Here is a 144179-nt window from a genome sequence, read left to right as displayed (position 1 = left end):
TAGCAGCAGCCAGCTTAAAAATGGATCCTCTTAACATCTCTCCCTGCGTCTCTGTGTGTTCCTTGAGCTTGCACTCACTCTCCAACAAAACAATAGCACACAAACCTTCTGCCTCAGGCTCAGCTACTGGAAACCCAGGTGAAGACAAACCAAGACACATCATCATTGTGAAATTTCAGAACACCGGGGGAAATACACTACAAGTTTCCAGAGAGAAAGAAAAAAACTGAAACAGGTTTTATACAAAGTAATCAAGAATAAGAAAGGCTTTGGCCTCATTGCTGCGACATGGAAGGCTAGAGCACAATTGAGCAAATCCTTCAAAATCTGACAGAAAATGATTTCTGGCTTAGAATTTTATATTCTGCCTTAGAATTTTATACTCAGCCAAACTACCAATCCCACTGTGAGGGTAAAATAAGAGCAGTTTCAGACATACAAGGTTTCCAAATGGTTTACTCCTCAGCACCAGATCACTTGGACCAATGCAGCTGTCAACACAAACACAAAGGCAAGCATAAAAATTGCAGTGCGATGGGGTTCCAACTGACGGGAGAGTTAGATTCTAACAGAGCAAATTAGGCAAAAATGAAGTCTAAATCAAAACTACCCTTGAAAATCCCTTAAGAAAGAAAGAAATTTATACACATCTATTTTTCCTCCAACCTTAGAACAGAGGCTGAGTCTTTTGTCTCAAACAAATAAAACCACAGAGTTGGGAAATTCCAGTAGCACACTCAGCCTCTGAGACCATGTGTCTTGAGAAACACTTGGACCATCTACCAAGAGATTCTGGGGGAGGAAGGTCTGAATGCAGACCCATTTAGCTCCATTCACATTTGGAAGAAGACTAGCAATAATTAACACCAGATTTCTAATCAGCAGAGTTTCCGTGTTGTGCAGTTTCTGGTAATAAGAAGAATCCAAAAAGGAGAGGGGGGTGTGTGTGACCTTGAAAAAGGTCAGGGAGCTGCCTCAAGGGCAGCTGGGGGCCTTGAGGAAACACAACCTCAGGTGGGAAAAAGGGTGCCTGAGGAGAGGGGCAGCAGCTTGCAGGATAAGAGGAAGAAGTGAGCCTAGGATCCAGTTGGCAGGAAGCCTCTCTAGCCCACAGAAATTCTTTCTCCACAGCAAGCTTGACTGCCCTCTCACTGGTCATGTAAATTTTAAAAAGTAATGTTGCCCCAGACACCCCCCAATGCCAGCCCTCTGATGACAACCCGAGGGGCCCACCTTCACCTTTACATACGTTGTTTCCCTGATTTCTCACTGAAGCTCCTGGCAAAATCAGGTGTTCCTGGAAGTCAGGAGCTGTCACCCCCGCCCCACCTTGAATCTCAGCTCTCCTCTTTGAAAGGGATAAAGTCAATCAATGTTTCCCCCATCTGCAGCTTTGTATTCATGAATAAATAAGCAAACATGCCAGAGCCCCGGTCAGACAGAGTTCTGCCAAGGTGAAGATCTGGTGCTGGGTGTTCCCAACACTGGAGCATCTGGGATGTGTGTCCGGTGGACACACCGGGGGAGGGGCAGAGGTGGAAAAAGGGAAGAGGAACCAAGGAGAGAGCTCTCCTAGGCAGGAAAACGTGGCTGAACTCCATCTCCCTCCTGGGACAGGCATCCGCTGGGTACCTCACCAGTGTATGACGAAAGAATGAGATTTTTCCCCATCTGCAAGAAAATGTAAAATTTGGTTGGGGAGGTGTGTCCAGGGCAAGACTTTAAAAGGCAAAACTAGCAAGGAGGAGGAATTAGTCTTCAGTGTCCTCTATGCCCCCATTCTATCCCCAAATACATCTAAAACGAAATTGTCCATGACCTCAGCCACTTGTTAGATGATTATACAGTTCATCTCTTGGGAGTAGCACTCGAAAACAAGTGTAAGAAGGATCGTGCTTACAAAGTATTAATTCCTGTTTGCATTCCTGAGACCCTGAGCTGCATCTTATCCATCTATCTGGAATGATCTAGAAGAATGTTACAAAAAGGTACAAGGAGTTAGGCCTTCTAACTTCTGACATGCAAAATAGAATTATGTGGAAATACACAGACTTGTAGATGAGGCGGTTGTCTTGAAAGCCAATTTCCCAGATTCCTTCATCTCTCCTTAGCATCAAGGACCAAGCCTGGAGAATCTGGTTAATTTGGCCCAGGGGCCACCAGTTTGAGACCCCTGGTTTATAAGCTCTCTAAGTTCCTTCTACTTCTGAGATTCTGCAGCTCCGTGTTTCCACAGACTCAAAAAAGAACTCGATTGAAGAGCTGTAAACCTAACTCTGGAAGTTATTTGTTAAATACCTAATTACTACTGATTTGGGAATTTGAAGTCACATTGGTCCCACAGGACCCGTAGGAGAGCACGGCCCGAGCCTGACCTCACAGGGCCAGCTAATGAGGGGGGAGTAACTCATGATCCTCTAAGCAGAAGGTCGATGACTCCTATGGTAAACTGAATAAGGGCTCCCAAAGACATCCAGGACCTAATGCCTGGGACCTGTGAAAGTTACTTTATGTGCAAAGAGGGACTTTGCTTATGTGATTAAATTAAGGATCTTGAGCTGGGGAAATTATCCTGGATTACTTGGGTGAGTCCTAAATGTAATGACAAGTGTCTTTATAAGAGGGAGGCGAAAGAAGACTTGACTACAGAAGAGGTGAAGGCAGTATGATGATGGAAGCAGAGACTGGAGTGGTGCCATTTGAAGATAGAAGATGGGGCCACAAGCCAAGGAATACAGGTGGCTATTAGAAGCTGGAAAAGACAAGGAAAAGGATTCTACCTTAGAGCCTCTAGAAGGAAGCAGCCCTGCTAACACCTTAACCTCAGCCCAGTGAAACAGATTTCGGACTTCTGACCAGAACTGTAAGAGAACAAATTTGTGTTGTTTTAGCCCATGAAGTCTATGGTAATTTATGACAGCAGCAAGGGGAAACTAATACAGTCCCTACCCTGGCTGCTGCAGGGATGGGCCACACAGTCTTTAAGATGTCTTCCCACCACAGGGGCACAGCTGCCAGGTCTCCGCTCCAGGACAGAGTGACCTACTTCTCATCAGAAAGACAAACAGCCTCTTGGGGTTTGTGCACACTCTCCAGGGAGCCCCCTGCCCTCAGGCTTAGTTTGGATGGCCCACAGCCCATGGGTATAGGCTGAGCAAGGGACTGAACACCCACATCCAAATGACCCCGGGGGCCCCACTCAGTCCCTGGCCTCAGGACCAACCCCCAGGGCAAATCTGCTCACCACGACCTCCCCCCAGTCCCCAAGCTGTTTGGCAAGCTTCATCTCTGGGCCCAGAGGGATGCAGCAGCTCCCCAGGCTCACCTACCACCACCAGCCCCTTAATGACATATAGGTTCAGAGGCAGGCTGCCTGAATGTTGATCCCAGCTCCACTGCATCCTGGCTGTGTGAACTTGGGCCTCCATTTCCTCACCTGTACCATGGCGACAAGAATGGCACCCCCCTCATAGGGTGGACCGTTCACTAGCTCATTGAGCAGATATTCCTGAGCCAAGCACTGCTCCAGGAAGAAGTGAAACATCATGAACAAAACAGACAAAAGTCACTCCCCTTATGATGGTGACATTCTGGTGGGGAAAAAAATGTGACTTGTCACTCATGAAAATAAGATCACTCCACCAAGTACTGTGAAAGTTATATGAGCTGTTGTAGGTAAAACATTCAAAACAGGACCTGAAATATAGTTATGTTTACTCATAACTGATCATAATTTTCTGGCAGGACCCATGGGGTTACCTCCATGGCAGGGTTCCTGGAACCTGCGCTCACAACCCATGCCCATCAAGTGGGCGTGCGAGCCCCCAACTCCTGAGATGGGAGGGGGCTAAACGACATGTCCTTTCTCTCCCCCTCCCTGCCAGCTGCTTGCTCTGCCCCAGTCTCTACGCTGATTATATGTTGGGGCTTTTCCAGCTCCACTGGCTGCCCCAAGAGCCCTCGCCATACCCATAACTGAATTACCATTTTGTTCCAGCTCACAAGAGCACTAGTGTGGGAACACCGCAGGCCTGATGGAATATTCGAGACCCTGTCATTTGTTGGAAATTTTCTCTGGCTGCCTTGGAATTAACAGCCATACATTTTGGTCTCAGGCCTGGGAGTGGGGATTGAGGCTGAAAAACTAAAGTTTCTCTCTGGGCCATTCTGTGCCAGCCTTCCAGAGATTTCTACTCTCTGGCTGCTCAGAGGCCAGGACACGGCCCCAGAGAAGAGTTGGCGGAGGGGGGAGCAGGTCTGTGTCCTACATACACACTTCCCCCCAATTCCAACCAAACCCGTGACAACAGGGGGCTGAGCCAATTAGGGACACTAAGGGGAAAATCCACCTCATTCTTTGCCTTAAATCCATCCCAGTCATAGCAGGTCATATGGACTTCTCCAGAATAAGGCCTAGAGGAGAGTTTGTAAACTGGGATCCTTGGGCCAAATCTGGCCTGCAGATGTGTTTTGTCTGGCTTGAAATGTTTTGAATAAATACGAGCTAATGTTTAAAAACCAGGATATTTCCCACAAAAATCCAGATTTCTGGCTTCCTCTGAAAAGGGGGAAGTTCTAGCCACAACTTGGGCCCACATTCTCATATGGCCAGAGTCGAGTATGGCTCCCTCTCTCAATGATATGCTCTCTGCCATTCACCACAGGCTCCACCACTCCCTATTGTCTGTCTCTCAAGAGAAGGAAGGACAGTTGCCTTTGGAATCTCACTTGCTTTATTGTTTTTCATAGGAGATAAACACTTCTCTGACCACAGCTCAAGACAACTTGAGAAAACAAAACATAGATTGGTTTTTTCTTCATTATACCCAGCCCACTTCTTTTGCTTATGCCAGCAGCCCAGGCTCCATAAGCACTTCAGTTTATACTTCTTGGTCCAGAGCTGCACTGTCCAATATGAGAGCCATGAGCCATGAGCCATGAGCCACATATTTACATTAAATTAATTAAAATTAAAATTTTCCATTCCTGGTTGTTCTAACCACATTTCAAGTACTCAACAGTCACCTGGGAGTAGTGGCCACCGTCGTGGACAGCGCAGAGGAGAATATTTCCATCATCTCAGAAAGCCATACTAGGCTGGACTCTGGAGAGATTTAAATATAAGATGTGGAGGCTACCATCCAGTGAAGATACCTGTTGAGTTCTACGTCTGTGCCACATTGGGAGCTCTGGGGAGAGCTGCCGCCTTCTAGTGGTTCACTATCTAACCAGGGAGAAAGCCAGAGCCAGCGACCAGAGATGACAGGAAGTACCCCTTGGTGTCACAGGGACCCTCTCAGAGCCAGAGAAGGGGAGCAGGTCTCTGTTTTCATGATACAAAGAAAATGCTCTGCTTGCCCATTGCATGCCCTCTCGGCCCAGTCCACGCAGTCTCCTCAGAGGCTTCCAGAGACCGGGACTCTCTCAGCCCCGTCATGGCGATGCTGCTTCGATGTCTGGCATAAGTGTTAGAGGCTCCCCAAGCAAAACACACAAGGAGAGTCAAACGCCAACACACCCCACTGCCTGTGTCTCCTGCCCTCACGCCCCTCAAGGCTGTCCTCTGTCCTCTCCACGAATCCAGGTCTCGCCCACTCCCAGGGCTCCTACTCCAGCCCCTGCCCTTCCCTCCCCTACGTCTAAACAAGACACTCCTGGGACCCAGACCCTCAGGGTAATGCTCTACACAAGAAACTAATTTCCAAGAATATTTACTTTCAACAGGAAATTTCCATAGATGCTACCAAAAGAAAACAGCTGCATCTAAGTGTGAGAATTTTCAGGTTGATCAAGTGGAAAGAGACTCAGATTTCTGGTTGTAGGGTCCACCTTAAAGTCCTTCATACTTATGAACTGCATGACTCAGCAATTACAGCATCATTGATCTCTAAGTTACTTTATTTATTGCTCTCTAAGATGGATCTAATGATACCAGCCTTAACACTTGAAGGATTAAAGACTCAATGAGATAATGGATAAGAAAGCTACAAAGCCCAACACAAATATTTGTTGTTATTAGTTCTAAGGGGGAATGATCTTCCCTCAGCCAGCACAGAGGCCAGCACTCACTAGAAGTTTGTTGAAGATTATTTTTTAATGATCCTGGAGTAGAAGGTGAGGAAAGACATTTTTAGACAAAGGGGACTCTTGGCATATTCCAAGATAAGATCACACAGACAAACATCTACACAGAAGCAGGGCTTCTGAATCTTTTTAGTACCAAAGACTACTTCAGCCACCTGGTAAAGACATGGCTCTTTCTCAGGATGCTTTTTTTTTTTTTTTTTTAACGTATAAATAAAAGGCATAGGGTTACAAAGGCAACCGATTATACTGAAACACAGTCATCAAAATATTCCAAAAAACAAATTTGTGATATAATAATGCATGTGCTTCTTTATTAACCCATTAAATAATGAGATCTGTCAGCACATCTAATAACCAATGCACTTTCAAAGTAGTGAGGAGTAAAGACTATATTTCAAAGGATCTGGTTCTACTCTCATGTTGTAAACTCTCTGATTCCTCTTGGTGACAAAGTCACAGGTCTTGCTAACGCTACTGTGGTCAGTGCCTACATTCATTATTGAAGAAATGCTGAATTTCCGTTAGAGACTAGCGAAAATAAAGATGGAACTTTTCTTCATCCAAGTTTAGGGCTCCTCTGAATTCTAGGCATGGATTCCAGTCAAGAATCCTTGAACTGGTACCCTTGACCTGGCATCATTTGATTCTGCCTCTCTCTAGTTCACCATTATAGGGATAGATCCATATGGCTTATAAAGGCAGGCCCTTTATAGCACATATTCCCCTAATTCCCCCACTCCAGAACCTCTTCTGCATGGGAGCTAGGGTCCAAGGATACCCCCCCCAACTCCTGCTCCCCTGATGCACTGAAGGATCCTACTAACAGTCCTAGTGGCCCAGTCCTTGCTGCATCTCCTTGCTGCATCTTCTATCTGTTGTCTAGGGACAAGGTAACCACAGCTCCCATTAACTGAGCACTTACTATGTGCTGATGACTATTGTATGAGGTGCTTTATGCTCATTACAGGTCGAACACACAACCCCACAAGGAGGCAGTGTTATCTTAGGGGAAACAGAGGCCGGGAGGTTAAAGGTTCACTGACTTGCCCCAGGTGATAAGCAGGGTTTGAATTCAGTTCTGATTACAACTCACCTCTGAATCCTTCATGCTTTAAAACCATACCAAGTAAGATATTGTGACAATTACAGTTTAAGCCCAGTCGCCCTGGGCCGCTGCCCAGGAGATGGGTGAATGTGAACAAGGACCAGGAGCCTTTCCTGACACCCAGAGAAGTGGCTGAACAGGGTGGCATTGCCCAGCCCTCCCTACACCCTTCCCAAAGGGAAATGAGGGGATTTAAACTAGAGTTTCAAGAGATAATGTTCTGAAAGGAAGGAATACAATAGCATCTTTGTAGTTGCAACAGGATCTCTAGGGCATCAGGAGAAGTGGGGAGAGCAGGGGGGAGGAGGGTGAGACAGAACTGTAGGAGCTGACGCGGACTGGGGCCTGCAGACAGTGGCTGTGTGTGAGGGGAGGCCGGGAGGGAGTACTGTCCAGGAGGCCACCGCTGCCGGTGGCCAGTTCCCCAGCCGGGAACCAGGTCCCCCAACAGGTCCACACTGAGCTTCTGTGTGAACAGACAACAGAGCCACTTTGTCCTGGAGAAAGAGGCCTGTGTGCCCTGCCCCCACTCTCCTCCCAGCTAACAGGGATGGGCATCCAAATGGCCCATTCACTGGCCATCCCAGCCTCAAGCCCTCAAACTGGCTGCAGCCTCCACCTCCACTGGGCCCAGGCATCACGACCCAAAGCCCTCATCCCAGCCTGGGCACAGCGTGAGTCTGTTACTCCCCCACCCCCGCCTCTTCCATCCACCTGGCTGGAAACCAGTTATCACATTATCCCTGGGGCTGGAGTTCCTTCATTTCCTTTGGAGAAAAGGATGAAGGGGGTTATGGATCCTGTACTTTTTGAAATTATGACCTCCTAAGGTTACAGGTTTAACTGTATGTGGGTCTTCCCTTCCCACCTCAAATAAGACCCCAAGCATTCAAAAGTACTAAAGCAAAGTTTTAAATCGTGGCCAGAATGAAGAAGAAAGGCACGGCCTCTGCCTTTAGTTTACAGTCCAGATGAGAACATGACCATACACAACACTGCTGCACTAAGTACTTAGGTTGTAGAAATTACTGAGGGAGGTATAAGTTGCCTGTGTGTGTATATGAAGGAAACTTGGAATGGAGGATTGGACTTTCACGGATAAACTCCTTTCAGGAAACGTGGAGACTGAGATATGAGACAGAATGTCTTGAGAATTCTCCGGTACCTAGTGCACTGGAAGGCAACTCATAGCATTGGTGCGAAACCAGTCTGGACAGAGGCAAGGCCAGCCGCTGGACAACCAAGTCTGTTCTGCTGATAAAGCTCCCTGGCAGGAGCACAGGGCAGACACGGGGACACAGGAAGCGCAGAGAGGCAGTGGCAGTCGGCCCTAGGCAGCCAGGCCAGCAGAAGGCATCATTGCTCTGCCAGAGGGCAGCACGCTGCTGAAAGCCAGTCCGGAGCACTGTGCCCAGCGCAGCCCCGATCCTGTGTCCCCTGACTGGCATGCTCAGACTTCGAGAGGCACCTGTGGGCTCCACACGTGTGCCGACGGGTGAAAGGGCCTCCCCTGGGCCGTCCTTTTTGTCTCTGAGCCTCAGTCTACTTGTCTCACATCCATACACCTCCAGCTGTTACTCTTCTCTTTTTTCTCTCCCTTTCTCTCTTCTAGCCCTAACCCCTCCGCTGTCTTTGACCAGTTCTTTGGCTGAGGGCATTTTTGTAAAAACCCCTACCCGACTTGGCTTCTAAACGTGGAACCATGACCATGCTGCCCAAGCCAAGATGGAAGGATCTGAAGTCTCCAGATGGTTCTGGAAGAAGCTGTTTGCTCACTGCAAGCAAATACCCTTGAAAGCCAAACAAAAACTGGCCGCAAGTAAATAGCATGTGACATAGCCCTTTCCTGTGGCCACTTAGCAGAAACCCAAGCCCAAGCCCATGGCAGGCAGGGAAGCTGGCCAGGAGTGATGGAGCAGCCACAGCCCTGCCCACCCTCCAGCAGGGCCTGGGGGCCAGGAGGAAGGGGACCTCTGTGGCTGTGCTGCCTGGCAGAGGGTCTCAGGGGCTGCAGGCAAGGTGGCTGGAGCGGCATAAATAACACCGTACTCACTTACCATTGCAACTATATCTAGCCTATTTTTATGATTATAATGGCAAAACCAATCCAGAGGATGAAGGGAGAAATGTCAAACACCTCACTGTGGCTCTTAAGAATATACCATAGTGATCCATTCTATACAGCTGAAATGGTTAGTATCATTTTTAAATAAGTACCTTCTATATCATGCTTACTTCTAAATGTGACTAGTTAAAGGACCCCATAAGATAAATAAAATAAAGATGAGGAGAGAGGAGAAAGGCACAGAAACCTCTGAACCCAGATGCCTGAGCAAGAAACAGAAGTCGCTCTTGACTTGCCCTCAGGTTGCCAAGGGTTGGAGGTTCTCCTGCCCAAATATCTCCCACCCCTGCTCCCTCTGGCCAGCCACAGGGCCATTCCTCCCTCTGGTCCACTGGGATCATAATCGCTCCCCAGACGCTCCCCCTCCACCCCACACCCCAGACTCTCCCCTCCCTTGGAAACTGCTCTCTAAAATGCAAACACAGTCCCACCTCTCCAAGCTCCAAAGTCCTTCCATTGCCCGCTCTGTCCTCAGACTAATAACACAAATCCCCTCCTGGCTACACCACTTGTGCCCCATTTCCAGGCTCTGCCTCCCCCATTGCCAGAAGGTTTCCCCCAACTCCCTCCCAGGCAACTCTGATAGCTCACCTTTGCCTTTAGGGCTTTGCTCACGTCGTTCCTTCTGCTAGACTGCTTTTAGCTCTTCTTATTATTTTTTAACTATTTCTTCTATTATTTTTTCAGTAAAACTAAAATTTTTGTATATAGCTCTATAAGTCTGAACATGTGCATAGAACCACTGCCACAATCAGGACACAACAGTTCCATCACTCCAAAAACCTCCCTCAATAATCCCAAAGCTGGGCTTCCCTGGTGGCGCAGTGGTTAAGAATCCGCCTGCCAATTCAGGGGACATGGGTTCGAGCCCTGGTCTGGGAAGATCCCACATGCCATGAGCAACTAAGCCCGTGCGCCACACTACTGAAACCCGTGTGCCTAGGGCCCGTGCTCCGCAAGAAGAGAAGCCACCGCAATGAGAAGCCCGCTCATCACAACAAAGAGTAGCCCCCACTCGCCGCAACTAGAGAAAGCCTGTGTGCAGCAACAAAGACACAATGCAGCCAAAAATAAATAAATTAAATAAATTAATTTAAAAAAAAAGAATTCCAAAGCCACGGGGAATACGACTCAGGCCCTAGCCAAAGGAGACCCATGCTGATTCAGAACTAGTCAAGGCCTGGAGACCAGCAGAGGCCCTCTCCCCACCTTTCACTCTTACCCGCCTTCACCTCTGAGTTCACCGGCTGCTACCTTAAAGCACCTTCTGGCTCCCTCTCAGTAAGTAGTTCTGGAGCCCCAAGGCCACTTCCAAGAATATGTGCACATGGTGCAGGGTGGGGGACACACAGAGAAGGGGCAGCCTGGGGGTCACCCACAAACCCCTGCTCCATCCTCACTCTCAGGCCAGGTGGCCCATCAGACGCAGACCTATGTAGACACATTCAGACAATACAGGGATTGCACCCCGAACACCCCAGATGGAAACACTTTAGCAGTCACATCAGAAAAACAATCCAAGCAAAGAAAGCCCAGGTGGCTCAGGCACCCAGGCCTCAAGGAAACCGGAAGCACCCTGCTTCTACGTCAGCACCCTGGTAGGGAGGGAGGGCTAGCCTCCCAGACCTCTTCTGAGGGGACTGTCAGCATCTTTGAGGCCCATCTGAAGCACAATTCTCTCCCTGGCCCTGAAACTGCTAAGGCCTTTGCTCACTTCTTTGTGAGGCCTATCAGTTCCCCCACCCCCGTCCTACCCCTTCCAATCCCCTGTTTTTGGACCAACTCCTGCTTGGTCTGGTTGGGATCAGTGGATTATTTAAACCCCTCTGCTCCCCCCCCCCCAGCCAGCCCTACAGAGCCTGGCTCGTGTATGTATTAGGAGCTGCTCCATGAGGGGGGTGTCCACAAGAGAGGGTATCAAATTCCCTGCAGGCTCCAAGGGCTGGAAGTCCTGATTCCCAGTTCTGATTCCAAAACTGGGTTAACCTCTTCTCTTCTCTGGCTGAGCCCGAGAACCGGAGAGCTTCACCCAGACCTTCGGCAGGGTGATTTCCCGGGGCACCCCATCATTAGACCTCAGGGGCTGCGGCTGAGTGGGGCTGCCTTCTCACCCAGCCAGCATTCAGCAAGGAGGCCCAGGGCACACAGACGGCAAACATCTCCTACGGGTTGAGTATTTCCTGCCTGCTGAGAAGAGAGATCTAAAGCAGCAAGAAAACTACCTTAGGTTAGAATCTGTCTACACTTGGTCCACGCTCAAGAGTCCCAGAAGCACCCCCTAGTCAGGTACTGAATGAAATACATCGATGACTTCCTTACTGTGTGTTTTAGGTCCTGACAAAAAAGAAAACTTATTTTTGTGGGTTCTTTGTCAAACCCCCATTCTTATACCACCTTTGGGGTACCAAGTGGTTTCACCTCCAAGATTCCTTTTGCTCCTCAGAGCAACCCCTTAGTATAAGCTCATTTTACACATGAGGGGCCTGGGCTTCAGAGCACGAGAGTGCTTACTCAAAGCTGCATGGTAGCTAGTCTGGCACAAACCTCGTTCTGATTTCAAACCCTGTGCCTTTTCTCCACCACTCCAAGTTGCACCAAAGGCCTCAAGTATATGAAGAAGCCACAGTGCCTGATGGGACCTGCAGGGTTGGGGTGGGGGAGTGAAGAACTAGGAGACCTGGGCTCTAGCCCGGCTCTGAGTGACCTTGAGAAGATCACACCACTCCTCTGGCCTTAGCCCCTTCACCTAGAGATTCCCCTCTGAGTCTTAACCTCCAGGGACTTGAGGTCTTGGTTCTTCCGAGAAGAACTGACCCATGTGTGGGCTCTCCTGGAACCCCCTTCTCTCCACGGCCTGCCTGATGACATGCTCACAGTAGAGTGAAGACAGACAAGAGGAAACTCCTCCTACACCCACACTCTGGGCCCTCAAGCATGGCTGCAGTAAAATTTTTGACGAAGAAGCTGAAGGAATTTGTGCTTGTGAGCTTGCCTGATTCCCACTTCACCAGGCACTCAGATCCCCATTTCCATGGATGACCAGAAGCTGGCCCCATGTCACTGAAAACAGCCCCAAAGTGGAAATGACCTGAAGTCCACAAGCAGGGAGATGATTATCAAAATCATGGTATTGAGCACTGAAAGTACAGTGATGAAGATCTTTTTAGAGATGTACACGTGGAAATTTGCTTTGACAAAAAGTGAAGTAAAACACATCAGACTGCAAAACTGCATGTTTGGTATACAATTCTTTAAAATAATACTCAAAGAGAGTAGAAGATACACCAAAATGATAACCAAGGTTACCTGTAGAAGTTGGCAGTATGGCTGTTATATAAAATATATTTCATATATTTTTTTATCATATATATTTTTTATCCCCCAAGGACCAGAAAGGAAACTTCTTTTTAAGTTGGCAGTAATAGTCCTAACTTCTTCTATCAATATTTTTCATCCAAGTTCAAAGTCTTCAGCATACATCAAGTCTCCCACCATTATTGTAAGGAAAGGGACAAGTGTCCCACTCTTAGCTTTAGAAATACACACACCAAGCCCTGGCAGAGACTCACAGCCCCTTCATGATGATCAAAAATGCCCTTACAGGTCCCGCAGCTCAATGTTCACTTTTGCAAAAAAGACATTTAAGGATTCCAGACTTTTTATATTTCTAACTCAGGCTTTCCCACTTTATGTACCTTGGATCAGTAATAAGATGGTGTTAAGGAATTACTGAATATTCAAACAAGCTGGGGAAGTTCACATTTCAGTTTTAATGAATTAAAAGAAGCTTCTCTGTGGAAAGATCCTCCAAGAGGGGCATATAACATATATCATTTCCCAGCTGAAGTTCACCAAAGCCTTCTATTTTAGGACTATCTCAAAGAGTAGCAGTTCCACAGATGCAGGGACATCTGGGTAAGCGCAGTTCCTGTTCCCTCAGCCCTCTAGCCCTATGGTTCTCAGTCCTGGCTGCATACTGCGAGCATCTAGAGAGACTTCGTTTTTAAAAACTTCTTGGTCTGGGTCCCACCTTGGATTTGGTCTAAGGAGCATTGAGAGTCAGTGCTGAGAATCACTTTGCCCTCACACCCTCTTAGCTACCCGTGAGAAGAAGAGGTCAACACCAGGGCTGGGGTCCAACCTCAGAATTATTCAGGCATCGTCCATTTTTGGAGCTAAATGGCACCTCAAAGGACATCTAGTTTAATCTCTCATTTTACAGAGGAAGAAACTGAAGACTCCTGGTCCCCTGTCTCCTCCTATACTGGTTCCTGCCAATGTCGGGCCCCCAGGCCTCTGGACACAACACCCTTCATTCAGAGGGAGAAGCAAAGGAAACCTTCAGATCTCCAAGGCCATTTTGCTGCCAGAGGTTGCCCATCAGGCCCCTCTCTCTGCCAAGTGGACCCAGACACAGTGAAATCCTGACTCAAGTCCTCTTTCTAACACACCCCAGAACTGAGGATGAGAAGCCAGGAGGCTGCTGGCTCACGGAAACAGGAAGCCCACCCCGGCAGTGGAGCAATCACATCATTGGGGCGCCCAGAGGCTGCTGGAGCAGAAGGCAGGTATCTTCTCCCTCCTGCACTGGCCTCCACCGCAGGAGGCCTGAGAGGCTCTGCCATGGACAGAATACTCCTGTAGACAGCAGTAACAGCCCTGAGTGGGTGGCCTTAGCCCGTACTCTCTTCTGGAAACACTCTGACCACCAAACAGGGAATTTTGTGGTAAAAAATCTCCACACTTTTCACATCCTGTACCTCTGATCACTCCCCTTTTCCAACCTTAAGATTCCATTATTAATTCCTCTTTAGCAGCCTTGAGGGGAAAAAAAACAAAAAAAAAACAAAAAAATTCTGAGGATTGGGGAGAAGGTGTTATGCAGGGGTAAAGTGAAATACACACACACACCCAGCCTCATAGGCCCCCACACCCAGCCTCATAGGCCCCCGCTCCTGGTGACCAGGCTTCTGCCTTTGGTTCTGACACTGCCAGGACACCCTGGCACACAGGGAACTCTTCTCCCAGAGACCGTCCATCCTACAGGGGAATCTCTGGGCACCTTCTCAACTCCAGCCCCACAGCTAAGCTCCTTGAGGAGAATCTCCCCTGAGCTCCAATCTGCCCTCTATGAGCTTGGGGTGGGGCGGGGGAGGGCTGTCCATAGAAGCAGACAGGAGAGCCCCTCTGGGTTCCTTCAGAGTTCAAACTCATCCTAGTAGCTGACACCAGCCCCTGCCCCCGGGGAAGGACGGTGAACTGCAGGAGGGGTGGGGGGGCTGGCAGCTCCATGTAGCTTCTACCTGGAAGCAGAGCTGAGCAGCAGCCAGTGCTGAGGGAAGCCCCTTTCCTGAGGCTGCACCTGTGCTTTAAGCCGCCCGGATCACATTCTCAAAGGGTCTATTTTTCCTGCTTGTTGGTGTTTGTGAGTTTTATTGATGGAAGGGCCACTGTTCACAAGGTCCCTGGCTTCATGAATGATGCCCCAGGCCGTCCAGTGCTCCCATACCTGCCCTGTGGTCCCAGGATCTGGTGGGAAATGGGGCACTGGGAGACAGGCATTTGAACTTTACCAGGGCCAAATTAATTCTATGGTAGTAAGTGTAAGGCATTACTTCTTTTTTTTTGGTATATGTTGGGTCTTTGTTGCTGCGCACGGGCTTTTCTCTAGTTGTGGCAAGCACGGGCTTTTCTCTAGTTGTGGCGAGCAGGGGCTACTCTTGGTTGTGGTGCGCGGGCTTCTCATTGTGGTGGCTTTTCTTGTTGCAGAGCACAGGCTCTAGGCGTGCTGGCTTCAGTAGTTGTGGCTCGTGAGCTCTAGAGCACAGGCTCAGTAGTTGTGCAGGGGCTTAGTCGCTTTGCGGCATGTGGATCTTCCCAGACCAGGGATCAAACCCCCATCCCCTGCATTGGCAGGCAGATTCCTAACCACTGTGCCTTCAGGGAAGTCCCAAGGCATTACTTCTTAATATTAAAACATGGCTAAGATATAAGCTAATACAGAATTCACATGCATTTTTCTGAGGAATAAAGTGACTCCAAAGGCATCTCACCCATCAGAGGCTGCCTTGGGTGTCCCATGGAATCCTCTCCTCTCCCTGCGCTGTGGATTGGATGCAGTTTGTGCAGCAGTGCCAGAGGGTTACAGTGCAACCAGGGTGTGCAGGTCCAAAAGGAAAGCCGCCTTATTACGGTCCTCCCCACCAAGGCAAGCAGAAAAGCTGATTGCCAGCGTCCTAAGTCCCCGCCCTCCTGCAACTTTCGGGGAACAATTCTGGCCCCAGGAGGCTGCGCAGGCTCCGCGCGCCCGGAGCGGGGGCGCTGCCCACGGTCACCTGTCTGGGTGCCCACCCCACACGCGCGTCCCCTCCCGTGGTTCCTACCATGTCCCCCTCGGTGGCTGGACCGGCTCCTCGGCGCGCTCAGCCTGCTCGCCAGCTCATCCCGCCGCCCCGGCCCGGCCCCGGCACCGTGGCTCTCCGGGCTTCCCGGGACGCGGGATCCGGACCGAGGGGCCACAGCTTTCTAGCGGCCAACTTCGGGGCGGGCGATGCGCGGCGGGATGCTCTGAGGTTGGGCTCCGTAGAGGAGGTCTAGGAGAATGCACACGCGGGATCCGTCGTTCTGCGGTAGCCTTCCCACAGCCTCGAGCCTCCTCAATCAGCTAGGGACCTTTGCAGAGTTTGCAAAGTCCTGGCCTCGAGTCCCGGCCCAGCCTCCCCACTTCCCCGAAAGCGCGGGAGGGGGAAGCTCCTTTCACAATAAAAGCCCTGCCCCGGGCTCGAGCAGCCGCAGCCGCCTGAAGCAGGGGCCCAGGTGCTAGGAAGGAATGGGCCCCGCCCGCCGGTCCGCTGGGTGATGAGCTGAGGCTGGGGGGCGAGGGGCGCTGCGCAAGGCCTGGGGACATCGCCTCAATCTCTCCTCCAAGGGGTGCGGTGCACTGTGAGCCCCTGGCAACCGGGGGGGTCCTGCGGAGGGTCTCCCAAACTATCGCTTTCCCCTGCAAAGCCTCAGAAAGACAACTTTACTGGCATCTCATAGCCTTGCTTGGGCCCAGTCCCCAAGGGCGATTTAGAAGGAAACACGGAAGGAGAATCCGTTGACCACTTAAGATCATTAACGATGAACAGGTTTTCTCCTTGAGAACTAATCAGTGTTTAAGTTGCTGCAGTAACCCACTGATACCAACCTCTCCGCTAAGGATGCGAACACAGGGCCCTGTGTCTCCTGGGTCTTCGTGCTCCTTGTTGGAGAGGAGACTGGGCTTGGAGCCCATAGCCCTGGAATTGGGGGCTGGACCCTCTGTAAACAGCTCAGTGACCTTCTACCAGTGCCCGGACCTCTTTGAGACCAGTGTCCCTAAGCAGCCCAACGTTGTATCTCAGGATTCTTAACAGCCTTCAGGCAAGAAGGTGGAGGTGGGGATAGAGTCAGCAGTAGGACTCAGAGAATCTGGGAACCAGGCTAAAATATTACCCTCCAAGATTGAAACTAGTACGAACCATTATTAGATGGACAAAAACTGGTATGTTCCCAGAAGTTCCCTGCTACAGAATGCTTTGAGGTTGTCACTGATGACAGTGCTTCTTAAGAGGGTCTCCTTAAATTGTGTGTGTGTGTGTGTGTGTGTGTGTGTGTGTGTGTGCTGGGGCTACGACAGATGGAAAGGAAAGTATTTTTTTCAGTCCTTATCTTGTTCCAGATGCTTTCCAGAGGTTATTTCATTTCATCATCACAAGCAATCCTAAGAGAGAAATTTTATTACCACCATTTTTCAAATAAGGAAACTGAGGATTAGGCAGTTGAAGTGACTTTCCTGAGGCCAGATAGTCAGTTAGTAGTTTAGCAAACCAAAGTCTATTTGCTAGAGCACGTGAGAAAGAGGAAGAAATCGATAAGCCAGGAACAGGAGGCAGGATGCGGTGCTGAAAACCAGAGCTTATTTGTGCATAGGGAGGACGGCGAGAACTGAGAATCTGAGTGCTGGCTGAGGAATGTGGAGGAAGGGGGAGACGGACAGAGAGTATAAACTTTTTTGTGTTTTGTCCAGATGTTTGGGGAGACGATATGGTCTTTTGAGTCTCCTTTTCTGACTGCAACCCACATAAGATGTACATTCTTTGTCATGACCTTTTACACAAACATACACGTACAAACGTAACTGAAACAAAGTTTTATAAACCATTGTTACACGTAGTGCACTCCAATGTGTTCTATTCTAATCCATCTTAATTATTATTATTATTATTTTTTTTTTTTTTTGCGGTATGCGGGTCTCTCACTGTTGTGCCTCTCCCGTGGCAGAGCACAGGCTCCGGACACGCAGGCTCAGCGGCCATGGCTCACGGGGCCAGCCGCTCCGCGGCATGTGGGATCTTCCCGGACCGGGGCATGAACCCGCGTCCCCTGCATCGGCAGGCGGACTCTCAAGCACTGCACCACCAGGGAAGCCCCATCTTAATTATTTTTAACGGTGGTCTCTAATCACTCTATTTCCCTAACATCCACTACTGAGTATAGTTTGAAAAACACTGTACTTGAGAGTAGAACAGAGACATTTCTTTAATGTTTTCAAAGAGCTTTGTGGTCTTCTACAGAATGTATCTGCTATATAGAAAAGGAATTTTAAAGGCAGGGATTTTGTTGGTCAAGTTTGAGAACACTGAGCACAGCTTTTTTGTTTTTTGTTTTTGTTTTTGGCAATAGGACTTGCCAGAGCCTTTGATGCTAATATATGTTGAGGTTTTCTGAGACAGGAGGATAGTGCCCAGTTTTTCCCAGGTTTACTGGATGTAGAACTCTTTTCCAGAGGAGTCATCTCTCAGGACTCATGGGACACCCTTGGGAAAAGCTGTTCCAGGACCTGGTCCAGACAAGTGAAGTGTCGCATACGAACAGGGAGTGAAAACCCTACATTCTGAAGCCCGACTCCCAAGCTCAGCACCATTTTGTTCACCTGATACTCTGCTCAGAGAAGGATCAACTACCCAGATGGTGAATGTAGGAACTCCATTCGTAAATGAACAACTGCCACTTTTATAACCCAGAATGAATGTGAGCAGTGTCCAGGAATGACCACAGCTGAGGAAGCAGATAAACTGTCCAGCTGAGGACGCACGTGGGATCTGCAAGCATCCACCTGCCTTTCACAAGATCCTGCCTAGACTCCTGCCTTCCCTTTCTTTACTAACTCCTAATTGACACTGATTCCTTCCAGCTCTGAAATCCTATGAAGTTATATTAAATTTAGATAACCAATAAACCCCTCCTTTCTAGGAAATAGCACTCCAGGCAGTATTTACTTTCAGAACTTGGGCTGCTTGAGAGTTGGCTGCTCCCAGGATACCCGGTAGGGCCTCTGGTTACACAGTGGAGCTTGCAAGTGAAAAACATTCAACTGAGACAGGTTGGTGCTAGTGAGGAATATTTTGCTATTTCCACCAGAGAGAGCTTCCTACTTCATTGCGGAGTGAATCTATCTTCACCTTAAACATTCCCAAGGAGTCAGACTTACAATTTGCGCTAATGACTTTTAGAGCTCCTTACAAATTGGTACCCCAGGCAGCTGCCCAACTGGCTACTTTTTTTTTTTTTTTTTTTTTTGCTGCGCCCTGCGCTTGCGGGATCTCAGTTCCCCGACCAGGTATGGAACCCGTGCCCCCTGAAGTGGAAGCGAGGAGTCCTAACCACTGGACTACCAGGGAATTCCCACAACTGGCCCACCCCGTGGTATGGTTCCATGTCTCATTCCAACTCAGACTTACTAAATCAAAATTTCCAAGGCTTGAGAATCTATCCATTTTTTAAGCACCATAATTAATGCTAAAGCACAGCCAGGCTGAAAACTGCTGAGCTAAGCAACTCCTCTTTCTTGGCTCCCATGTCTAAATGGCCATTCTAAATGATTCTGGAATCTCTCTCCTATCCATTCTGACTGCCAGTTCCTTGACCCAAACTCTTGTCTCACTCACAGAACTCTTGGAGGGACTCCCAGGCCCTGCTTTTGCTCCTCCCAATCCATCCTGCACATCACTACAAAAATGTAAATGTGGACCAGCCACTGGCCTGCTCCCCATAACTCCTGGGATTAAATGCAAATTCCTCAGCATAGCTTTCAAGGTCCTTCAGCGTTTGACTTCTGATGACCTCTCAGGCCTCTTACACATTTCTAAACCTTCTTAAGTGCAGTTCCCTCCATCTCAAAGCCTTTTCTCTTTTTTTAAAAATTAATTTATTTTTTGCTGCGTTGGGTCTTCGATGCTGAGCGTGGGCTTTCTCTAGTTGTGGCGAGCAGGGGCTGCTCTTCGTTGCGGTGCACGGGCTTCTCATTGCGGTGGCTTCTCTTGTTGCAGAGCACAGGCTCTAGGCGCGCAGGCTTCAGTAGTTGTGGCACGTGGGCTCAGCAGTTGTGGCTCACGGGCTCTAGAGTGCAGGCTCAGTAGTTGTGGCACACAGACTTAGTTGCTCCGCAACATGTGGGATCTTCCCGGACCAGGGCTCTAACCCGTGTCCCCTGCATAGGCAGGCGGATTCTTAACGACTGCGCCACCAGGGAAGTCCCTCAAAGCCTTTTCCTGATACACTCATTTCTAACCAGACACACCTCCACCGCCATTCACCCCCACCCCCAAATCCTCTCTATTCTGAAGACCCAGCACAGCATGTTCCCTGAAGTTATTACCTTGTTAGTCTCTCTCATGGACCTTGGACTCCCTAGAGGAAGGGACCATTCTGGGCCTTCTGTGTCCACTTGCCTAGCACCAAGTAACAGCTCAGTAAATGCTTTTGAATAAAGGAATAAGAGAGAAGACTGGGGTTCAATAATGAATCCGCCGCTCACCACGCATGGGTACTCAGTAAAGCAACTCTGCTCCAATGGCTTCACGTTCCTCGCCTGACAAATAAGAACCATCATCCCTGCCCAGCCCACCTCCCTGGATTCCTACAACCATATAATGGGTTCATATAAATTACATCATCCAGAACAAAGCCTGTGTCATGACAAACTTTCAAAAACATTTGTTGAATCCATGAATGAAGGAATGAATGAATAAGAAAGAAGCTTCCTTTGTGGCTAACATCCAGTTTACATTTTCTCTTTTTATCTTCACTCACCGAACCACTGTATTTTAGAGGGCAGCAGTGTACTCAGCCAAAAGAATTACGTATTTCACAACCCCACTTGCAAAAAGGGACAGTCAATGGGAAGTAAATGGAAGTCATTGAGTGGGGACCACAGGAAGCTCTTCCCAGGGGCCTGGCATTGCTTTGATATCGCTCAGCAAATATTCACTCCCCTTTGCCCTGCTGTGAACAGAGCATGTGTCTGTGCCACTGTCGTTTGGCTTGGCCATGGACTCACCATAACCGTTAGAATGTGAGCAAGTAGAGGCATTATATTTGCTTGTGCAGCATCACTTGGCTTTCATTCTGGGGGTTCACCATGTAAAGAACAAGCCCTGGGTAGCCACTACCCTCTAGTCTGAGCCCTAGAATGAGATACGTGGGACAGACCTGAGCCCAACTCACTGCGTGGAGTCAAACACAGCTGCCCCAGAGGCATGAGGATAAACGCTGTGGTTGGAAATCACTGAGTCTTAGAGAAGTTTGTTCCATGACATTATTACAGTAAAAGTTGAGGCACACAGGTAGGAGGGCCAAGCGCTTAGAGAGTCAATCTAGGACAAAAGGGTTCCCAGGTCAAAAAAAGAGCCCTATCATACCAAAAAGTCCCATAATAACATAATATAAAACAAATTATTATACATATATGTGCTATTACTTCAACATAAAAATATAGAAACAGATATCATATTAAATTATCTGTTATTCTATATTATTTATTTTTGTTTCATAAATTCTATTATTTAAACAAAACAAAAATAGGACTACTTAGCAATAGTAATTAGTAGCAATGAAAAATATATGTGAGAAAAATATAACAAAATTTTGGTTTCTTTCTCTCCTCTCATATAGCAATTTATTTAAACTCTTTATTGGATATTTATATAAACTATATCATTGTATATTCTTAAGCTATATAAATGTAAGCTTGCTTAAAAAGATAACAGAAATGTAATAGGACTACTTAAACAGATATTACCTAGATTTAATTTAAAAATAACAGTATGGGCATCCCTGGTGGCACAGCGGTTGAGAGTCGGCCTGCCGATGCAGTGGACTCGGGTTCATGCCCCGGTCTGGGAAGATCCCACATGCCGCAGAGCGGCTGGGCCCATGAGCCATGGCCGCTGAGCCTGCGTGTCCGGAGCCTGTGCTCTGCAACGGGAGAGGCCACAACAGTGAGAGGCCTGCGTACCGCAAAAAAATTAAAAAAATAAAAAATAACAATATGCTTCCTTCTATCCCATAATATAGTAGGATATTTTTACTCTCCTGTCAAAGATAAACTTCACTTTGACCTGTAGCTGTGCTCTTATCAAGTGTATGTTTCATTGATTCCTAGCATCAGTCCAGTGTGATAACATCAAGCTAAATATCCTCTCAACAAAGGCATTTGACCATGGGAAACTTAGGATTCTACTTACTAGGTTTATCTTATGAACCTGCAACAGCAGGCTTATAAACTTATAGGAATTAGTTTCCAGCTCTCCAAAAATGTCCATCTACTTTGTATCTACAGGTTTGTTTTGGTAGAGCAGCTGTTTGTCAGTCAGTTACTTTGCATCTGTAAATTCATCAGATGGGCTATCTATGTCTGAAATGTCCATCATTTTTAAACACTCTGAAGCATGTTGGATGTCATCATAAGTTAAACCTCTCTTTCTCAGGGAAAATAGTTTAAAGCACAGAGATAATCTGAAGTTGTAAAATTAAATTCTAAATCAGTTACAGTTTTAATAAATAAATTGGGATTAATGGATACACACTACTATATATAAAATAGATAACCATCTAGAAGGACCTACTGTATAGCACAGGGAGCTATGTTCAATATCTTGTAATAACCTATAATGGAAGAGAATCTGAAAAAGAATACAAGTATATATCTATCTATCTATCTATCTATCTATTTGTATATGAACCACTTTGATGTACACCTGAAACATTGTAAATCAACTATACTTCAATTAAAAAAAATTTTTTTTTTAAATTAATTGAGAAAGTCCTGTTTAAACTGGCTGCCCTTTTCTGGTGACACTTTTTTGGAGTTCTAAAGCAGTCTTACTTCCAAATATCAAGTCATTTTTTGCTTGTATGAGTTTTTGTTGCAACCTATCCATAACATCTAATGACTCAGGTGTACTCAGTTCATCCTTTTTCAGACTTTGTGGCCTCTTCAAAGATCATCAAACAGCTTTGGAGAAAGAGCATATAAATTGTTTTGCTATAATACTTTTCTCCACTCTCATTAATATATTTCCAAATTAAAGAAGGACATTGTTACAAACTGAATGTGCCCCCAACCCCAAAATTCATATGTTGAAGCCCTAACCCCCCAGTGTGGCTGTATTTGGAGATGGAGCCTCTAAGGAAGTAATTAAGATTAAATGAGGTCATAGGTGGGGCCCTGGTCCATTAGGATTAGTGTCTTTATAAGAAAAGACTCCAGAGAGCTTGGTTTCTCTTTCTCTCCACATGCTCACAAAGAAGAGGTCATTTGAGCAGCCGTCTGCAACCCATGGAGAGAGGCCTCACCAGTCACCAACCCTGCTGGCACCTTGATCTTGGACTTCCAGTGTCCAGAACTTTTCTCCACAGTGTGCAGTATGCTCTGTTTGGTTATTCACTGCCCTAATCCAGATGTACACGTCCTTCAATCTGTCATTAAAATAAGTCATTTAGCAATGGAATAGAATAGAGAGCCCAGAAATAAACCCACACACCTACGGTCAATTAATCTTCGATACAGGAGGCAAGAATATAAAAGGGGAAAAAGTCTCTTCAGCAAGTGGTGCTGGGAAAGTTGGACAGCTGCATGTAAATCAATGACATTAGAACACACCCTCACACCATGCACAAAAATAAACTCAAATTGGCTTAAAGACTTAAACATAAGACACAACACCATGAAACTCCTAGAAGAGAGTATAGGCAAAACATTCTCTGACATAAATCGTACCAATGTTTTCTTAGGTCAGTCTCCCAAGGCAATAGAAATAAAAACAAACATAAAAAAAATGGGACCTGGGCTTCCCTGCTGGTGCAGTGGTTGAGGGTCCGCCTGACGATGCAGGGGACACGGGTTCGTGTCCGGTCCGGGAAGATCCACATGCCGCACAGCGGCTGGGCCCGTGAGCCATGGCTGCTGAGCCTGCGCGTCCGGAGCCTGTGCTCCACAACGGGAGAGAGCACAACAGTGAGAAGCCCGCATACCACAAAAAAAAAAAAAAAAAAGGACCTAATCAAACTTACAAGCTTTTGCACAACAAAGGAAACCAATGAAATGACAACATATGGAATAGGAGAAAATATTTGCAAATGATGCAACTGACAAGAGCTTAACCTCTAAAATATACAAACAGCTCATACAACTCAAAAAAAAAAAACCAAAAAAAACCCAACCCAACCGAAAAATGGGCAGAAGGGGCAGAAGACATTAATCGACACTTCTCCAGAGAAGACATACAGATGGCCAGTGCACACAGGAAAAGAGGCTCCACGTCACTCATTATTACAAAGTCTACAAATAACAAATGCTGGAAAGGGCGTGGAGAAAAGGGAACCCTCCTACACTGTTGGTCGGAATGTGAGTTGGTGCAGCCACTATGAAAAACAGTATGGAGGTTCCTCGGAAAACTCAAAATGGAATTACCATATGATCCAGCAATCCCACTCCTGGGCAGATACCTGGACAAAACTCTAATTCAAAGAGATACATGCATCCCTATGTTCATAGCAGCACTATTCACAATAGCCAAGACATGGAAACAACCCAAATGTCCATCAACAGATGAATGGATAAAGAAGATGTGGTACATATATACAATGGAATACTACTCAGCCATAAAAAAGAAAGAAAGAATGCCATTTGCAGCAACATGGATACAACTAGTTATTATCATACTAAGAAAGAGAAAGACAAATACCATATGATATCACTTATATGTGGAATCTAAAATATGCCACAAATGAACCTATCTACAAAATAGAAATAGACTCACAGACATAGAGAACAGACTTGTGGTTGCCAAGGGGGAAGAGGAGAGGGAGAGGGATGGACTGGGAGTTAGTAGATGCAAACTATTACATCTAGAATGGACAAACAACAAGGTCCTCTTGTATAGCATAGGGAACTATATCCAATCTACTGGGATAAACCATAATGGGAAAGAATATAAAAAAGAGAATGTATGTATGTGTATAACTGAGTCACTTTGCTGAACAGCAGAGACTGGCACAACATCGTAAATCAACTATATTTCAATAAAAAAATAAGTCATTTAGCCTTCTTTTCAGTGATGTCTGTGTCATACTGGCACTGGTAGGATAATCATTCTTCTTTTCATTATCTGAACTCTTAGAAAACATGGTCATGATATTCAGTGTCAAAAATTAAACTAGCACTATCTCAATACAAAGTCCAATAGTTAATCCACAAGCAAAATGAAAAATAGACTGTTAGTGCTCATGATTACAACACACTTAAGGTGGACATTTAAGTCACATCATTTGGAGTGACGTTACAATGAATGCTCCAGTTTTGTGAACCATAAATCATGGTTGCCTGCATCAATGGTAAGGGAAAAAAATAAGCAACAGCAACTACAGAAGGCAGATAATCTATGCCATATCCATCTGACACTAAAAATCGTATTGCTTTCAGCCCCTATTTTTCAGGTAGCCTTGTGGGGTTCTATATTCTCCCCCAGACTTCTGCATCCATCACCAAAAACTGGGACTTTCTGTTTCCTGAGGAGGGGTTTCCTGGGATGCTAAACTTTCAGTGCTAAAACTGGGACAGTAGTGAGCAACCCAGGGGGTTAGTCACCCTTGCCTAAAGGAAGCTCGGAGTCTATATCAGTTATATCAACTTCCAGAATGGATGGATTCAATGAGTAATTAGCTACACCTACTGAGCATCCACAATGATCAGGTATATAGTGCAATGTTTCTTCATGTGCATTTAATTTTTTAAAAAATATTTATAATAGCCCCACAAGTACATGTTATAGTCTCCATTTTATCGATGGAAAAAGTAAGCCTCAAAATCTAGGCTCCACCACTCAAGGAATTGGGGAAAAGTGTAAAATGGATTTTTGTCCTTGCCTTGGCTAGAGAGGAACCATATCTGTGTAAACTAAGGGTCAGACACACTGTCAAAGAGGAGAAAATTCAATAACTCTAAGGGAAAGACAACAAATTATAGAGGGGTGAGTTAGGGCCTGCCAGTCTCACTGCCCTTTGCGCCCTCCAGGTGGCTCCTTTTGTTTCTGGAACATTAGGACCTTGTTTTATTAAGAGGTGCATCCCTTATGCAGTAATTCTTAAACTTTGTCTCTAATGGCAGGTCAGAGAAAATTTAGACTCAAGGCACATGACCAGGGATGAGGCTGTAAACCACCTTATGGTCAGCATGTACTTTAACGTTAAAATAATTAAATCATTATTAAAATGTTTAAATACACTTTGACTTTGTATTTCAAAATCCTTGTCTGAAATTACTGCTCCAGAAAGCAGTAACTATGGGAAAGCTAATTAACATTTATATTCCTTATAAAAGCAAATATGAAATGATGCCTTCCCTCTCTATTCCACAGTCTCTGAGAATTGAGAAGAAATAATTTACATAAGACATATTCTTTAAGCTTATTACTATTTGGGGAGTCAAGGCTCCATGCTTCTGTCACGACTGTATTTTTTTTTTTTCTGAAATTCTACCACCTAGTTCTCACCTGTAAAACAGTCACAGCTCAGCCAAGCAGGACATACCACATTTAAAGGCTAGTTCCCTGGTCCAGACCAAAGAGTTAAGATAATCAGTATCTCATTTTCAAACTTATTTATCTTGTGTTCCAAGTGTAGGCAACAAGGTAAGTATTGGCTATTTCAGATTTATTATCTTATCACCACAGATCTGAGCAACACTGTAATAAAGAGTATAACTTCATGACTGATATTTGATCACTAACAGCTTTCAAGCCTCTTTTCCCCCTCTTCTCCTATTGCCCCACACCTGGACAGGCTTGTAAGAAACCCTGCGGGCACCCTCTCCTCGTGCCAGTGGAAGTTCAAACCATGCCAGCCCCTGCAGGCACAGTTAGAACCCTCACCCCAACGCTACTACCTACACAAAAAGAATATCCAAATGGCCAATAAGGATATGAAAAAGGTACTCAACATCATTAGTCATTAGGGAAATATAACTAAAACCACAATATGTTACATCTATACTAACACCAGAATGGCTAATATTAAAAAGACTACCCAGGGGCTTCCCCGGTGGTCCAGTGATTAAGACTCCGTGCTTCCAATGCAGAAGGCATGGGTTCAATCTGTGTTCCGGTAACTAGAAAAGACTATGAAGGAGGAGGCTGCAGAGTATCTAAGACTCTCATACACTGCTGGAAGCAGGATACTTCATTACAACTATTTTGTAAAACTTTTGGCAGTATCTGTCAAAGCCAAGCGTATGCCTAACCTGTGTGATGCAACAATTCCACTCATAAAATAATTAATTAATATAAAATTATATCAATGTATCTATCTACCTATAGATATTCAAGAGATATACATGAATAGGTCAGTCAAAAGGCATGTAAAAGAACATTCATAGTATTTACAAAAGCCCCAAATCTGAAGCCACCCAAATATCCATCAACCAGTGGTATACTCAGTCAAAGGAATAGTACTCAGCAATTTTAAAAAGCCTCTGCTACACGTAACAACATGGATAAACCTCACAGACAAAATGTGGTAAAAGCATCTAAACATAAAAGAGCAGATACTAAATTATTTTGTTTGTCATCTACACTAACCTATAGTAAGAGAAATCATTACAGTGGTTGACCCTTGGGAGGAGGCTGACTGGCAGAAGACGTGAGGAAGCCATCTGGGCTATCTTGATCTGGGTAGCGGGCACGATACACCTCACTGTTTGCCTCTACTGGAGCCTACCTTGCTATTCTCAAGCTTGCTTTTTCTTACTTAGCAATATATTGTGACCATTCCCATGTCAATAAAAGTAGCTCTCTTTCATCAACTTTAAGTTGCTGTCACCTTTTTTTATTAAACATACTTTCAGGAATCTTGTCTCCTTAAGCAAGTTACAAATGCTACAAGGGCAGGGGCTCTATCTTGCAAATCACATGAAGAAAGAGAATTTGGAGCTGTGGAGAGAGACAGGCCTGGTTTTAAAACTGAATTTCACCACTTTGGGCTGTATAAGCTTGGACAAATAATGCACCCATTCAGCCTCAGTTTCCTCATCTATAAAATGGGGATATAATGCCTACCTCATGAAGTTTATTAGAAAGTTTTACATAGACAATGAATGGAAGGAACGTGATACCTAATGGGTGCTCATCAAACGACAGCTGTCTTCTCTTCCAGGCTCATCAAGCCTCATCTCTTCCTTGCTCACAGAGCCCTCAGAAAAGCTATGATGATTCTCTTACCTCGTTCCTGGAACCAAGCAGCAGTCTAGAGACTAAGTGCAGGGCAGCATCAGCTCAGCGTGCTTCCTAATGCCAATCGCTCCTTCTCAAGGTCAGGAGACACTGTCTAGCTGATCACACCATTTAAGACCTGAGGATGAATTCCGAGAACGCATAGTAATGTGTATCGTGAATTGCTCTCCCCAGTCACAGACAGCAATCCCCTCAGAAGGCATAAAAATGAGGAAGTGCGCTGAACTTCAAGGCTGGCAGGTGGGGTTTGACAGAGACCACCTAGGCTAGTCCCAGAATCAGGAGTATAAGAGAAATGTTTTAAATAATGAGGATTTGAAGAAGTAAATAGCACCCCTGCATGGCCAACATTCCGTATGGAATCAATAACAGGCATTAATTCAACAACCTCTTGCCATAGCCATTGTACAGACCTTAACCTGAGCAAGCCCCACCTCACTCCTTTTTTTTTTGCGGTACGCGGGCCTCTCACTGTTGTGGCCTCTCCCGTTGCGGAGCACAGGCTCCGGACGCGCAGGCTCAGTGGCCATGGCTCATGGGCCTAGCCGCTCCGCGGCATGTGGGATCTTCTCAGACCGGGGCACGAACCCGTGACCCCTGCATTGGCAGGCATACTCTCAACCACTGCACCACCAGGGAAGCCCCTTTTAAAAAAAATAATAAATTTATTTATGGCTGCGCTGGGTCTTTGTTGCTGCGCGTGGGCTTTCTCTAGTTGCAGCGAGCGGGGGCTACTCTTCATTGTGGTGCGTGGGCTTCTCACTGCAGTGGCCTCTCTTGTTGTGGAGCACAGGCTCTAGGCATGCAGGCTTCAGTAGTCGTGGCACGCAGGCTCAGTAGTCGTGGCTCGTGGGCTCAGTAGTTGTGGCTTGAGGGCTCTAGAGCGCAGGCTCAGTAGTTGTGGCACACGGACTGAGTTGTTCTGCAGCATGTGGGATCTTCCTGGACCAGGGCTCGAACCTGTGTCCCCTGCAACGGCAGGCGGATTCTTAACCACTGCACCACCAGGGAAGTCCCCCACCCCACTCCTATATTCTGCTCTCTGATCTTTCAATGTGGGTGGGATTCATGAAACTGTATTTCTTGCCAGACTCCTGCCTTCCACTGTATATGGCTGTCTATCTTCTTGCAGGTTTCCTAAGCAATACGAGGACAGATGCCAGGACTTATTCACAAATGTAATCTTGGCACCTATCACGATGCTTGGCACAAAGAATGAGCTTAATAAATGTCTGCCGAATAAACGAATGTTGACGTGCTTGAACTGTCCAATATATGCTGTAACTACTGATTGCAGAAATCATTTCACTCACTCACTTGATCCAAGATTTATTAAGTATCTCCTACGTGCCATGAACTACATAAGGTGCCAGGGTGACAAAGATGACTAGAACGGTATCCTCTGCCCACAAGGATCTCCAGGTGGGAGAGAGAAGGTGTGGAAGTGAATAATATGACCAGAGCTACCACAAAGGAATGAGCAGGCTGCTCTTGACACCTGCCTGAATAGGTGGGCTAAGGCTTCTGAGCCAGCTGACTGTTTGGGATGAGTAGCAGCTCTCTAAGTGGGCAACTCGGGAAGGGGAGGCGTTCTACTCAAAGGGAACGGGATGCTGTGCATGAGGCTGGGTCAGGGTCACTTTGCATTGGCCAAAACAAGTCTCATGGCCAAGCCTGACTTCAACAGAGTGTGAAGAATAACCCTCCCGGGAGGCGCACTGCGCAGACGCAGCTGGTCGGCTCCTTTCCCCCTGGCGCTTCTGCCCAGCTCTGGCGGACAAGTCTCGACCTCGTGCGCGCCCCTCCCCCCCGGGACCGCTCCCTCCCCCTTCTCGACGTAGTCGAAGATAAACAATAGTTGGCCGGTGAGCGCCGAGTGTGCATCCCGCTGCCGCATTCGGGCGGGCTGCGTGGGACCGGCGGGATCTCGGCCAGCCTGCCATGGCGGGGCTGTACTCCCTGGGAGTGAGCGTCTTCTCAGACCAGGGCGGGAGGAAGTACATGGAGGACATTACTCAGATCGTGGTGGAGCCCGAGCCCACGGCTGAAGAAGAACCCTCGCCGCGGCGGTCTCTCTCTCAGCCGTTGCCTCCGCAGCGGTCACCGCTGGCTTTTCCTGGCGGCGAAATCTCGGGGAAAGGCCCGGCGGTGGCAGCCCGAGAGGCTTGCGACGCGCCGCCGGACGCCGGGGCCTCGCCGGCTCCCGGCTGCTGCTGTCGCCGTCGTTCCTCAGTGGCCTTTTTCGCCGTGTGCGACGGGCACGGCGGGCGGGAGGCGGCACAGTTTGCCCGGGAGCACTTGTGGGGTTTCATCAAGAAGCAGAAGGGCTTCACCTCTTCCGAGCCGGCGAAGGTGTGCGCTGCCATCCGCAAAGGCTTCCTCGCCTGTCATCTCGCCATGTGGAAGAAACTGGCAGAATGGCCAAAGACTATGAAAGGTCTTCCCAGCACGTCAGGGACAACTGCCAGTGTGGTCATCATACGGGGCCTGAAGATGTATGTAGCTCATGTGGGTGACTCGGGGGTGGTTCTTGGAATTCAGGATGACCCAAACGATGATTTTGTCAGAGCTGTGGAGGTGACACAGGACCATAAGCCAGAACTTCCCAAGGAAAGAGAACGAATTGAAGGACTTGGTGGGAGCGTGATGAACAAGTCTGGGGTGAATCGTGTAGTTTGGAAACGACCTCGGCTCACTCACAGTGGACCTGTGAGAAGGAGCACAGTCATTGACCAGATTCCATTTCTGGCAGTAGCAAGAGCACTTGGTGATTTCTGGAGCTATGATTTCTTCAGTGGTGAGTTTGTGGTGTCACCTGAACCAGACACAAGTGTCCACACTCTTGATCCCCAGAAGCACAAGTATATTATCTTGGGGAGTGATGGTCTTTGGAATATGATTCGACCTCAAGATGCCATCTCAATGTGCCAGGACCAAGAGGAGATAAAATACCTGATGGGTGAGCATGGACAGTCTTGTGCCAAAATGCTTGTGAATCGAGCTCTAGGCCGCTGGAGGCAGCGTAGCCTTCGAGCGGATAACACTAGTGCCATAGTAATCTGCATCTCTCCAGGAGTGGGCACTCAGGGAGATTTCACCAATGAAGACGAGCTCTATCTGAACCTGACTGACAGCCCTTCCTATAATAGTCAAGAAACCTGCGTGATGACTCCTTCTCCATGTTCTACACCACCAGTCAAGTCACTGGAGGAGGACCCATGGCCAAGGCTGAACTCTAAGGACCACATACCTGCTCTTGTTCGTAGTAATGCCTTCTCAGAGAATTATTTAGAAGTCCCAGCTGAGATAGCTCGAGGGAATGTCCAGGCTGCAGTCATATCCTCAAAAGATCCAGAGCCACTTGAAGAAAATTGCACTAAAGCCCTGACTTTAAGGATACATGATTCTTTGAATAATAGCCTGTCAGTTGGCCTTGTGCCTACCAATTCAACAAACACCATCATGGACCAAAAAAACTTAAAGATGTCGATCCCACGTCAAATGAAAGCTCAAGAAGTTGAAAGAACCCCTCCAACAAACTTCAAAAGGACATTAGAAGAATCCAACTCTGGCCCTCTTGTGAAGAAGCATAGACGAAATGGTTTAAGTTGAAGCAGCGGTGCTCAGCCTGCAAGCCTCCCCACAAACTCACAGCGAAAGAACTCTCTTAAACTTACCATGCGACGCAGACTTAGGGGCCAGAAGAAAATTGGAAATCCTTTACTTCACCAGCACAGAAAAACTGTTTGTGTTTGCTGAAATATATCTGGAATTTTTTTTTCCAAACTTCTAAGAGGGCTTTATGAATTTGGTGCCGAAGCTGAACTGTTTTTAAGGGGACAAAATAAAAATAGTATACAGTTTGACTTTTTGGAATTCAACAGTTTTATCCTGGCCCTGTACTTGCTTGTATTATAAATGTGAATTTTGTAGATGTTAGGGTATAAGTTGCTATAAAATGTGTGTAAATTTGTATCCTTCACACAAACTCAGTCTCTTACACTGATACACATTAAATGTAACAACAGGGCTAAAGGTTTAAAAAAAAATCAAAAGAATCTATTCGATTTTAGAAATACATTTAAACTTTTAAAAATGCTTATTAAGAAATTTGTATAAGTCACGTGTGATGAAAGCTACACAACTTTTTAAAGTAAATTATGAAGCAAACTGGAAAAGTGATGTATTTTCATAGTGACCTGTGTTCCACTTAATGTTTCTTAGAGACAACTAGTGTCTTTTAAAAATTATTCTTTATTTCTGATTTCATAATTCAGAACTAAATTTTTCATAGAAGCAGAAGTGTTGAGCCATGCAAAAGTAGCTGGGTTTTAGTCTCCTTGTCCTAATTAAAATACTATGCAGTATCTCTTATTTCTTTCAGTAGCATTTTTTCTAAACATTAATCATCAGATTTGCTCACCAAATCTTTGAAGTAGAAGGAGGTAGGTTTGCCTAAAAAGATGCCCTTCTCAATCATCCTGGACTTTCAGTGGCATTAGTGGGTCTTAGAAGTAGTTATATCCTCTCTAGTGTTTGCATAAAATATGTGAAGTTTTTCTTGCTATGTCAATAACAGATGGTGCTGCTAATTCCCAACATTTCTTAAATTGTTTTATATATCCTATGGTTTTCATTGATTATATGGACATGTTTATTCATCTAATAAAATCAGTGAACTGTTAAAAAAAAAAAAAGAATAACCCTCCCACAGAGAGAATAAGTGACTCTTTGGTGAATGATAATATGAGCTCATTGCCCATGTGAGCAGTCCTCCCCACAGACAGTAAGCTCCAGGACTGTTTGATACCAGTCAACTTTTCCAGTCGAAGATCGACCAGAGGGCTTCCCTGGTGGCGCGGTGGTTGAGAGTCCACCTGCCGATGCAGGGGACACGGGTTCGTGCCCTGGTCCGGGAAGATCCCACATGCCGCAGAGCGGCTGGGCCCGTGAACCATGGCCGCTGAGCCTGTGCGTCCAGAGCCTGTGCTCCGCAACGGGAGAGGCCACAACAGTGAGAGGCCCGTGTACCGCAAAAAAAATAAAGATCGACCAGAATTCAGGAATTGAGGGGAACCTACAGAGTGTCTCTCACATTTGATGAGGCCAACCCACCAGGTACTGGCTTTATCAGTTTTCTCTTTGACCGAGAAGCCCAGTGATCTGGCCATGTTGTGTGTACTTTCCTTCTTTGTCCCATTCTTCAGAATAGGATAGTCAGAGAGAAGACCTGTCCATCTTTGGCTTTGTTTAACAGACCTTCTATTACTACTGACCTATTGCAACAAATACTCACATTCTCATCTGGTCCCTCAACAGTCACTCAGTATGCCCTCCTAGCTCCTCCAAACTCAGGGACATTAATAAAACCTTGCTCAAATCTCCTCTACTTGCTGCCTAAGAAACAGAAACTTTCTCAGAAAAGGCTTTGAGTCATCCCTCAGGATCAATTCAGATCCATCTACACAAGTCCTTAAGAATGAAGAAAAGTCCTTAAGAATTGAGGCAAAAGGTAGTATTGTTATGTGTTCTCTTCTCTTTTGTATTCTTTTCAGGACAAGATCAGTCTCAAGGATGGGGAATTAGAGAGTTGGACGTCTGTGCTCAAATCATCATATTAAGTTAAACATTTCTGAGTGGTATTTTATTTTATTTTATTTTTTTATTATTATTATTATTTTGCGGTATGTGGGCCTCTCACTGTTGTGGCCTCTCCCGTTGCAGAGCACAGGCTCCGGACGCGCAGGCCCAGCGGCCATGGCTCAGGGGCCCAGCTGCTCCGTGGCATATGGGATCTTCCCGGATCGGGGCACGAACCCGTGTCCCCTGCATCGGCAGGCGGACTCTCAACCACTGCGCCACCAGGGAAGCCCCTGAGTGGCATTTTAAAATATAAAATTTCAATTGGTTGTACCATATCCCTATTGCCTACAAGTTGGTAGATGCAGTGAAATTTAGAAGGACGTAACCCACTTTCTAGCAATGTTAACAAATTTTGCTGTGTCAGTTCCCATTGTACTACAACACTCAATAAAGAAAAAATAAACTTCTAATTTTGTTATAATTACACAGGCTTTTCTGAGGTATCAATATGCCTGGAGCAAAAACTTTATTAAAGTCAAATCCTGCAACATGGTGCTCTCAGGACATTGTTTCAGGTATTATCTCAATAACCCTCCACCGTATAGTGTCCATTTGAGGGCTTCTCGTCCATTCCAGTTGCTGGACTGGTGGTTGGTTCTCCTGGCATGGATGGCATGCAACGCAGATTCTATCACAGGGTGGCACAAGACTCAGGTGCCTAATTAGGTACCAGCATATTCTTGGCATTGGAAATATACTGAGGCATAGCCACTTCTCCTCACTAAACACTGTATTGCTTAAAATTAATTCAATTTTTAGCAAGTCCAAGCAGCTATCAGCTTCTTGTCATACATGCCTATCTCAACAGTTGGCTCTGCTACATAAACGATCAGATCTTCACATACACACTCGTTTAGGTAACATTGATTGCCAGCCAACATGGTTCTCTAGCCTTCTTCCCCATCGCCAGGCTCTGATAAATTCTAAAGTTGCTTTCCCCAACTTTTCTGTCTTTTGTTCCTATTATTTTCTGTAAGTGTCTGACTCCTCACCAGTAAGGCCTCTGAGTAAGATCTTCAGCTCTGAGTATGGAAGGGAAGAGAGACGCTGCGACTGGCCCTTCCAGGCTCCGTGTATGGAGCCTGGTCACGGGAGGTCTTTCAGCGGCAGGGCCAGGAGTAGTGAAGAGAGAGAAGCCTGGGATACCTACCTCAAGAACCTAGAGTGGGGCACAAAACAGCAATAGGGGTAGATGAAAAACGAAAGTGGTGCAACCATGGTCACACGTGGAGACATACTCACTGAATTTGAATTCAAACCTCTCAGTAAACCCCCACGTATTCATTTGTAAAATTCTGACAATAGGACTTCCCTGGTGGCGCAGTGGTTAAGAATCCGCCTGCCAATGCAGGGGACACGGCAAGATCTCACATGCTCCAGAGCCACTAAGCCTGTGCGACAAGACTACTGAGTCTGAGCTCTAGAGCCCGTGAGCCAAAACTACTGAGCCCTCAAGCCACAACTACTGAAGCCTGCGCACCTAGAGCCTGTGCTCCGCAGCAAGAGAAGCCACCGCAATGAGAAGCCGGTGCACCGCAACGAGGAGTAGTCCCCACTCGCTGCAGCTAGAGAAAGCCCACGTGGAGGAACGAAGACCCAACACAGGCTAAATAAATAAATAAATAAATAAATAAACATATTTATTTATTTATTTATGGGGAAAAAATTGTGACAATTATAACCCCTTACTACAGAGAGCTATTATACCATTGAGATAAAGAATATAAACTCCACACAATAATACTTGGCTCATGTTAGGTGCTCAAGAAGATGTGGTGTACATATATATGAAATATGATGCAGCCATTAAAAAAATGAAGTAATGCCATCTGCAACAAAATGGATGGATGTAGAGGTGATCAAACTAAGTGAACACAGTCAGACAAAGACAAATATCATAGGATAACACTTATAGGTGGAATGTAAAAATTGATACAAATGACAACTTGACAAAACAGAAACAGGCTGGCAGACTTCAAAAAGACATTTATGTTTACCAAAGGGGAAAGGTGGGCAGGGGGGATAAATTAGGAGGTTGGCATTAACATACACACACGCACACACACACACACACATATATATAAAATAGATCATCAACAGGGACCTACTATACAGAACAGGGAACTCTACTCAGCACTCCGTAATAACCTAAATGGGGAAAGAATTCGAAAAACAACAGACATATGGATATCTATAACTGCATCAAGTTGCTGTGCACCTAAAACAAAAACAACGTTGTACATCAACTCTACTCCAATTTAAAGTAAAAGTTAAATGAAAAACAACACAAAAAAAAAATAAGGAAAGAAATGCCTACTCTGTTACCCTCAGGCCTAGTGACCTGGGCTGGTGTCACATCCCTGGAGCCTGAGCAGCCTTGGGTCCCATGGCTGGAGTACGCTGGTGCTGAGGGAGCCAGCGGGGAGGACGTGCCAACAAATGAGCCCTGCCCGGACTCAGAGTGCCCCGTCCCCTCTAGGTGGGACTACGATCACCAGATCCAGGCAGGCCCTCCTACACCTAAGCCAAGCCTACTGCACCCAAAAGATGGTGGACCCTCTGGGCTCAAAGAGCGTTAACAAGGGACCTGGTCACCAGGTCCCCTAGTGGTAAGGTCCCCACCTCCAGCCTCCTTCCTTAGAGTAGCCCCATGTACGGACGACAGCACCCTCAGCAGAGTGGTTATGCAGGGATTGGCATCTGCCAGGGTAAGGGGGAAAAAGGAATGAGGCACAAGCCCTTGAGTCTTTGTGCTGGCACTCTTTTACAAGCCAGGAACACAACTTTCCCTAAGGCTCTGGTTGCCTGAGTCACCACACTGGAGCATGAAGAAATCCTGCCGCCTTGTGGCCGCTTCCTGTAACAACAGCTATAAACCCGCTGCTGCTGGGCACTTAATGTTCACAAGGCCTGAGGGGCGTTAAGTGATACCTGCCCTCAAGTAACGTGCTGGGTAGGTCATCGAAGAAGAATTCAAAAATGGGAAGACTTTCCAGAAGCCCATTTCAAGAGATAACTTTTACTCACACTGTTTAAGGAAAAATAATAATAAAAGCACATGAAAAGATGCTCAACGTGGCTAATTATCAGAGAAATGCAAATGAAAATGACAACGAGCTATCACATCGCACCAGTCAGAATGGCCATCATCAAAATGTCTACAAACAATAAATGTTGGAGAGGGTGTGGAAAAAAGGGAACCCTCCTCGCTGTTGGTGAGAATGGAAACTGGTTAAGAGCCACTGTGAAGAACAGTATGGAGGTTCCTTAAAAAACTAAAACTAGAGCTACCAAATGATCCGGCAACCCCACTCCTGGGAGTATATCCACAGAAAATCCTATTTCAAAAAGACACATGGGGCTTCCCTGGTGGCGCAGTGGTTGAGAGTCCGCCTGCCGATGCAGGGGACACGGGTTTGTGCCCCGGTCTGGGAAGATCCCACATGCCGCAGAGTGGCTGGGCCCGTGAGCCATGGCCGCTGAGCCTGCGTGTCCGGAGCCTGTGCTCCGCAACGGGAGAGGCCACAACAGTGAGAGGCCCGCGTACCGCAAAAAAATTAAAAAAATAAAAAATAACAATATGCTTCCTTCTATCCCATAATATAGTAGGACATTTTTACTCTCCTGTCAAAGATAAACTTTACTTTGACCTGTAGCTGTGCTCTTATCAAGTGTATGTTTCATTGATTCCTAGCATCAGTCCAGTGTGATAACATCAAGCTAAATATCCTCTCAACAAAGGCATTTGACCATGGGAAACTTAGGATTCTACTTACTAGGTTTATCTTATGAACCTGCAACAGCAGGCTTATAAACTTATAGGAATTAGTTTCCAGCTCTCCAAAAATGTCCATCTACTTTGTATCTACAGGTTTGTTTTGGTAGAGCAGCTGTTTGTCAGTCAGTTACTTTGCATCTGTAAATTCATCAGATGGGCTATCTATGTCTGAAATGTCCATCATTTTTAAACACTCTGAAGCATGTTGGATGTCATCATAAGTTAAACCTCTCTTTCTCAGGGAAAATAGTTTAAAGCACAGAGATAATCTGAAGTTGTAAAATTAAATTCTAAATCAGTTACAGTTTTAATAAATAAATTGGGATTAATGGATACACACTACTATATATAAAATAGATAACCATCTAGAAGGACCTACTGTATAGCACAGGGAGCTATGTTCAATATCTTGTAATAACCTATAATGGAAGAGAATCTGAAAAAGAATACAAGTATATATATATCTATATATCTATCTATATATATGTATACGAACCACTTTGATGTACACCTGAAACATTGTAAATCAACTATACTTCAATTAAAAAAAATTTTTTTTTAAATTAATGGAGAAAGTCCTGTTTAAACTGGCTGCCCTTTTCTGGTGACACTTTTTTGGAGTTCTAAAGCAGTCTTACTTCCAAATATCAAGTCATTTTTTGCTTGTATGAGTTTTTGTTGCAACCTATCCATAACATCTAATGACTCAGGTGTACTCAGTTCATCCTTTTTCAGACTTTGTGGCCTCTTCAAAGATCATCAAACAGCTTTGGAGAAAGAGCATATAAATTGTTTTGCTATAATACTTTTCTCCACTCTCATTAATATATTTCCAAATTAAAGAAGGACATTGTTACAAACTGAATGTGCCCCCAACCCCAAAATTCATATGTTGAAGCCCTAACCCCCCAGTGTGGCTGTATTTGGAGATGGAGCCTCTAAGGAAGTAATTAAGATTAAATGAGGTCATAGGTGGGGCCCTGGTCCATTAGGATTAGTGTCTTTATAAGAAAAGACTCCAGAGAGCTTGGTTTCTCTTTCTCTCCACATGCTCACAAAGAAGAGGTCATTTGAGCAGCCGTCTGCAACCCATGGAGAGAGGCCTCACCAGTCACCAACCCTGCTGGCACCTTGATCTTGGACTTCCAGTGTCCAGAACTTTTCTCCACAGTGTGCAGTATGCTCTGTTTGGTTATTCACTGCCCTAATCCAGATGTACACGTCCTTCAATCTGTCATTAAAATAAGTCATTTAGCAATGGAATAGAATAGAGAGCCCAGAAATAAACCCACACACCTACGGTCAACTAATCTTCGATACAGGAGGCAAGAATATGAAAGGGGAAAAAGTCTCTTCAGCAAGTGGTGCTGGGAAAGTTGGACAGCTGCATGTAAATCAATGACATTAGAACACACCCTCACACCATGCACAAAAATAAACTCAAATTGGCTTAAAGACTTAAACATAAGACACAACACCATGAAACTCCTAGAAGAGAGTATAGGCAAAACATTCTCTGACATAAATCGTACCAATGTTTCCTTAGGTCAGTCTTCCAAGGCAATAGAAATAAAAACAAACATAACAAAAATGGGACCTGGGCTTCCCTGCTGGTGCAGTGGTTGAGGGTCCGCCTGCCGATGCAGGGGACACGGGTTCGTGTCCGGTCCGGGAAGATCCCACATGCCGCGGAGCGGCTGGGCCCGTGAGCCATGGCTGCTGAGCCTGCGCGTCCGGAGCCTGTGCTCCACAACGGGAGAGGGCAGAACAGTGAGAAGCCCGCGTACCACACACACACAAAAAAAGGACCTAATCAAACTTACAAGCTTTTGCACAACAAAGGAAACCAATGAAATGACAACATATGGAATAGGAGAAAATATTTGCAAATGATGCAACTGACAAGAGCTTAACCTCTAAAATATACAAACAGCTCATACAACTCAAAAAAAAAAAAAACCCAAAAAAACCCAACCCAACCGAAAAATGGGCAGAAGGGGCAGAAGACATTAATCGACATTTCTCCAGAGAAGACATACAGATGGCCAGTGCACACAGGAAAAGAGGCTCCACGTCACTCATTATTACAAAGTCTACAAATAACAAATGCTGGAAAGGGCGTGGAGAAAAGGGAACCCTCCTACACTGTTGGTCGGAATGTGAGTTGGTGCAGCCACTATGAAAAACAGTATGGAGGTTCCTCGGAAAACTCAAAATGGAATTACCATATGATCCAGCAATCCCACTCCTGGGCATGTACCTGGATAAAACTCTAATTCAAAAAGATACATGCATCCCTATGTTCATAGCAGCACTATTCACAATAGCCAAGACATGGAAACAACCTAAATGTCCATCAACAGATGAATGGATAAAGAAGATGTGGTACATATATACAGTGGAATACTACTCAGCCATAAAAAAGAAAGAATGCCATTTGCAGCAACATGGATACAACTAGTTATTATCATACTAAGAAAGAGAAAGACAAATACCATACGATATCACTTATATGTGGAATCTAAAATATGCCACAAATGAACCTATCTACAAAATGGAAATAGACTCACAGACATAGAGAACAGACTTGTGGTTGCCAAGGGGGAAGAGGAGAGGGAGAGGGATGGACTGGGAGTTAGTAGATGCAAACTATTACATCTAGAATGGACAAACAACAAGGTCCTCTTGTATAGCATAGGGAACTATATCCAATCTACTGGGATAAACCATAATGGGAAAGAATATAAAAAAGAGAATGTATGTATGTGTATAACTGAGTCACTTTGCTGAACAGCAGAGACTGGCACAACATCGTAAATCAACTATATTTCAATAAAAAAATAAGTCATTTAGCCTTCTTTTCAGTGATGTCTGTGTCATACTGGCACTGGTAGGATAATCATTCTTCTTTTCATTATCTGAACTCTTAGAAAACATGGTCATGATATTCAGTGTCAAAAATTAAACTAGTTGGGCTTCCCTGGTGGTGCAGTGGTTGAGAGTCCGCCTGCCGATGCAGGGGACACTGGTTCATGCCCCGGTCTGGGAAGATCCCACATGCCGCGGAGCGGCTGGGCCCGTGAGCCTTGGCCACTGAGCCTGCACGTCCGGAGCCTGTGCTCCGCAACGGGAGAGGCCACAACAGTGAGAGTCCCACGTACCGCAAAAAAAAAAAAAAAAAAAAAATTAAACTAGCACTATCTCAATACAAAGTCCAATAGTTAATCCACAAGCAAAATGAAAAATAGACTGTTAGTGCTCATGATTACAACACACTTAAGGTGGACATTTAAGTCACATCATTTGGAGTGACGTTACAATGAATGCTCCAGTTTTGTGAACCATAAATCATGGTTGCCTGCATCAATGGTAAGGGAAAAAAATAAGCAACAGCAACTACAGAAGGCAGATAATCTATGCCATATCCATCTGACACTAAAAACCGTATTGCTTTCAGCCCCTATTTTTCAGGTAGCCTTGTGGGGTTCTATATTCTCCCCCAGACTTCTGCATCCATCACCAAAAACTGGGACTTTTTGTGTCCTGAGGAGGGGTTTCCTGGGATGCTAAGCTTTCAGTGCTAAAACTGGGACAGTAGTGAGCAACCCAGGGGGTTAGTCACCCTTGCCTAAAGGAAGCTCGGAGTCTATATCAGTTATATCAACTTCCAGAATGGATGGATTCAATGAGTAATTAGCTACACCTACTGAGCATCCACAATGATCAGGTATATAGTGCAAGGTTTCTTCAGGCGTATTTAATTTTTTAAAAAATATATATAATAGCCCCACAAGTAGATGTTATAGTCTCCATTTTATAGACGGAAAAAGTAAGCCTCAAAATCTAGGCTCCACCACTCAAGGAACTGGGGAAAAGTGTAAAATGGATTTTTGTCCTTGCCTTGGCTAGAGAGGAACCATATCTGAGTAAACTAAGGGTCAGACACACTGTCAAAGAGGAGAAAATTCAGTAACTCTAAGGGAAAGACAACAAATTATAGAGGGGTGAGTTAGGGCCTGCCAGTCTCACTGCCCTTTGCGCCCTCCAGGTGGCTCCTTTTGTTTCTGGAACATTAGGACCTTGTTTTATTAAGAGGTGCATCCCTTATGCAGTAATTCTTAAACTTTGTCTCTAATGGCAGGTCAGAGAAAATTTAGACTCAAGGCACATGACCAGGGATGAGGCTGTAAACCACCTTATGGTCAGCATGTACTTTAACGTTAAAATAATTAAATCATTATTAAAATGTTTAAATACACTTTGACTTTGTATTTCAAAATCCTTGTCTGAAATTACTGCTCCAGAAAGCAGTAACTATGGGAAAGCTAATTAACATTTATATTCCTTATAAAAGCAAATATGAAATGATGCCTTCCCTCTCTATTCCACAGTCTCTGAGAATTGAGAAGAAATAATTTACATAAGACATATTCTTTAAGCTTATTACTATTTGGGGAGTCAAGGCTCCATGCTTCTGTCACGACTGTATTTTTTTTTTTTCTGAAATTCTACCACTAGTTCTCACCTGTAAAACAGTCACAGCTCAGCCAAGCAGGACATGCCACATTTAAAGGCTAGTTCCCTGGTCCAGACCAAAGAGTTAAGATAATCAGTATCTCATTTTCAAACTTATTTATCTTGTGTTCCAAGTGTAGGCAACAAGGTAAGTATTGGCTATTTCACATTTATTATCTTAACACCACAGATCTGAGCAACACTGTAATAAAGAGTATAACTTCATGACTGATATTTGATCACTAACAGCTTTCAAGCCTCTTTTCCCCCTCTTCTCCTATTGCCCCACACCTGGACAGGCTTGTAAGAAACCCTGTGGGCTCCCTCTCCTGGTGCCAGTGGAAGTTCAAACCATGCCAGCCCCTGCAGGCACAGTTAGAACCCTCACCCCAACGCTACTACCTACACAAAAAGAATATCCAAATGGCCCATAAGGATATGAAAAAGATACTCAACATCATTAGTCATTAGGGAAAATAATTAAAACCATAACATGTTACATCTATACTAACACCAGAATGGCATATTAAAAAGACTACCCAGGGGCTTCCCTGGTGGTCCAGTGGTTGAGAGTCCGCCTGCCGATGCAGAGGGCATGGGTTCAATCCATGTTCGGGGAACTAGAAAAGACTATGAAGGAGGAGGTTGCAGAGTATCTAAGACTCTCATACACTGCTGAAAGCAGGATACTTCATTACAACTATTTTGTAAAACTTTTGGCAGTATCTGTCTAAGCCAAGAATATGCCTAACCTGTATGATGTAGCAATTCCACTCATATAATAATTAATTAATATAAAATTATATAAATGTATCTATCTACCTATAGATATTCAAGAGATATACATGAATAGGTCAGTCAAAAGGCATGTAAAAGAACGTTCATAGTATTTACAAAAGCCCCAAATCTGAAGCCACCCAAATATCCATCAACCAGTGGTATATTCAGTCAATGGAACAGTACTCAGCAATTTTAAAAAGCCTTTGCTATACATAACAACATGGATAAACCTCACAGACAAAATGTGGTAAAAGCATCTAAACATAAAAGAGCAGATACTAAATTATTTTGTTTGTCATCTACACTAACCTATAGTAAGAGAAATCATTACAGTGGTTGACCCTTGGGAGGAGGCTGACTGGCAGAAGACGTGAGGAAGCCGTCTGGGCTATCTTGATCTGGGTAGGGGGCACGATACACCTCGCTGTTTGCCTCCACTGGAGCTTACCTTGCTATTCTCAAGCTTGCTTTTTCTTACTTAGCAATATATTGTGACCATTCCCATGTCAATAAAAGTAGCTCTCTTTCATCAACTTTAAGTTGCTGTCACCTTTTTTTATTAAACATACTTTCAGGAATCTTGCCTCCTTAAGCAAGTTACAAATGCTACAAGGGCAGGGGCTCTATCTTGCAAATCACATGAAGAAAGAGAATTTGGAGCTGTGGAGAGAGACAGGCCTGGTTTTAAAACTGAATTTCACCACTTTGGGCTGTATAACCTTGGACAAATAATGTACCCATCCAGCCTCAGTTTCCTCATCTATAAAATGGGGATATAATGCCTACCTCATGAAGTTTATTAGAAAGTTTTACATAGACAATGAACGGAAGGAATGTGATACCTAATGGGTGCTCATCAAACGACAGCTGTCTTCTCTTCCAGGCTCATCAAGCCTCATCTCTTCCTTGCTCACAGAGCCCTCAGAAAAGCTATGATGATTCTCTTACCTCGTTCCTGGAACCAAGCAGCAGTCTAGAGACTAAGTGCAGGGCAGCATCAGCTCAGCGTGCTTCCTAATGCCAATCGCTCCTTCTCAAGGTCAGGAGACACTGTCTAGCTGATCACACCATTTAAGACCTGAGGATGAATTCCGAGAACGCATAGTAATGTGTATCCTGAATTGCTCTCCCCAGTCACAGACAGCAATCCCCTCAGAAGGCATAAAAGTGAGGAAGCGTGCTGAACTTCAAGGCTGGCAGGTGTGGTTTGACAGAGACCACCTAGGCTAGTCCCAGAATCAGGAGTATAAGAGAAATGTTTTAAATAATGAGGATTTGAAGAAGTAAATAGCACCCCTGCGTGGCCAACATTCCATATGGAAGCTGTTCTGTGCTTTGATTCAGCCTGGGATTTTTCCTAACTGCTGTATCATGTCCTGGCTTCACAAGGGTGGAGAGAGAACTAAGACACATTCAAGAAAATGAGTACAGTTGTTCCCATAATCTGTTCCTCACCAAGATCTGTGGCTCTGAGCTCACTGTGCCTCTAGGGCCTCCTAGCTTCATAACAGGCATTAATTCAACAACCTCTTGCCATAGGCATTGTACAGATCTTAACCTGAGCAAGCCCCACCTCACTCCTTTTTTTTTTTTTTTTTTTTTTGCGGTACGCGGGCCTCTCACTGTTGTGGCCTCTCCCGTTGCGGAGCACAGGCTCCGGACGCGCAGGCTCAGTGGCCATGGCTCACGGGCCTAGCCGCTCCGCGGCATGTGGGATCTTCCCAGACCGGGGCACGAACCCGTGTCCCCTGCATCGGCAGGCGGACTCTCAACCACTGCGCCACCAGGGAAGACCCTTTTTTTAAAAAAAAAAAAAAAAAAATTTATTTATGGCTGCGCTGGGTCTTTGTTGCTGCGCGTGGGCTTTCTCTAGTTGCAGCGAGCGGGGGCTACTCTTCATTGCAGTGCGCGGGCTTCTCACTGCAGTGGCCTCTCTTGTTGTGGAGCACAGGCTCTAGGCATGCAGGCTTCAGTAGTCGTGGCACGCAGGCTCAGTAGTTGTGGCTCGTGGGCTCAGTAGTTGTGGCTTGAGGGCTCTAGAGCGCAGGCTCAGTAGTTGTGGCACACGGACTGAGTTGCTCCGCAGCATGTTGGATCTTTCTGGACCAGGGCTCGAACCTGTGTCCCCTGCAACGGCAGGCGGATTCTTAACCACTGCACCACCAGGGAAGTCCCCCACCCCACTCCTATATTCTGCTCTCTGATCTTTCAATGTGGGTGGGATTCATGAAACTGTATTTCTTGCCAGACTCCTGCCTTCCACTGTATATGGCTGTCGATCTTTTCGTAGGTTTCCTAAGCAATATGAGGACAGATGCCAGGACTAACTTATTCACAAATGTAATCTTGGCACCTATCACGATGCTTGGCACAAAGAATGAGCTTAATAAATGTCTGCCGAATAAATGAATGTTGACGTGCTTGAACTGTCCAATATATGCTGTAACTACTGATTGCAGAAATCATTTCACTCACTCACTTGATCCAAGATTTATTAAGTATCTCCTACGTGCCATGAACTACATAAGGTGCCAGGGTGACAAAGATGACTAGAACGGTATCCTCTGCCCACAAGGATCTCCAGGTGGGAGAGAGAAGGTGTGGAAGTGAATAATATGACCAGAGCTACCACAAAGGAATGAGCAGGCTGCTCTTGACACCTGCCTGAATAGGTGGGCTAAGGCTTCTGAGCCAGCTGACTGTTTGGGATGAGTAGCAGCTCTCTAAGTAGGCAACTCGGGAAGGGGAGGCGTTCTACTCAAAGGGAACGGGATGCTGTGCATGAGGCTGGGTCAGGGTCACTTTGCATTGGCCAAAACAAGTCTCATGGCCAAGCCTGACTTCAACAGAGTGTGAAGAATAACCCTCCCGGGAGGCGCACTGCGCAGACGCAGCTGGTCGGCTCCTTTCCCCCTGGCGCTTCTGCCCAGCTCTGGCGGACAAGTCTCGACCTCGTGCGCGCCCCTCCCCCCCGGGACCGCTCCCTCCCCCTTCTCGACGTAGTCGAAGATAAACAATAGTTGGCCGGTGAGCGCCGAGTGTGCATCCCGCTGCCGCATTCGGGCGGGCTGCGTGGGACCGGCGGGATCTCGGCCAGCCTGCCATGGCGGGGCTGTACTCCCTGGGAGTGAGCGTCTTCTCAGACCAGGGCGGGAGGAAGTACATGGAGGACATTACTCAGATCGTGGTGGAGCCCGAGCCCACGGCTGAAGAAGAACCCTCGCCGCGGCGGTCTCTCTCTCAGCCGTTGCCTCCGCAGCGGTCACCGCTGGCTTTTCCTGGCGGCGAAATCTCGGGGAAAGGCCCGGCGGTGGCAGCCCGAGAGGCTTGCGACGCGCCGCCGGACGCCGGGGCCTCGCCGGCTCCCGGCTGCTGCTGTCGCCGTCGTTCCTCAGTGGCCTTTTTCGCCGTGTGCGACGGGCACGGCGGGCGGGAGGCGGCACAGTTTGCCCGGGAGCACTTGTGGGGTTTCATCAAGAAGCAGAAGGGCTTCACCTCTTCCGAGCCGGCGAAGGTGTGCGCTGCCATCCGCAAAGGCTTCCTCGCCTGTCATCTCGCCATGTGGAAGAAACTGGCAGAATGGCCAAAGACTATGAAAGGTCTTCCCAGCACGTCAGGGACAACTGCCAGTGTGGTCATCATACGGGGCCTGAAGATGTATGTAGCTCATGTGGGTGACTCGGGGGTGGTTCTTGGAATTCAGGATGACCCAAAGGATGATTTTGTCAGAGCTGTGGAGGTGACACAGGACCATAAGCCAGAACTTCCCAAGGAAAGAGAACGAATTGAAGGACTTGGTGGGAGCGTGATGAACAAGTCTGGGGTGAATCGTGTAGTTTGGAAACGACCTCGGCTCACTCACAGTGGACCTGTGAGAAGGAGCACAGTCATTGACCAGATTCCATTTCTGGCAGTAGCAAGAGCACTTGGTGATTTCTGGAGCTATGATTTCTTCAGTGGTGAGTTTGTGGTGTCACCTGAACCAGACACAAGTGTCCACACTCTTGATCCCCAGAAGCACAAGTATATTATCTTGGGGAGTGATGGTCTTTGGAATATGATTCGACCTCAAGATGCCATCTCAATGTGCCAGGACCAAGAGGAGATAAAATACCTGATGGGTGAGCATGGACAGTCTTGTGCCAAAATGCTTGTGAATCGAGCTCTAGGCCGCTGGAGGCAGCGTAGCCTTCGAGCGGATAACACTAGTGCCATAGTAATCTGCATCTCTCCAGGAGTGGGCACTCAGGGAGATTTCACCAATGAAGACGAGCTCTATCTGAACCTGACTGACAGCCCTTCCTATAATAGTCAAGAAACCTGCGTGATGACTCCTTCTCCATGTTCTACACCACCAGTCAAGTCACTGGAGGAGGACCCATGGCCAAGGCTGAACTCTAAGGACCACATACCTGCTCTTATTCATAGTAATGCCTTCTCAGAGAATTATTTAGAAGTCCCAGCTGAGATAGCTCGAGGGAATGTCCAGGCTGCAGTCATATCCTCAAAAGATCCAGAGCCACTTGAAGAAAATTGCACTAAAGCCCTGACTTTAAGGATACATGATTCTTTGAATAATAGCCTGTCAGTTGGCCTTGTGCCTACCAATTCAACAAACACCATCATGGACCAAAAAAACTTAAAGATGTCGATCCCACGTCAAATGAAAGCTCAAGAAGTTGAAAGAACCCCTCCAACAAACTTCAAAAGGACATTAGAAGAATCCAACTCTGGCCCTCTTGTGAAGAAGCATAGACGAAATGGTTTAAGTTGAAGCAGCGGTGCTCAGTCTGCAAGCCTCCCCACAAACTCACAGCGAAAGAACTCTGTTAAACTTACCATGTGATGCAGACTTAGGGGCCAGAAGAAAATTGGAAATCCTTTACTTCACCAGCACAGAAAAACTGTTTGTGTTTGCTGAAATATATCTGGAATTTTTTTTTTCCAAACTTCTAAGAGGGCTTTATGAATTTGGTGCCGAAGCTGAACTGTTTTTAAGGGGACAAAATAAAAATAGTATACAGTTTGACTTTTTGGAATTCAACAGTTTTATCCTGGCCCTGTACTTGCTTGTATTATAAATGTGAATTTTGTAGATGTTAGGGTATAAGTTGCTATAAAATGTGTGTAAATTTGTATCCTTCACACAAACTCAGTCTCTTACACTGATACACATTAAATGTAACAACAGGGCTAAAGGTTTAAAAAAAAATCAAAAGAATCTATTCGATTTTAGAAATACATTTAAACTTTTAAAAATGCTTATTAAGAAATTTGTATAAGTCACGTGTGATGAAAGCTACACAACTTTTTAAAGTAAATTATGAAGCAAACTGGAAAAGTGATGTATTTTCATAGTGACCTGTGTTCCACTTAATGTTTCTTAGAGACAACTAGTGTCTTTTAAAAATTATTCTTTATTTCTGATTTCATAATTCAGAACTAAATTTTTCATAGAAGCAGAAGTGTTGAGCCATGCAAAAGTAGCTGGGTTTTAGTCTCCTTGTCCTAATTAAAATACTATGCAGTATCTCTTATTTCTTTCAGTAGCATTTTTTCTAAACATTAATCATCAGATTTGCTCACCAAATCTTTGAAGTAGAAGGAGGTAGGTTTGCCTAAAAAGATGCCCTTCTCAATCATCCTGGACTTTCAGTGGCATTAGTGGGTCTTAAAAGTAGTTATATCCTCTCTAGTGTTTGCATAAAATATGTGAAGTTTTTCTTGCTATGTCAATAACAGATGGTGCTGCTAATTCCCAACATTTCTTAAATTGTTTTATATATCCTATGGTTTTCATTGATTATATGGACATGTTTGTTCATCTAATAAAATCAGTGAACTGTTAAAAAAAAAAAAAAAAAGAATAACCCTCCCACAGAGAGAATAAGTGACTCTTTGGTGAATGACAATATGAGCTCATTGCCCATGTGAGCGGTCCTCCCCACAGACAGTAAACTCCAGGACTGTTTGATACAAGTCAACTTTTCCATTCGAAGATTGACCAGAGGGCTTCCCTGGTGGCGCAGTGGTTGAGAGTCCGCCTGCCGATGCAGGGGACACGGGTTCGTGCCCCGGTCCGGGAAGATCCCACATGCCGCAGAGCGGCTGGGCCCGTGAACCATGGCCGCTGAGCCTGTGCGTCCAGAGCCTGTGCTCCGCAACGGGAGAGGCCACAACAGTGAGAGGCCCGCGTACCGCAAAAAAAATAAAGATCGACCAGAATTCAGGAATTGAGGGGAACCTACAGAGTGTCTCTCACATTTGATGAGGCCAACCCACCAGGTACTGGCTTTATCAGTTTCCTCTTTGACCGAGAAGCCCTGTGATCTGGCCATGTTGTGTGGACTTTCCTTCTTTGTCCCATTCTTCAGAATAGGATAGTCAGAGAGAAGACCTGTCCATCTTTGGCTTTGTTTAACAGACCTTCTATTACTACTGACCTATTGCAACAAATACTCACATTCTCATCTGGTCCCTCAACAGTCACTCAGTATGCCCTCCTAGCTCCTCCAAACTCAGGGACATTAATAAAACCTTGCTCAAATCTCCTCTACTTGCTGCCTAAGAAACAGACACTTTCTCAGAAAAGGCTTTGAGTCATCCGTCACGATCAATTCAGATCCATCTACACAAGTCTTTAAGAATGAAGAAGAGTCCTTAAGAATTGAGGCAAAAGGTAGTATTGTTATTTGTTCTCTTCTCTTTTGTATTCTTTTCAGGACAAGATTAGTCACAAGGATGGGGAGTTAGAGAGTTGGATGTCTGTGCTCAAATCATCATATTAAGTTAAACATTTCTGAGTGGTATTTTAAAATATAAAATTTCAATTGGTCGTACCATATCCCTATTGCCTACAAGTTGGTAGATGCAGTGAAATTTAGAAGGACGTAACCCACTTTCTAGCAATGTTAACAAATTTTGCTGTGTCAGTTCCCATTGTACTACAACACTCAATAAAGAAAAAATAAACTTCTAATTTTGTTATAATTACACAGGCTTTTCTGAGGTATCAATATGCCTGGAGCAAAAACTTTATTAAAGTCAAATCCAGCAACATGGTGCTCTCAGGACATTGTTTCAGGTATTATCTCAATAACCCTCCACCTTATAGCGTCCATTTGAGGGCTTCTCATCCATTCCAGTTGCTGGACTGGTGGTTGGTTCTCCTGGCATGGATGGCATGCAACGCAGATTCTATCACAGGGTGGCACAAGACTCAGGTGCCTAATTAGGTACCAGCATATTCTTGGCATTGGAAATATACTGAGGCATAGCCACTTCTCCTCACTAAACACTGTATTGCTTAAAATTAATTCAATTTTTAGCAAGTCCAAGCAGCTATCAGCTTCTTGTCATACATGCCTATCTCAACAGTTGGCTCTGCTACATAAACGATCAGATCTTCACATACACACTCGTTTAGGTAACATTGATTGCCAGCCAACATGGTTCTCTAGCCTTCTTCCCCATCGCCAGGCTCTGATAAATTCTAAAGTTGCTTTCCCCAACTTTTCTGTCTTTTGTTCCTATTATTTTCTGTAAGTGTCTGACTCCTCACCAGTAAGGCCTCTGAGTAAGATCTTCAGCTCTGAGTATGGAAGGGAAGAGAGACGCTGCGACTGGCCCTTCCAGGCTCCGTGTATGGAGCCTGGTCACGGGAGGTCTTTCAGCGGCAGGGCCAGGAGTAGTGAAGAGAGAGAAGCCTGGGATACCTACCTCAAGAACCTAGAGTGGGGCACAAAACAGCAATAGGGGTAGATGAAAAACGAAAGTGGTGCAACCATGGTCACACGTGGAGACATACTCACTGAATTTGAATTCAAACCTCTCAGTAAACCCCCACGTATTCATTTGTAAAATTCTGACAATAGGACTTCCCTGGTGGCGCAGTGGTTAAGAATCCGCCTGCCAATGCAGGGGACACGGCAAGATCCCACATGCTCCAGAGCAACTAAGCCTGTGCAACACGACTACTGAGTCTGAGCTCTAGAGCCCGTGAGCCACAACTACTGAGCCCTCGAGCCACAACTACTGAAGCCTGCGCACCTAGAGCCTGTCCTCCGCAGCAAGAGAAGCCACCGCAATGAGAAGCCCACGCACCGCAACGAGGAGTAGGCCCCACTCGCCGCAGCTAGAGAAAGCCCACGTGGAGGAACGAAGACCCAACACAGGCTAAATAAATAAATAAATAAATAAATAAACTTATTTATTTATTTATTGATGGGGAAAAAATTGTGACAATAATAACCCCTTGCTACAGAGAGCTATTATACCATTGAGATAAAGAATATAAACTCCACACAATAATACTTGGCTCATGTTAGGTGCTCAAGAAGATGTGGTGTACATATATATGAAATATGATGCAGCCATTAAAAAAATGAAATAATGCCATCTGCAACAAAATGGATGGATGTAGAGGTGATCAAACTAAGTGAACACAGTCAGACAAAGACAAATATCATAGGATAACACTTATAGGTGGAATGTAAAAATTGATACAAATGACAACTTGACAAAACAGAAACAGACTGGCAGACTTCAAAAAGACATTTATGTTTACCAAAGGGGAAAGGTGGGCAGGGGGGATAAATTAGGAGGTTGGCATTAACGTACACACACGCACACACACACACACATATATATAAAATAGATCATCAACAGGGACCTACTATACAGAACAGGGAGCTCTACTCAGCACTCTGTAATAACCTAAATGGGGAAAGAATTTGAAAAACAATAGACATATGGATATCTATAACCGAATCAAGTTGCTGTGCACCTAAAACAAAAACAATATTGTACATCAACTCTACTGCAATTTAAAGTAAAAGTTAAATGAAAAACAACACAAAAAAAAAATAAGGAAAGAAATGCCTACTCTGTTACCCTCAGGCCTAGTGACCTGGGCTGGTGTCACATCCCTGGAGCCTGAGCAGCCTTGGGTCCCATGGCTGGAGTACGCTGGTGCTGAGGGAGCCAGCGGGGAGGACGTGCCAACAAATGAGCCCTGCCCGGACTCAGAGTGCCCCGTCCCCTCTAGGTGGGACTACGATCACCAGATCCAGGCAGGCCCTCCTACACCTAAGCCAAGCCTACTGCACCCAAAAGATGGTGGACCCTCTGGGCTCAAAGAGCGTTAACAAGGGACCTGGTCACCAGGTCCCCTAGTGGTAAGGTCCCCACCTCCAGCCTCCTTCCTTAGAGTAGCCCCATGTACGGACGACAGCACCCTCAGCAGAGTGGTTATGCAGGGATTGGCATCTGCCAGGGTAAGGGGGAAAAAGGAATGAGGCACAAGCCCTTGAGTCTTTGTGCTGGCACTCTTTTACAAGCCAGGAACACAACTTTCCCTAAGGCTCTGGTTGCCTGAGTCACCACACTGGAGCATGAAGAAATCCTGCCGCCTTGTGGCCGCTTCCTGTAACAACAGCTATAAACCCGCTGCTGCTGGGCACTTAATGTTCACAAGGCCTGAGGGGCGTTAAGTGATACCTGCCCTCAAGTAACGTGCTGGGTAGGTCATCGAAGAAGAATTCAAAAATGGGAAGACTTTCCAGAAGCCCATTTCAAGAGATAACTTTTACTCACACTGTTTAAGGAAAAAAAATAATAAAAGCACATGAAAAGATGCTCAACGTGGCTAATTATCAGAGAAATGCAAATGAAAATGACAACGAGCTATCACATCGCACCAGTCAGAATGGCCATCATCAAAATGTCTACAAACAATAAATGTTGGAGAGGGTGTGGAAAAAAGGGAACCCTCCTCGCTGTTGGTGAGAATGGAAACTGGTTAAGAGCCACTGTGAAGAACAGTATGGAGGTTCCTTAAAAAACTAAAACTAGAGCTACCAAATGATCCGGCAACCCCACTCCTGGGAGTATATCCACAGAAAATCCTATTTCAAAAAGACACATGGGGCTTCCCTGGTGGCGCAGTGGTTGAGAGTCCGCCTGCCGATGCAGGGGACACGGGTTTGTGCCCCGGTCTGGGAAGATCCCACATGCCGCAGAGTGGCTGGGCCCGTGAGCCATGGCCGCTGAGCCTGCGTGTCCGGAGCCTGTGCTCCGCAACGGGAGAGGCCACAACAGTGAGAGGCCCGCGTACCGCAAAAAAATTAAAAAAATAAAAAATAACAATATGCTTCCTTCTATCCCATAATATAGTAGGATATTTTTACTCTCCTGTCAAAGATAAACTTTACTTTGACCTGTAGCTGTGCTCTTATCAAGTGTATGTTTCATTGATTCCTAGCATCAGTCCAGTGTGATAACATCAAGCTAAATATCCTCTCAACAAAGGCATTTGACCATGGGAAACTTAGGATTCTACTTACTAGGTTTATCTTATGAACCTGCAACAGCAGGCTTATAAACTTATAGGAATTAGTTTCCAGCTCTCCAAAAATGTCCATCTACTTTGTATCTACAGGTTTGTTTTGGTAGAGCAGCTGTTTGTCAGTCAGTTACTTTGCATCTGTAAATTCATCAGATGGGCTATCTATGTCTGAAATGTCCATCATTTTTAAACACTCTGAAGCATGTTGGATGTCATCATAAGTTAAACCTCTCTTTCTCAGGGAAAATAGTTTAAAGCACAGAGATAATCTGAAGTTGTAAAATTAAATTCTAAATCAGTTACAGTTTTAATAAATAAATTGGGATTAATGGATACACACTACTATATATAAAATAGATAACCATCTAGAAGGACCTACTGTATAGCACAGGGAGCTATGTTCAATATCTTGTAATAACCTATAATGGAAGAGAATCTGAAAAAGAATACAAGTATATATATATCTATATATCTATCTATATATATGTATACGAACCACTTTGATGTACACCTGAAACATTGTAAATCAACTATACTTCAATTAAAAAAAATTTTTTTTTTAAATTAATGGAGAAAGTCCTGTTTAAACTGGCTGCCCTTTTCTGGTGACACTTTTTTGGAGTTCTAAAGCAGTCTTACTTCCAAATATCAAGTCATTTTTTGCTTGTATGAGTTTTTGTTGCAACCTATCCATAACATCTAATGACTCAGGTGTACTCAGTTCATCCTTTTTCAGACTTTGTGGCCTCTTCAAAGATCATCAAACAGCTTTGGAGAAAGAGCATATAAATTGTTTTGCTATAATACTTTTCTCCACTCTCATTAATATATTTCCAAATTAAAGAAGGACATTGTTACAAACTGAATGTGCCCCCAACCCCAAAATTCATATGTTGAAGCCCTAACCCCCCAGTGTGGCTGTATTTGGAGATGGAGCCTCTAAGGAAGTAATTAAGATTAAATGAGGTCATAGGTGGGGCCCTGGTCCATTAGGATTAGTGTCTTTATAAGAAAAGACTCCAGAGAGCTTGGTTTCTCTTTCTCTCCACATGCTCACAAAGAAGAGGACAGTTGAGCAGCCGTCTGCAACCCATGGAGAGAGGCCTCACCAGTCACCAACCCTGCTGGCACCTTGATCTTGGACTTCCAGTGTCCAGAACTTTTCTCCACAGTGTGCAGTATGCTCTGTTTGGTTATTCACTGCCCTAATCCAGATGTACACGTCCTTCAATCTGTCATTAAAATAAGTCATTTAGCAATGGAATAGAATAGAGAGCCCAGAAATAAACCCACACACCTACGGTCAACTAATCTTCGATACAGGAGGCAAGAATATAAAAGGGGAAAAAGTCTCTTCAGCAAGTGGTGCTGGGAAAGTTGGACAGCTGCATGTAAATCAATGACATTAGAACACACCCTCACACCATGCACAAAAATAAACTCAAATTGGCTTAAAGACTTAAACATAAGACACAACACCATGAAACTCCTAGAAGAGAGTATAGGCAAAACATTCTCTGACATAAATCGTACCAATGTTTCCTTAGGTCAGTCTTCCAAGGCAATAGAAATAAAAACAAACATAACAAAAATGGGACCTGGGCTTCCCTGCTGGTGCAGTGGTTGAGGGTCCGCCTGCCGATGCAGGGGACACGGGTTCGTGTCCGGTCCGGGAAGATCCCACATGCCGCGGAGCGGCTGGGCCCGTGAGCCATGGCTGCTGAGCCTGCGCGTCCGGAGCCTGTGCTCCACAACGGGAGAGGGCAGAACAGTGAGAAGCCCGCGTACCACACACACACAAAAAAAGGACCTAATCAAACTTACAAGCTTTTGCACAACAAAGGAAACCAATGAAATGACAACATATGGAATAGGAGAAAATATTTGCAAATGATGCAACTGACAAGAGCTTAATCTCTAAAATATACAAACAGCTCATACAACTCAAAAAAAAAAAAAACCCAAAAAAACCCAACCCAACCGAAAAATGGGCAGAAGGGGCAGAAGACATTAATCGACATTTCTCCAGAGAAGACATACAGATGGCCAGTGCACACAGGAAAAGAGGCTCCACGTCACTCATTATTACAAAGTCTACAAATAACAAATGCTGGAAAGGGCGTGGAGAAAAGGGAACCCTCCTACACTGTTGGTCGGAATGTGAGTTGGTGCAGCCACTATGAAAAACAGTATGGAGGTTCCTCGGAAAACTCAAAATGGAATTACCATATGATCCAGCAATCCCACTCCTGGGCATGTACCTGGATAAAACTCTAATTCAAAAAGATACATGCATCCCTATGTTCATAGCAGCACTATTCACAATAGCCAAGACATGGAAACAACCTAAATGTCCATCAACAGATGAATGGATAAAGAAGATGTGGTACATATATACAGTGGAATACTACTCAGCCATAAAAAAGAAAGAATGCCATTTGCAGCAACATGGATACAACTAGTTATTATCATACTAAGAAAGAGAAAGACAAATACCATACGATATCACTTATATGTGGAATCTAAAATATGCCACAAATGAACCTATCTACAAAATGGAAATAGACTCACAGACATAGAGAACAGACTTGTGGTTGCCAAGGGGGAAGAGGAGAGGGAGAGGGATGGACTGGGAGTTAGTAGATGCAAACTATTACATCTAGAATGGACAAACAACAAGGTCCTCTTGTATAGCATAGGGAACTATATCCAATCTACTGGGATAAACCATAATGGGAAAGAATATAAAAAAGAGAATGTATGTATGTGTATAACTGAGTCACTTTGCTGAACAGCAGAGACTGGCACAACATCGTAAATCAACTATATTTCAATAAAAAAATAAGTCATTTAGCCTTCTTTTCAGTGATGTCTGTGTCATACTGGCACTGGTAGGATAATCATTCTTCTTTTCATTATCTGAACTCTTAGAAAACATGGTCATGATATTCAGTGTCAAAAATTAAACTAGTTGGGCTTCCCTGGTGGTGCAGTGGTTGAGAGTCCGCCTGCCGATGCAGGGGACACTGGTTCATGCCCCGGTCTGGGAAGATCCCACATGCCGCGGAGCGGCTGGGCCCGTGAGCCTTGGCCACTGAGCCTGCACGTCCGGAGCCTGTGCTCCGCAACGGGAGAGGCCACAACAGTGAGAGTCCCACGTACCGCAAAAAAAAAAAAATTAAACTAGCACTATCTCAATACAAAGTCCAATAGTTAATCCACAAGCAAAATGAAAAATAGACTGTTAGTGCTCATGATTACAACACACTTAAGGTGGACATTTAAGTCACATCATTTGGAGTGACGTTACAATGAATGCTCCAGTTTTGTGAACCATAAATCATGGTTGCCTGCATCAATGGTAAGGGAAAAAAATAAGCAACAGCAACTACAGAAGGCAGATAATCTATGCCATATCCATCTGACACTAAAAACCGTATTGCTTTCAGCCCCTATTTTTCAGGTAGCCTTGTGGGGTTCTATATTCTCCCCCAGACTTCTGCATCCATCACCAAAAACTGGGACTTTTGTGTCCTGAGGAGGGGTTTCCTGGGATGCTAAGCTTTCAGTGCTAAAACTGGGACAGTAGTGAGCAACCCAGGGGGTTAGTCACCCTTGCCTAAAGGAAGCTCGGAGTCTATATCAGTTATATCAACTTCCAGAATGGATGGATTCAATGAGTAATTAGCTACACCTACTGAGCATCCACAATGATCAGGTATATAGTGCAAGGTTTCTTCAGGCGTATTTAATTTTTTAAAAAATATATATAATAGCCCCACAAGTAGATGTTATAGTCTCCATTTTATAGACGGAAAAAGTAAGCCTCAAAATCTAGGCTCCACCACTCAAGGAATTGGGGAAAAGTGTAAAATGGATTTTTGTCCTTGCCTTGGCTAGAGAGGAACCATATCTGAGTAAACTAAGGGTCAGACACACTGTCAAAGAGGAGAAAATTCAATAACTCTAAGGGAAAGACAACAAATTATAGAGGGGTGAGTTAGGGCCTGCCAGTCTCACTGCCCTTTGCGCCCTCCAGGTGGCTCCTTTTGTTTCTGGAACATTAGGACCTTGTTTTATTAAGAGGTGCATCCCTTATGCAGTAATTCTTAAACTTTGTCTCTAATGGCAGGTCAGAGAAAATTTAGACTCAAGGCACATGACCAGGGATGAGGCTGTAAACCACCTTATGGTCAGCATGTACTTTAACGTTAAAATAATTAAATCATTATTAAAATGTTTAAATACACTTTGACTTTGTATTTCAAAATCCTTGTCTGAAATTACTGCTCCAGAAAGCAGTAACTATGGGAAAGCTAATTAACATTTATATTCCTTATAAAAGCAAATATGAAATGATGCCTTCCCTCTCTATTCCACAGTCTCTGAGAATTGAGAAGAAATAATTTACATAAGACATATTCTTTAAGCTTATTACTATTTGGGGAGTCAAGGCTCCATGCTTCTGTCACGACTGTATTTTTTTTTTTTCTGAAATTCTACCACTAGTTCTCACCTGTAAAACAGTCACAGCTCAGCCAAGCAGGACATGCCACATTTAAAGGCTAGTTCCCTGGTCCAGACCAAAGAGTTAAGATAATCAGTATCTCATTTTCAAACTTATTTATCTTGTGTTCCAAGTGTAGGCAACAAGGTAAGTATTGGCTATTTCACATTTATTATCTTAACACCACAGATCTGAGCAACACTGTAATAAAGAGTATAACTTCATGACTGATATTTGATCACTAACAGCTTTCAAGCCTCTTTTCCCCCTCTTCTCCTATTGCCCCACACCTGGACAGGCTTGTAAGAAACCCTGTGGGCTCCCTCTCCTGGTGCCAGTGGAAGTTCAAACCATGCCAGCCCCTGCAGGCACAGTTAGAACCCTCACCCCAACGCTACTACCTACACAAAAAGAATATCCAAATGGCCCATAAGGATATGAAAAAGATACTCAACATCATTAGTCATTAGGGAAAATAATTAAAACCATAACATGTTACATCTATACTAACACCAGAATGGCATATTAAAAAGACTACCCAGGGGCTTCCCTGGTGGTCCAGTGGTTGAGAGTCCGCCTGCCGATGCAGAGGGCATGGGTTCAATCCATGTTCGGGGAACTAGAAAAGACTATGAAGGAGGAGGTTGCAGAGTATCTAAGACTCTCATACACTGCTGAAAGCAGGATACTTCATTACAACTATTTTGTAAAACTTTTGGCAGTATCTGTCTAAGCCAAGAATATGCCTAACCTGTATGATGTAGCAATTCCACTCATATAATAATTAATTAATATAAAATTATATAAATGTATCTATCTACCTATAGATATTCAAGAGATATACATGAATAGGTCAGTCAAAAGGCATGTAAAAGAACGTTCATAGTATTTACAAAAGCCCCAAATCTGAAGCCACCCAAATATCCATCAACCAGTGGTATATTCAGTCAATGGAATAGTACTCAGCAATTTTAAAAAGCCTTTGCTATACATAACAACATGGATAAACCTCACAGACAAAATGTGGTAAAAGCATCTAAACATAAAAGAGCAGATACTAAATTATTTTGTTTGTCATCTACACTAACCTATAGTAAGAGAAATCATTACAGTGGTTGACCCTTGGGAGGAGGCTGACTGGCAGAAGACGTGAGGAAGCCGTCTGGGCTATCTTGATCTGGGTAGGGGGCACGATACACCTCGCTGTTTGCCTCCACTGGAGCTTACCTTGCTATTCTCAAGCTTGCTTTTTCTTACTTAGCAATATATTGTGACCATTCCCATGTCAATAAAAGTAGCTCTCTTTCATCAACTTTAAGTTGCTGTCACCTTTTTTTATTAAACATACTTTCAGGAATCTTGCCTCCTTAAGCAAGTTACAAATGCTACAAGGGCAGGGGCTCTATCTTGCAAATCACATGAAGAAAGAGAATTTGGAGCTGTGGAGAGAGACAGGCCTGGTTTTAAAACTGAATTTCACCACTTTGGGCTGTATAACCTTGGACAAATAATGTACCCATCCAGCCTCAGTTTCCTCATCTATAAAATGGGGATATAATGCCTACCTCATGAAGTTTATTAGAAAGTTTTACATAGACAATGAACGGAAGGAATGTGATACCTAATGGGTGCTCATCAAATGACAGCTGTCTTCTCTTCCAGGCTCATCAAGCCTCATCTCTTCCTTGCTCACAGAGCCCTCAGAAAAGCTATGATGATTCTCTTACCTCGTTCCTGGAACCAAGCAGCAGTCTAGAGACTAAGTGCAGGGCAGCATCAGCTCAGCGTGCTTCCTAATGCCAATCGCTCCTTCTCAAGGTCAGGAGACACTGTCTAGCTGATCACACCATTTAAGACCTGAGGATGAATTCCGAGAACGCATAGTAATGTGTATCCTGAATTGCTCTCCCCAGTCACAGACAGCAATCCCCTCAGAAGGCATAAAAGTGAGGAAGCGTGCTGAACTTCAAGGCTGGCAGGTGTGGTTTGACAGAGACCACCTAGGCTAGTCCCAGAATCAGGAGTATAAGAGAAATGTTTTAAATAATGAGGATTTGAAGAAGTAAATAGCACCCCTGCGTGGCCAACATTCCATATGGAAGCTGTTCTGTGCTTTGATTCAGCCTGGGATTTTTCCTAACTGCTGTATCATGTCCTGGCTTCACAAGGGTGGAGAGAGAACTAAGACACATTCAGGAAAATGAGTACAGTTGTTCCCATAATCTGTTCCTCACCAAGATCTGTGGCTCTGAGCTCACTGTGCCTCTAGGGCCTCCTAGCTTCATAACAGGCATTAATTCAACAACCTCTTGCCATAGGCATTGTACAGATCTTAACCTGAGCAAGCCCCACCTCACTCCTTTTTTTTTTTTTTTTTTTTTTTGCGGTACGCGGGCCTCTCACTGTTGTGGCCTCTCCCGTTGCGGAGCACAGGCTCCGGACGCGCAGGCTCAGTGGCCATGGCTCACGGGCCTAGCCGCTCCGCGGCATGTGGGATCTTCCCAGACCGGGGCACGAACCCGTGTCCCCTGCATCGGCAGGCGGACTCTCAACCACTGCGCCACCAGGGAAGACCCTTTTTTAAAAAAAAAAAAAAAAAAAATTTATTTATGGCTGCGCTGGGTCTTTGTTGCTGCGCGTGGGCTTTCTCTAGTTGCAGCGAGCGGGGGCTACTCTTCATTGCAGTGCGCGGGCTTCTCACTGCAGTGGCCTCTCTTGTTGTGGAGCACAGGCTCTAGGCATGCAGGCTTCAGTAGTCGTGGCACGCAGGCTCAGTAGTTGTGGCTCGTGGGCTCAGTAGTTGTGGCTTGAGGGCTCTAGAGCGCAGGCTCAGTAGTTGTGGCACACGGACTGAGTTGCTCCGCAGCATGTTGGATCTTTCTGGACCAGGGCTCGAACCTGTGTCCCCTGCAACGGCAGGCGGATTCTTAACCACTGCACCACCAGGGAAGTCCCCCACCCCACTCCTATATTCTGCTCTCTGATCTTTCAATGTGGGTGGGATTCATGAAACTGTATTTCTTGCCAGACTCCTGCCTTCCACTGTATATGGCTGTCGATCTTTTCGTAGGTTTCCTAAGCAATATGAGGACAGATGCCAGGACTAACTTATTCACAAATGTAATCTTGGCACCTATCACGATGCTTGGCACAAAGAATGAGCTTAATAAATGTCTGCCGAATAAATGAATGTTGACGTGCTTGAACTGTCCAATATATGCTGTAACTACTGATTGCAGAAATCATTTCACTCACTCACTTGATCCAAGATTTATTAAGTATCTCCTACGTGCCATGAACTACATAAGGTGCCAGGGTGACAAAGATGACTAGAACGGTATCCTCTGCCCACAAGGATCTCCAGGTGGGAGAGAGAAGGTGTGGAAGTGAATAATATGACCAGAGCTACCACAAAGGAATGAGCAGGCTGCTCTTGACACCTGCCTGAATAGGTGGGCTAAGGCTTCTGAGCCAGCTGACTGTTTGGGATGAGTAGCAGCTCTCTAAGTAGGCAACTCGGGAAGGGGAGGCGTTCTACTCAAAGGGAACGGGATGCTGTGCATGAGGCTGGGTCAGGGTCACTTTGCATTGGCCAAAACAAGTCTCATGGCCAAGCCTGACTTCAACAGAGTGTGAAGAATAACCCTCCCGGGAGGCGCACTGCGCAGACGCAGCTGGTCGGCTCCTTTCCCCCTGGCGCTTCTGCCCAGCTCTGGCGGACAAGTCTCGACCTCGTGCGCGCCCCTCCCCCCCGGGACCGCTCCCTCCCCCTTCTCGACGTAGTCGAAGATAAACAATAGTTGGCCGGTGAGCGCCGAGTGTGCATCCCGCTGCCGCATTCGGGCGGGCTGCGTGGGACCGGCGGGATCTCGGCCAGCCTGCCATGGCGGGGCTGTACTCCCTGGGAGTGAGCGTCTTCTCAGACCAGGGCGGGAGGAAGTACATGGAGGACATTACTCAGATCGTGGTGGAGCCCGAGCCCACGGCTGAAGAAGAACCCTCGCCGCGGCGGTCTCTCTCTCAGCCGTTGCCTCCGCAGCGGTCACCGCTGGCTTTTCCTGGCGGCGAAATCTCGGGGAAAGGCCCGGCGGTGGCAGCCCGAGAGGCTTGCGACGCGCCGCCGGACGCCGGGGCCTCGCCGGCTCCCGGCTGCTGCTGTCGCCGTCGTTCCTCAGTGGCCTTTTTCGCCGTGTGCGACGGGCACGGCGGGCGGGAGGCGGCACAGTTTGCCCGGGAGCACTTGTGGGGTTTCATCAAGAAGCAGAAGGGCTTCACCTCTTCCGAGCCGGCGAAGGTGTGCGCTGCCATCCGCAAAGGCTTCCTCGCCTGTCATCTCGCCATGTGGAAGAAACTGGCAGAATGGCCAAAGACTATGAAAGGTCTTCCCAGCACGTCAGGGACAACTGCCAGTGTGGTCATCATACGGGGCCTGAAGATGTATGTAGCTCATGTGGGTGACTCGGGGGTGGTTCTTGGAATTCAGGATGACCCAAACGATGATTTTGTCAGAGCTGTGGAGGTGACACAGGACCATAAGCCAGAACTTCCCAAGGAAAGAGAACGAATTGAAGGACTTGGTGGGAGCGTGATGAACAAGTCTGGGGTGAATCGTGTAGTTTGGAAACGACCTCGGCTCACTCACAGTGGACCTGTGAGAAGGAGCACAGTCATTGACCAGATTCCATTTCTGGCAGTAGCAAGAGCACTTGGTGATTTCTGGAGCTATGATTTCTTCAGTGGTGAGTTTGTGGTGTCACCTGAACCAGACACAAGTGTCCACACTCTTGATCCCCAGAAGCACAAGTATATTATCTTGGGGAGTGATGGTCTTTGGAATATGATTCGACCTCAAGATGCCATCTCAATGTGCCAGGACCAAGAGGAGATAAAATACCTGATGGGTGAGCATGGACAGTCTTGTGCCAAAATGCTTGTGAATCGAGCTCTAGGCCGCTGGAGGCAGCGTAGCCTTCGAGCGGATAACACCAGTGCCATAGTAATCTGCATCTCTCCAGGAGTGGGCACTCAGGGAGATTTCACCAATGAAGACGAGCTCTATCTGAACCTGACTGACAGCCCTTCCTATAATAGTCAAGAAACCTGCGTGATGACTCCTTCTCCATGTTCTACACCACCAGTCAAGTCACTGGAGGAGGACCCATGGCCAAGGCTGAACTCTAAGGACCACATACCTGCTCTTATTCATAGTAATGCCTTCTCAGAGAATTATTTAGAAGTCCCAGCTGAGATAGCTCGAGGGAATGTCCAGGCTGCAGTCATATCCTCAAAAGATCCAGAGCCACTTGAAGAAAATTGCACTAAAGCCCTGACTTTAAGGATACATGATTCTTTGAATAATAGCCTGTCAGTTGGCCTTGTGCCTACCAATTCAACAAACACCATCATGGACCAAAAAAACTTAAAGATGTCGATCCCACGTCAAATGAAAGCTCAAGAAGTTGAAAGAACCCCTCCAACAAACTTCAAAAGGACATTAGAAGAATCCAACTCTGGCCCTCTTGTGAAGAAGCATAGACGAAATGGTTTAAGTTGAAGCAGCGGTGCTCAGTCTGCAAGCCTCCCCACAAACTCACAGCGAAAGAACTCTGTTAAACTTACCATGTGATGCAGACTTAGGGGCCAGAAGAAAATTGGAAATCCTTTACTTCACCAGCACAGAAAAACTGTTTGTGTTTGCTGAAATATATCTGGAATTTTTTTTTTCCAAACTTCTAAGAGGGCTTTATGAATTTGGTGCCGAAGCTGAACTGTTTTTAAGGGGACAAAATAAAAATAGTATACAGTTTGACTTTTTGGAATTCAACAGTTTTATCCTGGCCCTGTACTTGCTTGTATTATAAATGTGAATTTTGTAGATGTTAGGGTATAAGTTGCTATAAAATGTGTGTAAATTTGTATCCTTCACACAAACTCAGTCTCTTACACTGATACACATTAAATGTAACAACAGGGCTAAAGGTTTAAAAAAAAATCAAAAGAATCTATTCGATTTTAGAAATACATTTAAACTTCTAAAAATGCTTATTAAGAAATTTGTATAAGTCACGTGTGATGAAAGCTACACAACTTTTTAAAGTAAATTATGAAGCAAACTGGAAAAGTGATGTATTTTCATAGTGACCTGTGTTCCACTTAATGTTTCTTAGAGACAACTAGTGTCTTTTAAAAATTATTCTTTATTTCTGATTTCATAATTCAGAACTAAATTTTTCATAGAAGCAGAAGTGTTGAGCCATGCAAAAGTAGCTGGGTTTTAGTCTCCTTGTCCTAATTAAAATACTATGCAGTATCTCTTATTTCTTTCAGTAGCATTTTTTCTAAACATTAATCATCAGATTTGCTCACCAAATCTTTGAAGTAGAAGGAGGTAGGTTTGCCTAAAAAGATGCCCTTCTCAATCATCCTGGACTTTCAGTGGCATTAGTGGGTCTTAAAAGTAGTTATATCCTCTCTAGTGTTTGCATAAAATATGTGAAGTTTTTCTTGCTATGTCAATAACAGATGGTGCTGCTAATTCCCAACATTTCTTAAATTGTTTTATATATCCTATGGTTTTCATTGATTATATGGACATGTTTGTTCATCTAATAAAATCAGTGAACTGTTAAAAAAAAAAAAAAAAAGAATAACCCTCCCACAGAGAGAATAAGTGACTCTTTGGTGAATGACAATATGAGCTCATTGCCCATGTGAGCGGTCCTCCCCACAGACAGTAAACTCCAGGACTGTTTGATACAAGTCAACTTTTCCATTCGAAGATTGACCAGAGGGCTTCCCTGGTGGCGCAGTGGTTGAGAGTCCGCCTGCCGATGCAGGGGACACGGGTTCGTGCCCCGGTCCGGGAAGATCCCACATGCCGCAGAGCGGCTGGGCCCGTGAACCATGGCCGCTGAGCCTGTGCGTCCAGAGCCTGTGCTCCGCAACGGGAGAGGCCACAACAGTGAGAGGCCCGCGTACCGCAAAAAAAATAAAGATCGACCAGAATTCAGGAATTGAGGGGAACCTACAGAGTGTCTCTCACATTTGATGAGGCCAACCCACCAGGTACTGGCTTTATCAGTTTCCTCTTTGACCGAGAAGCCCTGTGATCTGGCCATGTTGTGTGGACTTTCCTTCTTTGTCCCATTCTTCAGAATAGGATAGTCAGAGAGAAGACCTGTCCATCTTTGGCTTTGTTTAACAGACCTTCTATTACTACTGACCTATTGCAACAAATACTCACATTCTCATCTGGTCCCTCAACAGTCACTCAGTATGCCCTCCTAGCTCCTCCAAACTCAGGGACATTAATAAAACCTTGCTCAAATCTCCTCTACTTGCTGCCTAAGAAACAGACACTTTCTCAGAAAAGGCTTTGAGTCATCCGTCACGATCAATTCAGATCCATCTACACAAGTCTTTAAGAATGAAGAAGAGTCCTTAAGAATTGAGGCAAAAGGTAGTATTGTTATTTGTTCTCTTCTCTTTTGTATTCTTTTCAGGACAAGATTAGTCACAAGGATGGGGAGTTAGAGAGTTGGATGTCTGTGCTCAAATCATCATATTAAGTTAAACATTTCTGAGTGGTATTTTAAAATATAAAATTTCAATTGGTCGTACCATATCCCTATTGCCTACAAGTTGGTAGATGCAGTGAAATTTAGAAGGACGTAACCCACTTTCTAGCAATGTTAACAAATTTTGCTGTGTCAGTTCCCATTGTACTACAACACTCAATAAAGAAAAAATAAACTTCTAATTTTGTTATAATTACACAGGCTTTTCTGAGGTATCAATATGCCTGGAGCAAAAACTTTATTAAAGTCAAATCCAGCAACATGGTGCTCTCAGGACATTGTTTCAGGTATTATCTCAATAACCCTCCACCTTATAGCGTCCATTTGAGGGCTTCTCATCCATTCCAGTTGCTGGACTGGTGGTTGGTTCTCCTGGCATGGATGGCATGCAACGCAGATTCTATCACAGGGTGGCACAAGACTCAGGTGCCTAATTAGGTACCAGCATATTCTTGGCATTGGAAATATACTGAGGCATAGCCACTTCTCCTCACTAAACACTGTATTGCTTAAAATTAATTCAATTTTTAGCAAGTCCAAGCAGCTATCAGCTTCTTGTCATACATGCCTATCTCAACAGTTGGCTCTGCTACATAAACGATCAGATCTTCACATACACACTCGTTTAGGTAACATTGATTGCCAGCCAACATGGTTCTCTAGCCTTCTTCCCCATCGCCAGGCTCTGATAAATTCTAAAGTTGCTTTCCCCAACTTTTCTGTCTTTTGTTCCTATTATTTTCTGTAAGTGTCTGACTCCTCACCAGTAAGGCCTCTGAGTAAGATCTTCAGCTCTGAGTATGGAAGGGAAGAGAGACGCTGCGACTGGCCCTTCCAGGCTCCGTGTATGGAGCCTGGTCACGGGAGGTCTTTCAGCGGCAGGGCCAGGAGTAGTGAAGAGAGAGAAGCCTGGGATACCTACCTCAAGAACCTAGAGTGGGGCACAAAACAGCAATAGGGGTAGATGAAAAACGAAAGTGGTGCAACCATGGTCACACGTGGAGACATACTCACTGAATTTGAATTCAAACCTCTCAGTAAACCCCCACGTATTCATTTGTAAAATTCTGACAATAGGACTTCCCTGGTGGCGCAGTGGTTAAGAATCCGCCTGCCAATGCAGGGGACACGGCAAGATCCCACATGCTCCAGAGCAACTAAGCCTGTGCAACACGACTACTGAGTCTGAGCTCTAGAGCCCGTGAGCCACAACTACTGAGCCCTCGAGCCACAACTACTGAAGCCTGCGCACCTAGAGCCTGTCCTCCGCAGCAAGAGAAGCCACCGCAATGAGAAGCCCACGCACCGCAACGAGGAGTAGGCCCCACTCGCCGCAGCTAGAGAAAGCCCACGTGGAGGAACGAAGACCCAACACAGGCTAAATAAATAAATAAATAAATAAATAAACTTATTTATTTATTTATTGATGGGGAAAAAATTGTGACAATAATAACCCCTTGCTACAGAGAGCTATTATACCATTGAGATAAAGAATATAAACTCCACACAATAATACTTGGCTCATGTTAGGTGCTCAAGAAGATGTGGTGTACATATATATGAAATATGATGCAGCCATTAAAAAAATGAAATAATGCCATCTGCAACAAAATGGATGGATGTAGAGGTGATCAAACTAAGTGAACACAGTCAGACAAAGACAAATATCATAGGATAACACTTATAGGTGGAATGTAAAAATTGATACAAATGACAACTTGACAAAACAGAAACAGACTGGCAGACTTCAAAAAGACATTTATGTTTACCAAAGGGGAAAGGTGGGCAGGGGGGATAAATTAGGAGGTTGGCATTAACGTACACACACGCACACACACACACACATATATATAAAATAGATCATCAACAGGGACCTACTATACAGAACAGGGAGCTCTACTCAGCACTCTGTAATAACCTAAATGGGGAAAGAATTTGAAAAACAATAGACATATGGATATCTATAACCGAATCAAGTTGCTGTGCACCTAAAACAAAAACAATATTGTACATCAACTCTACTGCAATTTAAAGTAAAAGTTAAATGAAAAACAACACAAAAAAAAAATAAGGAAAGAAATGCCTACTCTGTTACCCTCAGGCCTAGTGACCTGGGCTGGTGTCACATCCCTGGAGCCTGAGCAGCCTTGGGTCCCATGGCTGGAGTACGCTGGTGCTGAGGGAGCCAGCGGGGAGGACGTGCCAACAAATGAGCCCTGCCCGGACTCAGAGTGCCCCGTCCCCTCTAGGTGGGACTACGATCACCAGATCCAGGCAGGCCCTCCTACACCTAAGCCAAGCCTACTGCACCCAAAAGATGGTGGACCCTCTGGGCTCAAAGAGCGTTAACAAGGGACCTGGTCACCAGGTCCCCTAGTGGTAAGGTCCCCACCTCCAGCCTCCTTCCTTAGAGTAGCCCCATGTACGGACGACAGCACCCTCAGCAGAGTGGTTATGCAGGGATTGGCATCTGCCAGGGTAAGGGGGAAAAAGGAATGAGGCACAAGCCCTTGAGTCTTTGTGCTGGCACTCTTTTACAAGCCAGGAACACAACTTTCCCTAAGGCTCTGGTTGCCTGAGTCACCACACTGGAGCATGAAGAAATCCTGCCGCCTTGTGGCCGCTTCCTGTAACAACAGCTATAAACCCGCTGCTGCTGGGCACTTAATGTTCACAAGGCCTGAGGGGCGTTAAGTGATACCTGCCCTCAAGTAACGTGCTGGGTAGGTCATCGAAGAAGAATTCAAAAATGGGAAGACTTTCCAGAAGCCCATTTCAAGAGATAACTTTTACTCACACTGTTTAAGGAAAAAAAATAATAAAAGCACATGAAAAGATGCTCAACGTGGCTAATTATCAGAGAAATGCAAATGAAAATGACAACGAGCTATCACATCGCACCAGTCAGAATGGCCATCATCAAAATGTCTACAAACAATAAATGTTGGAGAGGGTGTGGAAAAAAGGGAACCCTCCTCGCTGTTGGTGAGAATGGAAACTGGTTAAGAGCCACTGTGAAGAACAGTATGGAGGTTCCTTAAAAAACTAAAACTAGAGCTACCAAATGATCCGGCAACCCCACTCCTGGGAGTATATCCACAGAAAATCCTATTTCAAAAAGACACATGGGGCTTCCCTGGTGGCGCAGTGGTTGAGAGTCCGCCTGCCGATGCAGGGGACACGGGTTTGTGCCCCGGTCTGGGAAGATCCCACATGCCGCAGAGTGGCTGGGCCCGTGAGCCATGGCCGCTGAGCCTGCGTGTCCGGAGCCTGTGCTCCGCAACGGGAGAGGCCACAACAGTGAGAGGCCCGCGTACCGCAAAAAAATTAAAAAAATAAAAAATAACAATATGCTTCCTTCTATCCCATAATATAGTAGGATATTTTTACTCTCCTGTCAAAGATAAACTTTACTTTGACCTGTAGCTGTGCTCTTATCAAGTGTATGTTTCATTGATTCCTAGCATCAGTCCAGTGTGATAACATCAAGCTAAATATCCTCTCAACAAAGGCATTTGACCATGGGAAACTTAGGATTCTACTTACTAGGTTTATCTTATGAACCTGCAACAGCAGGCTTATAAACTTATAGGAATTAGTTTCCAGCTCTCCAAAAATGTCCATCTACTTTGTATCTACAGGTTTGTTTTGGTAGAGCAGCTGTTTGTCAGTCAGTTACTTTGCATCTGTAAATTCATCAGATGGGCTATCTATGTCTGAAATGTCCATCATTTTTAAACACTCTGAAGCATGTTGGATGTCATCATAAGTTAAACCTCTCTTTCTCAGGGAAAATAGTTTAAAGCACAGAGATAATCTGAAGTTGTAAAATTAAATTCTAAATCAGTTACAGTTTTAATAAATAAATTGGGATTAATGGATACACACTACTATATATAAAATAGATAACCATCTAGAAGGACCTACTGTATAGCACAGGGAGCTATGTTCAATATCTTGTAATAACCTATAATGGAAGAGAATCTGAAAAAGAATACAAGTATATATATATCTATATATCTATCTATATATATGTATACGAACCACTTTGATGTACACCTGAAACATTGTAAATCAACTATACTTCAATTAAAAAAAATTTTTTTTTTAAATTAATGGAGAAAGTCCTGTTTAAACTGGCTGCCCTTTTCTGGTGACACTTTTTTGGAGTTCTAAAGCAGTCTTACTTCCAAATATCAAGTCATTTTTTGCTTGTATGAGTTTTTGTTGCAACCTATCCATAACATCTAATGACTCAGGTGTACTCAGTTCATCCTTTTTCAGACTTTGTGGCCTCTTCAAAGATCATCAAACAGCTTTGGAGAAAGAGCATATAAATTGTTTTGCTATAATACTTTTCTCCACTCTCATTAATATATTTCCAAATTAAAGAAGGACATTGTTACAAACTGAATGTGCCCCCAACCCCAAAATTCATATGTTGAAGCCCTAACCCCCCAGTGTGGCTGTATTTGGAGATGGAGCCTCTAAGGAAGTAATTAAGATTAAATGAGGTCATAGGTGGGGCCCTGGTCCATTAGGATTAGTGTCTTTATAAGAAAAGACTCCAGAGAGCTTGGTTTCTCTTTCTCTCCACATGCTCACAAAGAAGAGGACAGTTGAGCAGCCGTCTGCAACCCATGGAGAGAGGCCTCACCAGTCACCAACCCTGCTGGCACCTTGATCTTGGACTTCCAGTGTCCAGAACTTTTCTCCACAGTGTGCAGTATGCTCTGTTTGGTTATTCACTGCCCTAATCCAGATGTACACGTCCTTCAATCTGTCATTAAAGTAAGTCATTTAGCAATGGAATAGAATAGAGAGCCCAGAAATAAACCCACACACCTACGGTCAACTAATCTTCGATACAGGAGGCAAGAATATAAAAGGGGAAAAAGTCTCTTCAGCAAGTGGTGCTGGGAAAGTTGGACAGCTGCATGTAAATCAATGACATTAGAACACACCCTCACACCATGCACAAAAATAAACTCAAATTGGCTTAAAGACTTAAACATAAGACACAACACCATGAAACTCCTAGAAGAGAGTATAGGCAAAACATTCTCTGACATAAATCGTACCAATGTTTCCTTAGGTCAGTCTTCCAAGGCAATAGAAATAAAAACAAACATAACAAAAATGGGACCTGGGCTTCCCTGCTGGTGCAGTGGTTGAGGGTCCGCCTGCCGATGCAGGGGACACGGGTTCGTGTCCGGTCCGGGAAGATCCCACATGCCGCGGAGCGGCTGGGCCCGTGAGCCATGGCTGCTGAGCCTGCGCGTCCGGAGCCTGTGCTCCACAACGGGAGAGGGCAGAACAGTGAGAAGCCCGCGTACCACACACACACAAAAAAAGGACCTAATCAAACTTACAAGCTTTTGCACAACAAAGGAAACCAATGAAATGACAACATATGGAATAGGAGAAAATATTTGCAAATGATGCAACTGACAAGAGCTTAACCTCTAAAATATACAAACAGCTCATACAACTCAAAAAAAAAAAAAACCCAAAAAAACCCAACCCAACCGAAAAATGGGCAGAAGGGGCAGAAGACATTAATCGACATTTCTCCAGAGAAGACATACAGATGGCCAGTGCACACAGGAAAAGAGGCTCCACGTCACTCATTATTACAAAGTCTACAAATAACAAATGCTGGAAAGGGCGTGGAGAAAAGGGAACCCTCCTACACTGTTGGTCGGAATGTGAGTTGGTGCAGCCACTATGAAAAACAGTATGGAGGTTCCTCGGAAAACTCAAAATGGAATTACCATATGATCCAGCAATCCCACTCCTGGGCATGTACCTGGATAAAACTCTAATTCAAAAAGATACATGCATCCCTATGTTCATAGCAGCACTATTCACAATAGCCAAGACATGGAAACAACCTAAATGTCCATCAACAGATGAATGGATAAAGAAGATGTGGTACATATATACAATGGAATACTACTCAGCCATAAAAAAGAAAGAATGCCATTTGCAGCAACATGGATACAACTAGTTATTATCATACTAAGAAAGAGAAAGACAAATACCATACGATATCACTTATATGTGGAATCTAAAATATGCCACAAATGAACCTATCTACAAAATAGAAATAGACTCACAGACATAGAGAACAGACTTGTGGTTGCCAAGGGGGAAGAGGAGAGGGAGAGGGATGGACTGGGAGTTAGTAGATGCAAACTATTACATCTAGAATGGACAAACAACAAGGTCCTCTTGTATAGCATAGGGAACTATATCCAATCTACTGGGATAAACCATAATGGGAAAGAATATAAAAAAGAGAATGTATGTATGTGTATAACTGAGTCACTTTGCTGAACAGCAGAGACTGGCACAACATCGTAAATCAACTATATTTCAATAAAAAAATAAGTCATTTAGCCTTCTTTTCAGTGATGTCTGTGTCATACTGGCACTGGTAGGATAATCATTCTTCTTTTCATTATCTGAACTCTTAGAAAACATGGTCATGATATTCAGTGTCAAAAATTAAACTAGTTGGGCTTCCCTGGTGGTGCAGTGGTTGAGAGTCCGCCTGCCGATGCAGGGGACACTAGTTCATGCCCCGGTCTGGGAAGATCCCACATGCCGCGGAGCGGCTGGGCCCGTGAGCCTTGGCCACTGAGCCTGCACGTCCGGAGCCTGTGCTCCGCAACGGGAGAGGCCACAACAGTGAGAGTCCCACGTACCGCAAAAAAAAAAAAAAAAAAAAAAAAATTAAACTAGCACTATCTCAATACAAAGTCCAATAGTTAATCCACAAGCAAAATGAAAAATAGACTGTTAGTGCTCATGATTACAACACACTTAAGGTGGACATTTAAGTCACATCATTTGGAGTGACGTTACAATGAATGCTCCAGTTTTGTGAACCATAAATCATGGTTGCCTGCATCAATGGTAAGGGAAAAAAATAAGCAACAGCAACTACAGAAGGCAGATAATCTATGCCATATCCATCTGACACTAAAAACCGTATTGCTTTCAGCCCCTATTTTTCAGGTAGCCTTGTGGGGTTCTATATTCTCCCCCAGACTTCTGCATCCATCACCAAAAACTGGGACTTTTTGTGTCCTGAGGAGGGGTTTCCTGGGATGCTAAGCTTTCAGTGCTAAAACTGGGACAGTAGTGAGCAACCCAGGGGGTTAGTCACCCTTGCCTAAAGGAAGCTCGGAGTCTATATCAGTTATATCAACTTCCAGAATGGATGGATTCAATGAGTAATTAGCTACACCTACTGAGCATCCACAATGATCAGGTATATAGTGCAAGGTTTCTTCAGGCGTATTTAATTTTTTAAAAAATATATATAATAGCCCCACAAGTAGATGTTATAGTCTCCATTTTATAGATGGAAAAAGTAAGCCTCAAAATCTAGGCTCCACCACTCAAGGAATTGGGGAAAAGTGTAAAATGGATTTTTGTCCTTGCCTTGGCTAGAGAGGAACCATATCTGAGTAAACTAAGGGTCAGACACACTGTCAAAGAGGAGAAAATTCAATAACTCTAAGGGAAAGACAACAAATTATAGAGGGGTGAGTTAGGGCCTGCCAGTCTCACTGCCCTTTGCGCCCTCCAGGTGGCTCCTTTTGTTTCTGGAACATTAGGACCTTGTTTTATTAAGAGGTGCATCCCTTATGCAGTAATTCTTAAACTTTGTCTCTAATGGCAGGTCAGAGAAAATTTAGACTCAAGGCACATGACCAGGGATGAGGCTGTAAACCACCTTATGGTCAGCATGTACTTTAACGTTAAAATAATTAAATCATTATTAAAATGTTTAAATACACTTTGACTTTGTATTTCAAAATCCTTGTCTGAAATTACTGCTCCAGAAAGCAGTAACTATGGGAAAGCTAATTAACATTTATATTCCTTATAAAAGCAAATATGAAATGATGCCTTCCCTCTCTATTCCACAGTCTCTGAGAATTGAGAAGAAATAATTTACATAAGACATATTCTTTAAGCTTATTACTATTTGGGGAGTCAAGGCTCCATGCTTCTGTCACGACTGTATTTTTTTTTTTCTGAAATTCTACCACTAGTTCTCACCTGTAAAACAGTCACAGCTCAGCCAAGCAGGACATGCCACATTTAAAGGCTAGTTCCCTGGTCCAGACCAAAGAGTTAAGATAATCAGTATCTCATTTTCAAACTTATTTATCTTGTGTTCCAAGTGTAGGCAACAAGGTAAGTATTGGCTATTTCACATTTATTATCTTAACACCACAGATCTGAGCAACACTGTAATAAAGAGTATAACTTCATGACTGATATTTGATCACTAACAGCTTTCAAGCCTCTTTTCCCCCTCTTCTCCTATTGCCCCACACCTGGACAGGCTTGTAAGAAACCCTGTGGGCTCCCTCTCCTGGTGCCAGTGGAAGTTCAAACCATGCCAGCCCCTGCAGGCACAGTTAGAACCCTCACCCCAACGCTACTACCTACACAAAAAGAATATCCAAATGGCCCATAAGGATATGAAAAAGATACTCAACATCATTAGTCATTAGGGAAAATAATTAAAACCATAACATGTTACATCTATACTAACACCAGAATGGCATATTAAAAAGACTACCCAGGGGCTTCCCTGGTGGTCCAGTGGTTGAGAGTCCGCCTGCCGATGCAGAGGGCATGGGTTCAATCCATGTTCGGGGAACTAGAAAAGACTATGAAGGAGGAGGTTGCAGAGTATCTAAGACTCTCATACACTGCTGAAAGCAGGATACTTCATTACAACTATTTTGTAAAACTTTTGGCAGTATCTGTCTAAGCCAAGAATATGCCTAACCTGTATGATGTAGCAATTCCACTCATATAATAATTAATTAATATAAAATTATATAAATGTATCTATCTACCTATAGATATTCAAGAGATATACATGAATAGGTCAGTCAAAAGGCATGTAAAAGAACGTTCATAGTATTTACAAAAGCCCCAAATCTGAAGCCACCCAAATATCCATCAACCAGTGGTATATTCAGTCAATGGAATAGTACTCAGCAATTTTAAAAAGCCTTTGCTATACATAACAACATGGATAAACCTCACAGACAAAATGTGGTAAAAGCATCTAAACATAAAAGAGCAGATACTAAATTATTTTGTTTGTCATCTACACTAACCTATAGTAAGAGAAATCATTACAGTGGTTGACCCTTGGGAGGAGGCTGACTGGCAGAAGACGTGAGGAAGCCGTCTGGGCTATCTTGATCTGGGTAGGGGGCACGATACACCTCGCTGTTTGCCTCCACTGGAGCTTACCTTGCTATTCTCAAGCTTGCTTTTTCTTACTTAGCAATATATTGTGACCATTCCCATGTCAATAAAAGTAGCTCTCTTTCATCAACTTTAAGTTGCTGTCACCTTTTTTTATTAAACATACTTTCAGGAATCTTGCCTCCTTAAGCAAGTTACAAATGCTACAAGGGCAGGGGCTCTATCTTGCAAATCACATGAAGAAAGAGAATTTGGAGCTGTGGAGAGAGACAGGCCTGGTTTTAAAACTGAATTTCACCACTTTGGGCTGTATAACCTTGGACAAATAATGTACCCATCCAGCCTCAGTTTCCTCATCTATAAAATGGGGATATAATGCCTACCTCATGAAGTTTATTAGAAAGTTTTACATAGACAATGAACGGAAGGAATGTGATACCTAATGGGTGCTCATCAAACGACAGCTGTCTTCTCTTCCAGGCTCATCAAGCCTCATCTCTTCCTTGCTCACAGAGCCCTCAGAAAAGCTATGATGATTCTCTTACCTCGTTCCTGGAACCAAGCAGCAGTCTAGAGACTAAGTGCAGGGCAGCATCAGCTCAGCGTGCTTCCTAATGCCAATCGCTCCTTCTCAAGGTCAGGAGACACTGTCTAGCTGATCACACCATTTAAGACCTGAGGATGAATTCCGAGAACGCATAGTAATGTGTATCCTGAATTGCTCTCCCCAGTCACAGACAGCAATCCCCTCAGAAGGCATAAAAGTGAGGAAGCGTGCTGAACTTCAAGGCTGGCAGGTGTGGTTTGACAGAGACCACCTAGGCTAGTCCCAGAATCAGGAGTATAAGAGAAATGTTTTAAATAATGAGGATTTGAAGAAGTAAATAGCACCCCTGCGTGGCCAACATTCCATATGGAAGCTGTTCTGTGCTTTGATTCAGCCTGGGATTTTTCCTAACTGCTGTATCATGTCCTGGCTTCACAAGGGTGGAGAGAGAACTAAGACACATTCAGGAAAATGAGTACAGTTGTTCCCATAATCTGTTCCTCACCAAGATCTGTGGCTCTGAGCTCACTGTGCCTCTAGGGCCTCCTAGCTTCATAACAGGCATTAATTCAACAACCTCTTGCCATAGGCATTGTACAGATCTTAACCTGAGCAAGCCCCACCTCACTCCTTTTTTTTTTTTTTTTTTTTTTTTGCGGTATGCGGGCCTCTCACTGTTGTGGCCTCTCCCGTTGCGGAGCACAGGCTCCGGACGCGCAGGCTCAGTGGCCATGGCTCACGGGCCTAGCCGCTCCGCGGCATGTGGGATCTTCCCAGACCGGGGCACGAACCCGTGTCCCCTGCATCGGCAGGCGGACTCTCAACCACTGCGCCACCAGGGAAGACCCTTTTTAAAAAAAAAAAAAAAAAAAAACATTTATTTATGGCTGCGCTGGGTCTTTGTTGCTGCGCGTGGGCTTTCTCTAGTTGCAGCGAGCGGGGGCTACTCTTCATTGCAGTGCGCGGGCTTCTCACTGCAGTGGCCTCTCTTGTTGTGGAGCACAGGCTCTAGGCATGCAGGCTTCAGTAGTCGTGGCACGCAGGCTCAGTAGTTGTGGCTCGTGGGCTCAGTAGTTGTGGCTTGAGGGCTCTAGAGCGCAGGCTCAGTAGTTGTGGCACACGGACTGAGTTGCTCCGCAGCATGTTGGATCTTTCTGGACCAGGGCTCGAACCTGTGTCCCCTGCAACGGCAGGCGGATTCTTAACCACTGCACCACCAGGGAAGTCCCCCACCCCACTCCTATATTCTGCTCTCTGATCTTTCAATGTGGGTGGGATTCATGAAACTGTATTTCTTGCCAGACTCCTGCCTTCCACTGTATATGGCTGTCGATCTTTTCGTAGGTTTCCTAAGCAATATGAGGACAGATGCCAGGACTAACTTATTCACAAATGTAATCTTGGCACCTATCACGATGCTTGGCACAAAGAATGAGCTTAATAAATGTCTGCCGAATAAATGAATGTTGACGTGCTTGAACTGTCCAATATATGCTGTAACTACTGATTGCAGAAATCATTTCACTCACTCACTTGATCCAAGATTTATTAAGTATCTCCTACGTGCCATGAACTACATAAGGTGCCAGGGTGACAAAGATGACTAGAACGGTATCCTCTGCCCACAAGGATCTCCAGGTGGGAGAGAGAAGGTGTGGAAGTGAATAATATGACCAGAGCTACCACAAAGGAATGAGCAGGCTGCTCTTGACACCTGCCTGAATAGGTGGGCTAAGGCTTCTGAGCCAGCTGACTGTTTGGGATGAGTAGCAGCTCTCTAAGTAGGCAACTCGGGAAGGGGAGGCGTTCTACTCAAAGGGAACGGGATGCTGTGCATGAGGCTGGGTCAGGGTCACTTTGCATTGGCCAAAACAAGTCTCATGGCCAAGCCTGACTTCAACAGAGTGTGAAGAATAACCCTCCCGGGAGGCGCACTGCGCAGACGCAGCTGGTCGGCTCCTTTCCCCCTGGCGCTTCTGCCCAGCTCTGGCGGACAAGTCTCGACCTCGTGCGCGCCCCTCCCCCCCGGGACCGCTCCCTCCCCCTTCTCGACGTAGTCGAAGATAAACAATAGTTGGCCGGTGAGCGCCGAGTGTGCATCCCGCTGCCGCATTCGGGCGGGCTGCGTGGGACCGGCGGGATCTCGGCCAGCCTGCCATGGCGGGGCTGTACTCCCTGGGAGTGAGCGTCTTCTCAGACCAGGGCGGGAGGAAGTACATGGAGGACATTACTCAGATCGTGGTGGAGCCCGAGCCCACGGCTGAAGAAGAACCCTCGCCGCGGCGGTCTCTCTCTCAGCCGTTGCCTCCGCAGCGGTCACCGCTGGCTTTTCCTGGCGGCGAAATCTCGGGGAAAGGCCCGGCGGTGGCAGCCCGAGAGGCTTGCGACGCGCCGCCGGACGCCGGGGCCTCGCCGGCTCCCGGCTGCTGCTGTCGCCGTCGTTCCTCAGTGGCCTTTTTCGCCGTGTGCGACGGGCACGGCGGGCGGGAGGCGGCACAGTTTGCCCGGGAGCACTTGTGGGGTTTCATCAAGAAGCAGAAGGGCTTCACCTCTTCCGAGCCGGCGAAGGTGTGCGCTGCCATCCGCAAAGGCTTCCTCGCCTGTCATCTCGCCATGTGGAAGAAACTGGCAGAATGGCCAAAGACTATGAAAGGTCTTCCCAGCACGTCAGGGACAACTGCCAGTGTGGTCATCATACGGGGCCTGAAGATGTATGTAGCTCATGTGGGTGACTCGGGGGTGGTTCTTGGAATTCAGGATGACCCAAAGGATGATTTTGTCAGAGCTGTGGAGGTGACACAGGACCATAAGCCAGAACTTCCCAAGGAAAGAGAACGAATTGAAGGACTTGGTGGGAGCGTGATGAACAAGTCTGGGGTGAATCGTGTAGTTTGGAAACGACCTCGGCTCACTCACAGTGGACCTGTGAGAAGGAGCACAGTCATTGACCAGATTCCATTTCTGGCAGTAGCAAGAGCACTTGGTGATTTCTGGAGCTATGATTTCTTCAGTGGTGAGTTTGTGGTGTCACCTGAACCAGACACAAGTGTCCACACTCTTGATCCCCAGAAGCACAAGTATATTATCTTGGGGAGTGATGGTCTTTGGAATATGATTCGACCTCAAGATGCCATCTCAATGTGCCAGGACCAAGAGGAGATAAAATACCTGATGGGTGAGCATGGACAGTCTTGTGCCAAAATGCTTGTGAATCGAGCTCTAGGCCGCTGGAGGCAGCGTAGCCTTCGAGCGGATAACACTAGTGCCATAGTAATCTGCATCTCTCCAGGAGTGGGCACTCAGGGAGATTTCACCAATGAAGACGAGCTCTATCTGAACCTGACTGACAGCCCTTCCTATAATAGTCAAGAAACCTGCGTGATGACTCCTTCTCCATGTTCTACACCACCAGTCAAGTCACTGGAGGAGGACCCATGGCCAAGGCTGAACTCTAAGGACCACATACCTGCTCTTGTTCGTAGTAATGCCTTCTCAGAGAATTATTTAGAAGTCCCAGCTGAGATAGCTCGAGGGAATGTCCAGGCTGCAGTCATATCCTCAAAAGATCCAGAGCCACTTGAAGAAAATTGCACTAAAGCCCTGACTTTAAGGATACATGATTCTTTGAATAATAGCCTGTCAGTTGGCCTTGTGCCTACCAATTCAACAAACACCATCATGGACCAAAAAAACTTAAAGATGTCGATCCCACGTCAAATGAAAGCTCAAGAAGTTGAAAGAACCCCTCCAACAAACTTCAAAAGGACATTAGAAGAATCCAACTCTGGCCCTCTTGTGAAGAAGCATAGACGAAATGGTTTAAGTTGAAGCAGCGGTGCTCAGTCTGCAAGCCTCCCCACAAACTCACAGCGAAAGAACTCTGTTAAACTTACCATGTGACGCAGACTTAGGGGCCAGAAGAAAATTGGAAATCCTTTACTTCACCAGCACAGAAAAACTGTTTGTGTTTGCTGAAATATATCTGGAATTTTTTTTTTCCAAACTTCTAAGAGGGCTTTATGAATTTGGTGCCGAAGCTGAACTGTTTTTAAGGGGACAAAATAAAAATAGTATACAGTTTGACTTTTTGGAATTCAACAGTTTTATCCTGGCCCTGTACTTGCTTGTATTATAAATGTGAATTTTGTAGATGTTAGGGTATAAGTTGCTATAAAATGTGTGTAAATTTGTATCCTTCACACAAACTCAGTCTCTTACACTGATACACATTAAATGTAACAACAGGGCTAAAGGTTTAAAAAAAAATCAAAAGAATCTATTCGATTTTAGAAATACATTTAAACTTCTAAAAATGCTTATTAAGAAATTTGTATAAGTCACGTGTGATGAAAGCTACACAACTTTTTAAAGTAAATTATGAAGCAAACTGGAAAAGTGATGTATTTTCATAGTGACCTGTGTTCCACTTAATGTTTCTTAGAGACAACTAGTGTCTTTTAAAAATTATTCTTTATTTCTGATTTCATAATTCAGAACTAAATTTTTCATAGAAGCAGAAGTGTTGAGCCATGCAAAAGTAGCTGGGTTTTAGTCTCCTTGTCCTAATTAAAATACTATGCAGTATCTCTTATTTCTTTCAGTAGCATTTTTTCTAAACATTAATCATCAGATTTGCTCACCAAATCTTTGAAGTAGAAGGAGGTAGGTTTGCCTAAAAAGATGCCCTTCTCAATCATCCTGGACTTTCAGTGGCATTAGTGGGTCTTAAAAGTAGTTATATCCTCTCTAGTGTTTGCATAAAATATGTGAAGTTTTTCTTGCTATGTCAATAACAGATGGTGCTGCTAATTCCCAACATTTCTTAAATTGTTTTATATATCCTATGGTTTTCATTGATTATATGGACATGTTTGTTCATCTAATAAAATCAGTGAACTGTTAAAAAAAAAAAAAAAAGAATAACCCTCCCACAGAGAGAATAAGTGACTCTTTGGTGAATGACAATATGAGCTCATTGCCCATGTGAGCGGTCCTCCCCACAGACAGTAAACTCCAGGACTGTTTGATACAAGTCAACTTTTCCATTCGAAGATTGACCAGAGGGCTTCCCTGGTGGCACAGTGGTTGAGAGTCCGCCTGCCGATGCAGGGGACACGGGTTCGTGCCCCGGTCCGGGAAGATCCCACATGCCGCAGAGCGGCTGGGCCCGTGAACCATGGCCGCTGAGCCTGTGCGTCCAGAGCCTGTGCTCCGCAACGGGAGAGGCCACAACAGTGAGAGGCCCGCGTACCGCAAAAAAAATAAAGATCGACCAGAATTCAGGAATTGAGGGGAACCTACAGAGTGTCTCTCACATTTGATGAGGCCAACCCACCAGGTACTGGCTTTATCAGTTTCCTCTTTGACCGAGAAGCCCTGTGATCTGGCCATGTTGTGTGGACTTTCCTTCTTTGTCCCATTCTTCAGAATAGGATAGTCAGAGAGAAGACCTGTCCATCTTTGGCTTTGTTTAACAGACCTTCTATTACTACTGACCTATTGCAACAAATACTCACATTCTCATCTGGTCCCTCAACAGTCACTCAGTATGCCCTCCTAGCTCCTCCAAACTCAGGGACATTAATAAAACCTTGCTCAAATCTCCTCTACTTGCTGCCTAAGAAACAGACACTTTCTCAGAAAAGGCTTTGAGTCATCCGTCACGATCAATTCAGATCCATCTACACAAGTCTTTAAGAATGAAGAAGAGTCCTTAAGAATTGAGGCAAAAGGTAGTATTGTTATTTGTTCTCTTCTCTTTTGTATTCTTTTCAGGACAAGATTAGTCACAAGGATGGGGAGTTAGAGAGTTGGATGTCTGTGCTCAAATCATCATATTAAGTTAAACATTTCTGAGTGGTATTTTAAAATATAAAATTTCAATTGGTCGTACCATATCCCTATTGCCTACAAGTTGGTAGATGCAGTGAAATTTAGAAGGACGTAACCCACTTTCTAGCAATGTTAACAAATTTTGCTGTGTCAGTTCCCATTGTACTACAACACTCAATAAAGAAAAAATAAACTTCTAATTTTGTTATAATTACACAGGCTTTTCTGAGGTATCAATATGCCTGGAGCAAAAACTTTATTAAAGTCAAATCCAGCAACATGGTGCTCTCAGGACATTGTTTCAGGTATTATCTCAATAACCCTCCACCTTATAGCGTCCATTTGAGGGCTTCTCATCCATTCCAGTTGCTGGACTGGTGGTTGGTTCTCCTGGCATGGATGGCATGCAACGCAGATTCTATCACAGGGTGGCACAAGACTCAGGTGCCTAATTAGGTACCAGCATATTCTTGGCATTGGAAATATACTGAGGCATAGCCACTTCTCCTCACTAAACACTGTATTGCTTAAAATTAATTCAATTTTTAGCAAGTCCAAGCAGCTATCAGCTTCTTGTCATACATGCCTATCTCAACAGTTGGCTCTGCTACATAAACGATCAGATCTTCACATACACACTCGTTTAGGTAACATTGATTGCCAGCCAACATGGTTCTCTAGCCTTCTTCCCCATCGCCAGGCTCTGATAAATTCTAAAGTTGCTTTCCCCAACTTTTCTGTCTTTTGTTCCTATTATTTTCTGTAAGTGTCTGACTCCTCACCAGTAAGGCCTCTGAGTAAGATCTTCAGCTCTGAGTATGGAAGGGAAGAGAGACGCTGCGACTGGCCCTTCCAGGCTCCGTGTATGGAGCCTGGTCACGGGAGGTCTTTCAGCGGCAGGGCCAGGAGTAGTGAAGAGAGAGAAGCCTGGGATACCTACCTCAAGAACCTAGAGTGGGGCACAAAACAGCAATAGGGGTAGATGAAAAACGAAAGTGGTGCAACCATGGTCACACGTGGAGACATACTCACTGAATTTGAATTCAAACCTCTCAGTAAACCCCCACGTATTCATTTGTAAAATTCTGACAATAGGACTTCCCTGGTGGCGCAGTGGTTAAGAATCCGCCTGCCAATGCAGGGGACACGGCAAGATCCCACATGCTCCAGAGCAACTAAGCCTGTGCAACACGACTACTGAGTCTGAGCTCTAGAGCCCGTGAGCCACAACTACTGAGCCCTCGAGCCACAACTACTGAAGCCTGCGCACCTAGAGCCTGTCCTCCGCAGCAAGAGAAGCCACCGCAATGAGAAGCCCACGCACCGCAACGAGGAGTAGGCCCCACTCGCCGCAGCTAGAGAAAGCCCACGTGGAGGAACGAAGACCCAACACAGGCTAAATAAATAAATAAATAAATAAATAAACTTATTTATTTATTTATTGATGGGGAAAAAATTGTGACAATAATAACCCCTTGCTACAGAGAGCTATTATACCATTGAGATAAAGAATATAAACTCCACACAATAATACTTGGCTCATGTTAGGTGCTCAAGAAGATGTGGTGTACATATATATGAAATATGATGCAGCCATTAAAAAAATGAAATAATGCCATCTGCAACAAAATGGATGGATGTAGAGGTGATCAAACTAAGTGAACACAGTCAGACAAAGACAAATATCATAGGATAACACTTATAGGTGGAATGTAAAAATTGATACAAATGACAACTTGACAAAACAGAAACAGACTGGCAGACTTCAAAAAGACATTTATGTTTACCAAAGGGGAAAGGTGGGCAGGGGGGATAAATTAGGAGGTTGGCATTAACGTACACACACGCACACACACACACACATATATATAAAATAGATCATCAACAGGGACCTACTATACAGAACAGGGAGCTCTACTCAGCACTCTGTAATAACCTAAATGGGGAAAGAATTTGAAAAACAATAGACATATGGATATCTATAACCGAATCAAGTTGCTGTGCACCTAAAACAAAAACAATATTGTACATCAACTCTACTGCAATTTAAAGTAAAAGTTAAATGAAAAACAACACAAAAAAAAAATAAGGAAAGAAATGCCTACTCTGTTACCCTCAGGCCTAGTGACCTGGGCTGGTGTCACATCCCTGGAGCCTGAGCAGCCTTGGGTCCCATGGCTGGAGTACGCTGGTGCTGAGGGAGCCAGCGGGGAGGACGTGCCAACAAATGAGCCCTGCCCGGACTCAGAGTGCCCCGTCCCCTCTAGGTGGGACTACGATCACCAGATCCAGGCAGGCCCTCCTACACCTAAGCCAAGCCTACTGCACCCAAAAGATGGTGGACCCTCTGGGCTCAAAGAGCGTTAACAAGGGACCTGGTCACCAGGTCCCCTAGTGGTAAGGTCCCCACCTCCAGCCTCCTTCCTTAGAGTAGCCCCATGTACGGACGACAGCACCCTCAGCAGAGTGGTTATGCAGGGATTGGCATCTGCCAGGGTAAGGGGGAAAAAGGAATGAGGCACAAGCCCTTGAGTCTTTGTGCTGGCACTCTTTTACAAGCCAGGAACACAACTTTCCCTAAGGCTCTGGTTGCCTGAGTCACCACACTGGAGCATGAAGAAATCCTGCCGCCTTGTGGCCGCTTCCTGTAACAACAGCTATAAACCCGCTGCTGCTGGGCACTTAATGTTCACAAGGCCTGAGGGGCGTTAAGTGATACCTGCCCTCAAGTAACGTGCTGGGTAGGTCATCGAAGAAGAATTCGAAAATGGGAAGACTTTCCAGAAGCCCATTTCAAGAGATAACTTTTACTCACACTGTTTAAGGAAAAAAAATAATAAAAGCACATGAAAAGATGCTCAACGTGGCTAATTATCAGAGAAATGCAAATGAAAATGACAACGAGCTATCACATCGCACCAGTCAGAATGGCCATCATCAAAATGTCTACAAACAATAAATGTTGGAGAGGGTGTGGAAAAAAGGGAACCCTCCTCGCTGTTGGTGAGAATGGAAACTGGTTAAGAGCCACTGTGAAGAACAGTATGGAGGTTCCTTAAAAAACTAAAACTAGAGCTACCAAATGATCCGGCAACCCCACTCCTGGGAGTATATCCACAGAAAATCCTATTTCAAAAAGACACATGGGGCTTCCCTGGTGGCGCAGTGGTTGAGAGTCCGCCTGCCGATGCAGGGGACACGGGTTTGTGCCCCGGTCTGGGAAGATCCCACATGCCGCAGAGTGGCTGGGCCCGTGAGCCATGGCCGCTGAGCCTGCGTGTCCGGAGCCTGTGCTCCGCAACGGGAGAGGCCACAACAGTGAGAGGCCCGCGTACCGCAAAAAAATTAAAAAAATAAAAAATAACAATATGCTTCCTTCTATCCCATAATATAGTAGGATATTTTTACTCTCCTGTCAAAGATAAACTTTACTTTGACCTGTAGCTGTGCTCTTATCAAGTGTATGTTTCATTGATTCCTAGCATCAGTCCAGTGTGATAACATCAAGCTAAATATCCTCTCAACAAAGGCATTTGACCATGGGAAACTTAGGATTCTACTTACTAGGTTTATCTTATGAACCTGCAACAGCAGGCTTATAAACTTATAGGAATTAGTTTCCAGCTCTCCAAAAATGTCCATCTACTTTGTATCTACAGGTTTGTTTTGGTAGAGCAGCTGTTTGTCAGTCAGTTACTTTGCATCTGTAAATTCATCAGATGGGCTATCTATGTCTGAAATGTCCATCATTTTTAAACACTCTGAAGCATGTTGGATGTCATCATAAGTTAAACCTCTCTTTCTCAGGGAAAATAGTTTAAAGCACAGAGATAATCTGAAGTTGTAAAATTAAATTCTAAATCAGTTACAGTTTTAATAAATAAATTGGGATTAATGGATACACACTACTATATATAAAATAGATAACCATCTAGAAGGACCTACTGTATAGCACAGGGAGCTATGTTCAATATCTTGTAATAACCTATAATGGAAGAGAATCTGAAAAAGAATACAAGTATATATATATCTATATATCTATCTATATATATGTATACGAACCACTTTGATGTACACCTGAAACATTGTAAATCAACTATACTTCAATTAAAAAAAATTTTTTTTTTAAATTAATGGAGAAAGTCCTGTTTAAACTGGCTGCCCTTTTCTGGTGACACTTTTTTGGAGTTCTAAAGCAGTCTTACTTCCAAATATCAAGTCATTTTTTGCTTGTATGAGTTTTTGTTGCAACCTATCCATAACATCTAATGACTCAGGTGTACTCAGTTCATCCTTTTTCAGACTTTGTGGCCTCTTCAAAGATCATCAAACAGCTTTGGAGAAAGAGCATATAAATTGTTTTGCTATAATACTTTTCTCCACTCTCATTAATATATTTCCAAATTAAAGAAGGACATTGTTACAAACTGAATGTGCCCCCAACCCCAAAATTCATATGTTGAAGCCCTAACCCCCCAGTGTGGCTGTATTTGGAGATGGAGCCTCTAAGGAAGTAATTAAGATTAAATGAGGTCATAGGTGGGGCCCTGGTCCATTAGGATTAGTGTCTTTATAAGAAAAGACTCCAGAGAGCTTGGTTTCTCTTTCTCTCCACATGCTCACAAAGAAGAGGACAGTTGAGCAGCCGTCTGCAACCCATGGAGAGAGGCCTCACCAGTCACCAACCCTGCTGGCACCTTGATCTTGGACTTCCAGTGTCCAGAACTTTTCTCCACAGTGTGCAGTATGCTCTGTTTGGTTATTCACTGCCCTAATCCAGATGTACACGTCCTTCAATCTGTCATTAAAATAAGTCATTTAGCAATGGAATAGAATAGAGAGCCCAGAAATAAACCCACACACCTACGGTCAACTAATCTTCGATACAGGAGGCAAGAATATAAAAGGGGAAAAAGTCTCTTCAGCAAGTGGTGCTGGGAAAGTTGGACAGCTGCATGTAAATCAATGACATTAGAACACACCCTCACACCATGCACAAAAATAAACTCAAATTGGCTTAAAGACTTAAACATAAGACACAACACCATGAAACTCCTAGAAGAGAGTATAGGCAAAACATTCTCTGACATAAATCGTACCAATGTTTCCTTAGGTCAGTCTTCCAAGGCAATAGAAATAAAAACAAACATAACAAAAATGGGACCTGGGCTTCCCTGCTGGTGCAGTGGTTGAGGGTCCGCCTGCCGATGCAGGGGACACGGGTTCGTGTCCGGTCCGGGAAGATCCCACATGCCGCGGAGCGGCTGGGCCCGTGAGCCATGGCTGCTGAGCCTGCGCGTCCGGAGCCTGTGCTCCACAACGGGAGAGGGCAGAACAGTGAGAAGCCCGCGTACCACACACACACAAAAAAAGGACCTAATCAAACTTACAAGCTTTTGCACAACAAAGGAAACCAATGAAATGACAACATATGGAATAGGAGAAAATATTTGCAAATGATGCAACTGACAAGAGCTTAACCTCTAAAATATACAAACAGCTCATACAACTCAAAAAAAAAAAAAACCCAAAAAAACCCAACCCAACCGAAAAATGGGCAGAAGGGGCAGAAGACATTAATCGACATTTCTCCAGAGAAGACATACAGATGGCCAGTGCACACAGGAAAAGAGGCTCCACGTCACTCATTATTACAAAGTCTACAAATAACAAATGCTGGAAAGGGCGTGGAGAAAAGGGAACCCTCCTACACTGTTGGTCGGAATGTGAGTTGGTGCAGCCACTATGAAAAACAGTATGGAGGTTCCTCGGAAAACTCAAAATGGAATTACCATATGATCCAGCAATCCCACTCCTGGGCATGTACCTGGATAAAACTCTAATTCAAAAAGATACATGCATCCCTATGTTCATAGCAGCACTATTCACAATAGCCAAGACATGGAAACAACCTAAATGTCCATCAACAGATGAATGGATAAAGAAGATGTGGTACATATATACAGTGGAATACTACTCAGCCATAAAAAAGAAAGAATGCCATTTGCAGCAACATGGATACAACTAGTTATTATCATACTAAGAAAGAGAAAGACAAATACCATACGATATCACTTATATGTGGAATCTAAAATATGCCACAAATGAACCTATCTACAAAATGGAAATAGACTCACAGGCATAGAGAACAGACTTGTGGTTGCCAAGGGGGAAGAGGAGAGGGAGAGGGATGGACTGGGAGTTAGTAGATGCAAACTATTACATCTAGAATGGACAAACAACAAGGTCCTCTTGTATAGCATAGGGAACTATATCCAATCTACTGGGATAAACCATAATGGGAAAGAATATAAAAAAGAGAATGTATGTATGTGTATAACTGAGTCACTTTGCTGAACAGCAGAGACTGGCACAACATCGTAAATCAACTATATTTCAATAAAAAAATAAGTCATTTAGCCTTCTTTTCAGTGATGTCTGTGTCATACTGGCACTGGTAGGATAATCATTCTTCTTTTCATTATCTGAACTCTTAGAAAACATGGTCATGATATTCAGTGTCAAAAATTAAACTAGTTGGGCTTCCCTGGTGGTGCAGTGGTTGAGAGTCCGCCTGCCGATGCAGGGGACACTGGTTCATGCCCCGGTCTGGGAAGATCCCACATGCCGCGGAGCGGCTGGGCCCGTGAGCCTTGGCCACTGAGCCTGCACGTCCGGAGCCTGTGCTCCGCAACGGGAGAGGCCACAACAGTGAGAGTCCCACGTACCGCAAAAAAAAAAAAATTAAACTAGCACTATCTCAATACAAAGTCCAATAGTTAATCCACAAGCAAAATGAAAAATAGACTGTTAGTGCTCATGATTACAACACACTTAAGGTGGACATTTAAGTCACATCATTTGGAGTGACGTTACAATGAATGCTCCAGTTTTGTGAACCATAAATCATGGTTGCCTGCATCAATGGTAAGGGAAAAAAATAAGCAACAGCAACTACAGAAGGCAGATAATCTATGCCATATCCATCTGACACTAAAAACCGTATTGCTTTCAGCCCCTATTTTTCAGGTAGCCTTGTGGGGTTCTATATTCTCCCCCAGACTTCTGCATCCATCACCAAAAACTGGGACTTTTTGTGTCCTGAGGAGGGGTTTCCTGGGATGCTAAGCTTTCAGTGCTAAAACTGGGACAGTAGTGAGCAACCCAGGGGGTTAGTCACCCTTGCCTAAAGGAAGCTCGGAGTCTATATCAGTTATATCAACTTCCAGAATGGATGGATTCAATGAGTAATTAGCTACACCTACTGAGCATCCACAATGATCAGGTATATAGTGCAAGGTTTCTTCAGGCGTATTTAATTTTTTAAAAATTATATATAATAGCCCCACAAGTAGATGTTATAGTCTCCATTTTATAGATGGAAAAAGTAAGCCTCAAAATCTAGGCTCCACCACTCAAGGAATTGGGGAAAAGTGTAAAATGGATTTTTGTCCTTGCCTTGGCTAGAGAGGAACCATATCTGAGTAAACTAAGGGTCAGACACACTGTCAAAGAGGAGAAAATTCAATAACTCTAAGGGAAAGACAACAAATTATAGAGGGGTGAGTTAGGGCCTGCCAGTCTCACTGCCCTTTGCGCCCTCCAGGTGGCTCCTTTTGTTTCTGGAACATTAGGACCTTGTTTTATTAAGAGGTGCATCCCTTATGCAGTAATTCTTAAACTTTGTCTCTAATGGCAGGTCAGAGAAAATTTAGACTCAAGGCACATGACCAGGGATGAGGCTGTAAACCACCTTATGGTCAGCATGTACTTTAACGTTAAAATAATTAAATCATTATTAAAATGTTTAAATACACTTTGACTTTGTATTTCAAAATCCTTGTCTGAAATTACTGCTCCAGAAAGCAGTAACTATGGGAAAGCTAATTAACATTTATATTCCTTATAAAAGCAAATATGAAATGATGCCTTCCCTCTCTATTCCACAGTCTCTGAGAATTGAGAAGAAATAATTTACATAAGACATATTCTTTAAGCTTATTACTATTTGGGGAGTCAAGGCTCCATGCTTCTGTCACGACTGTATTTTTTTTTTTTCTGAAATTCTACCACTAGTTCTCACCTGTAAAACAGTCACAGCTCAGCCAAGCAGGACATGCCACATTTAAAGGCTAGTTCCCTGGTCCAGACCAAAGAGTTAAGATAATCAGTATCTCATTTTCAAACTTATTTATCTTGTGTTCCAAGTGTAGGCAACAAGGTAAGTATTGGCTATTTCACATTTATTATCTTAACACCACAGATCTGAGCAACACTGTAATAAAGAGTATAACTTCATGACTGATATTTGATCACTAACAGCTTTCAAGCCTCTTTTCCCCCTCTTCTCCTATTGCCCCACACCTGGACAGGCTTGTAAGAAACCCTGTGGGCTCCCTCTCCTGGTGCCAGTGGAAGTTCAAACCATGCCAGCCCCTGCAGGCACAGTTAGAACCCTCACCCCAACGCTACTACCTACACAAAAAGAATATCCAAATGGCCCATAAGGATATGAAAAAGATACTCAACATCATTAGTCATTAGGGAAAATAATTAAAACCATAACATGTTACATCTATACTAACACCAGAATGGCATATTAAAAAGACTACCCAGGGGCTTCCCTGGTGGTCCAGTGGTTGAGAGTCCACCTGCCGATGCAGAGGGCATGGGTTCAATCCATGTTCGGGGAACTAGAAAAGACTATGAAGGAGGAGGTTGCAGAGTATCTAAGACTCTCATACACTGCTGAAAGCAGGATACTTCATTACAACTATTTTGTAAAACTTTTGGCAGTATCTGTCTAAGCCAAGAATATGCCTAACCTGTATGATGTAGCAATTCCACTCATATAATAATTAATTAATATAAAATTATATAAATGTATCTATCTACCTATAGATATTCAAGAGATATACATGAATAGGTCAGTCAAAAGGCATGTAAAAGAACGTTCATAGTATTTACAAAAGCCCCAAATCTGAAGCCACCCAAATATCCATCAACCAGTGGTATATTCAGTCAATGGAATAGTACTCAGCAATTTTAAAAAGCCTTTGCTATACATAACAACATGGATAAACCTCACAGACAAAATGTGGTAAAAGCATCTAAACATAAAAGAGCAGATACTAAATTATTTTGTTTGTCATCTACACTAACCTATAGTAAGAGAAATCATTACAGTGGTTGACCCTTGGGAGGAGGCTGACTGGCAGAAGACGTGAGGAAGCCGTCTGGGCTATCTTGATCTGGGTAGGGGGCACGATACACCTCGCTGTTTGCCTCCACTGGAGCTTACCTTGCTATTCTCAAGCTTGCTTTTTCTTACTTAGCAATATATTGTGACCATTCCCATGTCAATAAAAGTAGCTCTCTTTCATCAACTTTAAGTTGCTGTCACCTTTTTTTATTAAACATACTTTCAGGAATCTTGCCTCCTTAAGCAAGTTACAAATGCTACAAGGGCAGGGGCTCTATCTTGCAAATCACATGAAGAAAGAGAATTTGGAGCTGTGGAGAGAGACAGGCCTGGTTTTAAAACTGAATTTCACCACTTTGGGCTGTATAACCTTGGACAAATAATGTACCCATCCAGCCTCAGTTTCCTCATCTATAAAATGGGGATATAATGCCTACCTCATGAAGTTTATTAGAAAGTTTTACATAGACAATGAACGGAAGGAATGTGATACCTAATGGGTGCTCATCAAACGACAGCTGTCTTCTCTTCCAGGCTCATCAAGCCTCATCTCTTCCTTGCTCACAGAGCCCTCAGAAAAGCTATGATGATTCTCTTACCTCGTTCCTGGAACCAAGCAGCAGTCTAGAGACTAAGTGCAGGGCAGCATCAGCTCAGCGTGCTTCCTAATGCCAATCGCTCCTTCTCAAGGTCAGGAGACACTGTCTAGCTGATCACACCATTTAAGACCTGAGGATGAATTCCGAGAACGCATAGTAATGTGTATCCTGAATTGCTCTCCCCAGTCACAGACAGCAATCCCCTCAGAAGGCATAAAAGTGAGGAAGCGTGCTGAACTTCAAGGCTGGCAGGTGTGGTTTGACAGAGACCACCTAGGCTAGTCCCAGAATCAGGAGTATAAGAGAAATGTTTTAAATAATGAGGATTTGAAGAAGTAAATAGCACCCCTGCGTGGCCAACATTCCATATGGAAGCTGTTCTGTGCTTTGATTCAGCCTGGGATTTTTCCTAACTGCTGTATCATGTCCTGGCTTCACAAGGGTGGAGAGAGAACTAAGACACATTCAGGAAAATGAGTACAGTTGTTCCCATAATCTGTTCCTCACCAAGATCTGTGGCTCTGAGCTCACTGTGCCTCTAGGGCCTCCTAGCTTCATAACAGGCATTAATTCAACAACCTCTTGCCATAGGCATTGTACAGATCTTAACCTGAGCAAGCCCCACCTCACTCCTTTTTTTTTTTTTTTTTTTTTTTTGCGGTATGCGGGCCTCTCACTGTTGTGGCCTCTCCCGTTGCGGAGCACAGGCTCCGGACGCGCAGGCTCAGTGGCCATGGCTCACGGGCCTAGCCGCTCCGCGGCATGTGGGATCTTCCCAGACCGGGGCACGAACCCGTGTCCCCTGCATCGGCAGGCGGACTCTCAACCACTGCGCCACCAGGGAAGACCCTTTTTAAAAAAAAAAAAAAAAAAAAACATTTATTTATGGCTGCGCTGGGTCTTTGTTGCTGCGCGTGGGCTTTCTCTAGTTGCAGCGAGCGGGGGCTACTCTTCATTGCAGTGCGCGGGCTTCTCACTGCAGTGGCCTCTCTTGTTGTGGAGCACAGGCTCTAGGCATGCAGGCTTCAGTAGTCGTGGCACGCAGGCTCAGTAGTTGTGGCTCGTGGGCTCAGTAGTTGTGGCTTGAGGGCTCTAGAGCGCAGGCTCAGTAGTTGTGGCACACGGACTGAGTTGCTCCGCAGCATGTTGGATCTTTCTGGACCAGGGCTCGAACCTGTGTCCCCTGCAACGGCAGGCGGATTCTTAACCACTGCACCACCAGGGAAGTCCCCCACCCCACTCCTATATTCTGCTCTCTGATCTTTCAATGTGGGTGGGATTCATGAAACTGTATTTCTTGCCAGACTCCTGCCTTCCACTGTATATGGCTGTCGATCTTTTCGTAGGTTTCCTAAGCAATATGAGGACAGATGCCAGGACTAACTTATTCACAAATGTAATCTTGGCACCTATCACGATGCTTGGCACAAAGAATGAGCTTAATAAATGTCTGCCGAATAAATGAATGTTGACGTGCTTGAACTGTCCAATATATGCTGTAACTACTGATTGCAGAAATCATTTCACTCACTCACTTGATCCAAGATTTATTAAGTATCTCCTACGTGCCATGAACTACATAAGGTGCCAGGGTGACAAAGATGACTAGAACGGTATCCTCTGCCCACAAGGATCTCCAGGTGGGAGAGAGAAGGTGTGGAAGTGAATAATATGACCAGAGCTACCACAAAGGAATGAGCAGGCTGCTCTTGACACCTGCCTGAATAGGTGGGCTAAGGCTTCTGAGCCAGCTGACTGTTTGGGATGAGTAGCAGCTCTCTAAGTAGGCAACTCGGGAAGGGGAGGCGTTCTACTCAAAGGGAACGGGATGCTGTGCATGAGGCTGGGTCAGGGTCACTTTGCATTGGCCAAAACAAGTCTCATGGCCAAGCCTGACTTCAACAGAGTGTGAAGAATAACCCTCCCGGGAGGCGCACTGCGCAGACGCAGCTGGTCGGCTCCTTTCCCCCTGGCGCTTCTGCCCAGCTCTGGCGGACAAGTCTCGACCTCGTGCGCGCCCCTCCCCCCCGGGACCGCTCCCTCCCCCTTCTCGACGTAGTCGAAGATAAACAATAGTTGGCCGGTGAGCGCCGAGTGTGCATCCCGCTGCCGCATTCGGGCGGGCTGCGTGGGACCGGCGGGATCTCGGCCAGCCTGCCATGGCGGGGCTGTACTCCCTGGGAGTGAGCGTCTTCTCAGACCAGGGCGGGAGGAAGTACATGGAGGACATTACTCAGATCGTGGTGGAGCCCGAGCCCACGGCTGAAGAAGAACCCTCGCCGCGGCGGTCTCTCTCTCAGCCGTTGCCTCCGCAGCGGTCACCGCTGGCTTTTCCTGGCGGCGAAATCTCGGGGAAAGGCCCGGCGGTGGCAGCCCGAGAGGCTTGCGACGCGCCGCCGGACGCCGGGGCCTCGCCGGCTCCCGGCTGCTGCTGTCGCCGTCGTTCCTCAGTGGCCTTTTTCGCCGTGTGCGACGGGCACGGCGGGCGGGAGGCGGCACAGTTTGCCCGGGAGCACTTGTGGGGTTTCATCAAGAAGCAGAAGGGCTTCACCTCTTCCGAGCCGGCGAAGGTGTGCGCTGCCATCCGCAAAGGCTTCCTCGCCTGTCATCTCGCCATGTGGAAGAAACTGGCAGAATGGCCAAAGACTATGAAAGGTCTTCCCAGCACGTCAGGGACAACTGCCAGTGTGGTCATCATACGGGGCCTGAAGATGTATGTAGCTCATGTGGGTGACTCGGGGGTGGTTCTTGGAATTCAGGATGACCCAAACGATGATTTTGTCAGAGCTGTGGAGGTGACACAGGACCATAAGCCAGAACTTCCCAAGGAAAGAGAACGAATTGAAGGACTTGGTGGGAGCGTGATGAACAAGTCTGGGGTGAATCGTGTAGTTTGGAAACGACCTCGGCTCACTCACAGTGGACCTGTGAGAAGGAGCACAGTCATTGACCAGATTCCATTTCTGGCAGTAGCAAGAGCACTTGGTGATTTCTGGAGCTATGATTTCTTCAGTGGTGAGTTTGTGGTGTCACCTGAACCAGACACAAGTGTCCACACTCTTGATCCCCAGAAGCACAAGTATATTATCTTGGGGAGTGATGGTCTTTGGAATATGATTCGACCTCAAGATGCCATCTCAATGTGCCAGGACCAAGAGGAGATAAAATACCTGATGGGTGAGCATGGACAGTCTTGTGCCAAAATGCTTGTGAATCGAGCTCTAGGCCGCTGGAGGCAGCGTAGCCTTCGAGCGGATAACACTAGTGCCATAGTAATCTGCATCTCTCCAGGAGTGGGCACTCAGGGAGATTTCACCAATGAAGACGAGCTCTATCTGAACCTGACTGACAGCCCTTCCTATAATAGTCAAGAAACCTGCGTGATGACTCCTTCTCCATGTTCTACACCACCAGTCAAGTCACTGGAGGAGGACCCATGGCCAAGGCTGAACTCTAAGGACCACATACCTGCTCTTGTTCGTAGTAATGCCTTCTCAGAGAATTATTTAGAAGTCCCAGCTGAGATAGCTCGAGGGAATGTCCAGGCTGCAGTCATATCCTCAAAAGATCCAGAGCCACTTGAAGAAAATTGCACTAAAGCCCTGACTTTAAGGATACATGATTCTTTGAATAATAGCCTGTCAGTTGGCCTTGTGCCTACCAATTCAACAAACACCATCATGGACCAAAAAAACTTAAAGATGTCGATCCCACGTCAAATGAAAGCTCAAGAAGTTGAAAGAACCCCTCCAACAAACTTCAAAAGGACATTAGAAGAATCCAACTCTGGCCCTCTTGTGAAGAAGCATAGACGAAATGGTTTAAGTTGAAGCAGCGGTGCTCAGTCTGCAAGCCTCCCCACAAACTCACAGCGAAAGAACTCTGTTAAACTTACCATGTGATGCAGACTTAGGGGCCAGAAGAAAATTGGAAATCCTTTACTTCACCAGCACAGAAAAACTGTTTGTGTTTGCTGAAATATATCTGGAATTTTTTTTTTCCAAACTTCTAAGAGGGCTTTATGAATTTGGTGCCGAAGCTGAACTGTTTTTAAGGGGACAAAATAAAAATAGTATACAGTTTGACTTTTTGGAATTCAACAGTTTTATCCTGGCCCTGTACTTGCTTGTATTATAAATGTGAATTTTGTAGATGTTAGGGTATAAGTTGCTATAAAATGTGTGTAAATTTGTATCCTTCACACAAACTCAGTCTCTTATACTGATACACATTAAATGTAACAACAGGGCTAAAGGTTTAAAAAAAAATCAAAAGAATCTATTCGATTTTAGAAATACATTTAAACTTTTAAAAATGCTTATTAAGAAATTTGTATAAGTCACGTGTGATGAAAGCTACACAACTTTTTAAAGTAAATTATGAAGCAAACTGGAAAAGTGATGTATTTTCATAGTGACCTGTGTTCCACTTAATGTTTCTTAGAGACAACTAGTGTCTTTTAAAAATTATTCTTTATTTCTGATTTCATAATTCAGAACTAAATTTTTCATAGAAGCAGAAGTGTTGAGCCATGCAAAAGTAGCTGGGTTTTAGTCTCCTTGTCCTAATTAAAATACTATGCAGTATCTCTTATTTCTTTCAGTAGCATGTTTTCTAAACATTAATCATCAGATTTGCTCACCAAATCTTTGAAGTAGAAGGAGGTAGGTTTGCCTAAAAAGATGCCCTTCTCAATCATCCTGGACTTTCAGTGGCATTAGTGGGTCTTAAAAGTAGTTATATCCTCTCTAGTGTTTGCATAAAATATGTGAAGTTTTTCTTGCTATGTCAATAACAGATGGTGCTGCTAATTCCCAACATTTCTTAAATTGTTTTATATATCCTATGGTTTTCATTGATTATATGGACATGTTTGTTCATCTAATAAAATCAGTGAACTGTTAAAAAAAAAAAAAAAAAGAATAACCCTCCCACAGAGAGAATAAGTGACTCTTTGGTGAATGACAATATGAGCTCATTGCCCATGTGAGCGGTCCTCCCCACAGACAGTAAACTCCAGGACTGTTTGATACAAGTCAACTTTTCCATTCGAAGATTGACCAGAGGGCTTCCCTGGTGGCGCAGTGGTTGAGAGTCCGCCTGCCGATGCAGGGGACACGGGTTCGTGCCCCAGTCCGGGAAGATCCCACATGCCGCAGAGCGGCTGGGCCCGTGAACCATGGCCGCTGAGCCTGTGCGTCCAGAGCCTGTGCTCCGCAACGGGAGAGGCCACAACAGTGAGAGGCCCGTGTACCGCAAAAAAAATAAAGATCGACCAGAATTCAGGAATTGAGGGGAACCTACAGAGTGTCTCTCACATTTGATGAGGCCAACCCACCAGGTACTGGCTTTATCAGTTTCCTCTTTGACCGAGAAGCCCTGTGATCTGGCCATGTTGTGTGGACTTTCCTTCTTTGTCCCATTCTTCAGAATAGGATAGTCAGAGAGAAGACCTGTCCATCTTTGGCTTTGTTTAACAGACCTTCTATTACTACTGACCTATTGCAACAAATACTCACATTCTCATCTGGTCCCTCAACAGTCACTCAGTATGCCCTCCTAGCTCCTCCAAACTCAGGGACATTAATAAAACCTTGCTCAAATCTCCTCTACTTGCTGCCTAAGAAACAGACACTTTCTCAGAAAAGGCTTTGAGTCATCCGTCACGATCAATTCAGATCCATCTACACAAGTCTTTAAGAATGAAGAAGAGTCCTTAAGAATTGAGGCAAAAGGTAGTATTGTTATTTGTTCTCTTCTCTTTTGTATTCTTTTCAGGACAAGATTAGTCACAAGGATGGGGAGTTAGAGAGTTGGATGTCTGTGCTCAAATCATCATATTAAGTTAAACATTTCTGAGTGGTATTTTAAAATATAAAATTTCAATTGGTCGTACCATATCCCTATTGCCTACAAGTTGGTAGATGCAGTGAAATTTAGAAGGACGTAACCCACTTTCTAGCAATGTTAACAAATTTTGCTGTGTCAGTTCCCATTGTACTACAACACTCAATAAAGAAAAAATAAACTTCTAATTTTGTTATAATTACACAGGCTTTTCTGAGGTATCAATATGCCTGGAGCAAAAACTTTATTAAAGTCAAATCCAGCAACATGGTGCTCTCAGGACATTGTTTCAGGTATTATCTCAATAACCCTCCACCTTATAGCGTCCATTTGAGGGCTTCTCATCCATTCCAGTTGCTGGACTGGTGGTTGGTTCTCCTGGCATGGATGGCATGCAACGCAGATTCTATCACAGGGTGGCACAAGACTCAGGTGCCTAATTAGGTACCAGCATATTCTTGGCATTGGAAATATACTGAGGCATAGCCACTTCTCCTCACTAAACACTGTATTGCTTAAAATTAATTCAATTTTTAGCAAGTCCAAGCAGCTATCAGCTTCTTGTCATACATGCCTATCTCAACAGTTGGCTCTGCTACATAAACGATCAGATCTTCACATACACACTCGTTTAGGTAACATTGATTGCCAGCCAACATGGTTCTCTAGCCTTCTTCCCCATCGCCAGGCTCTGATAAATTCTAAAGTTGCTTTCCCCAACTTTTCTGTCTTTTGTTCCTATTATTTTCTGTAAGTGTCTGACTCCTCACCAGTAAGGCCTCTGAGTAAGATCTTCAGCTCTGAGTATGGAAGGGAAGAGAGACGCTGCGACTGGCCCTTCCAGGCTCCGTGTATGGAGCCTGGTCACGGGAGGTCTTTCAGCGGCAGGGCCAGGAGTAGTGAAGAGAGAGAAGCCTGGGATACCTACCTCAAGAACCTAGAGTGGGGCACAAAACAGCAATAGGGGTAGATGAAAAACGAAAGTGGTGCAACCATGGTCACACGTGGAGACATACTCACTGAATTTGAATTCAAACCTCTCAGTAAACCCCCACGTATTCATTTGTAAAATTCTGACAATAGGACTTCCCTGGTGGCGCAGTGGTTAAGAATCCGCCTGCCAATGCAGGGGACACGGCAAGATCCCACATGCTCCAGAGCAACTAAGCCTGTGCAACACGACTACTGAGTCTGAGCTCTAGAGCCCGTGAGCCACAACTACTGAGCCCTCGAGCCACAACTACTGAAGCCTGCGCACCTAGAGCCTGTCCTCCGCAGCAAGAGAAGCCACCGCAATGAGAAGCCCACGCACCGCAACGAGGAGTAGGCCCCACTCGCCGCAGCTAGAGAAAGCCCACGTGGAGGAACGAAGACCCAACACAGGCTAAATAAATAAATAAATAAATAAATAAACTTATTTATTTATTTATTGATGGGGAAAAAATTGTGACAATAATAACCCCTTGCTACAGAGAGCTATTATACCATTGAGATAAAGAATATAAACTCCACACAATAATACTTGGCTCATGTTAGGTGCTCAAGAAGATGTGGTGTACATATATATGAAATATGATGCAGCCATTAAAAAAATGAAATAATGCCATCTGCAACAAAATGGATGGATGTAGAGGTGATCAAACTAAGTGAACACAGTCAGACAAAGACAAATATCATAGGATAACACTTATAGGTGGAATGTAAAAATTGATACAAATGACAACTTGACAAAACAGAAACAGACTGGCAGACTTCAAAAAGACATTTATGTTTACCAAAGGGGAAAGGTGGGCAGGGGGGATAAATTAGGAGGTTGGCATTAACGTACACACACGCACACACACACACACATATATATAAAATAGATCATCAACAGGGACCTACTATACAGAACAGGGAGCTCTACTCAGCACTCTGTAATAACCTAAATGGGGAAAGAATTTGAAAAACAATAGACATATGGATATCTATAACCGAATCAAGTTGCTGTGCACCTAAAACAAAAACAATATTGTACATCAACTCTACTGCAATTTAAAGTAAAAGTTAAATGAAAAACAACACAAAAAAAAAATAAGGAAAGAAATGCCTACTCTGTTACCCTCAGGCCTAGTGACCTGGGCTGGTGTCACATCCCTGGAGCCTGAGCAGCCTTGGGTCCCATGGCTGGAGTACGCTGGTGCTGAGGGAGCCAGCGGGGAGGACGTGCCAACAAATGAGCCCTGCCCGGACTCAGAGTGCCCCGTCCCCTCTAGGTGGGACTACGATCACCAGATCCAGGCAGGCCCTCCTACACCTAAGCCAAGCCTACTGCACCCAAAAGATGGTGGACCCTCTGGGCTCAAAGAGCGTTAACAAGGGACCTGGTCACCAGGTCCCCTAGTGGTAAGGTCCCCACCTCCAGCCTCCTTCCTTAGAGTAGCCCCATGTACGGACGACAGCACCCTCAGCAGAGTGGTTATGCAGGGATTGGCATCTGCCAGGGTAAGGGGGAAAAAGGAATGAGGCACAAGCCCTTGAGTCTTTGTGCTGGCACTCTTTTACAAGCCAGGAACACAACTTTCCCTAAGGCTCTGGTTGCCTGAGTCACCACACTGGAGCATGAAGAAATCCTGCCGCCTTGTGGCCGCTTCCTGTAACAACAGCTATAAACCCGCTGCTGCTGGGCACTTAATGTTCACAAGGCCTGAGGGGCGTTAAGTGATACCTGCCCTCAAGTAACGTGCTGGGTAGGTCATCGAAGAAGAATTCGAAAATGGGAAGACTTTCCAGAAGCCCATTTCAAGAGATAACTTTTACTCACACTGTTTAAGGAAAAAAAATAATAAAAGCACATGAAAAGATGCTCAACGTGGCTAATTATCAGAGAAATGCAAATGAAAATGACAACGAGCTATCACATCGCACCAGTCAGAATGGCCATCATCAAAATGTCTACAAACAATAAATGTTGGAGAGGGTGTGGAAAAAAGGGAACCCTCCTCGCTGTTGGTGAGAATGGAAACTGGTTAAGAGCCACTGTGAAGAACAGTATGGAGGTTCCTTAAAAAACTAAAACTAGAGCTACCAAATGATCCGGCAACCCCACTCCTGGGAGTATATCCACAGAAAATCCTATTTCAAAAAGACACATGGGGCTTCCCTGGTGGCGCAGTGGTTGAGAGTCCGCCTGCCGATGCAGGGGACACGGGTTTGTGCCCCGGTCTGGGAAGATCCCACATGCCGCAGAGTGGCTGGGCCCGTGAGCCATGGCCGCTGAGCCTGCGTGTCCGGAGCCTGTGCTCCGCAACGGGAGAGGCCACAACAGTGAGAGGCCCGCGTACCGCAAAAAAATTAAAAAAATAAAAAATAACAATATGCTTCCTTCTATCCCATAATATAGTAGGATATTTTTACTCTCCTGTCAAAGATAAACTTTACTTTGACCTGTAGCTGTGCTCTTATCAAGTGTATGTTTCATTGATTCCTAGCATCAGTCCAGTGTGATAACATCAAGCTAAATATCCTCTCAACAAAGGCATTTGACCATGGGAAACTTAGGATTCTACTTACTAGGTTTATCTTATGAACCTGCAACAGCAGGCTTATAAACTTATAGGAATTAGTTTCCAGCTCTCCAAAAATGTCCATCTACTTTGTATCTACAGGTTTGTTTTGGTAGAGCAGCTGTTTGTCAGTCAGTTACTTTGCATCTGTAAATTCATCAGATGGGCTATCTATGTCTGAAATGTCCATCATTTTTAAACACTCTGAAGCATGTTGGATGTCATCATAAGTTAAACCTCTCTTTCTCAGGGAAAATAGTTTAAAGCACAGAGATAATCTGAAGTTGTAAAATTAAATTCTAAATCAGTTACAGTTTTAATAAATAAATTGGGATTAATGGATACACACTACTATATATAAAATAGATAACCATCTAGAAGGACCTACTGTATAGCACAGGGAGCTATGTTCAATATCTTGTAATAACCTATAATGGAAGAGAATCTGAAAAAGAATACAAGTATATATATATCTATATATCTATCTATATATATGTATACGAACCACTTTGATGTACACCTGAAACATTGTAAATCAACTATACTTCAATTAAAAAAAATTTTTTTTTTAAATTAATGGAGAAAGTCCTGTTTAAACTGGCTGCCCTTTTCTGGTGACACTTTTTTGGAGTTCTAAAGCAGTCTTACTTCCAAATATCAAGTCATTTTTTGCTTGTATGAGTTTTTGTTGCAACCTATCCATAACATCTAATGACTCAGGTGTACTCAGTTCATCCTTTTTCAGACTTTGTGGCCTCTTCAAAGATCATCAAACAGCTTTGGAGAAAGAGCATATAAATTGTTTTGCTATAATACTTTTCTCCACTCTCATTAATATATTTCCAAATTAAAGAAGGACATTGTTACAAACTGAATGTGCCCCCAACCCCAAAATTCATATGTTGAAGCCCTAACCCCCCAGTGTGGCTGTATTTGGAGATGGAGCCTCTAAGGAAGTAATTAAGATTAAATGAGGTCATAGGTGGGGCCCTGGTCCATTAGGATTAGTGTCTTTATAAGAAAAGACTCCAGAGAGCTTGGTTTCTCTTTCTCTCCACATGCTCACAAAGAAGAGGACAGTTGAGCAGCCGTCTGCAACCCATGGAGAGAGGCCTCACCAGTCACCAACCCTGCTGGCACCTTGATCTTGGACTTCCAGTGTCCAGAACTTTTCTCCACAGTGTGCAGTATGCTCTGTTTGGTTATTCACTGCCCTAATCCAGATGTACACGTCCTTCAATCTGTCATTAAAGTAAGTCATTTAGCAATGGAATAGAATAGAGAGCCCAGAAATAAACCCACACACCTACGGTCAACTAATCTTCGATACAGGAGGCAAGAATATAAAAGGGGAAAAAGTCTCTTCAGCAAGTGGTGCTGGGAAAGTTGGACAGCTGCATGTAAATCAATGACATTAGAACACACCCTCACACCATGCACAAAAATAAACTCAAATTGGCTTAAAGACTTAAACATAAGACACAACACCATGAAACTCCTAGAAGAGAGTATAGGCAAAACATTCTCTGACATAAATCGTACCAATGTTTCCTTAGGTCAGTCTTCCAAGGCAATAGAAATAAAAACAAACATAACAAAAATGGGACCTGGGCTTCCCTGCTGGTGCAGTGGTTGAGGGTCCGCCTGCCGATGCAGGGGACACGGGTTCGTGTCCGGTCCGGGAAGATCCCACATGCCGCGGAGCGGCTGGGCCCGTGAGCCATGGCTGCTGAGCCTGCGCGTCCGGAGCCTGTGCTCCACAACGGGAGAGGGCAGAACAGTGAGAAGCCCGCGTACCACACACACACAAAAAAAGGACCTAATCAAACTTACAAGCTTTTGCACAACAAAGGAAACCAATGAAATGACAACATATGGAATAGGAGAAAATATTTGCAAATGATGCAACTGACAAGAGCTTAACCTCTAAAATATACAAACAGCTCATACAACTCAAAAAAAAAAAAAACCCAAAAAAACCCAACCCAACCGAAAAATGGGCAGAAGGGGCAGAAGACATTAATCGACATTTCTCCAGAGAAGACATACAGATGGCCAGTGCACACAGGAAAAGAGGCTCCACGTCACTCATTATTACAAAGTCTACAAATAACAAATGCTGGAAAGGGCGTGGAGAAAAGGGAACCCTCCTACACTGTTGGTCGGAATGTGAGTTGGTGCAGCCACTATGAAAAACAGTATGGAGGTTCCTCGGAAAACTCAAAATGGAATTACCATATGATCCAGCAATCCCACTCCTGGGCATGTACCTGGATAAAACTCTAATTCAAAAAGATACATGCATCCCTATGTTCATAGCAGCACTATTCACAATAGCCAAGACATGGAAACAACCTAAATGTCCATCAACAGATGAATGGATAAAGAAGATGTGGTACATATATACAATGGAATACTACTCAGCCATAAAAAAGAAAGAATGCCATTTGCAGCAACATGGATACAACTAGTTATTATCATACTAAGAAAGAGAAAGACAAATACCATACGATATCACTTATATGTGGAATCTAAAATATGCCACAAATGAACCTATCTACAAAATAGAAATAGACTCACAGACATAGAGAACAGACTTGTGGTTGCCAAGGGGGAAGAGGAGAGGGAGAGGGATGGACTGGGAGTTAGTAGATGCAAACTATTACATCTAGAATGGACAAACAACAAGGTCCTCTTGTATAGCATAGGGAACTATATCCAATCTACTGGGATAAACCATAATGGGAAAGAATATAAAAAAGAGAATGTATGTATGTGTATAACTGAGTCACTTTGCTGAACAGCAGAGACTGGCACAACATCGTAAATCAACTATATTTCAATAAAAAAATAAGTCATTTAGCCTTCTTTTCAGTGATGTCTGTGTCATACTGGCACTGGTAGGATAATCATTCTTCTTTTCATTATCTGAACTCTTAGAAAACATGGTCATGATATTCAGTGTCAAAAATTAAACTAGTTGGGCTTCCCTGGTGGTGCAGTGGTTGAGAGTCCGCCTGCCGATGCAGGGGACACTAGTTCATGCCCCGGTCTGGGAAGATCCCACATGCCGCGGAGCGGCTGGGCCCGTGAGCCTTGGCCACTGAGCCTGCACGTCCGGAGCCTGTGCTCCGCAACGGGAGAGGCCACAACAGTGAGAGTCCCACGTACCGCAAAAAAAAAAAAAAAAAAAAAAAAATTAAACTAGCACTATCTCAATACAAAGTCCAATAGTTAATCCACAAGCAAAATGAAAAATAGACTGTTAGTGCTCATGATTACAACACACTTAAGGTGGACATTTAAGTCACATCATTTGGAGTGACGTTACAATGAATGCTCCAGTTTTGTGAACCATAAATCATGGTTGCCTGCATCAATGGTAAGGGAAAAAAATAAGCAACAGCAACTACAGAAGGCAGATAATCTATGCCATATCCATCTGACACTAAAAACCGTATTGCTTTCAGCCCCTATTTTTCAGGTAGCCTTGTGGGGTTCTATATTCTCCCCCAGACTTCTGCATCCATCACCAAAAACTGGGACTTTTTGTGTCCTGAGGAGGGGTTTCCTGGGATGCTAAGCTTTCAGTGCTAAAACTGGGACAGTAGTGAGCAACCCAGGGGGTTAGTCACCCTTGCCTAAAGGAAGCTCGGAGTCTATATCAGTTATATCAACTTCCAGAATGGATGGATTCAATGAGTAATTAGCTACACCTACTGAGCATCCACAATGATCAGGTATATAGTGCAAGGTTTCTTCAGGCGTATTTAATTTTTTAAAAAATATATATAATAGCCCCACAAGTAGATGTTATAGTCTCCATTTTATAGATGGAAAAAGTAAGCCTCAAAATCTAGGCTCCACCACTCAAGGAATTGGGGAAAAGTGTAAAATGGATTTTTGTCCTTGCCTTGGCTAGAGAGGAACCATATCTGAGTAAACTAAGGGTCAGACACACTGTCAAAGAGGAGAAAATTCAATAACTCTAAGGGAAAGACAACAAATTATAGAGGGGTGAGTTAGGGCCTGCCAGTCTCACTGCCCTTTGCGCCCTCCAGGTGGCTCCTTTTGTTTCTGGAACATTAGGACCTTGTTTTATTAAGAGGTGCATCCCTTATGCAGTAATTCTTAAACTTTGTCTCTAATGGCAGGTCAGAGAAAATTTAGACTCAAGGCACATGACCAGGGATGAGGCTGTAAACCACCTTATGGTCAGCATGTACTTTAACGTTAAAATAATTAAATCATTATTAAAATGTTTAAATACACTTTGACTTTGTATTTCAAAATCCTTGTCTGAAATTACTGCTCCAGAAAGCAGTAACTATGGGAAAGCTAATTAACATTTATATTCCTTATAAAAGCAAATATGAAATGATGCCTTCCCTCTCTATTCCACAGTCTCTGAGAATTGAGAAGAAATAATTTACATAAGACATATTCTTTAAGCTTATTACTATTTGGGGAGTCAAGGCTCCATGCTTCTGTCACGACTGTATTTTTTTTTTTCTGAAATTCTACCACTAGTTCTCACCTGTAAAACAGTCACAGCTCAGCCAAGCAGGACATGCCACATTTAAAGGCTAGTTCCCTGGTCCAGACCAAAGAGTTAAGATAATCAGTATCTCATTTTCAAACTTATTTATCTTGTGTTCCAAGTGTAGGCAACAAGGTAAGTATTGGCTATTTCACATTTATTATCTTAACACCACAGATCTGAGCAACACTGTAATAAAGAGTATAACTTCATGACTGATATTTGATCACTAACAGCTTTCAAGCCTCTTTTCCCCCTCTTCTCCTATTGCCCCACACCTGGACAGGCTTGTAAGAAACCCTGTGGGCTCCCTCTCCTGGTGCCAGTGGAAGTTCAAACCATGCCAGCCCCTGCAGGCACAGTTAGAACCCTCACCCCAACGCTACTACCTACACAAAAAGAATATCCAAATGGCCCATAAGGATATGAAAAAGATACTCAACATCATTAGTCATTAGGGAAAATAATTAAAACCATAACATGTTACATCTATACTAACACCAGAATGGCATATTAAAAAGACTACCCAGGGGCTTCCCTGGTGGTCCAGTGGTTGAGAGTCCGCCTGCCGATGCAGAGGGCATGGGTTCAATCCATGTTCGGGGAACTAGAAAAGACTATGAAGGAGGAGGTTGCAGAGTATCTAAGACTCTCATACACTGCTGAAAGCAGGATACTTCATTACAACTATTTTGTAAAACTTTTGGCAGTATCTGTCTAAGCCAAGAATATGCCTAACCTGTATGATGTAGCAATTCCACTCATATAATAATTAATTAATATAAAATTATATAAATGTATCTATCTACCTATAGATATTCAAGAGATATACATGAATAGGTCAGTCAAAAGGCATGTAAAAGAACGTTCATAGTATTTACAAAAGCCCCAAATCTGAAGCCACCCAAATATCCATCAACCAGTGGTATATTCAGTCAATGGAATAGTACTCAGCAATTTTAAAAAGCCTTTGCTATACATAACAACATGGATAAACCTCACAGACAAAATGTGGTAAAAGCATCTAAACATAAAAGAGCAGATACTAAATTATTTTGTTTGTCATCTACACTAACCTATAGTAAGAGAAATCATTACAGTGGTTGACCCTTGGGAGGAGGCTGACTGGCAGAAGACGTGAGGAAGCCGTCTGGGCTATCTTGATCTGGGTAGGGGGCACGATACACCTCGCTGTTTGCCTCCACTGGAGCTTACCTTGCTATTCTCAAGCTTGCTTTTTCTTACTTAGCAATATATTGTGACCATTCCCATGTCAATAAAAGTAGCTCTCTTTCATCAACTTTAAGTTGCTGTCACCTTTTTTTATTAAACATACTTTCAGGAATCTTGCCTCCTTAAGCAAGTTACAAATGCTACAAGGGCAGGGGCTCTATCTTGCAAATCACATGAAGAAAGAGAATTTGGAGCTGTGGAGAGAGACAGGCCTGGTTTTAAAACTGAATTTCACCACTTTGGGCTGTATAACCTTGGACAAATAATGTACCCATCCAGCCTCAGTTTCCTCATCTATAAAATGGGGATATAATGCCTACCTCATGAAGTTTATTAGAAAGTTTTACATAGACAATGAACGGAAGGAATGTGATACCTAATGGGTGCTCATCAAACGACAGCTGTCTTCTCTTCCAGGCTCATCAAGCCTCATCTCTTCCTTGCTCACAGAGCCCTCAGAAAAGCTATGATGATTCTCTTACCTCGTTCCTGGAACCAAGCAGCAGTCTAGAGACTAAGTGCAGGGCAGCATCAGCTCAGCGTGCTTCCTAATGCCAATCGCTCCTTCTCAAGGTCAGGAGACACTGTCTAGCTGATCACACCATTTAAGACCTGAGGATGAATTCCGAGAACGCATAGTAATGTGTATCCTGAATTGCTCTCCCCAGTCACAGACAGCAATCCCCTCAGAAGGCATAAAAGTGAGGAAGCGTGCTGAACTTCAAGGCTGGCAGGTGTGGTTTGACAGAGACCACCTAGGCTAGTCCCAGAATCAGGAGTATAAGAGAAATGTTTTAAATAATGAGGATTTGAAGAAGTAAATAGCACCCCTGCGTGGCCAACATTCCATATGGAAGCTGTTCTGTGCTTTGATTCAGCCTGGGATTTTTCCTAACTGCTGTATCATGTCCTGGCTTCACAAGGGTGGAGAGAGAACTAAGACACATTCAGGAAAATGAGTACAGTTGTTCCCATAATCTGTTCCTCACCAAGATCTGTGGCTCTGAGCTCACTGTGCCTCTAGGGCCTCCTAGCTTCATAACAGGCATTAATTCAACAACCTCTTGCCATAGGCATTGTACAGATCTTAACCTGAGCAAGCCCCACCTCACTCCTTTTTTTTTTTTTTTTTTTTTTTTGCGGTATGCGGGCCTCTCACTGTTGTGGCCTCTCCCGTTGCGGAGCACAGGCTCCGGACGCGCAGGCTCAGTGGCCATGGCTCACGGGCCTAGCCGCTCCGCGGCATGTGGGATCTTCCCAGACCGGGGCACGAACCCGTGTCCCCTGCATCGGCAGGCGGACTCTCAACCACTGCGCCACCAGGGAAGACCCTTTTTAAAAAAAAAAAAAAAAAAAACATTTATTTATGGCTGCGCTGGGTCTTTGTTGCTGCGCGTGGGCTTTCTCTAGTTGCAGCGAGCGGGGGCTACTCTTCATTGCAGTGCGCGGGCTTCTCACTGCAGTGGCCTCTCTTGTTGTGGAGCACAGGCTCTAGGCATGCAGGCTTCAGTAGTCGTGGCACGCAGGCTCAGTAGTTGTGGCTCGTGGGCTCAGTAGTTGTGGCTTGAGGGCTCTAGAGCGCAGGCTCAGTAGTTGTGGCACACGGACTGAGTTGCTCCGCAGCATGTTGGATCTTTCTGGACCAGGGCTCGAACCTGTGTCCCCTGCAACGGCAGGCGGATTCTTAACCACTGCACCACCAGGGAAGTCCCCCACCCCACTCCTATATTCTGCTCTCTGATCTTTCAATGTGGGTGGGATTCATGAAACTGTATTTCTTGCCAGACTCCTGCCTTCCACTGTATATGGCTGTCGATCTTTTCGTAGGTTTCCTAAGCAATATGAGGACAGATGCCAGGACTAACTTATTCACAAATGTAATCTTGGCACCTATCACGATGCTTGGCACAAAGAATGAGCTTAATAAATGTCTGCCGAATAAATGAATGTTGACGTGCTTGAACTGTCCAATATATGCTGTAACTACTGATTGCAGAAATCATTTCACTCACTCACTTGATCCAAGATTTATTAAGTATCTCCTACGTGCCATGAACTACATAAGGTGCCAGGGTGACAAAGATGACTAGAACGGTATCCTCTGCCCACAAGGATCTCCAGGTGGGAGAGAGAAGGTGTGGAAGTGAATAATATGACCAGAGCTACCACAAAGGAATGAGCAGGCTGCTCTTGACACCTGCCTGAATAGGTGGGCTAAGGCTTCTGAGCCAGCTGACTGTTTGGGATGAGTAGCAGCTCTCTAAGTAGGCAACTCGGGAAGGGGAGGCGTTCTACTCAAAGGGAACGGGATGCTGTGCATGAGGCTGGGTCAGGGTCACTTTGCATTGGCCAAAACAAGTCTCATGGCCAAGCCTGACTTCAACAGAGTGTGAAGAATAACCCTCCCGGGAGGCGCACTGCGCAGACGCAGCTGGTCGGCTCCTTTCCCCCTGGCGCTTCTGCCCAGCTCTGGCGGACAAGTCTCGACCTCGTGCGCGCCCCTCCCCCCCGGGACCGCTCCCTCCCCCTTCTCGACGTAGTCGAAGATAAACAATAGTTGGCCGGTGAGCGCCGAGTGTGCATCCCGCTGCCGCATTCGGGCGGGCTGCGTGGGACCGGCGGGATCTCGGCCAGCCTGCCATGGCGGGGCTGTACTCCCTGGGAGTGAGCGTCTTCTCAGACCAGGGCGGGAGGAAGTACATGGAGGACATTACTCAGATCGTGGTGGAGCCCGAGCCCACGGCTGAAGAAGAACCCTCGCCGCGGCGGTCTCTCTCTCAGCCGTTGCCTCCGCAGCGGTCACCGCTGGCTTTTCCTGGCGGCGAAATCTCGGGGAAAGGCCCGGCGGTGGCAGCCCGAGAGGCTTGCGACGCGCCGCCGGACGCCGGGGCCTCGCCGGCTCCCGGCTGCTGCTGTCGCCGTCGTTCCTCAGTGGCCTTTTTCGCCGTGTGCGACGGGCACGGCGGGCGGGAGGCGGCACAGTTTGCCCGGGAGCACTTGTGGGGTTTCATCAAGAAGCAGAAGGGCTTCACCTCTTCCGAGCCGGCGAAGGTGTGCGCTGCCATCCGCAAAGGCTTCCTCGCCTGTCATCTCGCCATGTGGAAGAAACTGGCAGAATGGCCAAAGACTATGAAAGGTCTTCCCAGCACGTCAGGGACAACTGCCAGTGTGGTCATCATACGGGGCCTGAAGATGTATGTAGCTCATGTGGGTGACTCGGGGGTGGTTCTTGGAATTCAGGATGACCCAAACGATGATTTTGTCAGAGCTGTGGAGGTGACACAGGACCATAAGCCAGAACTTCCCAAGGAAAGAGAACGAATTGAAGGACTTGGTGGGAGCGTGATGAACAAGTCTGGGGTGAATCGTGTAGTTTGGAAACGACCTCGGCTCACTCACAGTGGACCTGTGAGAAGGAGCACAGTCATTGACCAGATTCCATTTCTGGCAGTAGCAAGAGCACTTGGTGATTTCTGGAGCTATGATTTCTTCAGTGGTGAGTTTGTGGTGTCACCTGAACCAGACACAAGTGTCCACACTCTTGATCCCCAGAAGCACAAGTATATTATCTTGGGGAGTGATGGTCTTTGGAATATGATTCGACCTCAAGATGCCATCTCAATGTGCCAGGACCAAGAGGAGATAAAATACCTGATGGGTGAGCATGGACAGTCTTGTGCCAAAATGCTTGTGAATCGAGCTCTAGGCCGCTGGAGGCAGCGTAGCCTTCGAGCGGATAACACTAGTGCCATAGTAATCTGCATCTCTCCAGGAGTGGGCACTCAGGGAGATTTCACCAATGAAGACGAGCTCTATCTGAACCTGACTGACAGCCCTTCCTATAATAGTCAAGAAACCTGCGTGATGACTCCTTCTCCATGTTCTACACCACCAGTCAAGTCACTGGAGGAGGACCCATGGCCAAGGCTGAACTCTAAGGACCACATACCTGCTCTTGTTCGTAGTAATGCCTTCTCAGAGAATTATTTAGAAGTCCCAGCTGAGATAGCTCGAGGGAATGTCCAGGCTGCAGTCATATCCTCAAAAGATCCAGAGCCACTTGAAGAAAATTGCACTAAAGCCCTGACTTTAAGGATACATGATTCTTTGAATAATAGCCTGTCAGTTGGCCTTGTGCCTACCAATTCAACAAACACCATCATGGACCAAAAAAACTTAAAGATGTCGATCCCACGTCAAATGAAAGCTCAAGAAGTTGAAAGAACCCCTCCAACAAACTTCAAAAGGACATTAGAAGAATCCAACTCTGGCCCTCTTGTGAAGAAGCATAGACGAAATGGTTTAAGTTGAAGCAGCGGTGCTCAGCCTGCAAGCCTCCCCACAAACTCACAGCGAAAGAACTCTGTTAAACTTACCATGTGACGCAGACTTAGGGGCCAGAAGAAAATTGGAAATCCTTTACTTCACCAGCACAGAAAAACTGTTTGTGTTTGCTGAAATATATCTGGAATTTTTTTTCCAAACTTCTAAGAGGGCTTTATGAATTTGGTGCCGAAGCTGAACTGTTTTTAAGGGGACAAAATAAAAATAGTATACAGTTTGACTTTTTGGAATTCAACAGTTTTATCCTGGCCTTGTACTTGCTTGTATTATAAATGTGAATTTTGTAGATGTTAGGGTATAAGTTGCTATAAAATGTGTGTAAATTTGTATCCTTCACACAAACTCAGTCTCTTACACTGATACACATTAAATGTAACAACAGGGCTAAAGGTTTAAAAAAAAATCAAAAGAACCTATTCGATTTTAGAAATACATTTAAACTTTTAAAAATGCTTATTAAGAAATTTGTATAAGTCACGTGTGATGAAAGCTACACAACTTTTTAAAGTAAATTATGAAGCAAACTGGAAAAGTGATGTATTTTCATAGTGACCTGTGTTCCACTTAATGTTTCTTAGAGACAACTAGTGTCTTTTAAAAATTATTCTTTATTTCTGATTTCATAATTCAGAACTAAATTTTTCATAGAAGCAGAAGTGTTGAGCCATGCAAAAGTAGCTGGGTTTTAGTCTCCTTGTCCTAATTAAAATACTATGCAGTATCTCTTATTTCTTTCAGTAGCATTTTTTCTAAACATTAATCATCAGATTTGCTCACCAAATCTTTGAAGTAGAAGGAGGTAGGTTTGCCTAAAAAGATGCCCTTCTCAATCATCCTGGACTTTCAGTGGCATTAGTGGGTCTTAAAAGTAGTTATATCCTCTTCTAGTGTTTGCATAAAATATGTGAAGTTTTTCTTGCTATGTCAATAACAGATGGTGCTGCTAATTCCCAACATTTCTTAAATTATTTTATATATCCTATGGTTTTCATTGATTATATGGACATGTTTGTTCATCTAATAAAATCAGTGAACTGTTAAAAAAAAAAAAAAGAATAACCCTCCCACAGAGAGAATAAGTGACTCTTTGGTGAATGACAATATGAGCTCATTGCCCATGTGAGCGGTCCTCCCCACAGACAGTAAACTCCAGGACTGTTTGATACAAGTCAACTTTTCCATTCGAAGATTGACCAGAGGGCTTCCCTGGTGGCACAGTGGTTGAGAGTCCGCCTGCCGATGCAGGGGACACGGGTTCGTGCCCCGGTCCGGGAAGATCCCACATGCCGCAGAGCGCCTGGGCCCATGAACCATGGCCGCTGAGCCTGTGCGTCCAGAGCCTGTGCTCCGCAACGGGAGAGGCCACAACAGTGAGAGGCCCGCGTACCGCAAAAAAAATAAAGATCGACCAGAATTCAGGAATTGAGGGGAACCTACAGAGTGTCTCTCACATTTGATGAGGCCAACCCACCAGGTACTGGCTTAATCAGTTTTCTCTTTGACCGAGAAGCCCTGTGATCTGGCCATGTTGTGTGGACTTTCCTTCTTTGTCCCGTTCTTCAGAATAGGATAGAGAGAAGACCTGTCCATCTTTGGCTTTGTTTAATAGAGCTTCTATTACTACTGACCTATTGCAACAAATACTCACATTCTCATCTGGTCCCTCAACAGTCACTCAGTATGCCCTCCTAGCTCCTCCAAACTCAGGGACATTAATAAAACCTTGCTCAAATCTCCTCTACTTGCTGCCTAAGAAACAGAAACTTTCTCAGAAAAGGCTTTGAGTCATCCGTCACGATCAATTCAGATCCATCTACACAAGTCTTTAAGAATGAAGAAGAGTCCTTAAGAATTGAGGCAAAAGGTAGTATTGTTATTTGTTCTCTTCTCTTTTGTATTCTTTTCAGGACAAGATCAGTCACAAGGATGGGGAGTTAGAGAGTTGGATGTCTGTGCTCAAATCATCATATTAAGTTAAACATTTCTGAGTGGTATTTTAAAATATAAAATTTCAATTGGTCGTACCATATCCCTATTGCCTACAAGTTGGTAGATGCAGTGAAATTTAGAAGGACGTAACCCACTTTCTAGCAATGTTAACAAATTTTGCTGTGTCAGTTCCCATTGTACTACAACACTCAATAAAGAAAAAATAAACTTCTAATTTTGTTATAATTACACAGGCTTTTCTGAGGTATCAATATGCCTGGAGCAAAAACTTTATTAAAGTCAAATCCAGCAACATGGTGCTCTCAGGACATTGTTTCAGGTATTATCTCAATAACCCTCCACCTTATAGTGTCCATTTGAGGGCTTCTCATCCATTCCAGTTGCTGGACTGGTGGTTGGTTCTCCTGGCATGGATGGCATGCAACGCAGATTCTATCACAGGGTGGCACAAGACTCAGGTGCCTAATTAGGTACCAGCATATTCTTGGCATTGGAAATATACTGAGGCATAGCCACTTCTCCTCACTAAACACTGTATTGCTTAAAATTAATTCAATTTTTAGCAAGTCCAAGCAGCTATCAGCTTCTTGTCATACATGCCTATCTCAACAGTTGGCTCTGCTACATAAACGATCAGATCTTCACATACACACTCGTTTAGGTAACATTGATTGCCAGCCAACATGGTTCTCTAGCCTTCTTCCCCATCGCCAGGCTCTGATAAATTCTAAAGTTGCTTTCCCCAACTTTTCTGTCTTTTGTTCCTATTATTTTCTGTAAGTGTCTGACTCCTCACCAGTAAGGCCTCTGAGTAAGATCTTCAGCTCTGAGTATGGAAGGGAAGAGAGACGCTGCGACTGGCCCTTCCAGGCTCCGTGTATGGAGCCTGGTCACGGGAGGTCTTTCAGCGGCAGGGCCAGGAGTAGTGAAGAGAGAGAAGCCTGGGATACCTACCTCAAGAACCTAGAGTGGGGCACAAAACAGCAATAGGGGTAGATGAAAAACGAAAGTGGTGCAACCATGGTCACACGTGGAGACATACTCACTGAATTTGAATTCAAACCTCTCAGTAAACCCCCACGTATTCATTTGTAAAATTCTGACAATAGGACTTCCCTGGTGGCGCAGTGGTTAAGAATCCGCCTGCCAATGCAGGGGACACGGCAAGATCCCACATGCTCCAGAGCAACTAAGCCTGTGCGACACGACTACTGAGTCTGAGCTCTAGAGCCCGTGAGCCACAACTACTGAGCCCTCGAGCCACAACTACTGAAGCCTGCGCACCTAGAGCCTGTGCTCCGCAGCAAGAGAAGCCACCGCAATGAGAAGCCCACGCACAGCAACGAGGAGTAGGCCCCACTCGCCGCAGCTAGAGAAAGCCCACGTGCAGGAACGAAGACCCAACACAGGCTAAATAAATAAATAAATAAATAAATAAACATATTTATTTATTTATTTATGGGGAAAAAATTGTGACAATAATAACCCCTTACTACAGAGAGCTATTATACCATTGAGATAGAGAATATAAACTCCACACAATAATACTTGGCTCATGTTAGGTGCTCAAGAAGATGTGGTGTACATATATATGAAATATGATGCAGCCATTAAAAAAATGAAATAATGCCATCTGCAACAAAATGGATGGATGTAGAGGTGATCAAACTAAGTGAACACAGTCAGACAAAGACAAATATCATAGGATAACACTTATAGGTGGAATGTAAAAATTGATACAAATGACAACTTGACAAAACATAAAGACTGGCAGACTTCAAAAAGACATTTATGTTTACCAAAGGGGAAAGGTGGGCAGGGGGGATAAATTAGGAGGTTGGCATTAACATACACACACGCACACACACACACACACATATATATAAAATAGATCATCAACAGGGACCTACTATACAGAACAGGGAACTCTACTCAGCACTCTGTAATAACCTAAATGGGGAAAGAATTCGAAAAACAATAGACATATGGATATCTATAACCGAATCAAGTTGCTGTGCACCTAAAACAAAAACAACATTGTACATCAACTCTACTGCAATTTAAAGTAAAAGTTAAATGAAAAACAACACAAAAAAAAAATTAGGAAAGAAATGCCTACTCTGTTACCCTCAGGCCTAGTGACCTGGGCTGGTGTCACATCCCTGGAGCCTGAGCAGCCTTGGGTCCCATGGCTGGAGTACGCTGGTGCTGAGGGAGCCAGCGGGGAGGACGTGCCAACAAATGAGCCCTGCCCGGACTCAGAGTGCCCCGTCCCCTCTAGGTGGGACTACGATCACCAGATCCAGGCAGGCCCTCCTACACCTAAGCCAAGCCTACTGCACCCAAAAGATGGTGGACCCTCTGGGCTCAAAGAGCGTTAACAAGGGACCTGGTCACCAGGTCCCCTAGTGGTAAGGTCCCCACCTCCAGCCTCCTTCCTTAGAGTAGCCCCATGTACGGACGACAGCACCCTCAGCAGAGTGGTTATGCAGGGATTGGCATCTGCCAGGGTAAGGGGGAAAAAGGAATGAGGCACAAGCCCTTGAGTCTTTGTGCTGGCACTCTTTTACAAGCCAGGAACACAACTTTCCCTAAGGCTCTGGTTGCCTGAGTCACCACACTGGAGCATGAAGAAATCCTGCCGCCTTGTGGCCGCTTCCTGTAACAACAGCTATAAACCCGCTGCTGCTGGGCACTTAATGTTCACAAGGCCTGAGGGGCGTTAAGTGATACCTGCCCTCAAGTAACGTGCTGGGTAGGTCATCGAAGAAGAATTCAAAAATGGGAAGACTTTCCAGAAGCCCATTTCAAGAGATAACTTTTACTCACACTGTTTAAGGAAAAAAAATAATAAAAGCACATGAAAAGATGCTCAACGTGGCTAATTATCAGAGAAATGCAAATGAAAATGACAACGAGCTATCACATCGCACCAGTCAGAATGGCCATCATCAAAATGTCTACAAACAATAAATGTTGGAGAGGGTGTGGAAAAAAGGGAACCCTCCTCGCTGTTGGTGAGAATGGAAACTGGTTAAGAGCCACTGTGAAGAACAGTATGGAGGTTCCTTAAAAAACTAAAACTAGAGCTACCAAATGATCCGGCAACCCCACTCCTGGGAGTATATCCACAGAAAATCCTATTTCAAAAAGACACATGGGGCTTCCCTGGTGGCGCAGTGGTTGAGAGTCCGCCTGCCGATACAGGGGACACGGGTTCGTGCCCCGGTCTGGGAAGATCCCACATGCCGCGGAGTGGCTGGGCCCGTGAGCCATGGCCGCTGAGCCTGCGTGTCCGGAGCCTGTGCTCCGCAACGGGAGAGGCCACAACAGTGAGAGGTCCACGTACCGCAAAAAAAAAAAAAAAAAAAAGAAATTAATGGTTACCAAAGGGGAAAGGTGAGCAGGAGGGATAAATCAGGAGGTTGGCATTAACATACAAACACTCATATATATAGAAAATATATTATCAACAGGGACCCACTCTATAGCACAGGCAAGTCTACTCAGCACTCTGTAATAACCTAAATGGGGAAAGAATTCGAAAAGGAATTGATATATTGATGTGTATAACTGAATCAAGTTGCTCTACACGTAAAATAAACACAACATTGTAAATCAGCTCTACTCCAATATAACCTAAAAGTTAAATTAGAAACAAACAAACAAAAAAAAGAAGAAGAAGAAGAAGAAGAAGAAGAAGAAGAAGAAGAAGAAGAAGGAAAGAAATGCCTACTATGTTCCCCTCAGGCCTGGTAACCTGAGCTAATGTCACATCCCTGGAGCCTGCGCAGGCTTGGGTCCCAAGGATGGAGGGTCCTGGGGCTGAGGGAGCTGGGCAGGATGTGCCAGCAAATGAGCTCCCGCTGGCCCTGTAGTGCCTGGTCCCCTCTGCATGGGACCACCATCACCAGATCCAGGCGGGCCCTCCTACAGCTTAACCAAGCCTAGTGCACCCAAAGGATGGTGGGCCCGCTGGCCTCGAAGAGCTTTGACAAGTCACCTAGTCTCCAAGTCTCCTAGCAGTAAGGTCCCCACCTCCAGCCTCCTTCCTTAGAGTCGCCCCATGTACGATGACGCACCCTCAGCGGAATGGTTTTGCAGGAGTTGACATCTGCCTGGGTAGGTGAAGGGTAAGCGGGAATCTAATAATTGGTACAAATGAACTACTTGACAAGCTCAAAACAGACTCACAGATTTAAAAAAGAAACTTATGGTTACCAAAGCGGAAAGGTGGGCAGGTGGGATATATTAGGAGGTTTGGATTAACATATACACATTAATATACATATAAAATAGATCATTAACAAGGACCCACTGTATGTCACAGGGAACTCTACTCAATATTCTGTAATAACCTATATGGAAAAGAATCTGAAAAAGAATTGGTATATGGATACGTATAACTAAATCACTTAGTTGTACCCCTGAAAGTAACACAGCATTGTAAATTAACTGTACTCCAAAATAAAATAAGAATCAAATTTTAAAAATGTTTAACTTATTAATAATCATGAAAAGCAAAAATAATTTTTTCTATTTGTTTTGTTGGTTAGTTGACAAGATAATACTGCACTGAGTTTATCATTTTTGTAAACCTGGGAGAAACTGGTAAATGGTTATCACACATAACCAGTAAAGTACTTCGAAAAATCTTTCCACATATCCCCAGGGATAAAGGCATTCTAGTATGTAAGACACTGAAGCACAGTGTTGCATGCTCCATTTAAATAGATGGAAAACAGACCAATCAGAAACAGTGTGATTAAGGATCCCAAACACTCCATGATGCTGGGCACAGAGAACACACATTTTCATTTTAATCAAATAAAAACAAAGGGCATTCCTTGTTTAACTCACCTGTAGAACCTGCTCTCCTGTGCCTCCTGCTTAGGGGTCCCTGGGGCTGGGTGAAACGTGACTCTTTCCCTTTGCTCAAGATGAGAGATCAGAGCTAGTTCGGAAGTGGACGATGCTGCTTGAAGGGAAGAAGAAACAACACAATGAAGAGCCGAGTCACACGGGTCAGTCTCAGCTAGGAGAGTAACCCCGGGGGAACTGAGCAAAGAGGTACCCTAAAGAGGTACAGGAAGGGTTCTGGGAGGAGATCTTGGACAGTGCTTCCAAGGAAGCCTGAGACAGTCTGGGAGGCGAATTTCTATTTAAAGGAGAACAAAATGTTTTACCTTCCTTGTTAAAGAATGGAAAATTCTCTAACTGTGGAAAACAGATGTATGGCTCCTAGGAGCAACTCCCACATGGAGACAATGGGGCTGAGTTCTCTCAAGATAATCTGGAGGTTCAATACTAGGGTGAGGGTACCAAGCGATTGCTTGAGCCCTGGTGTACCCATAGAATCACCTCTAAGGCAGGTACAGAGGGAGGACAGCTTTTACGATGGAAAAGGAAGGAAAGCCTTCTTGGAAGTCAAATAGACTCCAGGGCTCTGTGTACCTGGAAACTCTTAACATCACCATTCGGGATCAGTTAATAGTTATAAGAGAACCTTTAACTTCTTAGGGCCCAGAGAGAACAGCAGCAGAGAGGCCTTACATAGAGTTCTCCAGCATCACGCTCCTGTACAAGGCCCTCTGAACGGGTATCAAGCTGGTCCATTCCTTTTCAGTGAAGTACACAGCCACATCCTCAAAAGCCACTGATTCCTTGATTTTTTTTTAATTTTTTAAATTTTTTTATTTTTTTTTTGCAGTACGCAGGCCTCTCACTAGAGGAGCACAGGCTCCAGACGCGCAGGCTCAGAGGCCGTGGCTCACGGACTTAGCCACTCCGCGGCATGTGGGATCTTCCCGGACCGGGGCATGAACCCGTGTCCCCTGCATCAGCAGGCGGACTCTCAACCACTGTGTCACCAGGGAAGCCCAGCCACTGATTCCTGAAACAACAAGTTCCTCTATCCCAGGCCTCAGGACTTTGGTGATGGTCAAAACTGTCAATGAGAGGCTGAGAGCAGCATCTACAAGGACATATATTTAGTACTGGGTCCCTCATGTGCCTGAGAGGTTTTTGTGTAAAAGCTGGAAGGCGTAGAGGAAGAGGAGAAAAATTAAAGGCAGACCACCAGCCAGAGCTCCACAGACTTTCCCAGTTAGAACAAAATGCATCTTCACTATGAGCTTCCAAACATATGCGACCTCCAAATACACTATAATATAGAAGCTAGACTTGGGCCTGAGCATGAATGCATATATATAAAAGAAAAACTAACATATAATGGGATATGGCTGCTACCTTAGCTCTGAGCCCCTTCCCACTTTGTATAATATATTTGGGTGATTATTTGGACTGCTCACATTCCTGTCATTTCTCAATTGTGCTTTCATCCACGTTCTTCCTCATTCTTGTCTCCTTTCTCACGACCCCAGGCACAGTGCTCTCACATTTGTCCATGACTCCCCACCCCCGTGTAGAGGTGGTGAGGTTAGAGAAGCATAGGAAAGTACCGCTTACTTGAGATGGGCTACAAAAAAGTCTGTTTATCAAAGGACAACATTAAGAGCGTGAAAAAGTGGGAATTCCCTTGCTTTCCAGTGGTTAGGACTCTGCGCTTCCACTGCAGGGGTCCCGGGTTCCATCCCTGATTGGGGAACTAAGATCCTGCAAGCCTCGAGGCACGGTTAAAAAAATAAATTAATAAGAGAGTGAAAAAGCAAGCCACAGACTGGGAAAAGGAATTTCATAATACATACATCTGACATAGGACTCATATCCATAATTACTACAATTTGGAGGAAAAAAAATGACACACAATGTAAGAAACAATGGGAACGTATCTCAACAGTGACTTCACATAAGTGGACATCCACGTATGCAATAAACATATGAAATGGTGTTCTGTATCACTCCTTAATGGAGAAAAGGCAATTAAAAAACCCCAATATGATATCAAGAATGAATGAGAAGTATTTGCAAGGATGTGGAGCAACTGGAACTCTCTTGTACTGCTGGTAAAAGTATAAACTGGAACAACCATTTCAGAAGATTGTTGGGCAGCATCTACTAAAACTAACCAAATGTATAGCCTATGACCTAGCACTTTGACTCCTAAAGATATACCCCAGAGAAATGAGTGCATGTGTTCATCAAAAGGCATAAGCAAGAATGTTCGCTGCCTTCTTATTCATAGTAGTCGAAAACTGGAAACAATCAAAATGTCCATCCACGGTAGAATGAATAAATAAAATGTGGTATAATCATATAATGGAAAACTATCCAGCAATGAAAAAGTACAAACTACTGCTATGTGCAACAACACGGGTGAAGTTCACAGACATAAAACTGAGCAAAAGAAGGCAGATACAAAAAAGTAAATTTTGAATGATTCCATTTACATGAAATTTAAGAACAAATAAAACAAATATATTGTCATAGCAGTCAGAATAAGGGTCATCTTTTTTTGTTTTGTTTTGTTTTGGCCACGTGGCTTGTGGGATCTTAGTTCCCTGACCAGGGATTGAACCCAGGCCCTTGGCAGTGAGGGCGTGCAGTCCTAACCACTGGACTGCCAGGGAAGTCCCATAAAGGTCAACTTTGGGGTGGACTGCTTGGGATGGTGCATGAGGGAATCTGTTGAGGTACTGATAATGTTCTATGTCTCAATATGAATGATAGTCTTACAGGTGTGTATATTTCTAGAAAGTGAGCTATACAGTGAGTTATATGTATTATAAGTTATACCTCAATGAGAAAGCAAATTTACATATTTATATATATATAAAAGTATGTTACATATATTTTATATATGCATATGTAACATATATAAACTTATATTTATATACACTTGTATACTTTAATATGTGCATATATAAATATATCTGTACATATGCACATGCATACATGCAGGGGCAGAGGGAACGCAGCTCACCTGGGGCCTGGTTGTTAAGGACACTGTTGTCGTTATCTGACCTCTTTTATTCCTGTCTCAGGGAAAGGTAACACTCTCAGGAACTGAAAGTAAAGAAAGAAGCATTAGTGACAATAATTCTACTGACCCTAATTCTTGCATATAGCATCTGACCCATTCTTTTTGGGGGCTACATGAACTATCAATACTATTCATTAGTTACTGCCTTGTATCGGTAGCAATTCTCAAGTCACAGAGATGAGACAGCAGGCATGAGAGGGAACACAGAAACAGAAATCGTGTGGAGAATATAATTAGCACACAATTTCCCAGGTACATATTCAGCTGACTGGTTCAGCGAACAGATGCGAAGGTGGACTGACAAAACTAATTTTCAGTACTCCAAAGAAGACATCTTAGGAAAGGGGACAGAAAAGGCAACTAGGGCCTACAGTGGTACAGTGGAGAGAGTGTTATGGGCTGAAGAGAAAGCTGGAGTTCCAATTAAGATCCCTAGAGTCAGGACTTCCCCGGTGGTCCAGTGGTTAAGACTCTATGCTTCCCCTGCATGAGGGTGTGAGTTTGATACCTGGTCTGGGAACGAAGATCCTCCCTGCCACACGTTGCAGCCAAAAAAAAAAAAAAAAGATCCCAAGAATCCACACAGTCAGACAGTAGTAAAAGTCAAAATGGAATTTGAAAATAGTTTATTAGGAACATCTTTTTTTTTTTTTTAAAGATCTGATGTGGGACCTCTTTTTGTTGTTTTTTTTTTTTTTTTTGGCTGTGTTGGGTCTTCACTGCTGTGTGCAGGCTTTTCTCTAGTTGCAGTGAGCGGGGGCTACTCTTCGTTGTGGTGTGCGGGCTTCTCATTGCAGTGGCTTCTCTTGTTGCAGAGCAAGGGCTCTAGGCGTGCGGACTTCGGTAGTTGTGGCTTGCAGGCTCTAGAGTGCTGGCTCAGTAGTTGTGGTTCACAGGGCTTAGTTGCTCCACAGCATGGGGAATCTTCCCGAACCAGGGCTCGAACCTGTGTCCCCTGCATTGGCAGGCAGATTCTTAACCACTGCGCCACCAGGGAAGCCCTGATATGGGACCATTTTTAAAGTCTTTATTGAATTTGTTACAATATTGCTTTTGTTTTATGTTTTGGTTTTTTGGCCACAGCCATATGGGATCTTAGCTCCCTGACCAGGGACCAAACCTTCACTCCCTGCACTGGAAGGCGAAGTCTTAACCACTGGACCACCAGGGAAGTCTTACCACTGGACTGCCAGGGAAATCCCATATTAGGAACACCTTGATGTCTCTCTACTACTATTTTTTTCCTCTAAGTATAGATTGATTATAAGATCATTCAATTTTATAAGAGTGTTGGGGATAGGTGGTGAGAAGAAAAACACTACCATATTAAATGATCCATCAACTTCATGACATGTCTCAAATACTCCAAGTTCTAAATATTGTTGCATCAGGGAAGCCAAGCAATTTTATTTGTAAACTAATAGTTCTAACTCCCTTTCTAGGTCAGTTAACTAGTTCATCATTAGGAAGTAAGCCTTCTGCCATTCTACAGAATGAATCAGCAAGGTTTACACATTAAAGGCAACACCTGAAATACAAATAGCTGCCATCAGTTAGATTGGAAATCGTTAATAAGCATAAAAGTGCATGCACTCGTAGACTTAAAAACAACTTCCAGGGCTTCCCTGGTGGTGCAGTGGTTGAGAGTCCGCCTGCCAATGCAGAGGACACGGGTTCGTGCCCCGGTCCGGGAGGATCCCACATGCCATGGAGCGGCTGGGCCCGTGAGCCATGGCCGCTGGGCCTGCACATCCAGAGCCTGTGCTCCGCAACGGGAGAGGCCACAACAGTGAGAGGCCCGCGTACCGCAAAAAAAAAGAAAAAAGCAACTTCCATTTCAACCCCTTATCTGCAGTTTGCTATTAAGTCTCAGGGTCCATCAGACAAAAGACTTTATACAGTCAGCACACAGCCCTTTCCTCCACTGACCCTACTTAGTGAATCCAGAAAGCTATCCAGGAAGAGGAAGCTGAGGCTGTCAGGGAAAGAGCTGTCAGGGGAGGCTAAAAACCACATCTTGATAGTTGCAGGGATTCCAGGGGTGGGGTTGGGGGGGGCGGGGAATGGACGGGGAAGAGTAGCTATAAGTGTAAACAAAAGAACTTTAAAAGAAAGCACAATGTGGTAATTCCCTGGTGGTCCAGTGGTTAGGACTCTAAGCTGCCAATGCTGGGGGCCTGGGTTCGATCCCTGGTCTGGGAACTAAGATCCCACAAAACCTGTGGCACTGTCAGAAACATAAACAAATAAAACAACACAATGCAAACCTACACAAGTAATGCTGCTAAACTCATGGATGTTTTTTGTCCAAAGGTAACAAAAGCAGGGATTCATACTGAGTAACTGGGTACCCCTTGTAGTTGTGTACTCTAATTCTCTTAAATCATGATACTGTCATCGTATCTTTGTAATAAACAGCCCTTACAGTGGATACTTAATATTACTGACATATTAAACAAATGGCCTTAAGCAAAAAGATGTGATCTGTACAGTTGACACTATGAAAAGCAAATCATCTGGAAGTAGAACAGCAGCAGAGGCCGCCCTTACAAAGTACAAAACACTCCTACTTTCCTATGGGGAAAACCATAGCTATGGAGCATAGCTCCATAAACATGAAGCATAAACAACAAGCCCAGATGGGAAACAAATCACAACACACTTCACTAATGGCAGGGACCATATGTTTTGTCTGATTGATTGTGAACCTTAACAATTACGTTATGACAATTACGTTAAGAGAATGTAATGAGGAGTGAAATAAAGGATGTGAAGAGAACTAAATCAAGAAATGCTGGGCTTCCCTGTTGGCACAGTGGTTAAGAATTTGCCTGCCAATGCAGGGGATACGGGTTCGAGCCCTGGTCTGGGAAGATCCCACATGCAACGGAGAAACTAAGCCCGTGTGCCACAACTACTGAGCCTGTGCTCTAGAGCCCACAAGCCACAACTACTGAGCCGGCGTGCTGCAACTACTGAAGCCCACACGCCTAGAGCCTGTGCTCCGCAACAAGAGAAGCCACCGCAATGAGAAGCCCGCGCACTGCAACGAAGAGTAGCCCCGCTCACCGCAACTAGAGAAAGCTCACGTACAGCAACGAAGACCCACCGCAGCCAAAAATAAGGTTAATTAAATAAAATTTTAAAATAATAATAAATAAATAATGTTTCCTTAGCCCCAATACTGTGCATAGGATATTATATGCTAAACATTAGACACATATTAGGTGCTTGATGGATATAACCCCTCAAGAGATTTTTCTTTTTATTTATTTATTTATGTTGCACTGCACAGCGCGAGGCATCTTAGTTCCCCAACCAGGGATGGAACCCTGTGCCCCCTGCAGTGGAAGCCCCGAGTCTTAACCACTGGATCGCCAGGGAAGTCCCAAGATTTTTAGATTAAACATTCATATGAACCAATCCAAATCCAGGGCTCCACGTTCTCCAATTCTGTGAAGGAAGTAGCCTCCATGGGGGTGGGGGGAGAAAACCATTTCAGTCTTCTCAAAACTTTGGGTACTCTACGAATCGCTTCCAGATTGGGTTTACACCTGGCCAGGCGAGTAAGGCGAATAAAGTATCACAGACTGATTTCCTGAGACCACCTGAAAAGGGAAAGAGCGTTAAGTAGTTGTGCACAGGCCTAGGGGTAGGGCTGGGGTCTCCGCAGCCTGGACAAGATGGGGCTGGAGCGACCGAGGGGAGTGTTCTCTGCTGACAGCGCGTCCTGGAGCACAGACAGTTAAAAAATTTTGAGAACCTCGGTGTCAACACTTGAATTTGTGTCAGTATCCAAGTCTGAATAGGCCACGGGCTGTCCTGGGGACGAGAAACTAGGCGTCCCCAGCCCGCCAGCGCCCCCTCTCCATGCGAACGAGTTGAGCATGGGCATTGGGGTGAGGACCCCGGGAGCAGCAGTAGCCGCGCTAGTCTCCCCCAGGGTCCTTCCCGTCCTGTTCAGACCAAGCCAGACCCGCTCACCGTGGGCTCTGAGTGGCCTCTGCCCCTTTCCAGCAAACAGAGCTTTGGGGAACCACTGGCGGGTCTTCACAAACCAAACCCTCACGCGCTAAAAGCAATGGCTGAGCCGGAAGTACGTCATCACAGTGACCTGTCAACCTATAATTTCCCTTAAATTCTCTCTAGTGATCTTAGAGGACCCCACATCTCGGTGGTTCCTCCTTCTAGTTCCCACCAGACGAGCCTGAGGAAAAAATGGCGAGGTAGGTGTCTTCCTCTCAGACTCCGCGTTTTAATTTTTTTGGCCGCGCCGCACGGCTTGCGGGATTTTATTTCCCTGACCAGGGATCAAACCCTGGCCCTCGGCAGTTAAAGTGCAGAGTCCTAACCACTAGACTACTAGGGAATCCACGAGACTCCGCATTCCAAGTCAAGGAATAGGACTTGGCTTGTCCTAACCTTAAGGCCGGAGAAGGAAGCAAGGCCTTCATTCCATTGGATATCAGGTGAAGGGGCGGGGCCCAGCTGAGCCAATGAGCAGCAGAGCCTGCGAGGTCGTCCTTCCTCTTGGAGGCAGGAGGCTCTTCCCTGCCGGGACAGGCCCGGCCCCTGCCTGGCAGATTTTCCACCTACTGGTGAGTCCCTCCCTTCAGGGCCTAGAGGAGAAATCAGGGACCTGGAGAGAGAGCTGAGCTGGGCTGAGGGCCTGACCTGGACGGGGTGGAGACCTCAAGACAGAGGAGGCACCGAAACGTTTGCTTAATGAATGAAAGTCGAGGAACAGAGTAGCGCTCTTAATATATATCCAGAAGACCCTTAGAAAGTCAAAAAGGCGGTGCTTTTCTGTCCTGCATAGGGAGAGCCACCATGAATGAGAGAGGGAGGGTAAGAAGCGAATCCGGGCCCCAGCTAGAAGCCTACACACAGTCCTGCAACCTTTCTTAGACTTGTCCACCACTTCATTTGTCCACCACTGCCAAATGTCCTCATGTGTCTAGTTCCTTTCCCCTGGCCACTGTGATGGCCCACATGGGGCTCACAGTTTACAAGTCTTTTCATCTCACACTGCCAAGAAGTCTGTGTCCAGAGGAGCATCCAGTCCTCAGCCATATCCTACTGAGGCCGACACTTCCCTGGGATCCATGAGGCCCTTGTGTGGAACCCAGGTCACATCTTTTCAAGATAATCTCAAGTCCTCAATCGTCTGCATAACCTGAGAGCTTTATAGGAATGTCTGTGGTCACCTCCAAAAGACCTTTAAATATGTGAGAGCAGGGGTTAGGATCTCCCTGCTCAAAAGAACCTGGAGTTTAAAGCATTACTGATAACATTGTTACAGAAGAGTGTCAGCTTACTACAGGGCACTTCAGTACTCCTGAGGAGTAAACATGATTTCTCTTTCCCTCCCACTGGGATGTTCTCAGATATAAGTCACTGCTCCTACTCTTTGACCTATTTTCCATGTAGAAGATATGGAGCCTGGAAATCATGCTGACAGTTGGAGAAGGCCATTCCCAATTCCCATCAACCAAAGATACTCGGTTAGGTAGGTTTGCCGAGGCAAAATCAAAACAACCTATGCCAGGGAATTCCCTGGTGGTCCAGTGGTTAGGACTCTGAGATTTCACTGCTGAGGGCCTGGGTCCGATCCCTTGTTGGGGAACTAAGAACCCACTAGCTATGCAGTGAGGCCAAACCAACAAAAAAAAAAAACCTATAATATAACACTCATCTTAGAACAGCAATGTAGTTTCAGCAAAACATCCCTGTTCCTAATATTAAATTAATGCAATTTGAATATTATCGAATTTGAATGTCCAGTTGTAATTATGTAATAACCTATAAACATAGGAAATTTATATCAAGCTTCAAGGGTACAATATTTACAAGCTTTAAGGGTAAATTTTTTTTACACATTTTACAAATTCTTACTCATCCAATTGCTTTAAACATAATCCATATTAGCATATTTTTAGCCATTTAGAGCCTGCCTGCTTTGCATAATTCGTGAAACTGCACCTAACGTCGGCCAGCCATGGATAAGACAAACTCTGGGGCCGTAAAAGACCCCAAACCGCTGCTGCCCTTCCACGCTCTCTGAAGGGCAGAGACTCCCACCTTGCTGTTGAGCAACACTGCCTAGACAAGTAAGCCTCCTTTCCAATTCGCCTCTCCACCCCATCCCCTCCCCAGGATTCCCTCGCCTTCTTCCCCTGCTGGGTTAGCCCTTCAGTAAGGGACTTCCCCTGTCCTGCGATCTGTACGGAGGGCGCCCAATGTAGTTTGTTGTACAATAGTGCCATCTAGTGGTCTTACCTTTTTCTTTTTCTTTAAAAAATTTTTTTGGATTGAGGTATAGTTGATGTACAGTATTATATGTTTCAGGTCTTGTCTTTTCTTGATCATCCCTCAAATCCTTGAACTCACCACAGAATTGAAACAATATAGATATTCTTGCCTCTTCAGTTCTTTAATACCATTTATTGAATGCTGGTTAGATCATTACTAATGGCATTGAATCATCATGCCACCCATGAATATTGGCTTCCAATGACATCCTCAAAGGTTATTACGATAACTGCAAATACAAGTCTTAGGCAGAATATTCAGGAAAATATTAACTGTAATAGGTTTTCTGGTCATGTTAAATTTACCATTTGGAATGTTATAGTCTAATCACTGAATCACATATTGTACAACCACAACTGCTCTTAAACTGCTGTCTTAGTCCATTCAGGCTGCTAGACAAAACACTATAGCCTGGGTAACTTATAAAGAACAGAAGTTTATTTCTTACAGTTCTGGATGCTGGGAGGTTCAACATCAAGGCACCAGCATGTTTGAATTCTGGTGAGGGCCCTCTTCCTGGTTCATAGACAAGGCCTTCTTGTGGTGCCCTCACATGGAAGGGAGCTAAGGAGCTCTGTGTGACCTCTTTTGTAAGAACACTAATCCCATTCATGAGAGCACCTACCAAAAGCCCTACCTCCTAACACCATCACATCAGGATTAGGATTTCAACGTATGAATTTTGAAGGGGACACAAACATTGAGACCATGGCAACTGCTATAATCTTTGCGTTCCTGGAATGTGATGCCTTTCAATGTCGGTTATCCTTCTCCCTTCCATACCACCACCACCAACGGGGAGGATAAGCAATGGGCCCATGCGAAGAGTAAGAAGAGCAGTTCAATTCACCCAAGAAATGAATGTCCCCTTCCAGCGCAGCTTAAGACTGACCCAGGACAGCATGGCGTCACTGCATCAGTGGGGGATAAGAGAGGACATCTATCAGAAAGCCTGTTGAAAGCCCTCAGAGAAGAGAGGTGTGGCCACCCCCAGAGAACTGCCTGACATGTTGTGCGGGGAAGAGTGACCACCCTCATGGCCAAGAGGGTGAAATGCACAAGATAAAGGATATTTGCTGCCACCTCTCTTGTTGTTGGGTATTGTAGCCCATAAGCAGCACTGCAGTAGGAATGCAGAAGAGCACGAGCTGACACAGGGGCCCACACATGCAGCCCACCCCAAGGGTTGACAGCAGACCCACAGTAGCCCAGAGCCTTGAATTCAAACCTGTGCCTAAGATGAATGAGTTACCCCGAATCAGTCAGCATCATTCTGATCATGTCAGAATCCTGTGGGATTCTGTGTCATGTGATCCTGTGTCATGTGATCCTGTGGGAAAAACCCAGGCTGGCCGCCCTCCTAGAAATGAGGTCCAGCCATAGGGCCCTGGCACAACCCTACAGGTGTGCATTCTGGAGCTCTTTAGGACACCTGGTCAGCCCACACACTGAGTAAATGCTCAGAGAGCACCCCAAATGGGACAAACAGAGCACAGGGCCCATAGAGATCACAATCTACTCTCGGAGAACCCCATCTGACAGTCTTATTTGACCTAGCCACAACCAGGCAACAGAAGATGACTTTAAAAATGTAGAGGAAGGGGGGACTTCCCTGGTGGTCCGGTGGGTAAGACTCCGTGCTCCCAATGGAGGGGCCCAGGTTCGATCCCCGGTCAGGGAACTAGATCCCACATGCATGCCACAACTAAGAGTTTGCATGCCGCAACTAAGAGTTCGCATGCTGCAACTAGGAGTTCACATGCTGCAACTAAGAAGTCCACATGCCACAACTAAGACCCGGTGCAGCCAAAATAAATAAATAAATAAAAGGATAAAAATAAACCAATTAAAAAAATGTAGAGGAAGGAACTCCAAAGTGCAGGACCCCCTGAACACCCTGGGCACATGTCCTGGGGTGGGACCCTGTTTTCCTTGGTCTAATGGTGGTGCTGGGCATGCATTTAAGTGCATGGCCAGAGAGTTGCACATACCATTTCACAATGGCCAGAGGTTGGTCACATGGCCAAACACACCTGCTGAAAAAACTGGAAAATTTAGCAATTTCTATGGAAGCAGGAGAGAATGGAGACTAGGTGACGAGTAACAGTCACTACCATGTCCATTGCACAACAGAATGCAAGATAGACTGGAAATGTGAATGTCTAGCTTTCCTATACTCTAGAGTGAAAGAGAGCAACAGAGAAAAATGCTGGGAAAGGCCAGAATAGCCCATAAGGCACATCAGTACCTATAGGAAAGAGTAGCCCCTGAAGAGATACAATCCCATAGGTGCGTGACATGGCAAATGGAACAAGGGCAGGATTTCAACTCCCATCTGTCCCTTAGACCAGTTCCTCTTTGCACGATTATCATAACCACACAGGATAGACCTGGAAATGGCTCTAGATTCAGCCACTGGTAATGTCACACACTCCTCCCCCTTGTCAACTACTTGGTGCTTTTTCAACACATTTCTCCATATTTATACAATACGTTAAAATAAGAAAAACATATAGCAGGTCTGATCTCTATCTCCTCCACACACTGAGAAAGGCTGTAACTCTCTGGGCCACAGCTCGGCAAATATTCCCAAGGAGAAGGTCTGGGGAACGGGAGACTCATGTTATGTGTCTCATCTCTCTCAAAAATCATCACATTGCATTGGCTGCTAATGAATATCTACAAACTTGTTCAGTGTTTTTTTTTGTGTGTGTGGTCCACTTTGAAAATTTTAAAAATCCAAAAATCCACCTCTTCTCAAGATGTAGAAAAACTGAAGAAGGGACTTCCCTGGTGGCACAGTGGTTAAGAATCCGCCTGCCAATGCAGAGGACACGGGTTTGAGCCCTGGTCCGGGAAGATCCCACATGCCGCGGAGCAACTAAGCCCGTGCGCCACAACTACTGAGCCTGCGCTCTAGAACCCATGTGCCACAACTACTGAGCTTGCGTGCCACAGCTACTGAAGCCTGTGTGCCTAGAGCCCGTGCTCCACAACAAGAGAAGCCACCGCAATGAGAAGCCAGTGCACCGCAACGAAGAGTAGCCCCCACTCGCCGCAACTAGAGAAAGCCCGCATGCAGCAATGAAGACCCAACACAGCCAAAAATAAATAAATAAATAAATAAATAAATAAATAAATAAATAAATAATTTTAAAAACCTGAAGAATATGGCCCCACCCTTACAAAAAATAGCCAGACTGGGACCTCCCTGGCAGTCCAGAGATTAAGACTGCTGGAGGCGTGGGTTCAGTCCCTGGTCAGGGACCTAAAAGCCCACATGCTGCATGGCACAACCAAAAAAAAAAAAATAGCCAGATAATCTGAAATTTTTCCTTGAACACATCAGAGAGCTGAAGTCTCAGGGCAAACAACTTACCTAAAATCTAAGGAAAGACAGACACTCTCAAGGTCATTCCTTGTATTCATCTCCTTTGGGGACAGTCCACCTTCCTGACCAATCCTGCTATGGAGAAGCTCACCACTGCAGAGTTGGAAATAACATTGAGTCAACTGGAGGGAAAACAAAAAATACAAAACAACAATAACAAAACAACCAGCATATAAATTCACTGTAAATAGAATAAGTCTATCTTGGGAATTCCCCGGCAGTCCAGTGGTTAAGACTCTGCCCTTCCAATGCAGGGGGCGTGGGTTCGATCCCTGGTCGGGGAACTAAGATCCCACATGCCGCATGGTACGGCCAAAAAATTTTAAAAAATAATAAGGCTGTCTTTAAGAAAACAGACAAAAGAGGCTGTAGTGAGAAAGGCAGAGTCAAAGTGGTAAGCTTCAAAAAGTCTTAAGGCTAGATAGGATCAAAGAAAGGGGAAGAGATGGGGAAAGGGCATCTGGGGGAGCAGAAAAAGCACAAGCTCAGAGGAAGAAACTGAAACAGTGTGTGTTACAGTGAGTGGAGAGGACTGCCTGGAGCAGCGTCTGGGGAGGGCAGGAGGTACAGCTGGATTGGGATAATCAGGCCAAGAAGGGGAGGACCTGCTAACCTGCACTAGGGGGACACACAGAACAAGATTACATTTAAAAGTTTCTCTCCAGTATGAATTCTCCAATGACGAATAAAATTTGAGTTCTGAATGAAGACTTTCCCACATTTCTCACATTCACAGGGTTTTTCTCTAACATGAAGCCTTCAGTGCTGCTTCAATCCTGAACTTTTTTGTTTTTTACAACTTTATTGGAGTATAATTGCTTCACAATGGTGTTTAGTTTCTGCTTTATAACAAAGTGAATCAGTTATACATATACATCTGTTCCCATATCCCTTCCCTCTTGCGTCTCCCTCCCTCCCACCCTCCCTATCCCACCCCTCTAGGTCGTCACAAAGCACCGAGCTGATCTCCCTGTGCTATGCGGCTGCTTCCCACTAGCTATCTACCTTACGCTTGGTAGTCTTGTTGAAGCCTTTCCCACACTCTGCATTTGTAGGGCTTCACCCAAGTGTGGATCCATTGATCTTGGGGTTTTTTCTTTTTTCTTCCCTTTTCTTTTTTTCTTTTGGATCCATTGATATTGATTTAAGCTGACTTTTTGCTTGAAGGCCTTGCTGTAGTCCTTGCATCTAAAAGGTTTCTCTCCAATGCTGACTTGCTAGTGCTGAGTTGAAGTTAAAGGCTTTGCCACACTCTTTACACACCTGGAAACTGCAGATGTGTGAACTGACCCCAACATTTTTTTCTGATTTCTTATGTGCATGACATCTATTTTTTATAGGAATTTTCTCATTATTTACTCCCTCCTTTGCTGAATCTCTCTTATTTTTCTTCATTCCATCCCTTATGAGACTTCCTGAAGGCCTCTCTATCTTACTCTCTGATTCACAGGTAACTTGAAAACCAGGTCCCTGGGGAAGGTCTCTTAATGTTCCTCTGAGGCCAAGTCACGGGATTCACTTTTCTCAGAAATGTCTTATTTTGAGGCCTAAAAGCATAAATTCAGCCCTGATTTCACAACCTGAGAAAAAATAATAAATGCAAATGTTAGAGAGGGAACTAGATCATCAAAGATACGCCTGTATGCTGTAAATACACAGCTTTTGTAATGTTTACAAATTGGTTTCACAGAGCATAGGGAATGAAGAAAGACAAGGAAAAGGCCTGGGACCCAAAAGGGAAAGGGGCTACATCTGGTCTCACGGCCAAAGATGCAAAAGAAGACGAGATAATTATGGTTGGTCCAAGAGAGTAACATTGTTGAAAATGGAAATCTGATCATGGGAATGGCCTCAGAAGACCAAAAAAGAATGAAAAGTGAAGAGGATATTGGGTTGGGTGGGCTGGTGAGACTCCTCTTCATCAATTGTCAAACAAAAAATTAAATTAAATAACTTAGATATTCCAACTTAGGGGTATGTGATGAATGCTATCACGAAGCTTGCAAATTACCTGAAAACATAAGCAATATAAAAGATTAGAGAAAACCACAGTGGGCCAGGAGAACACAGATCAAACTTCCACCCACACTGACTGACTAACCATAACTGCAAGGTAACATTTGGCCACCATGATTTAGCCCTAGGCCGTGACAAAATTTCAGACTGGATGGCTTAACAGAAATTTTCTTATGGTATAGGAGGCTGGAAGTCCAAGATCAAGGTGCCAGCTGGCTGGTATCCCGAGGCCTCTCTCCTTGGCTTGCAGATGGCCAACCTCTTGCTGACGCTTCACACGGTCATCCCCCTATGCATGTGCACCCCCAGTGTCTGTGTCCTAATCTCCTCTTCTCATATGGACACCAGTCTGACTGGATTAGCGACCACCCTAACAACCTCATTTTAACTTAATTATGTCTTTGAAGATCCTGTCTCCAAATACAGTCACATGCTGAGGTACTGGAGGTTAGGGCTTTAACATATAAAGTTGGCGGGGGGACACAATTCAGTACACCTGCCATATGCTGAACCCATCCCCCACCTAAGCACTGAAGCCTCACCACCTCCCTATGGACACGGTCCAAGTATGGTCCCTCCTCCTCAGCCCCAGCAGTTGCTATTCCCTCTGCCTGAAATGCTGCCCCTAAATATCAGCACATCTTGCTCCCTACTTTGGTCTCTTGTTCACATGTCCCCTCATCAGAGTCTGTCCCTGATCACTCTATCTATCCCTTTCTATACCCCTTCCCTGCTTTATTATCCTTCATAGCATTTACCATTACTTGCCATAAAAATTTATACATCGTGGGGTTCATCCGTGTTTAACATACACCCAGGATTTCTCGAAATCATGTATGGTAAGGTCACAGACAAGGAGACAACTGCCTTGGAAAGAAGTACTTACAGTTCCTGAAAAGAGGGGGCATGCCACACCTCGCAGGGGGCCCATGGGGAAGCACCATGGGGTCAGTCAGGAGGCAGAGGAGGGGGCAGAAAGCATAGGCAAAAGCCTCTATTACTAGAGCGGTGGGAAGTTGTTAGGTGGGGACGTTCTCCTGCTGGGCAGGAAGCAAAACACAGATGTTGGGGTCTGTGGTTGGACGGTTTCTAATAGGATTTTTGCACACCAAAAGGGGAAATATAATCAACTTTGGCTGTTAGTTTGACCCTATGATCAATGGATGCCAAATCATCAATTACAACATTTCTAAATGTTGGTCAGAATATCCCACATTTTTGGCGTTACGCCAATATATTCAAATGTTGGTTCATAAGAGAATAAGCGAATGAGTTTCCATATGACTAGTTTATGCCTGTCCTCATGTACACCCATGTCCTAAGGGTAATTCTTGCTGCCACCACTCAGGTTCCAGGCTTCATCCTGTCCTCTCAGGCCAGGTGCACCTCTTCTCTGTACCTATCTTGTCTTACCTGAAACCTCACAGAGGCTCCTTTTGGTGAATATAGATGGATGTATCTTTACCTCGGACACAGTTTCCATGAAGTGCCTGCACTGGCTTACCTCAAAATTCAAGTGGACAGAGGTCAGAGGGAACAAAGCTCACCTGAGGCTTGGTTTTAAGGGACACAACCTGTCATCATCTAGCTTCTTCAATTCTTCTTATGGAGAAGAGTATGATTCTCAGTAGCTTAAGGCAGAGAACGATACATCAGCAAGATGGACTAATCACAACTCCCATAAAGAACCTCTCCCCCAGGTTCTGTTTTAACATTTAACATTGTTTGTACTGGCAGCATGATTCTCTGCTCACAAGAGGAAGATAACAGGCACATCTCAGAATGCTGAGACAACGCAGAGATCATTCCAGTAAGGAGCCTGAGAAAACTGTAGGTTCCATGAATCCAGATTCATAATCACAGGATCACAGGAAAGCATCCAGGAGAGGAAGTTGGGGGAGATAATGGAGAGAGGATTTATAAGCCAAGAAGAAATGTGGAGCCCCCAAACTGTAAATAGAGTTCCCGAGAGACTACACACCAGAGATAGGAAAATGTTTATTAAATATGCAGGCATCATTAGAGCGAGACTGAATCCATAGCCTGTGCTTTTCAACACCACTGCATCTGTCTGTAGTATGAATGTGCCGATTAAAGCTCTATTATCAAAAACCTCAATTCAAGATCCGCTTATCTGTCCCACAGGACAAGGATAGGCTATTGATGTGATCTTGCCCTTTTAAGTACTTTATTCTTGTGTACTCAATGCTACCTAGCTTATGTAGAGTATTAATGTATTTCTATTAATACGACCCAGTAAAATTATACTCATAAAGTGACAGAACTGAACAAATCAATTTGCCCACTAAACAAACAAACAAAATGTACATACGGTGTGTTGAAAAACATAGCTCCCAATATAAAACCAATCTAGAAAGAGTGACAATATATTGAAGTTCCTAGCCACTCTTGGCTAAGTTCTCCACATATGTGTGGTGTGCCTTTAGTTTATCCAGTGGCCCAGTACTAACACTAGTCTGATGTTTCCCTGCCTCCCCAGCACCATTACCTCATGCTCTTTGTCATGTATTGACACTGGCTTAAGGATCATTTTTTTTTTTTTTTTTTTTGTGGTATGCGGGCCTCTCACTGTTGTGGCCTCTCCCGTTGCGGAGCACAGGCTCCGGATGCGCAGGCTCAGCAGCCATGGCTCACGGGCCCAGCCGCTCCGCGGCATATGGGATCCTCCCAGACCGGGGCACGAACCCGTATCCCCTGCATCGGCAGGCGGACTCTCAACCACTGCGCCACCAGGGAGGCCCAAGGATCATATTTTTAATTTAATTTTATAGGAGCCTAAACAAACTATGTGATGCATTCAAATGGCAGATATAACTATTGTGAATTATCAGTGTTCCCTCCGTGCGAATGGCTTACTGAGAGTTGACTGTGTCTGGCTTCACGTGATAAGAATAGACTGATGCTATTCAGTCTATTCAGTTCCCTCCATGCTCCTGGCAATGTGTGAGCAATGTGTTGTTTCCTAGCATGTAAATGCTTTTAATAGAAGGCAGCAAAAGTAACTACTCTTTGATATGTGATGTTATTAAGATATTTGTAGTTTTCTTTGAAAAGAGAAGCTGGTGTGATTAGGTACCTTTTGTTCCATTAACAGCAATAATGAAGATGCTATCCCTCCTCAAAAAAAAAAAAAATGCAGGCAAACACTGGAAGACCTTGAAAAAGTCCTTAACTCTCAACCTCTGTTTTTTTCCTATATAGAAATAAGATAGTTGGACTAGACCACTTCAAATGTCCTTTTAAGCAATAAAGTCAATGAGTCAAAGGAACAAAACTGAAACAAGACTTACAGATGGTTTAACAATAAATTTTGATGACTCCCTACTACTATTTTTTTCCTAAGACATATCAATGGATTTTAAGATTCTTCATTAATTTTATTGCTCTGGCAAGGGTGGGGAGAAGGTAAGTTGGAAAAAAAAAAGAATGGTAGTCATGTTAAAATTACATCCCAAGTTATAAGGCATGCCCCAAATATTACAGTATTATAATAGTAACCTACTTCCAAATCCCACTCTGTGTCAGCTACTTAGTTCATCACTGGAAAACAGGGATCCTGCTGTGGATTGATTCTGCGAGGTACACTCATTAAAGACAATGCCTGCAACACAACAGCTGCCACTGGTTAGACCACAGATTCCCAACTGCATAAAACTATATGTGCTGGTGGATCTTTAAACTTTAACTGGTTTGTTTTGAGACAAAATGATTGCTATTGTCACACCCAGTTCTCCTCCCTCTGCTCATACATCACGCATGAACAGCAAGACAAAAATCTCACAACCCAATTTCAGGTCTGCAGTTTCCCCAAGTTCATGGCATTCTGACTCTAAAGACTTCCAGGGGGACTTCCCTGGTGGTCCAGTGGCTAAGACTCCACACTCCCAATGCAGGGGCCCCAGGTTTGATCCCTGGTCAGGGAACTAGATCCCACATGCCGCAACTAAAGATCCCCCGTGCCACAACTAAGACCTGGCACAGCCAAATAAATAAATAAATAAAAAGATTGAAATAAAAATTAAAAAAAAAAAAAAGACTTCCAGGAAGGTGAGGGAAGCAAGGCACGTGGGTCATGGGAAAAGTTGTCAGCTCATGCTAGACACCACAACTTTGTGGGTAGAAAGACTCTATTAAGGACAAAGAGTAGTTAAAAGCATGAACTGAAGGACACAAAAGAAAACACAACACAAATTCTCACACATAAAGTTCATTTCACAGAGCTTCTATCCAATATTAACACAAGTAGTGATTTCTTGCAAATAGAGTAAATAGGTACTCCTTGGACATGGATGTTCTACTTCTCTTTGTACCTATTTGTCTGATACAGTGGATATGATCAACAGACTTCCACATGTGGTTGCCCTATACAAGATTTTCTTAACAGCAGCACTAATAGCATTTGAGGCCAGATAATTCTTTGTCGTGGGAGACTTCCCTGTGCATTGTAGTATATTTAGTTGCATCCCTGGCCTCTAGATGCCCACTAGATGTCAGTAGCAGCCCTATCCGCAATTGTGACAACAAAAAAAAAGTGTCTAAACATTGCCAAATGTCTTCTAGGAGAAAGGCGCAAAATCACTGCCAGTTGAGAACCACTGACCTATACTGATATATTCACACATTCCTTGAAAGAGCAAGATGTGGTTGAGAATGAGAAGCAGAGAAGTATGGGTGCGGTTGAGACTTAAGTGGGAGATTGAGGAGAGACAGCATAAAATCATAGATTATAACCAGTCATTGACAGTTTTGAATACTCACCTAAGGAACTTGGGTTTTGTTTTATAGACAAGAGAGAATCATTAAAGGAACTTCAGAAAGAGGGTGATACGATTTGATTTTCATTTTAAGGAAATTTTCTTGATCTAAGAAGGAGAGAGGATTGAAAAGACAACAGCTATCACAAAACTCTCACGTGGTAACTATGGAAAATAGAGCAGAGGATGTGGAAAGGAAATGGCCAACCTGCTGCATCTGTGAAATGGAATCATTAAAACGTAGTCTATTTATGAGGGTGCAGGATAGAGAGGAGCTGAAGGTTTCCATGAGGTTCCTGGGCTGAACAAGTGGGCAGGTGGTGGAGAAAACAGGGGTTAGTGTGTACCTGTGGGTAAGGATAATAAGTTCATTTTTGTACATGTGGCTCCCAGATGTTATTTATTTTTTTTGGCCATACCACGCAGCTTGTGGGATCTTAGTTCCCTGACCAGGGATTGAATCCAGGCCCTCGGCAGTGACAGTAAGGAGTCCTAACCACTGGACTGCCAGGGAAGTCCCCCAGATATAGTTTAATCCAAATGGGTAAATAGTCCTGTCACCTGGTGACACTGTATAGAGTTAGAAGAGGGACAAGAGTGGATCCCTAGGTGACTACTTATCTTTAGAGGGTGGACAGAAATGGAGGAAATGCAAAGGAGGCAGGAACAAACAGGTCAGGAACATCAGGAGAAAGTGGTGACCCAAGAGCCAAGAGGACATTTTCAAGGGGTGTAAGTTATCAACAGGGATACATACTGTAGATGATGAAGCCCGGGAAGCCAGGCGCTGGTAGTAACCTCAGTTCAAGGAGTTTGGTGGGAGCAGAGGTCAGTTGCTGCGGGCTGAGGAGCTAGTGGACAGACAGAAGAGAAATAGAGAGTAGCTGTCATGAACCAGAACTACTTTCACAACAACTCCCACTCTGCAGGGCAACAGCCTCCAGCCCCACCTGCAGGTGGAGCTGGCATCAAGGCTCTCTGGATGGACCATGTCCACCTCTTATGTTTGCGCTGAGTTGATTTTCAGTTTCCATATTAACATCACCATGTGCTGCTTCCCTCGGGTATATCTGTCACCTTTTCAGAATACTTTTGCTTTATATATCCTGGGGGTTCTTTTTGTTTTGAATCTTATTTGCCACCAGTTTCCAGCATATATCACTCCCCTCTTTTTCTTGTTTCCTCTTCACCCAGGCTCGTATTTTTCAAAGGAACATCAGGGAATCTGACCTGCCACCCCCAAGGCAGAAATAGTAAGGGAGCTTAGCCCCATTTGCCTGAATACCCTTTGAGACTCCCAGGAAGATAATAAAATAAATTTGGGGCCTGGTAGTTAGATCCCTTGCACTCAGAGTTAATATTTTCTCAAAGAGAAGGGGTCAGAGTGAAAAGCCTATGTCGAGTTTTCTACCGGGTGCTCTTGTGGGAAGAGAAATCTGTAGTATAAGACACAACCCAAGACACCAGCTGATTGTCTGCCAGACAAATGTACTGTTTGACTTCTTCTTTCACACCAGTTCTTTTTTGTTTTGGGGGGGGTTTTTTTTGCGGTATGCGGGCCTCTCACTGTTGTGGCCTCTCCCGTTGCAGAGCACAGGCTCCGGACGCGCAGGCTCAGCGGCCATGGCTCACGGGCCTAGCCGCTCCGCGGCATGTGGGATCTTCCCGGACCGGGGCACGAACCCGTGTCCCCTGCATCGGCAGGCAGACTCTCAACCACTGCGCCACCAGGGAAGCCCTCTTTCTCATTTCTTTTGATATTATCAACAGAATAAAGTTTCTGTTATATACTTGACAATGAATAAGTTTTTATCGGCTTTAGGGGGTACAATACAGTGGAAATCAGAAGACGTCGGGTTTCCAGCTGCATTCATGCTAAGCACACTTTAGCCTGGACTATGTATGCTGGAAATGGGGGTAGAGGCTAACAATTCAGTTGCTTAACTCCAATATCTATATCACTTCCACCAGACAAATATAGTCCTTCGGAGAAAAAAAATGGTTAAAGCCCGTTCTTTTTGTTTTCTCTTTCTGCTGAAGTAAGGAAGCAATTTTCCACTCTATAACATAATTTACATCTCAATCACTGGGCAGAGGAATTGTCTTTCAACATCAGAGAATCTTCTCTAGGTCTGAACTCTGTCCCTCTCAATAGGTGTTGGAACATTGTCCTACCTCTGAACTTTTCAGTTATGTGAGCCTATAAACATCTTTTACTAAACTAGTTAGATTTGGGTTTTCTGTCATTTGCAAATTAATTATACTGATCCTGGCTTATATTTGAAAGCACTGTTTTCTTGTATAGCACCTTAATATCACATTTTCTCTTAGTGGTCACACAAGCTCCTCATCTGTATTTCATCTCAGTTGCTTGGAGGTTAAGTGTCTAAATAGGTACCTTTCATGCCCTAACCTTAACTTCGTGAATCCCACTGGACTAATGTTTGTCATACCGTAACATACTTTCCAAATTCGATGAAAATATACTCAGTTCCAGATTCTCCAGTGGATATTTTCCAATCTCTTTGAGGTATCTTCCAGGATCCCCTACCCTACCTATGTGAATTTTGGGTTCGCCACATCACCAATGTTTTAAGTCAGATCATGTGGAATGCCCAGGATTTTTTCATATCTGCTACACTCTGTCTTACTGGACATCCATTTCCACGTGCTATTTCTTAATCCTCCTAGAACACCTATCTTTTGCCATGTTTTGCTAATTCTCTCATTGTGATACTTCTAAAATTTGTCTTGCCATTCCACCACTCTGCCTACAAACGTTTCCATCTTTGAAAGAGAGTTCCTAGGGTTGATCAACTTCCATGATCCTCTTCTGTAAGTCCAAACTATTTCTTCTCTTTCATAGTTCCATTTCCATGGGTTCTTATCCTTATTCATTCTATCTCTCTCTCCCATTTTAAAATACTTACCTCGGGCTTCCCTGGTGGTGCAGTGGTTGAGAGTCCGCCTGCCAATGCAGGGGACATGGGTTCGTGCCCCGGTCCGGGAAGATCCCACATGCCACGGAGGGGCTGGGCCCGTGAGCCATGGCTGCTGAGCCTGTGCGTCTGGAGCCTGTGCTCCACAACAGGAGAGGCCACAACAGTGAGAGGCCCGCGTACCGCAAAAAAAAAAAAAAAAATACTGACCTCATCTAACATATATATCACCTTCACTCTGGGAGCTTTTGAATATTTAGGATTTTAATGATCACCTCCTTACAATCCCAATTGGAAAGTCAACCCTATTTCAACTGCTGCCTGCATAATGTTGCCAGTGGTAGTGCAGTGTTGCCAATCCCTCACTGATGCTATTTCTTAGCATTTCTTCTTGGTGTTTCCCCCTGTCCAATTTTCTAAATAGAGGTGGCATTCCATAAGACTTCATCCTGGGCCCTCATATTTTGCTGTACTGTCTCTGGGGGCAGTACTGTCCAATAGACCTTTCTGCAATAATGAAAATGTTCTATGCCTACACCATCCAACAAGGTAGCCAACTACCACATATAGTTACTGTGTGCTTGGAATCTGGCCAGTGTGGCTAAGGACATACATTTTAAATTTAATTTTAATATCCACATGTGGCTAGTGGCTACTGTATTGGATAGTGCAACTCTAGGAGATTACATTCATTTCTTCCCATGGCTTTACATACTTTGTTCGTTTGACTGCTCTCAAATGTACAGCTCCAGGTATCACTAACCCAGAGGTCCAGCCCATATATAAAACCACCTACTTGAACTTTCTAATTGTACATCTCACACTTATCGCAAATGTTCAGCCAAAGTAGAGTTCTAGACTTTTCCATCTCCAAACCTATTCCTATTCCAGTCTTATTCATTCCAGTAAATGGCACCACTGTCTAACTCAGCTGCTCAAGTCAGAAGCCAAAAAGCTATCCCTGATTCCTCCCTGTCCATTATCCTTGCATCTAATCCATTGGCAGCAGCTCACTGATTTTATTTCCAAAATGTATCTTAAATCCACCTTCTCTTCATTTCCATTACCACCAGCCTCTCCAGGCCACCATCATCTCCAACTTGGACAGCTAGCAGTCTCCAACATGATCTCTACTTTCACTTTTGTCCCCTTACAACCCATTTTCTATTAGCAGCCAGAGTGCTCATCATCTTATAATAAGAATCAAACATGTCATTCCTCCACTGAATACTCTTCAATGACTTCTTTTCACTTAGGGTGGAATTGAATGATCTGGCCCATCGATCTGTATAATCCCAACTGGTGCCACACATGCCCTGTTCGTTTTGCTAAAACCTTCTGTTTTCTTGAACGTGCCAAACTCTTCACACATCAGGGAGTCTGCACAGCTGTTCCCTCTGCCTGCTGTTCTTCCTGTTCTTGGTACAAGAGGCTCTTTCTCATCCTGTGAGTCATACCTTTAATGTTACCTCTTAGGATAGGCCTTCTGTGAGCATCTATAGAAAGAGGGCCCCACTTTCTGTACCTTGTTCATTCCCTTCAGAGCACTTAGCAATCTTTAATAATCTTGTTCACTTGATTTTTTTTGGTTGGTCCCTTTAATTTTCACTAGATTAATGTTCCAGGAAGGCCGAGAGCAGGTCTGACATATCATTCCTTTACAGCACCTGGCACAGTGCTTTGCATACAAGCAGGTGCTTGGTAATATTTGCATAATAAACAACTTCCTCAAAACACGTGTTCACATCACTCATTTCCATTTCCTGGGTCTGTGTAGTACAAAATAAAATTTTTACTGCTTATTAGAGGTACTCTAGCTGGACTACACCAGACCAAGTTCTCCTTACTACATGGCCTTTGGCTTCAGCAATCAGAAACTCCAGAGTTATCAGTATGTTTGTACTTTTCAGGAAGAAGTTTGGTCCAAGCAGGCCTCTGGCTTTTCTTCCTTGCTCCTTTATCAACAATTATACTCACTGGCTGGGAGCTTATAAAGTGGGATGCCTAAATAGCAATGGGGCAAACTGCAGTCTGGAAAATGGCTCTAAAGGTGGAGAGTCTGGAATGGATGTTTCATCTGTTTTGGCCAGCATTCTTCTTCTCTGAATAGGGCCTTTGGTTCTCTGACTCTTTAAGATGGTTCATACCATTCATTAATATCCTGCATTTCTTCGTAGTTAATATTTTAACAGCCTGTATCCCCTTTTTAAAAATATTTTATTTTACAGACTTGATTTCAAGTATAGTTAATTTTGGAATTCTTCACCTTCCCCTTACTTGCTGTGTAGAATCTATGAGTGCCTAGCATTTATGTTTGATCCTGGACCTATGCAGGGTATTTGTGACCCTGACACCAAGACACTGGATTATATTGCCACTGCTGATTGAGGATACCCAATAGAGCATGAAGTGACCACTTCTCCCTCCTTTGGTGATAGCCCCACAGCTTACTTCGGGATGTAGGTATTATGGTGATGAGAAGGGGACAGACTAGGAGAGAATTTAGGATAGTGGTGCAATGAGAGGGCTTGTAGCTCTACAAATTTTTATGAAAAAAAATTCCCACTTGGTTTATATTTTCCCAGTCCCAGAGTACTCTCTTATAACACAAGGGCAATCAGGTTTCCCAAGACTGCACAACCCAGACTATCTCCACTGCTTTCCTTAAGCTACCTTGGTGACCTAAAGGAGGCCCACAACTTCTGAGGAAGAGAAGGTCCTGGAGTTGGCAAAGTAATAGCAATATCACTATATCAAATATGGTTTTAAGTGGGGTAGACTTATGGAAAGTAGTATTAATAAATACTTGTGCGGGCATGTACCCAGAAAGACACAGAAACAATGTATTTTCTCTGAGGAGGACTGGGAGACAGGAGTGACAAGGAAATTTACTTTTCACTGAACACTTTTTTGAACTATTTCAATTTTTTTTATCATGAGGATGTTACAGCTAGTCAAAAATAAATATGTTTCAAAATTTGAAAAACATAAAGAAATGCAGTGTTGGTCCTCAAAGAGTCATTTACCCAGACTAACAGGCATGAGACTATTAGAAAAAATATAAGACAGCACATAATTAAATACCAACTTGGGTGGTACTTACTACAATTAGAAAATGAAGAGAGGTCTGTTCACCTGAAGGAGCTGGGTCTTAGATGAGGAAAGGAGACTTTTAGCCCAGGGAAATTTGAGCAAATAAAAACAGGCAGAAGCAGAAATGTGGACAGATAAAGAACAATAGATTTGGGAGTCAGATAGGCCTGGTTCCAATCTTAACTCTAAACTTTACTACCTGAGTGAACTTGAATGAGTTTATAACCTCTTTCAACCTCAGATTTCTCATTTGTAAAATGAGGATAAGAGTACCTACCTTATAGGATTAAGAAAAGTTAAGGAATGTATGTAAAATGGTTAGCACAGTACCTGACATAGAGTAGGTGCTCAATTAAATGTTGCCTAGTATGAATATGGCTGAACAGAGAGACCAGTCTTGCTGGAGGACAGGGTATCCACTCAGGAGAAGGGGCAAGACAATACTGGCTATTACAGTTACAGCAAACTGTGGGCAGTCATCTCATCTTGTGGCTGGGGTCCTGTAGCATAAGAATTATAAACAAGTATCACCATTATGCATTCTCTAATGTTCAAGAAAGTGAGAAGTCTGACAGTTATAGGGTTTCTCTCTAGCATGGCGCCTCTGGTGCATAATCAAAACAGAATTCTGACTGAAGGCCTTCCCACAGTCATTACATTTATAGGGTCTTTCCCCAGTATGGATCCTCTGATGATGAGTAAGGCGTGCCTTGCAAATGAAGCTTTTCCCACAGTCAATACATTCATGAGGCTTCTCTCCAATGTGGACCCATTGGTGCTGAGCAAGATCCAAGTTCCACATGAAGCCTTTCCCACAGTCCTTACATTCATAAGTTTTCTCCCCAGTGTGGATTCTCTGATGTCGAAGAAGGACTGGGTTCTGAGCAAAACTTTTCCCACATTCCTTACATGTATATGGTTCCTCCCAGGTGTGGATTCGCTGATGTTGTGTACAGCTTGTGTTCTGACTAAAGCCCTTCCCACATTCCTTACATTCAAAGGGTTTCCCTCCGGTGTGAATTCTCTGGTGTCCAATCAGGTTTGACTTCCAAACGAAGGCTTTAGCACATTCTTGACATACACAGGGTTTCACCCCAGTGTGAATCCTCTGATGTACAATGCAGTGTGATCTGAAACTGAAAGTCTTCCCGCATTCCTTTCAGCCACAGACTTTCTTCCCAATATGAATTCTCTGATGTTGATCAAAGTCTTCATTTTGATCAGAACACTTGCCACATTCTTCACATATATAGAATACCTGCTCATGTAGACTTTTCTGAGGTACAAGGTGGGTATAAACATCGGCATCTTTCAAATGCTCTTCTACTGAGATCATCTCATCCTTGACAATCACTTCTATAATGTCACATGTAGTGTTCTCCACACTTTCCCTATTGGGGTAGGCAGGCCATCTCATTAACCTGCTTTTCTCCTCTTGACAGGTTTTTCCAAACCAGAATTCCTGGGAACCACAGCACTGGGGTCCACCTGATAGTACCATGTGGTCCTGTGCCTCCTCAAAAGTATCCTCCTTCAGAATAAAACCTTCTTTCTCACTCTTGGACACAGACTCTGAAAGAAGAAACCAGAGCTGCAAATGTCATCATTACCCATGACAGAGTGACTAAGGTCACCAAGTGGTATTAATATGTCCATTTTTCTCCAAGTGCCACCCCTGTGTCTAAGTGGCCCTGACCTAGCTGAAAACGGTGAAACAGAGCTAACACACAGAAAGCAACCAAAATAAAAAGGCAGAAATTAGGCAGACAGT

At 44.6% G+C, this 144179-nt stretch overlaps 1 long non-coding RNA gene and 6 pseudogenes across 10 annotated transcripts; 6 read left to right on the top strand and 1 right to left on the bottom strand.

The window, feature by feature from the left end:
* Positions 1–29848: 29848 nt before the first annotated feature.
* Positions 29849–31666, top strand: LOC307059027 (protein phosphatase 1D-like; annotated as a pseudogene). The gene has a single exon. The product of its transcript is annotated as a protein phosphatase 1D-like (transcript).
* Positions 31667–45726: 14060 nt separating this feature from the next.
* On the top strand, positions 45727–47544 carry LOC307059072 (protein phosphatase 1D-like; annotated as a pseudogene). Its single transcript has one exon. The product of its transcript is annotated as a protein phosphatase 1D-like (transcript).
* Positions 47545–61358: 13814 nt separating this feature from the next.
* Positions 61359–63176, top strand: LOC307059071 (protein phosphatase 1D-like; annotated as a pseudogene). The gene has a single exon. The product of its transcript is annotated as a protein phosphatase 1D-like (transcript).
* Positions 63177–77005: 13829 nt separating this feature from the next.
* Positions 77006–78823, top strand: LOC307058732 (protein phosphatase 1D-like; annotated as a pseudogene). Its single transcript has one exon. The product of its transcript is annotated as a protein phosphatase 1D-like (transcript).
* A 13817-nt stretch (positions 78824–92640) lies between these two features.
* Positions 92641–94458, top strand: LOC307059296 (protein phosphatase 1D-like; annotated as a pseudogene). Its single transcript has one exon. The product of its transcript is annotated as a protein phosphatase 1D-like (transcript).
* On the bottom strand, positions 94455–137200 carry LOC307059298. 4 transcript variants are annotated; one of them, XR_013811117.1, is made up of 6 exons: positions 137134–137200; positions 130591–131165; positions 129574–129678; positions 119823–119905; positions 116801–116915; positions 94455–94525 (listed from the first exon to the last, which is right to left on the bottom strand). It is a non-coding gene; the product is annotated as an uncharacterized lncRNA (long non-coding RNA). The 4 variants fall into 4 exon arrangements; XR_013811118.1 differs by lacking the exon at positions 94455–94525 and adding an exon at positions 110140–110169; XR_013811119.1 differs by lacking the exon at positions 94455–94525 and having other exon boundaries at positions 116779–116915.
* Positions 108287–110104, top strand: LOC307059790 (protein phosphatase 1D-like; annotated as a pseudogene). The gene has a single exon. The product of its transcript is annotated as a protein phosphatase 1D-like (transcript).
* Positions 137201–144179: the final 6979 nt, after the last annotated feature.

This window comes from Hyperoodon ampullatus (assembly GCF_949752795.1).
Source record: "Hyperoodon ampullatus genome assembly, chromosome: 10".
Lineage (NCBI taxonomy): Eukaryota > Metazoa > Chordata > Mammalia > Artiodactyla > Ziphiidae > Hyperoodon > Hyperoodon ampullatus.
This window is presented reverse-complemented; position numbering and strand designations above follow the sequence as displayed.